The 144,179-nt window shown below is 35.6% G+C and overlaps 1 protein-coding gene across 3 annotated transcripts; it reads right to left on the bottom strand.

Annotated features, from left to right (window-relative positions):
- Window positions 1-27,813: 27,813 nt before the first annotated feature.
- On the bottom strand, window positions 27,814-115,392 carry LOC115714256 (glutaredoxin-C4). Of its 3 annotated transcripts, none has more exons than XM_061113444.1 (5): window positions 115,110-115,365; window positions 112,948-113,021; window positions 107,401-107,499; window positions 107,271-107,315; window positions 27,814-27,875 (listed from the first exon to the last, which is right to left on the bottom strand). In XM_061113444.1, exons 1-5 carry the CDS (start codon window positions 115,256-115,258, stop codon window positions 27,829-27,831), a joined length of 414 nt encoding a protein of 137 aa, XP_060969427.1. In that variant the 5' UTR covers window positions 115,259-115,365; the 3' UTR covers window positions 27,814-27,828. The 3 variants fall into 3 exon arrangements, with proteins under 3 accessions (XP_060969427.1, XP_030498747.1, XP_030498746.1); XM_030642887.2 differs by lacking the exon at window positions 27,814-27,875 and adding an exon at window positions 107,068-107,120 and having other exon boundaries at window positions 115,110-115,364; XM_030642886.2 differs by lacking the exon at window positions 27,814-27,875 and having other exon boundaries at window positions 107,068-107,315; window positions 115,110-115,392.
- Window positions 115,393-144,179: the final 28,787 nt, after the last annotated feature.

Below are 144,179 nucleotides of genomic sequence, written 5' to 3' on the forward strand. Positions count from 1 at the left end.
ATCACATCAGTGTAAATCTAAAACACTGATGAACAGGGACTAAATTTTTTGAATCATATAATCACAATCACATTCCACTGTATTGACAATACTGTAATTGTGAATAACTATATGTTTTGGATTTAACTTATTTTGTGCATACATCAAGTATATATATTAAACCATAAACATGTAACATACATGTAATCATAAAACACTTCAAAATTCTAAATTGATAACTAATCAGAGTGTAATGGGTTTTATTTAGGGCACAAAACCCAACACTCTCCCACTTGCACTAACATAAAACAAGTTGTGCATTACAATTAATCTTTTGCCTCGATCCTCTGATCAAGTGTAGTATATTTGAATCCACCATATTTCTGGAACCAGGTTCATAATACTTATGAAACCTTCTTAACTATATGCTTTACTCATCAAGGGATACTGAAATCCTTACTGCCCATTAAGTACATCTGAACAAACAGAATACATATCTCTCAAATTTTAAAATTTGGAATTGAGATAATGCAGTGTATAATTTTCTTCAGTAAAATAACTTTCTGGTAATTTCGAATTTACAAAGTTATATCTTCTCTGATGAAGCTTGAATTATTATAGATGGGTTTTTACACTCTTCAACAATGATTCCTCCACCCCCAAAGTAACTACCATCTCAAAATTCTTTTGGTGTGGATCATTAAAGCATAGTTCCTTAATATCTAACGTATAGGTCACTTTCATAAATCTTTCTTGATTGTCCCCTAATGTTACCTATTCGATTACATCTCAGATGGCTCCCACTCAATAGCAGATGTCTGGTTAGAACCTTTTAACCTTTTACTATTGTTTCTGGGAACATCTCATTCTGACTTATTATCTTAGTCTGAAACTGTAAGTTTCTCTAAGACTAGGTCAACAATATAGCAGTCTAGTATTTGAAGTGTAAAATACTTGCTAGAGATTAAGCAATCAAATCAAGATACCACAAAATGTTATGAGGATTAGAAATCTTGACTCAAGTCTTTCGAATAGACTATGCAAGAATTCTTCTATCTTATTCTCATAATTTTGATAAGTTATCTCTATCCACGTGAATGGTTAGATTTGTTTTATCAGAGGTGTTCTTAAGTTCCTATCACAAATATCAACCAAACGAAGATGGGTAAAGAATTTTAATATTCTCCCACTCAACTAAGGTAATGTGATACATTATCAAAGAACTTTAATGGTATCAATAACTATTACAACAATAAATCTAAACTGGAACATATAGTCAAGATCAAGGATTTATTCTGATAATAGCTAATTTATTATATTATTTCCATGTTTAAAATTATGTGTTACAAAGGGTACTGTGGAATAAATTCCACCCCTAAGTTTATAGAGATTATGATCCACCCCTAAAGGTTGTAAATCCCTAAGTGTGATAGAGAGTCTGTGGAGTTGAATATAATCCAGAGTTCATTAGATATAAAAGATCGTTGAACTGCATATTATTCTTAACTTTTCTCCACCCCTATCAGATCAAAAGATCTTTTTATTAAACAAATTCTCAATAATTGTTTAAGAAATAACAATTATTCATAAACATAGAAATAATTTCTAGTGTTTATGTAGCAATAACTTTGTAAGGAGTTTATATAAGAATATTTTTATTTAAGGAAATATATTTCTATTTAAAGAAATAAATTTCTATTTAAGGAAATAAATAAATAATTAATTTTCTGATAAATGAATATTTTATATTCATTGAATCTGGACAAAATCAATTATGTCATATTCTATATATGGTCAGATTTCTATATTCATTACCTGATTTGATTTCTTGAATTAATTGTCAAAATATTCTGACAATTAATGTGGCGCAGATACTGATGGAGTATCTCACCTATAAATATAGGGTCTCGGTCCCCGAGCTCCTCACTCATTCTGTTCATAACAGTAAATTCCATCTAAAGAGAGTTGAGAGAGCGAGGAAGCCCGATTACCCACATCAACGAGTTTCCTTTGCAGATCAAAGTTTTTGGGTTTGAAGCTTAAAGATTCAATGGCTGGAGGTATTTCGATCCTTTATTCATAGTATATATATGTTTGTTTAATTCCGCATTTTATATGCACATACATATATTTCAGTTTATACATATAAATGTCTAACAGTTGGTATCAGAGCGGATTATATATCTCTGCCTTGATTTTTTTTTTTTTGAGTTTCATATATATATATAGATATATATACATTTACGGGTTTCTTCATTTATAATATAAATTATATATATTTTATATATACTTTTATATTATATAATCCTGATTATATATATATATTCATACTCAATTTATTTTTTATATATACATATATATACATATATATATTCATCTTCATATTTACGTTCATATATATATATATATTATATACATTCATTTATACCGTATAATATATATATTTCTGGGTATACTTTCATATTATTATTCATTTATTCATTGATTTCTTTCCATATAATTAATTATCATATTCTATTATATATTTGTATGATATTTATATGGTTTAATATGTATATGTAAGTATATATGTATATATATGTATACAGTATTGATTTTTGTTTATATATATATTATATATATATATACATTTTCTTTTCATTTACGTATATATATTCATATTTATATATATACACTTTTATATTCTTATTTCATAATCTATATGTTCATATGTATACACACATTCATATTTATATTCATATACTGTGTATATACATATAATTTTTCATGTATATATGTTTATATATAATACTCAATGCTTTCATATTTTTATTGCATAAAATTGTATGTAATATTATCTTCCATACATTAATGATGATTTTATGTAGTATATACATTATATACGAGTATATATATACATGAAGGTTTTATTTTTCGGTCTGTAATTTTTTCGTTTTCATTTTTTGGTATTTATTTCGAATCCTCTACTTATTACTATATTCATATAATATTTTAGATCGATTTTATGAATGAAAAGGATTTGAAAACCATCTGAAAACTGAAAAATTCTCTTAAGAACACGATCGGACCTGAAAGAATATTTATGAAATTAAAGTCTACATTTTACGTATTTTTTGATGCTTGAAATCAATATGGATCTCTTAATTTATTCATTTAGATCATTTTTGAATTGATTTCATGAATTTTAGTCGTCGGTGTTGTTTTTCAGGGCAGTTTTTTTCAAAAAAAAAAAAAGGAAAATTAAGAAAAATTTAAGAAAATTCCAAATTTTTTATTATTTTGATTTATTTTTGGAATTTTATTTTATTTCCTTATTTTTGTTTATTTAGTCAATTAAATTACATTTATTTAAACTTTCCATTCTTATTTAACATATATCTTCATATATTATATGTTATTTAGTAATAAATTATTATGGAAAGTTTTTAATTTGGTAAATTAATTACATGCTTTATTTTTTACATGTAATTACAATAATTGTGATATTTTAAGAATGTGAATATTTAATTATTCTACTATTAAGTGCGCAATTATTATATTTATTTACCAATTAAGTAATTTATTGATTAAATTAATTGATAATCTGCTATTAAGTATATTCTTTAATTTTGCATTTAATTTATTTCATATAATTAATTGTACTAATTTGTATATTTACCTTATTTATACAAACTAATTATTAGTACAAATATTTAAGATATTATATGGTTATAAATGCATAATTAATTACATATCATGGAATTAAGCATTTAATTTATTATCATACAATAATTATTTTAATTTGTATTTATTTGGAAAATTTATTTTTAATACAATTAATTTTGATTTGTATGATTTAAATGCTATACAGAAATTCCTTTTATAGTGCTAGATATATTTAGAAATGTTCAAACATTAAGATAGGTTGAATATTTTATCTAGCACATTAAGTTTCATAAAACTTCATAAAATTATTCATAAAATATTCATAAAACTTCCTAAAATGAATAAAATATGAATAAAATGTAAGTAATTTTGTGGTTTGACATAAGAAAACATGAACTTGGGACAAATGCTCATATCTAGAACGGTTTTTAATGATCTTCGGACGACCACACTAGGAGCACTAATCTCAGTGATTGTCTACTATGTTAATAACGAAATTACTTTTAGGTAGAGCCCAATACCTAATGTCAGTGAAAATATAATTTTATATAATTAGGGAGTAGCCACAACATCCTTATTTGTATAAAATTATATATTAATTAAAATTCACCTTAATGGACATAACAAGTAATTAATTATATAGGTATAATAATTTTACCCCACAGGGATTTTATTATATTTGTATAATTAATTAGGATAATATGTTAAATTAAATTTTCTTAATTTACCCCACAGGGAGTTATGGTGATTTAATTTAATAGTGTTATCACAAATTTAATTAAAGATAGATAATAAACCTTCATTTTCCTAAACTAATTGTTTAATTAAATCTATCATAAGGTTCATCTAATTTTATTAAATTTAAAATTTAGCCCACAGGAAATTTTGAATTTAGTAAAATTTTAATCTTCAGTTTATACTTTGGTGTCTAGTGAACCACATAATTTTAAATAATTAGGGAGTAGCCACAGCATCCTTAATTATATAAAATTATATATATTAAGTGGATTAAGATCACATAATGGACATGAATTATGTGAACATAATAATCTTACCCTACAGGGATTTTATTATATTTACATAATTAATATGTTAAATTAAATTCTCTTAATTTATCCCACAGGAAATTATGTAGATTTAATTTAATAATTTTATCATAAAGTATAAAATTTTGAAACATTTATAAATAATTAAGTGTTTCATACCTTTCATTGAGATAGAAATATTAAACTTCATCTAGCATATACAGTCTAGTAGAAAATTTCTTCCATAACAGTAGAAATTTTCAAAATTTATTCTGATAACTTCATCTAGCATATACAGTCTTTACTGTATAATTAAGAAAAATAAATCACACTTTATTATCACCAATAAATTTTAATTTATTGTGTATGAATTCATTCTAATATAGTTAATGTGATTATTAACACATAGTGGATTATTTTAGATTGTTATTCCACATTCATAATTTCTTGCAAGGTTTACAAATAAACCTAAGAAAGTCACAGTCTGAGCAAATCTTATCCACAGACAAGATAAGTTCTCACATTTAGAAGTTTAAGGAACAAGCAATATAGTAGTGGCTTTGTTTTAAAATTGGCAAAGATCTTTATGTTCCAAGATTCTATTGAAACTTGATTTACACACATTTAGAGGTCTTTACTACAAATGATGTCACTCATAAAGATATGCAAGTTCAATCTGACAATAAGAAATGTGTTATTTATAAGAATTCTTCTACATTATAGCACCAAAGATTATGGAACATATCTCCATAAATAGAATAAATGTTAGTAAATGGTGGGGATATTCATTACACTTGATTTTACTAACTTTATTTAGAACTTGTGTGAATTTCATTAAGAATATGTATTCCAACAAGTCAAAATCGGTGCATACTAGAATTCTATCATATTAGAAATCATACAAGTCAATTAATTTTGAAGACATGGACTCAAATTTTGCATCTCCTTTTAACGATTACTCACATAAATAATTTTTCTACAAAAGTATAGATTTATATGTTTCAAAGACATTTAAATCTTAAGTAGAGAAATAGTGCATTTTGCATATTAAGATAGTGAGATCAAATATAAAATGGAGAATACTACATTAAAATTCGTGAGTATGGATAAACTCCCAGTCTATTCGTAAAGTTTCTTTAAAAGCATGGGTTCATTGCCCGATACATATGCTTGGTACACCCAAATTATAAGAAAATACGATTTAAGAAACTAAGCATTTTTTGGATATGGGGTGGAGCCTACATAGCAAACTCCAATCTTTCCTAAATCTTTGTCTATTGATACTCAACAATGGGGTGTACATATCGAATCGTGTTCTAACCAAAGTTGTTTCTCAAACATATTTTGAGTTGTGATAAGGTTGAAAACCGACTTGATGACATGTACACATTTTATAAATACCCATATATAGTTAGAGTACAATTGTCATAGAAAAGATTTTGGCCCTAAACAATAAATGAGCATATTTCATTTGAAAAGCTATAAGGTTTAAGGGTTACATATTTTATTATCCATCTCACAACACTAGAATTGTGGAATTAAGAATTGACTTGATCAGTGGGAGCGATCAATCTAGGAACCTAGTTTCCGAGAAAGATCATTCATATTTTCTCAAACTTCCACCTCAAGTGTTAGATTAATTATGATTCACAACAACCCTTAAGATTAATGGTTATTGAGAATTCATAACTAATCATTAATAATATACAAGTCATTGGTAAAATTCTAATAAGTTATGTTATTTAGTAATTGCTTACAAATTCTAAAATAACATGTTATTGAACCATTTGCTCTTTTAAGAGTTTGTTGGTCCATCCTTAAGATGACTTATTAGAACAGTAAGATCAATGTTTTCTAGTGATTACATTTTGTACAATAAGAGTTCAACTACAATATTAATTTGAGACACAAATTAAATTATAGAATGATAAAGAATTGAAGTTGTAGTACAATATGCCATGAATGAAGAAATGAATATCTTAAAGATCAATAAAGTTTATCTTTAGTAAAGTTGCCTAATGGGGTGGAGAACATTAATTAAGCATAGGTTTTTTCACCAATAATATTCATTAGGCAACATTGAGAAACATAAAGATATAAAAGAATATTCATTGCTAAGAAGTTCATTTTGAACTAAGAATCAATAACAAAAGAGATTTACATTCTCACTTGTTTTTATAAATGATTCTATTATAGACCTTGGCATTTGTTGTTTTTTTTTTAATTCATTAATCAATTCCAAACAGTGAACTAGAGGAGAAGGTATACAGACCGCCATAAAGATTTTCCTCTAATAAGTGGTGAACATATGCAAGCTTAAAGTGTCTACCTATAGATTAAAACAAACATCTCACAAATTGGTATTATATCATCTTTTCTTTTAGGTTTGAAAAGAGAATTATGAAAATAATCATATACCAGAAGGTTAGTGGGAGTAATATTTGTTTTATACGTAGACAATATGTTACTTGCAAATGATGATAAAAGTTTTCTATATAAGTTGAAATAATTCATATCTCAAATTATTATTTTGAGATAAGGAATATAAATAATATATATAATTTTAATTAATTAGAGAGTAGCCACAGCATCTCTGATTAAATAAAATTATGTATTATTCATCTGATATAACTTTTATCTTTAAGTGTGATAAATTCAACTCGAACCAAAGATTCTGAAAAATGATCTGGAGTGAGAATAAATTAAGAACATTCATTTGCTTCTATTTTAGAAGCCTAATGTATGCCTAAGAGTCTGAATAAGACTTTGCATTACATTTATTTCAGGATCGTTAAGTAGTATCAGAATAACTAAAGTTAAGACCACTTTATTCTTCAATACAAAGTGATGAGGTGTCTTAAAGATACTAAAAATTATATTCATACATATTTTAAGATGAATTGACCATCTGGAAATATAGTTAACCAATTAGATTTTAACGTACTTCACTGGTTGTATTGATTCACGTAAATCAATATTTTATTACATTCTTAAGATTACCAGTAAGTTATATTGTAGAGAATCTTGATTGTTATTTCCACTATAGAAGTCAGATTCATTGTTTTGAGGATACATCTCGTATGATGTATTATAGAGTTTCATAGTAGGCCTGGAGTTCAGAATTACAGTTTCATTAGGCCATTAAGAAAATTTTGCGATAAATTCAGCTACAAAATTTATGGCTAATAACTATAAGAGTACTGGTCGAAGCTAGCATATCGACATTAAGTATTTAGCCATAAAAAGGCGTGATAAGTGGTCATTAATCACGCAAACTGAATTGGGTGATCGCATATATCCTTGACTAAAGGCATGCCGCAACACAAATTCAAGGATCATAAAGTAAATGTGGGATTCAGTTAACCCATATGCAGTTTTTTATTTGTACAACCAAAAATTATTCAATGAAACTCTAATTTCGATATTTTCTCATATTTATGTGCACCTTAATTTCATCTGAGAAAATTATCGTAAGAGGACCTTAATAAACATAAGGGTTAGGGTTTATTCACTTAAGTACATTGCCACATAAAGTACATTGTTATATAATAAATATATCGTAATACATGGAAGATAATACTCGACTTATAATGAGGACATGTCGCTATGATTCGTATGTTTATTATATAATGAGGAACGTTTGGGTTTGAATGTTTTAGTCTAAATGCTGACCAAGTGGGAGAATATAAGAATATTTTTATTTAAGGAAATATATTTCTATTTAAAGAAATAAATTTCTATTTAAGGAAATAAATAAATAATTAATTTTCTGATAAATGAATATTTTATATTCATTGAATCTGGACAAAATCAATTATGTCATATTCTATATATGGTCAGATTTCTATATTCATTACCTGATTTGATTTCTTGAATTAATTGTCAAAATATTCTGACAATTAATGTGGCGCAGATACTGATGGAGTATCTCACCTATAAATATAGGGTCTCGGTCCCCGAGCTCCTCACTCATTCTGTTCATAACAGCAAATTCCATCTAAAGAGAGTTGAGAGAGCGAGGAAGCCCGATTACCCACATCAACGAGTTTCCTTTGCAGATCAAAGTTTTTGGGTTTGAAGCTTAAAGATTCAATGGCTGGAGGTATTTCGATCCTTTATTCATAGTATATATATGTTTGTTTAATTCCGCATTTTATATGCACATACATATATTTCAGTTTATACATATAAATGTCTAACAGTTTAAATAACTATAGAATTTGTATCAATAATAAAAACACATATACATACAAACATAATAAATATAACAATTGGTAATAGATTTATAAGATAAAGTACTGAAGCTCAACTCATAGATTGCAATTTATTTGAAAAAGAAACTTTATTATAAAACAAAAAAAAATTGTTTGCAATATTATGAGAACCAAACAGGGAATAAAATCCCAAAACTTGAAATCCAAATTGTTTGAAAAATTAAACAATTAATTCAAAAAAAAAAACTGAGCTTCTTCTTTATCCTAGACGACCTCCATCCACCAGCCAGCTTTCAGATCCAACTCGCTAAGACAGCATCCGAGTTTAAGAAGCTTGAGCTATTAGAATAATAATAAACAAGGTTAGTAGTCCAGAATTAATAATCCAAATGGATAATCATTCACTAAAACACATCAGTTTATAAAGAAATACCTTATTTCTTTGCAAGAAGCTTAGGAAATTGGGATTTCCAATGGCCTTTCTCATTGCAGTAGAAACATTTTCCTTGTGGTGTATCACCAGAAGCTCCAGCCTTTTTGGTCTTAGCTGCTTTCGCAGCTTGAGCTCGCTTCTTGGCATTTTTCCACTTCTTCTTATTATTGGATTTGGAAGTAGAAGCAACGTGTGCCTCAGGATTACTCGTCTTATTACCATTTCCAGAATTCTGAGGTTTATTCCCTCTTTTCTTGGGACCTCCAATCAAATTTTCATATGTCTGAAGGTTGTTGACTAAAGTATGAAAGTCTTGTTCCTTCTTATTCATTACATAATTTGATGTATAGGGCAGAAAATCTGGAGTCAGACTATTCAAGATGAGACTCACTTGAGTAGTCTGATCGATTTCAGCACCATGATTCTGGGCTTCCTGGAAATAACTAGCCATCTGGAGTACGTGATCACGCACATTCTGATGGGGTTCCATCCGTGCGTTGATAAATTTCTTAGTCGCGTCAAAGCGAGACTGGATAGATGCCATACCGAATAGCTCAGTTAACTGCGTCATGATTTCTGCAGCCTTGACAGTGTTTGCAAACCTTGTTTTCAAGGTGTCAACCATGCTGGAAAGCATGAACTATCGAGCTTTGTTGTTAGCATTCTGCCAACGCTCGAACTTCTCTTTCACAGTTTTAGTTGCATTGTCACCTGGCTGCTCAGGGGACGGCTCAGTCAACACAAATGAGGCACTTTCACCTATGAGAGCAATGTTAATGTTCTCTCTCCAGTTTGGGAAGTTAGATCCATTTAGCTTATTTTCAGTTAACAGTGACAACATGGGATTCGACATTGCAATTCAGGATACTACAAGATAATAAATAGATATCAATAATGGTTTAACACAAAATCTTATTCAGAAATTATTAGCACATAGCAAGTAGGAATGACTAGAGAAAATACTAAAAAAGCAATATCCATACTTTAACATACAGTTTTTAGAATCCATTAATAGAAGATGGATATTAAACACTTGTGAGAGTGTAACTGTATTGTATTCTGGAAATAGAAATATAAGAAATTTCTGTTTGGAATCTAAAATTAAAGTCAAAGACTTAAATTTATACCAAATATAATGAGTAATTCTTTCTTGGACAACCACTACTAATTTAACTCTAAGTTTGATTAACCCATACAAGTAGGAGGTTTCTAAGATTGAGGATTTATATCATTTTAGGATAGAATTTCAGGAATATAATCATATGCGTCATTTAATTTTTCTTAAGAGAAAATATAGAATGACATGAAATGATTTATAGACCATTCATCCAATGATATGTTATTGAGCTAATTCGAAATGAATAAGCTAAAAGGAATTAGGATAATTACGTTTTTAAATAAGAATCCAACGATGCTTCGATTAGCGAGACACAAAGTAATCTTATTTATACAATCTTCTTATTTCATATTGTAAATACTAGTCTAAGGTGTCATCAATTGGTGAACAGCTAGATGTTGCATTTACAATATTTATCATTCGAGATCTAATACTATTATGTTTGTCTAATGGTGACAATCTATTAGGGATTTATCCCATTAGAACAACTAACCAAGTTAGACCAACAATGAAGATACGAAATTAAACTACAATTTAATAACAGAAAATAACATGGTTCAATATAAATTCATACACAATTCACAATTTATTAAACACATAGCAAGTAGGAATGACAAGAGAAAATACTAAAAATATACAATCCTAAATAATTTCTAAGGTTTTCAACAAACTGATATCAGTGTCCCGTTTAGGTGAGAGTCAAAGCTACCACCCATTGAATAGAGTTGTCAGCTCATCTAAAATAATAAATATTCTATCAACCTTTTATTCGATCAAGATTGGAATCCAGCGTTGTCCCGTTTAGGCGAGAGTCAAGGCTATTCTATCTTATGAGCTTCCATCATTGTTTCATATTTTGTAAGTCAAATACAGTCGCCACCATTAGGGTGATCAATACTATATAAAACACTTACAAATATACTTATCTTTCGAGATTAAACGGTGCTAACTTGCTAATGAAAGTTCCTCCATTAGGGAGGATTACTCACTAAAACAAAAGCTATATAAAACCAACAATGGAGATCGAATGTCCTAATAATAAAGCTCATTATTTAAAGTGTATTTTCTTCTAATATTTACTTTAATCAATTTATTTTAAATATATATTTATTTAATTAAAATTTCCAATTTAGAATGAAAAATTCTAAATATATATTTTAATTTAATATTTATAAATTATACTTAGATGGATATGAAAATAACATGAATTATTTCCATCTTAGTAATAATTTCCAATAAATATTTAGAAAATTATTCAATTTAAGTTGTTTCAAAATTAATTTAAATTAATTTACAACTCAAATTTAATTTTTTATAAATACATATTGCATTTCGAAAAATTAAAGTATTTAAGAATATAATTTTCAAAATTTCTTGTTAAAATAAAATAAATCCTGGAAAAAATTATTCTAATTTTATGTTGGCCCAAAATTAATTAATAAAAATAATTTACAACAAAAAAAATATAATTTTCCAATTTAATTAAATATTAAAGAAAAATTTCAAATATTTAAGTATCATGATGAAAATCAACTTAAATATTAATTTTCTATTTAATTAAATACACTAGAAAAATAATTCAAGCAAAACAGATAATATATATCTAGACTAATTAATTCAATTTCTAATTATAATATATTTTAATTCATTTATTTTTAATTAATCATTAAATGAAAAAATCATTGATTTAAGTTGGTCCAAAATGAAAATAAATAATTTTCAACTTTAATCTATTTTTCAAATAAAATTCAAATTTTCTGCATTTAAGTAATGGAATTTCGAAATTGTGGGAAAAAGATTAATAAAATAAAATAAAATATATTTTGAAAATTATTCAAATTTAAGTTATTCTGAAATAAGATTTCAAACTTAAAATAATTTTCAATTTTAATTAAATAACATGAAAATAATAATATTTAAGTATCATGATGAAAATCAACTTAAATATTTAAATTTTCAATTTAATTAAATGTATTAAATTCAAGAAATAAATAATTAAGTATAGAGGAGACTTAATTATTAATTCTAGTTTAATACTAGGAAAAATATACTTAACTTAGATTGTACCAAAATTAATTATTAAACAATTAATTTCACAATCTATGATATTTTCCTAATTAAATATTAGAAAAAATAATTAGTTCTAGAAATAACTATCTAGAATATATTTCATTAACTAAGAGTTTTTCTAAAATTAACTTTAAAATATTATATGAAATATAAATTTCATATATTTCAAAAGTTAATTATGTTGCTAATTCAATTTTAATTAGGTTAGACTACTATAATTAACCTAATACAATTATTTAAATAAGGCAAATAGGCCTTCACAATTGGGGTAGTTCATGTGAGGGGGAGCTTGGTTCAGTATGTCGTACCCACTTCTATTGGCCCCCAACTCTCACACAAGGCCCAAAAGAGAGGAATTTAACCTTTAAATAAACAATTGTTATTCATTGAATAAGCCCAAATCTAATTGGGCCTAAATAAATTTACTTATGTCAAAATTTATTTTAGCAACCTAGTCCATTTACTTAGTAAAACTTAAATGGGCTTCCTATATGCATCTAAGCCCAATACCAAACATATAGGCTCACACAGGTGAAATGATTTGGATGGGCCCTATCATGTTACTAGGTTTTCACAGATGAAAAAATAGCAAAAATTACATGTTACAAATTATTTATAAGATCTGTTGATAATTGGACTATGATTAAAATCAGATCATTGGATTTGCCAACAAGTTAAACATAGCAATTTAGATCAAATAAATAATAGGTTTATAAAAAAAAAAATTGTATATTAATATATAAATAAACAATAATAACTGATCTGGAATATCTGGAAAGTAAGCTAAAATATTTCAATTTTAAAATTTAAAAAAAAATAAATTTTAAAATAAATATCTTAACTAGAATTCAAATTTAGGTTGTTAGAGAATATTTGAAAAAAATCAAAATTCAACAAACTTCTAAATTTCCTAAATTCTAACAAAAAATCAAAAATATCTAACCAATTTTTCAAATATCAAGTTTATTCAAAATTTAAATTTATTTAAAATTTCTAATAAGATAATATAATAAAATATCTTGAATTTTAAATTTAGATATTTCATTATTATATTCTAAGTCTTATAATTTAATAAATTTAAATATTACATAAATAAACTAATTGAAAAAATAAGATATTTTATATGGTTAGAATATTTAAAAAAAAAATAAAATAATAAGTTTGAAAAATTTAAGGTTTGAAACCCTAAAATATCTATTCAAACTAAACTAACCAATTTTTCAAATTTCATGTTATTTTTGCCAAAATATAATTTTAATAAAAAAATATGTCTAATAAGATAAAATGTTAAACCTAACGTATTCCTAATCTTATAATTTTAATTAATAAAATATATTTCAAAAAATAACAAATTTGAAAAAAATATGGTTAGCAAACTTTGAAATTTGAACAAGATTATTTTAAAAGATAATATTTTAATATCAAAGTAAGATCATTCAAATTTAATAAAAAAAAATATCTGATCTTATAATTAAAATAAATAAAATAATCTAAAATTTTAAAATTAACCATAAGGCTCCTTTGTGAGAAATCAAATTTTCAAAATTCAAAGCCTACTAATATCTGAAACTAAATTTAATTAATTGAAAAAAATAATAAAAAATAATTTTATTCTGACAATTAGATTTTTGATTTAAAATTCAGATTCTACACAAAGCTCTACCAAAAATTGGCTTTTGTTTCAATGAAAAACGATTTTTGAATCAAAAGTTATGAAGAAAACAAGTTTAGTGCACAGGGGTATGCATTGAATCAAAAGTTATGAGATCTCTACCATTTATCTCTGTTTAGCCAAGCTCGAAGGATATCATCGTTTCACTTCTAAATTCCTATAGAAGTTATAGACTCCTTATTTATGTTAGCGCTCCCACTCAATTATACTATCATGTTACCAAAATGTATGTGTCACCCTGACCCAAAAGTAGGCTAAACTAACAAATCAAAGAACATGTATAATACTCTTGAGATCGAACCTAAACATATTAGGATTAAGATCATTTGATCTAGGATTAACAAGTAATATTGAATTGAATAGATATAACGGTAAATTTTAATATATCTAATCAATGTTCAATATCGGTCCCTTTCGATGTATACTTCATACATCCGATACTGGTAAACTTTGCCAATGCCCTCGAAAGGACATAACACTTATCCAAGGTGTAAGAATACCTATCGCTGATTATCATGTCAGTCTAAATCTAGTGAACTGACAATCAGAGAATAAACTTTCGAACATATAATTAAGATTATATTCCACTGTGCTGACAACACTATAATCATTAACAAATTCATATGTTCTGGACTTAAATAGAAGTCATACATTATATATATAATCATGAAATAAATCATGTGAACCATGCAACATAAAAGTGTTATTTCTAATCTTTATTAATAAGTAAATCTGATTATATTGAAATAGGTTTTATTTAGGGCACAAAACCCAACAGAGAGGGCATCTCCCATTTCTGGGAGGCATAGAGAACGAAAAGGGTGGACAAATACTTAATGCCGTTGGGAGTAAATTGGGTCGGATAGAGGCGGAAGAAGTCTGCCTCATTCCTAAAGTACAAGTGCAAAGGCAACAATGCGCGTTGCTGGGCATGAGCACCCAACCAGGCGCACATTCCCCTTTCAGGGTTTGTGGCTCGATTATTGTGGGCGGGAATGTAATAGTCCAATTCGCCCAGGTAGCCATCCTGTTCGAGATCCCGCAGGCGCGCCTCAATATCCTTGGACGGAGGGCTCACCCACCTAGCACCCAAAGTACCTTGCCTTCTATGAGGAACCGCAGCAGTAAGTTCCTCACTGGTGTAGTCCACGACCTCAAACAGGACGTTGCCATCAGCATCAATCGGCTCCTCGGCCTCATTGTATTCCCCATAGTTTGAGGGTGCAACCACCTGCTCTTCCTCCGCCTCGGAGGGACTGCTAGGATGGACATCGTCCTGCTCCTCAATCTCTTGGACCTCAGCGTCCCCTTCATGATCCTTCTCCTCCTGGACGGTTGGATCTTGTTCGGCGCTAGGTAAGGTGGCGTGCCGGGCCACTTGAGGGTCGGATGCGTCGACCCTACGCATTGTCTTTTTGGTACGAGCCATCATCCTATGGCTGGACAAAAGACTTAAGGAAGAATGCCTGTCACTCGAAGAAGTTTAACTAGAATGAAGATGAGGATGATCCTCGTGCAAGAGTTGAAGCAGATCCTGGTCGATTTGCTGTTTGCTTCCCAAAAACTCACTTGGGTTCATCTACAAAAGACAACACACAAGATGAGTGTTTGGTCAGGATATCGAACGTTAAAATGGGAAAATATGCCGACCAAAAGTACTCAACAAATTAAAGAATAAGAATATTCAACGAAAGGTCAAAACTCATGACGTTTGAAATTTTTACGAGTTAGGGCAAAAAAATTTCATGAAGCTTAGAATAAGCAAGATGAAAGACAGGCATTATGCAGTTCAAAAAGCAAGCATTATGGACGATGAAATCGCATGAACCGTAACAAAGGAAAATCGCAGAGTTTCTAAACTTAGGGTTTCTTACATATCTTCTACAGCGAAATCGAAAGTGCATCAGAAAGCAAATGTGCAAAGTAAACATAAAGGAAATTGAGAACTTACTCAAGGAATCAAGCGTCTGGGTTCAGGTTACGTCGATCCAAACGAGCATTTTTTATGAACGCACTTCAGCAAACTTGAAGCCAAAAACCTCTCTTTTTCGCTCTGAACTTACTTAGCAAAGAAGGTTGGGGAAAATGAGTTTGTGGACAAATGCTCACTAGTATTCATAGGAAAACAACAAAAAGAGGTAATCACTTCAAAAGAACCTCAGACGCCTCGGTTCCCTCCTAAAAGTGAATATGGGAAATTAAAAGTAATCAAGTGTAGCCGTCAACCGTTGTAATGACCGCTCTAGTAATGTGGATTAGTAAAGGCAATTAGCACTAATTTTTATTATTTTATTATTATTTGTGAATTAATTTTAAATGTGGACCCCAATATTTAGAAATAAATATTAGAGTTATAATTTCTCAATTCCGGAGATTTTATTAAACTCTAGGGGTATTATTTAGCTTATATGTGAAATATGTTAATTTTGTAATTTTTGCTCGGCGACAACGGAAAATGCGATGGATGGCTAGATTGATCACATGGGTAAGTTTAGAACCCTATTTCATAGTGGGAAATATTTTAGAGAAAATAAATTATCGGGATTGAGCGGGGTTATGGATTTTGACCATTTTACCCCTAGCTTTTGAAATACCCTATTTTTAAGTGTAAAGGGCATTTTAGTCTTTTGTTAAGGGTGAGTGCGGTGGCTGCCTTAGGTTTTTGACACCTAATCAAGTTGATTTCAGCAAGGGATTAACTTAATTCTTTTTTCTCATTTGAAGAAAAATTAAGGAAAAAGGAAAAATAGAAAATTGCTTTGTTCTTGAACCTCTCTCTCTCTCTTGCTTTCGGCTGAGACAAAGCAAGGGAGTTTGTTGTTGATTGTTGGATTTCAGCAAGGATTTCTAAGGAGATAATCAATCTAAGGTAAGTTCCAATGAACCCTTCTTAGTTTTCAAGTTTTTAAGTTACGTTGAAATGGTGTTTTGGTGTAATAGGAGCTGTTAAGGTTTGAATTGCTTAGGGTTCGAATTCTGGGGTTAGGTTGAGTTGATTTGAGTCCCTAGCTACTGTTTTTGATGCTTGATATTGGTTCTAAGCAAGCTTGAGTTTTGAAACTCAAGCTTTGGGCTTTAATGGCATAATTGGATTTATTGGTTTGTTCTGTGAAATACTGCTTGGATTCTATTGTGTATGCATTGTATAGGTGTACTGGAGAGTTTGGTAAGGTTTGGGCTTGATTTGAGTTAAGAGGAATGATTTTTGGGTTCCCAGCAGCAGAACCGGAATTCCGGTTCTGGGAGACCAGTACCAACCGGTCGACCGGTTGGTGACCCGTAAGCCGGATTGCGGTTGGGAACCTGCACCGTTGGGGGAATTTCCAGAACCCTAGTTTTGGCCAATTTTGAGATATTTAGGGTATTGCCATGAGGTTTATCGATAGGGAAACTTTTAGTTTCAAGTTTAAGTCCTGGAAAGTGATTTAGCGAGTCACTCATCTGTGTTGCAATTATTGTGATTAGGGCATCCATCTAGCACGTGAATTCCGTTCAGGTCGGCCAGCACACTTGAATTCGGAAAACAGGTAAGAACTGTGTATAATGTATGATGTGATTATCTGAATGTGTGTATATGTGTTTATATATGCATGCTTGAATTATGTTAAGCACTACCAACACTTGTATGAATAAGTTATAGAGTGCATTGGTATAGTGATTATTGTGATTGTGAGTACGATACAGTGATACAAAACACAAGCATGGGAAAATGCTAAGGTGTGTGGTATATCACTCAGTGTTACTTAGTGATCAGGATAAACCCTACCAACACTCGTACAGTGAGGTACGATGTGTATGTTAGGTTTTATGCCCTAAATAAAACTCTTTACAATCTGATTAGTTATCAATATAAGAAATTTGAAGTGATTGGTGTTTGCGTGAATTTTACATGCTAATGGTTTAATATGTTTAATATGTTTATTACATTCATACACACAAAATCAGTTAAATCTAGATCATATGTTTATTCACAATTACAGTATCGTCAACACAGTGGAATGTGATTGTGATCATATGTATCAAAAGTTTTGGTCCCTGTTTCATCAGTGTTATTGGATTTACACTAATGTGATAATCAGCGATGATGTGTACTTACACTTGGAGTAAGTGTTATGTTCTTTCCAGGGCATTAGTAAAGTATACTAGTTTCGAATGTATGGAGTATACATTGGACTGGACCGATATTGCAACTAAGTTAACATATTACAAACTTACCGTTATACATATCTTTCCAAGTCAATATCAGTAGTTCATCTTAAGATTAAAAGAATCTAAATCCTGATATGCTTAGGCTCAACTCAGGAGTGCTATTCATGTTCTTAGATTTATTAGTTAAGCCTACTTTTGGGTCAGGGTGATATGTATATTTTGGGAACATGATAGTATGATTGAGTGGGAGTCCTGAACATAAATATGGAATCTATAGCTTCTATTGGTGTATAGAAATCAAGTGATGATTCCCTTCGAGCTTAGCAAATAGAAGTAAATGGATGAGCTCTTGCTTAACTGACTAATTATTAGATCACTAAACACCATTTACAGGTAGCTAAGTGTTTTAAGGGGCAAAATACATTGAGGGGTGAGAACGGTAAAGAAATCCCATCTCGATGTAGATCATCTATATAGAGGATCTTGAAATCACAATAAGATTATAACAATGGTTAAATGAGATAGTATATTGATATCGTGGAACATACAATATGCTCTATATAAGTCTGAGAGTGCAATTCTAAGTTCTAAGAGTGGATTCAACGAAGAATTAATAAGTAGGAATTTACTTGGTAAATTTGGTTCACTTATTGGAAGCTCAGCATATAGATCCATGGTCCCCATTCTAGTTGAGAACATTCTGCTTGTAAGACTCATTAATTGATTCGTGATTGATCAATTATAATTCTAAAGTTAGACTATGTCTAATTTTATGAATTTTCACTAAGCAGGGGTGAAATTGTAAAGAAAAGAGATTCTAGGTTTATTTATTTATTAATGGACTTTATATGTCTAATTAATAATTAAATTAAATGACAATATTATTTAATAATCTATTTTAGTTATTAAATAATTAGTTTTGGCATTTAAAAGGTTAGAATTGGAAAATTGGCGTTTTTGAGAAAATAGAGATAAAATTTGATAAAATTGCAAAATTAAGTGAGGCCCATTACTACAACATGGTCGGCCACTTAATGTGCTTTTTCAAATTAATATTTTCATTATTTTAATGCCAAATAAATCCTAACCTAAACCTAGTAGTTGCCTATAAATAGAAAGTGATGGCTCAGTCACATAACATGCTTTCATTAGTAATCTGACAGAAATTTCTCTCTTAAGAAAACTGAGCCTTCCCCACTTTCTATACCTTGGGCGAAATCCCTCTCTCTTTTCTCCTTCATCTTTTTTGTGACCCTAGTGAAAGAGTAAGTGCCCACACACAGCAAGCAGTAACTCAATCATAGATTGGAAGACTGTGAAGGATCAAACTTGAAGAAGAAGGACATTCGGGCTCAGATCTTGATTATACTCTGCTACAGAAAGGAATCAAGGGTTAGAGATCTGAGTGGAAGGAGACATTAATTCCGCTGCATCAATGTAAGGTTTTCTTAACTTTATATGTGTTTAATTTATCGTTTTAGAAAGTTTATATTTAGGGTACTTAAACAAGATACTTGTGAGTAGATCTAAGATCCTGGTAAAATAATTTCCAACAACTGGCCTCAGAGCCATGGTAATTGATTTACTAACATGAAATTTGGACATTAAAACGATTGTTTGTTTGTTTTTGTATGGTATCATGTTGTATTGAGTGTTATTTGATGATTGATTGATGTTTGTAAATTTTTGTGAAAAGTAATTGCGATTCTGTCTCTGGAATTATTTTTATTGGATAGTATGGAAAAAATTAAGCAAGTTAGCCTTTTACAGAACTCAATTTCGATTTTATTTGAATTAGTTATGAATTTTTGAAGATTTGAAAAAATCGGGGCTGTGTTGAAATTTTCCTGCGATCGCAAATCTGTCCGTACAGTTCACAATTTTTTCGTTTTTCTTCGATTTTTCATACTTTTTCATGGAATTAACTTCCGATTTTTTGTATAGTTTTGTATATATACTATTACTATTCCTAATTCAATTCTAATTATCATTTTGAATTAATTTAATATTTTTTAAATTTAATTCAAGATATTAGTGTAATTTGAATTTGAATAGAATTAGTATCAATCTTCTTGCTTAAGAAGCTATCTTATTTTTTAAATTTGATTATATCTTATCTTATTTTTAAATTTAAGGTCGGATTTTATAAATATTTTTTTTTAAATCAAATCTTTTTTAGATATTTTGACCTTATTTAAATTTAAAATAAGATATTTATAATCATGTAATTTTAAATAGATGTAAGATATTTTGCTAACTTTTAAATTTTGTTATTTTATTTATTTAAATTAAATTTAAAATTTGATAAGATATTTCATTTATCGTTTCTAATTTTTATTTAATTTTTATTTTTAAAATAACATTTAATTTTTTAAAAGTAGTTAGCAAATTTTGAAATGATATTTAGGTTGGTTGAAACCTAATTTTTCAAAAAGTAGGTTTAATTTTAAATATTTTTTTTTTAATTTTCGAAATTTAAATATTTTTTTTATTATTTCCTAAATTAAAAATATTTTTTTATTTTTTATTTTTTTCGAAAAATTAATTTTTTTATTTAATTATTTATTTTTCGAAATTATTTATTTAAAATTAAATAAATCCTACTTCCAACTATCCAGCTAACCTTGTTGCAGGAGTATGTTGTTTTAGCTTGTGTGTAAGTTTTTTAAAACCTATTATTACTTGATTGCAAATAGCCATGGTTACTTTTTGCCAGATCTAATGATCTGATGGCTCCCTTAGTCAAGTTAATAATTTGTAACAGGTAAATTTTACAATCTTCCTTCATCTGTGTATGACCTAGCAACATGATAGGATCCATCCAAAGTGTGCCTGTGTGAGCCTATATGCTTATTTTGTTTTAACATAGATACATATAGGTTGTTGCTAAATAAAATGTCACACCATGATAGATTTTATTTAGGTCAATTTAGTAATTGGACCTATTCAATTAATAACAGTTATTTATTTTAAGGTTAAATTCCTCTCTTTTGGGCCTTGTGTGAGAGTTGGGAGCCATAGAAGTGGGTACAACATACTGAACCCAGCACCCCCTCACATGAACTACCCCAATTGTGAAGGCCCATTTGCCTGATTTAAATAACTGTACTAGGTTATTTATATTAGTTTGACCTAATAAAATTGAATTAGCAACATAATTAACTTTTAAAATATATGAAAATTTATTTTTCATTTTAATATTTTAAAGTTAATTTTAAGAAAAACACTTTTAGTTTAGATATTATTTCTAGACAAACTATTTGTATTTTTCTTGTATTTAATTAAATATAGAATTTTAACTAACTAAGATTCTTTCTGGAGCTTATTTAATTAAATATTCCTATTTAAGTTATAAATTAGTTGTATCAACTGATTTTTCTTATCTAACTTAAATTTGAATATTTGATTTAAATTTTAAATCAAGTTGAGGAATCCTAGGCATTAGTTATTAAAGATTCTTAAGATATTTTTTAAGTTAATATCTTTTCAAATATTAACTTAAAATGGAATATTTTAGATATTTTTTAGGTTAATATCTTTTCGAATATTAACTTAAAAAGATATCTTCAAATTAAGTGGTTACAACTTAATTTTTGATATTTAATTAAATCTAAATTTGAAATTATTTAAGTTTTAGATTTTTTCTATCTAACTTAAATTAGATATTTTTCAAATTTTTGAAAAGATACTTAGTCAAATAAGATATTTTCTAGATAGTAATTTCTAGACTACTTATTATTTCTAATATTTAAATAGGAAAATTATACTTTGTGAAATTAATTATTTAAATAATTAATTTTGGTACAATTTTATTAAGTATATTTTTCCTAGTATTAAATAAAAATTAATAATTAAGCCTTCCCTACACTTAATTATTATTTCTTGAATTTAATACATTTAATTAACTTGAAAAATCTAAATATCTAAGTTGATTTTCATCATGATACTTAAATATTTATTGATCTTTCATGACACTTAATTAAATAGAAAATTATTTTTAGGTTGAAATTTAATTTTTCAACTTAAATTTAAATAATTTTCAAAATATATATATTTTTCTTTATTTTATTAATCAATTTCGAAAATTGCATTTTATTTATGCTATATTTTCGAATTTTTATCTTGAAAAATAGATTGAGTTGTAAATTAATTATTTATTTTAATTAATTCTTGGACCAACTCAAGTCAATGATTTTTTCATTTAATTGATTAATTTAAAATAAATGAATTTAAAATATATATATTATTAGAAATTGAATTAACTAGTCAAAAGAAAATCTAGATAGGTGATATTTTTGCTTGAAGTATTACTTTTCTATTTTTATTATTATCGAAAATTGTATATTTTTAATATATACTTAATTTTTCGAAACTCAATAAATATATTCTCAAAGGAAATTTTTAAGTTGCTAATTATTTATTTTAATTCAACTTAAATTAATTTCCTTAATATTTATATTTAAGATTATTACTAAGATGGAAATAATTAATTTTATTTCAATCACCATCTAAGTATAATTTTATAAATATTATATTAAATTCTTATTTTTGAATTTTAATTCTTAATTTTGAATTTAATGAGAATTTATTTATTAGAATAATAAAGAAAATACATTTTAAAGAATGAGCTTTATTATTATTAAGATATTCGATCTCCATTGTGGGTTTTACACCGCGTTTGTTTTAGAGAGTAATCCTCCCTAATGGAGGAACGTTCATTAGCAATTTCGCACCGTTTAATCTCGCATGATAAGTTGTTTGTAAGTGTTTTATATGGTATAGATCACCCTAATGGTGGCGACCATATTTGACTTACAAATTGCGAAACAATGGTAGAAGCTCATGAGATAGAATAGCCTTGACTCTCGCCTAAACGGGACAACGCTGGATTCCAATCTTGATCGAATAAAAGGTTGCTAGAATGTTTAACCTTTTAGATGAGCTGACAACTCTATTCAATAAATGGTAGCTTTGACTCTCGCCTAAACGGGACACTGATATCAGTTTGTTGAAAACCTTGGAAATTATTTAGGATTGAATTTTTAAGTATTTTTTCATATCATTCCTACTTGCTATGTGCTTATAATTTCTGAATTGATTTTGTGTTAAACCATTATTAATTTCTATTTGTTGATTTCTATTATTTTGTAGTATTCTGTTTTGTCAAAATGAATCCCATGTTATCACTGTTGACTGAAAACAAGCTGAATGGATCTAACTTTAATAAGTGGAATGAGAACATTAATATTGCTCTCATAGGAGAAAGTGCCTTGTTTGTTTTAACTGAGCCGTCACCTGAAGTGCCTTGGGACAATGCTTCCAAAGCTGTGAAAGAAAAGTATGAGCGTTGGCAGAAAGCAAATGACAAAGCTCTATACTTTATGCTTTCTAGCATGGTTGACACCCTCAAAACTCGGTTTTCTAAAACCGAGAAGGCTGCTGAAGTTATGACGAAGTTAAATGAACTATTCGGTAAGGCATCACTTCAGTCACGCTTTGACGCGACTAAGAAGTACATTAATGCACGGATGGAACCTCATCAAAACGTGTGTGATCATGTTCTCCTCATGTCTAGTTATTTCCAAGAAGCCCAGGATCATGGTGCTGAAATGGACAGTGCTACTCAAGTTAGTCTTATCTTGAATAGCCTGACTCCAGCATTTCTACCATATACATCAAATTATGTCATGAATAAGAAGGAAATTGACTTTCATGAATTAGTCAATGACCTTCAAATTTATGAAAATTTGATTGGAGGACCCAAGAAGAAAGGGAGTAAACCTCACAATCCTGGGAATGGTAATGGGACGATAAAACCTGAAGCAAATGTTGCCTTTACTTCGAAGCCCAAATCGAAGAAGAAGTGGAAGAACACCAAGAAGCAAACAAAAGCCAATAAAAAGGATGTTCCTTCTGGTGATGCTACACTTAAAGGAAAGTGTTTCTACTGCAATGAAAAAGGTCATTGGAAACCCCAATGTCCTAAACTTCTTGCAAAGAAACAAGGTATTTCCATTTATAAACTTTAAGAGTTTAGTGAATTGTTATCCAATTGGATTTATGATTCTGGACTAACTTTGTTTATTTGTTTTCTTCTTCTTATAGGCCAAGCTACTTGAACTCAATTGAGTTGGAATAGAAAGCTGGACCAAAGGGTGAAATCGTCCAGATGAAGTAAAGCTCTTCAATTTATTTTTTGAATTAATTGTTTTAGTTTAAAGACAATTTGGATTTCAAATTTTAATCAGGGATATTTATCCCTGTTTCTCTCATATTGTTGCAATACATTTTTTTTATTAATAAAGTTTCTAATTTTCGAAATTTACTTTTGCAATTTATGAGATTGAGCTTCATTTAATTTATCTTCATCAATTATTACCACATTATATTTGTATGTTTGTATGTGTAAGTGTTTTTATTATTGATGCAAATTCTATAATATTTACAACTCTTCATAGAGTTATATTAAATAAACACTAGAAATTATTTCTATGTTTATCAATAATTGTTAATTCTCAAACAATTATTAAGAATTTTTTTAATAAAAGGATCTTATGATCTGATAGGGGTGGAGAAAAGTTAAGAAAACTATGCAGTTCAACGATCTTTTATATCTAATGAACTCTGGGTAGTATTCAACTCCACATAAACTCTATCACACTAAGAGAATCATGATCTTTACAACCTTTAGGGGTGGATCATAATCTCTATATACTTAGGGGTGGAGGTTATCCACAAGTACCCTATATGTATATTCTTAGGGGTGGAGTCCATTTCACAATTCCCTATGAAACACATATCTTCTTTAAACATGGAAGTAATATAATGAGTCAGCTATTGTCAATATAAATTCTTGATCTTGATTGTATGTTCCATTTCGATTTTACTGTTGTAAGTAAAAGTTTGATACCTTTGAAAGTTCTTTGTTAAAGTTTCACACTACCTTAATTGAGTGGGAGAATTTTAAAGTTCTATACCCATCTTCATTAGGTTGATACTTGTGATAGGTACTTAAGAACATTACTGAAAAGCAAATCTAACCATTCACATGGATAGGAATAGCTTATCAGAATTATGAGAATAAGATAAAAAACTCTAGTTCAGTCCATTCAAATGACTTGAACCAAGAATTCTTAATCCTCATAAAATTTTATGGTATCTTAATTTTGATTGCTTTATCTCTGGCATGTATTTTTCACTTCAAATACTAGTCTGCTATGTTGATGACTTAGTCTTGACTTAAAGTTTCAGACTAATACAAAAGTCACAACTAGGTAACTCTCTAAACAATCAGAGGTTAAAAGTATTATTTAACCAGACATCTGCTATTGAGTGGGAGCTATCTGAGATGTAATCAAATAGGGAACATTAGAAGAAATTCAAGAAGGATTTATGAAAGTGATCTATATGTTAGATATTAAGGAACTGTGTATCAGTTGTCTTTGTATCTCACCATCTAATTTCGAAATTCTTGAGATGGTGCTTACTTTGGGGTGGAGGAATTATTGTATAATAATTCAAGCTCTACCAGAGAAGAACTATAACTTGGTCTATTCGAAAATACCAGAAAGTTATATCACTGAAGAAAAGTCTACACTGTATTATCTCAATTACATATTTTAAAATATGAGAGATATGTCTTCTGTTAATTCAGATGTACTTTTAAAGCAGTAAAGATTTCAGTATCCCTTGATGAGTAAAGCATATAGTAAAGGATGTTTCATAAGAGTTTTTATGAACTAGTTCCAGAAGTTTGGGTGGATTCAAATATACTACACTTGATCTGAAGATCAAGACATTAGATTGACCTATTTGCACAATTTGTTTTATATTAGTGCAAGTGGGAGTTTGTTGGGTTTTATGCCCTAAATAAAACTCTTTACAATCTGATTAGTTATCAATATAAGAAATTTGAAGTGATTGATGTTTGCGTGAATTTTACATGCTAATGGTTTAATATGTTTAATATGTTTATTACATTCATACACACAAAATCAGTTAAATCCAGATCATATGTTTATTCACAATTACAGTATCGTCAACACAGTGGAATGTGATTGTGATCATATGTATCAAAAGTTTTGGTCCCTGTTTCATCAGTGTTATTGGATTTACACTAATGTGATAATCAGCGATGATGTGTATTTACACTTGGAGTAAGTGTTATGTTCTTTCCAGGGCATTAGTAAAGTATACTAGTTTCGAATGTATGGAGTATACATTGGACTGGACCGATATTGCAACTAAGTTAAGAAATTACAAACTTACTGTTATACATATCTTTCCAAGTCAATATCAGTAGTTGATCTTAAGATTAAAAGAATCTAAATCCTGATATGCTTAGGCTCAACTCAGGAGTGCTATTCATGTTCTTAGATTTATTAGTTAAGCCTACTTTTGGGTCAGGGTGATACGTATATTTTGGGAACATGATAGTATGATTGAGTGGGAGTGCTGAACATAAATATGCAATCTATAGCTTCTACTGGTGTATAGAAGTCAAGTGATGATTCCCTTCGAGCTTAGCAAATAGAAGTAAATGGATGAGCTCTTGTTTAACTGACTAATTATTAGATCACTAAACACCATTTACAGGTAGCTAAGTGTTTTAAGGGGCAAAATACATTGAGGGGTGAGAACGGTAAAGAAATCCCATCTCGATGTAGATCATCTATATAGAGGATCTTTAAATCACAATAAGATTATAACAATGGTTAAATGAGATAGTATATTGATATCGTGGAACATACAATATGCTCTATATAAGTTTGAGAGTGCAATTCTAAGTTCTAAGAGTGGATTCAACGAAGAATTAATAAGTAGGAATTTACTTGGTAAATTTGGTTCACTTATTGGAAGCTCAGCATATAGATCCATGGTCCCCATTCTGGTTGAGAACATTCTGCTTGTAAGACTCATTAATTGATTCGTGATTGATCAATTATAATTCTAAAGTTAGATTATGTCTAATTTTATGAATTTTCACTAAGCAGGGGTGAAATTGTAAAGAAAAGAGATTCTAGGTTTATTTATTTATTAATGGACTTTATATGTCTAATTAATAATTAAATTAAATGACAATATTATTTAATAATCTATTTTTAGTTATTAAATAATTAGTTTTGGCATTTAAAAGGTTAGAATTGGAAAACTGGCGTTTTTGAGAAAATAGAGATAAAATTTGTAAAAATGCAAAATTAAGTGAGGCCCATTACTACACCATGGTCGGCCACTTAATGTGCTTTTTCAAATTAATATTTTCATTATTTTAATGCCAAATAAATCCTAACCTAAACCTAGTAGTTGCCTATAAATAGAAAGTGATGGCTCAGTCACATAACATGCTTTCATTAGTAATCTGACAGAAATTTCTCTCTTCAGAAAACTGAGCCTTCCCCACTTTCTATACCTTGGCCGAAATCCCTCTCTCTTTTCTCCTCATCTTTTTCGTGACCCTAGTGAAAGAGTAAGTGCCCACACAGAGCAAACAGTAACTCAATCATAGATTGGAAGACTGTGAAGGATCAAACTTGAAGAAGAAGGACATTCGGGCTCAGATCTTGATTATACTCTGCTACAGAAAGGAATCAAGGGTTAGAGATCTGAGTGGAAGGAGACATTAATTCCGCTGGATCAATGTAAGGTTTTCTTAACTTTATATGTGTTTAATTTATCGTTTTAGAAAGTTCATATTTAGGGTGTTTAAACAACATCCTTGTGAGTAGATCTAAGATCCTGGTAAAATAATTTTCCAACAGTGTATGTGGTATAGTGGTTGTACCCTGGTATTGAACGTTCATACTCATCTGTTAAGCTCTGTAAATAGGTGTATGGGCGCCTATTTACAGGTCGGAAATTATATGGTATGTTATATGCATTTCTTACTGAGTCTGTTGACTCACAGTTTTTGCTTCCATGTGTAGGTAAAGGAAAGGCGAAGGCTGAACAAGAATGAACCTGAGCTTGGGTGAGATTGTACATGTCAAGCGGCGCGACCTGGAGTGTTCGGTCTCGGGACATCTGGGAGTAGTATTTTGAAAGTCGCTGTGCGACCTGAAAATTATGTATTTTGAAATGTAAAGTTTAAACAGTAAATTTTACAAAGTTTGAAAGCGGGATCCCAGAATTTCTAAATATTATATTATATTACAAAGTTTAATATTTAAAGCAAAAGTTTTAATTTGACACGTTTTTCGAGAAATTTCTTTGATTAGCAAAGATTGCACAATAATTGAAAAAGTACTGTAGCGTGCCTTAGCATTAGGGCGTTACAATTTCGGTATCAGAGCCGCCAAGTTTGTCTACCGAAGCTTGCTAAGACATGTACAATCTTCATCAGAGAAAGCTCGGTTCACGGTTCAGTAAGCCCGTACTTGTTTAGTACTTTAAATAAATATGAATGTGAAAGCATGTTAGGAAGCATATTAGATTTAAATTTAAATATATTTCTTTAAAAAGAAAAGAAAGTGTGTTGCCTTTAAGTCTTTAAGAGCGGTGTTAAGTTTTGATCGCTGTCTAACCTGCCTGGCTTATGGATTCGCAGGCTAAGTCCTATTAAATGCGCCCCGCGAAATACAAGTAGTCAGGGTGGCATGGTTGAGACCGGAGGCGGTCAGGGGAATCCTCAAAATCCTCGTGGTCGCGGCCGTGGCTGTGGCAGAGCTCAGGGTGGTCGCCCTGTAAACCCACCTCAAGCTCCTCCTGATTGGGAGCAAAGATTTGCTGAGATGCAAGATAGAATCCGCCAGCAAGATGAAGAGATTCAAAGGTTGAGGCAGCAGGGTCCTCCTGCCGTGCCTCCTCAAGTGGTTCAGGCTGTTGCAGTTCCTGCGGTGCCAGCAGAACAACCTGTTGTTGGCAACCGTATGGAGCCGTTGTATGAAAGATTCCAGAAACAGGCACCTCCAGTGTTTCTGGGAGGCCCTGATGTGATGAAGGCCGAGCAGTGGCTTTCAGTGATTGAACGCATCCTTAATTTTATGGGAGTGGTTGGAAATGACCGGGTGACCTGCGCCACTTTCCAGTTTCAGGAGGATGCTCTCTTGTGGTGGGAGTTGATAACCCTCACTCGGGACGTCACGCTGATGACCTGGGAAGAATTTAAGGAGTTATTTAACTCCAAGTATTATAATGAAGCAGTCCGCAGTGCAAAGCGGAAAGAGTTCACTGATCTAGTTCAAACCGAGGGAATGTCGGTTACTGAATACACGACAAAGTTTGATCGGTTGGCTAAGTTGGCGGCGGGAATTGTGCCGTCTGATTTTAGTAAGAAAGAAAAATATTTGGCGGGTTTGAGTGCAAAGATTCGACATGACCTAGTGATTACTACCACTGAAGCAACCACATATGCGGAGATGGTTGAAAAGGCTTTGAGAGCCGAGGGAGCAGTGAAATTCCTTCAGGAGCCCCGGGTGACTCCGAGTGTTGGTGGAACCCCCACTGTTCCTACCCCTGTTTATGGTAGGGATGGTGGTGACTCCACCACTGAGCAGAAAAGAAAAATTGTTCCGGCTTCTGGTGGCTCGGGGCAAAGCAAGCGGTTCCATGGGAACCAAGGCAGAGGAGGACGCCAGGGTTACTCTTACCCTGAGTGTCCACGGTGCAAGAAACATCATCCGGGAGAGTGTAACTGGAAGACATGCTTTCTGTGTGGCATGGTGGGGCATTTCAAGAAAGATTGCCCCCAGGCAAAGAAAGAGGAGCCGAAAGCTGAGGTGAAACCGGTTCCTGCTCGTGTGTTTGCCATTACCCAAGCTGATGCTGCAGCCAGTCCTTCATAGACAGTCGGCTTCCCGTCAACAACTTGTTATTTACAGTATTATTTGACTCGGGAGCTACACGTTCATATGTGGCTACAAGAGTGATTGATCTTTTGGGTAGGCCTTGTGATATTTTAGAAAGAGGGTTTGGAACCCTAATGCCTAGCGGGGAATTGGTTATCTCTAATAGGCGCATTAGGTCTATCCTAATTAGGATCGAAGATAGGGAATTGAGTACTGATCTCATAGAATTGAAACTAACTGAGTTTGATATTATACTGGGAATGGATTTCCTATCTAAGTATTCGGCCAGTATAGATTGTAGGCGTAAAATGGTGACTTTTCAGCCGGAAGGTGAAGATCCATTTGTTTATGTTGGATCAGTTCAGGGGTCTCGAATCCCACTTATTTCTGTGCTGAGGGCTAGGGATTTACTATGCAATGGTTGTGTAGGATTTCTAGCGGTGGTATTTGACTCCAGCAGACCTGAAACATTTGGGCCTGAGGTAGTCCGGGTGGTGAAAGATTTTCTTGATGTGTTTCCCGAGGAGTTGCCGGGATTGCCGCCACAGCGAGAGATTGACTTTGTAATTGATTTGGCACCTGGAGTCGAACCTGTTTCTAAAGCTCCATATAGGATGGCTCCAGCAGAACTCAAGGAGCTTAAGTTACAACTTCAGGGGATGCTTGACATTGGGTTTATTCGACCCAGTGTATCGCCCTGGCGAGCTCCGATTCTTTTTGTAAAAAAGAAAGATGGTTCCCTCAGAATGTGTATTGATTATCGGGAACTAAACAAGCTGACGATTAAGAACAAGTACCCGTTGCCAAGGATCGATGATTTGTTCGATCAGCTTCAGGGAAAGACAGTGTTTTCAAAGATTGATTTACGATCTGGTTATCATCAACTCAGAATTCGGGAGGAGGACATACCGAAGACTGCTTTTAGAACCAGATATGGGCACTATGAGTTTCTGGTAATGTCATTCGGATTGACTAATGCTCCTGCGGCCTTTATGGATCTCATGAATAGGGTATTCAAGGATTTCCTCGATAACTGCGTTATAGTGTTTATCGATGACATTCTTGTATACTCTCAGTCAGAAGAGGAGCACGAGCATCATCTTCGAATGGTGTTACAGCGACTTAGGGATCACAAGCTGTATGCCAAGTTCAAAAAGTGCAAATTCTGGTTGTCCGAGGTGTCCTTTCTAGGTCATATTGTTGGGAAGAATGGAATTATGGTCGATCCAAACAAGGTAGAATCAGTGAAGAATTGGCCGAGGCCCAAGTCTGTGACGGAAGTTCGAAGTTTTCTCGGGTTAGCAGGGTATTATCGACGTTTTGTCGAAGGATTTTCTAAACTTTCTATGCCCCTAACCGAATTGACCAAGAAAAATCAGAGATTCATGTGGTCAGATAAGTGTGAGTCAAGCTTTCAGGAGTTGAAGCAACGTTTGATAACAGCTCCGGTGTTAGCTTTGCCATCAGATCAAGAGAAATTCGTTGTTTATTGTGATGCATCCAGACAGGGTCTGGGATGTGTTCTGATGCAACCTGACAGAGTCATAGCCTATGCCTCTCGTCAGCTGAAGGATTATGAGCAGCGTTACCCAACTCATGATTTAGAGCTCGCTGCTGTGGTTTTTGCTTTAAAGATATGGCGACATTATCTTTACGGTGAAAAGTGTGAGATTTATACTGATCATAAAAGTCTCAAATACTTTTTCACCCAGAAAGATCTGAATATGAGGCAGAGAAGGTGGTTGGAGTTAGTTAAAGACTACGATTGTGAAATACTGTACCACCTCGGGAAAGCCAATGTTGTGGCCGATGCTTTAAGCAGAAAGGGTCCCGGGCAAGTTTACACTACAATTATGATAGCCCCTCAACTAGCCTCGGAAATGGTTAGTGCAGGGATTGAGTTCGTGGTCGGGAAATTACATAATTTAACACTCCAATCTAATCTGTTGGAGAGAATCAGAAAGGCACAACTGGAAGATCCCGAGCTAGTTAAAGTTCGAGACAAAGTAGTGGCTGGTCGGTTGAGAGGCTTTTTCGTCTCGAGCAGTGGAATGTTGTTATATAAAGCTCGAGTTTGTGTTCCTAGTGTTGATGAGCTTAAGAAAGAAATACGGGATGAAGCTCACACCACGCCTTATTCGTTGCATCCGGGAACCACCAAGATGTATCATGATTTGAAACCCTACTTCTAGTGGTATGGGACGAAAAGAGATGTGGTGGACTACGTGTCCAAATGCTTAACCTGTCAGCAAATTAAAGCTGAACATCAAAGGCTGGCAGGGTTATTGTAACCTTTAGTCCTTCCAGAATGGAAGTGGGAGGACATCGCAATAGACTTTGTAACTGGTTTGCCTAGAACTACGGGGATGTATGATTCTGTATGGGTCATCGTGGACAGATTCACAAAGTCAGCTCACTTCCTACCAGTGAAAGTTACCTATTCAAAAAGGATCGCATGCTAAATTGTATGTGAAGGAGATAGTTCGTCTCCACGGAGCCCCTAAATCTATTGTGTCAGATAGGGATCCAAAGTTCACATCGAAATTTTGGGTGAGTCTTCAGAAGGCTATGGGTACCAAGTTAAAGTTTAGTACAGCCTTTCACCCTCAGACTGATGGTCAGTCAGAAAGAACTATCCAGATTTTAGAAGACTTACTGCGAGCCTGTGTCATGGAATTTGAGGGTTCATGGAGTAAGTACTTTCCTTTAATTGAATTCTCCTACAACAACAGCTACCAAAGTACAATAGGGATGGCTCCCTATGAGATGTTATATGGTAGAAAATGTCGTTCTCCTATTCATTGGGACGAGACAGGAGAAAGGAAGTACCTGGGTCCAGAGTTAGTGCAGAGGACCAATGAAGCTATTGATAAGATCAAGGCTCGGATGCTTGCTTCTCAAAGCAGGCAGAAAACTTATGCTGATCGAAAGCGCAGAGATGTTACATTTCAGGCAGGGGAACATTTTTCCTGCGGGTTTCACCAATGAAGGGTATTAGGCGCTTCGGGAAGAAGGGTAAGTTAAGCCCTAGGTTCATTAGGCCATTTCAGATACTCGAGAAGGTCGGGCAGGTAGCATATCGGCTAGCCTTGCCACCAGCATTATCAGCTGTTCATGACGTATTTCATATTTCTATGTTAAGGAAATACGTGTCAGACCCGACTCATGTCTTGAGTTATGAAGCCCTTGAACTACAACCAGACTTATCCTATGAAAAGCAACCTGTTCAGATTTTGGATAGAAAAGAAAAAGTTCTTCGGAACAAGACTATTGCACTGGTTAAAGTGCTCTGGAGGAACAGTAAGGTGGAAGAAGCCACCTGGGAATTGGAGTCAGATATGAGGACTCAACATCCAGAGCTATTCAGGTTAGATTTCGGGGACGAAATCCTTTTAAGGGGGGGATAATTGTAATGACCGCTCTAGTAATGTGGATTAGTAAAGGCAATTAGCACTAATTTTTATTATTTTATTATTATTTGTGAATTAATTTTAAATGTGGACCCCAATATTTAGAAATAAATATTAGAGTTATAATTTCTCAATTCCGGAGATTTTATTAAACTCTAGGGGTATTATTTAGCTTATATGTGAAATATGTTAATTTTGTAATTTTTGCTCGGGGACAACGGAAAATGCGATGGATGGCTAGATTGATCACATGGGTAAGTTTAGAACCCTATTTCATAGTGAGAAATATTTTAGAGAAAATAAATTATCGGGATTGAGCGGGGTTATGGATTTTGACCATTTTACCCCTAGCTTTTGAAATACCCTATTTTTAAGTGTAAAGGGCATTTTAGTCTTTTGTTAAGGGTGAGTGAGGTGGCTGCCTTAGGTTTTTGACACCTAATCAAGTTGATTTCAGCAAGGGATTAACTTAATTCTTTTGTCTCATTTGAAGAAAAATCAAGGAAAAAGGAAAAATAGAAAATTGCTTTGTTCTTGAACCTCTCTCTCTCTCTCTCTCTTGCTTTCGGCTGAGACAAACCAAGGGAGTTTGTTGTTGATTGTTGGATTTCAGCAAGGATTTCTAAGGAGATAATCAATCTAAGGTAAGTTCCAATGAACCCTTCTTAGTTTTCAAGTTTTTAAGTTAGGTTGAAATGGTGTTTTGGTGTAATAGGAGCTGTTAAGGTTTGAATTGCTTAGGGTTCGAATTCTGGGGTTAGGTTGAGTTGATTTGAGTCCCTAGCTACTGTTTTTGATGCTTGATATTGGTTCTTAGCAAGCTTGAGTTTTGAAACTCAAGCTTTGGGCTTTAATGGCATAATTGGATTTATTGGTTTGTTCGGTGAAATACTGCTTGGATTCTATTGTGTATGCATTGTATAGGTGTACTGGAGAGTTTGGTAAGGTTTCGGCTTGATTTGAGTTAAGAGGAATGATTTTTGGGTTCCCAACAGCAGAACCGGAATTCTGGTTCTGGGAGACCAGTACCAACCGGTCGACCGGTTGGTGACCCAGAACCGGATTGGCGGTTGGGAACCAGTCTGCCTGTTGGGGGAATTTCCAGAACCCTAGTTTTGGCCAATTTTGAGATATTTAGGGTATTTCCATGAGGTTTATCGATAGGGAAACTTTTAGTTTCAAGTTTAAGTCCCGGAAAGTGATTTAGCGAGTCACTCATCTGTGTTGCAATTATTGTGATTAGGGCATCCATCTAGCACGTGAATTCCGTTCAGGTCGGCCAGCACACTTGAATTCGGAAAACAGGTAAGAACTGTGTATAATGTATGATGTGATTATCTGAATGTGTGTATATGTGTTTATATATGCATGCTTGAATTATGTTAAGCACTACCAACACTTGTATGAATAAGTTATAGAGTGCATTGGTATAGTGATTATTGTGATTGTGAGTACAATACAGTGATACCATCACAAGCATGGGAAAATGCTAAGGTGTGTGGTACATCACTCAGTGTTACTTAGTGATCGGGATAAACCCTACCAACACTCGTACAGTGAGGTACGATGTGTATGTGGTATAGTGGTTGTACCCTGGTATTGAACGTTCATACTCATCTGTTAAGCTCTGTAAATAGGTGTATGGGCGCCTATTTAGAGGTCGGAAATTATATGGTATGTTATATGCATTTCTTACTGAGTCTGTTGACTCACAGTTTCTGCTTCCATGTGTAGGTAAAGGAAAGGCGAAGGCTGAACAAGAATCAACCTGAGCTCGGGTGAGATTGTACATGTCAAGCGGCGCGACCTGGAGTGTTCGGTCTCGGGACATCTGGGAGTAGTATTTTGAAAGTCGCTGTGCGACCTGAAAATTATGTATTTTGAAATGTAAAGTTTAAACAGTAAATTTTACAAAGTTTGAAATCGGGATCCCGGAATTTGTAAATATTATATTATATTACAAAGTTTAATATTTAAAGCAAAAGTTTTAATTTGACACGTTTTTTGAGAAATTTCTTTGATTAGCAAAGATTGCACAATAATTGAAAAAGCACTGTAGCGTGCCTTAGCATTAGGGCGTTACAACCGTGGTGAGAGAAAATCGAATTTTGAAATATTAATTTTCAGAGCATTTATTAGCCAAAAATCGAAGGGACGCCCAGTCAGCCTCACGTCGAGTCGCGAACAGGCAGACCTGACACGTGTCACCCATTCAAACGTAAAGACAGCTCGGATGAAGTCTACACGCAACTTCGAAAGTCCCGTACAGACTTGGGGGCAAATGTTATCCCAATTTTTACACTCTAATGTGGCATCACATGATAGTGACACATGGAATCGACTCCGAGTATCTGCTCGCAAGATATAGTCCGAACAGGATACCTCATATACATGCTCGAGGCAAAGCAATTAGCAATCCGCGCAGAACGACCAACACTTAGCAAATTCAGCTTTCACATCGTTTGTCATAAAGGAAATCACAATAACTTGGAGATCAGATTGCAGAGATATGGCAAGCTGTCCAAATCCCACAATCGATGTATTTTGTATTTATTATGCAATCTTTTTGCTTATATCCATTGTAACGAGAAGGGAAATATTTCCTCTCCAAGCTCATAGCCCTATAAACAGTGTTGCATATTCACTAGGCAAAGAGTCGAAGGAATTTTACTTGAGAGATATTGTCTAAGAATTCATATTCCGAGATATTTTTGTAAGAGCTATAAGAAATGGAACCTTTCTCCTTGTTCTTGAGTCAATACAAATAACGAGGATTAGGCTATTACCGAACTGCTCGGAGCTGAACCTCTATAAAATTTTTGTGTCTTTATATTGCTTTATTATATTTCAATCGTTATAAACTACTTGTCACTTACTAAATTAGACTCACTGTCGTTGGCTAAAAGCGAGGTCAACACAACCCATTGAGGAAGATCTCTAATTGACACTCTTTGGACAACCCATGATATGGAAACCTCGTTAGATATACCTTGTATCTCCACCATGCTTTATACAAGGGCGTCAAGTCGTGTTGAACAAAATTCATGAGAACATGCCGATGAGACATCTCAAGCTCCTTGCAAGAGAAACCAGAGAAGACAAACAAAGCGTAAAATAGAACAAAACTAAAAACTAAACAAATGAAAATAAAAAACCAAATTGATAGTTGTTGACTGAGGTTTTCGGCAACCATTTAAATAATATGTAAGAAGAGCTGTAGGAAGTTTAGTGCCTGGGATTTTTACGTAGTTGGGGCATTAATGAGCCTTAGTCCACGAGTCATTTTTATTATTGAGAGTATTTATTGCAGAGAATGTTCTTGGTGGACTTCTCTCCTATTTTCTCTCTTTGATTCCTTTAACTCCAGAATGTTCGACACTTTTTCAGTCTGTTTATGGGGTATTTATAGTATTTTTCTGGGGTGATCCCTAGGAATGAATCACTTGTCTTTCTGTGTTAGCTTCATAGGGGCACATATTCCCAGCAGATACAAGATAGGAAATACATGACCTATACCGTAGGTATCTTACGAGTTAGGTGGATATAATCTTTTATACCCTCTTGATTGATGTGATTCCTCATAAAGTAGTCGTCACTAGCCTTATTGATCATAGCGTAAAGGCTGAAGAAAGGGGCTTACGCCATCTATCATGTTGGTTATTGAGATTTTAATACGTCTTCCCCCCATGCAGCATTAAATGCGAGGTTACTATTCAAGAGATCGCTGCACCTCCCGGAACTACCTTATCATACCTCTGGCCTCCCGGAGAGTAGAAATACTTCTTGTGCTCTCCTCTGGGAGACACCTCCCTGAGATACTTCCCTTTCGCCTAGGACTTAGTTGATTTTTTATGTGTTGATCCTCACAGATCCACGTGTCAGCCTTATCCAGGTCCACGTATTTTGGGAGAAAATAAGGGCAATATTTACCTTCAAGCCTCGTTTAGTTGAAAGAATGAATGAGGCTTGTTTGGTGCCTCCGGTCGGCTTCTTGGTTTAATGGCACGTGCTTCAAGCGCGTGGGCTGCATTTATGATGGTCATCATTAATATTGATTTCCTTTTACAGGCAACGATTCACTTCCCGTCCATTGAGAAACCGACGCATTTAATCTGTCAGTATAGTATTCGAACGTTTTCAACCGCCTGGTGTCCATTTGTCTCTACCGTCAGATTTGTAGAATTTGAATCGATTACGATTCCCACCGTACGATAGCGTCTGATCACAGCTACCTTGCACCTTTTCTAGTCTATAAAAGCCAGCCTTTTTTCTTCACTAGGTTACTTTCACCACTTCGCCATTTCTCCCCAAGAATACCTTTGAGAAAAAACTCAAGCAACCATAGATTCCTCCGTCATTGCCAATCTACATTCTACCGTCGATCAACACCGGCCCCCAATTCACAACTTTTATGTAAGTTTTATGAGTATTTTATATGTTTGTTGTTCATTTGCATGCCAGGGTAGAATTTTTTTCTTTTTGGTTAAATGCTTGATTTATGGGAAATTACTTTGGCGAAGATTTCCATGTGGTGTATGAACCCCCTTTTGTTTGTGTTCTGCTCCTTTCTTTTTTCTTTCAATTTGCAATCAACCTTTCTGCTGAGAGATTGCTCAGAATATGAGAAAGTTTTCACGCCCACATTCTGTTTCTTTTGTTTTTCTTTTCCTCTTCCTTCGCTTTCGCTGCTTTTGAGATATTTGCACCCGATGTTTGCCTAGGAGAATCCTTAGAATTTCCATTTTGGGCAAGCATCCAGAGGGGGCCTCTTTCCAGCAGTTAGGGGACCCCCATTCCCTCTTTTCACATTAGGGTTTGGTTTGGGGTAGATTTTTCCCTTTTTATAGAATCTTAATACTCTTCGAGAAATGTCTGTCTCTACATCCGGAGCTAAATCCTCTAGCCAAGGAGCGGTTACCCTGGCCACCCTTGAAGAAGTGATGAAGGGACCCGTTGTCCAAGAGAAGTACACGTGTCGATCTAACTGTTGGGAGGCGGACGAGCTTCACTCAACTTTGACTTACGCCCATCAACTGGAGAAGATTGTGATTGTGGCTGTGATCAAGCCTTCTGCCTCTGGGGTCTTCCACCGCTTGCCCAGGGATGATGAGACGCCCAACCTTAACTATGGTGGTTTTGGAGCTTGGAGCCAGACCTACTTTATGTCCGGAGCCATGCTTCCACTTCAGGACTATTTTATAAATTTTTCTAGTTTTTATTGGCCTTGCACCTTATCAACTTATTCCCGAAGCATACCGCATGCTTACAGGCTTGTACATTTTCTACATAGCCAGAGGCTGGGCTTCACCAAGCCCGGCCGAGATTTTATACTTTTATGAATTTATAACTGTCCCCAAGAAGGGGGATAGGCGTAAAGACGGTTTTTTCACACTCCGGGCCCATCCTGCTAATGAGGGTCTGATTCCTTTTAATTTCCAAAAGAATGTAAAAGAGTTTTGTCATCGGTTTTTCTTCTCTTCTAGCTTCCAAGCTGTGGAACGCCCAGAATTACTCACGGAGTGGGTTAGGGTTCCTCTGATGCACCGCACCATCCCTATCCAACTCTTCCTCCAGCACGCCAAGGTCTTCTCCACATATGACAAGGACAGACTTAATGTGGGGGAACTAGTCACAACTGCAAACTGTAGGAGGACTAGCTTATCACAGAGAGCCAATCGATGGATGATTTCAACTTATCCAAGGTTCTTTGTCCTAATATTCGCACCCCAGATGCTAAAAAGGCACTCCGAGCGGACATTATTGCCTCGGCAGAGGATTGGTACCAGAAATACCTCTTTAGGAGGGAGCAAGAGTTGGCTTATATCAAGGCTCAGGCCGCTACCGGGAGGGCCCTTCGGGTAGAAGCTGGTAAAGAGGGAGTGTCTTCCCAGCCTAAGCTACCGTTCCCGGCTCCCAACACTAGAGCTTGTGGCGCCAACACCTCCGGATCCAGTAAGTCTCCCTTAGTTGTTCATCATGTCCCTTCTGCTCAAGATTATTCTTGATGTAGGCCTGTAGAATTTGATGAATGTCTTCTTAGATTTAGAATGCCCCTACCCGATGGAGCGATCATGCCAAGGGTTTTTACTTTTCCAACTGAGGTCATTTTTTGGGCCGGTCCCGGATGGGGTTCGGGCCTCCTGCACCTATCCCTCTGGACCATTCAGCCCACGTGTCTTCTAGCTGGTTTCTCCCCTCGGACAGCTTTCTTGGGGATGACAACGCCAGTATTTTAGTGCAGGACTTTGCTAGGGCTGAATTAGATTGTCTGGGTAGGATTAGTTTTACTGGTTTGTTCCTGCATGCACAGTTTCTCGTCACCGTTCTAACAATTATTTGTTTGTTTCTTGAAGCAGCTAGGCCAATGGACGAGCTTTTGGCTACCCTTGCCCAAACTTACAGTCCCGACTTGGCCCAGCCTCAAACACAAGACTTGGAGGTGACTTTTGGGAATCCTTCTTCTAGCTTCCCCTTAAGCCAAATTGTTCTGATTGACGAGGACAGGGAGGTTGAAGAGGAAGAGGAGGGCGAGATTCTAACCCTTCTGGACCGAAAATGCAAAGGCAAGATGGTGGAGGTCGAGGCTTCCAAGAAGCCCAGGAGAGTCGACACTCCGGGCCTCAGCTTTGATTTGGGGATCCCACCTGAGGCGGAGGAGTACACTATTCCTCCCAGTATTTTCCTGACCCCGTTCCTACTGACGAGGAAAGACAACAACTCTAGATTGCTAAGCATAACTATGCTATGGAAGAATACACTAAGGGGAACGTGGAGGTGGAGGCCTTGAAAAAGGTCCTAAGGGAGGACCGGGACAATTTTTCTCGCAGTGAGTACTCCGGGAAGGCTTGGGATTTAAACATGGATCCTTTAACAGACTGGTTCAATCGCTTCATCGGGCCTACCCTTACTCCTTTTGCCTCAGAATTAACAAGCCACTTCGTCTCCAACCTTACCCAGCTCCCGGCAAAGAGATACGCAGTCTGTGCTTCCAAAAACTCGATCTACCAGATCTAAGACATAAGTGCGGCCATGACCGCGGTAAGTTTCTATCTGTCAAGGTTTTCGAGCCTTGTCTTTTGGTGCCTGGCTTCGCATACTTATACATTTTTCTTGTTTTGCCAGATTGCTGCAGAGACTGGTCGTCTATCAAAGACTCAAATTGACCATGGGTACATCATGTCCGAGTTTGGGGGCATGGATGAGGCCATGAAGAGTCTTAGGGACTTGGCAGCATAGAAAAAAGCTATCCGGGAGGAGGCCCAGCATAGGGAGGCTCTTTCGGAGCGGAGTCATTAGGAGGCGCTAAAGGCAAAGGTTGAGGAGCTAAAGGCTAACGATGATGCGTTGAAGGCCAGGGACGCGGGTGTGGCCACGTCGAGGCGAGAGCTCCGGGATGCAAAAGAGTCCATGCAGGAATTAACTGCCAAGCTAAAGTCTCTAGAGGAGCTGCACCAAGTTGATTTTCAAACGACAGCAAACCTAACTGTTGAAGTGAAGGAGCTTCGTGATTTCAAAGAGCAAACTCAGAAGGAGGCGGCTAAGGCGAAAAGAGATGCCCTCCTGGCCCCAATTACCTGCAAACACTACAATAAGCGTTTCGACAATGGAGTCTTCATGGCTTGGCAGACCAATGGCCAAAATCTTAAGCTCGACTTCTATCCCAAGCTTGAAGAGGTCCTTACTCGCTTCTAGGAAAAGAAGAAAAGAGTTGACGCCTTGTTAGAGGAGCGTAGGGGCCCTCGTCTTCCACCTCGCGTCGACTAAGATGGTTGTTAACCACCACCATTACTATCATTATTTTCTCTTCTCTTTTTTTTTTATTATTACATATTTATTCCTTCTCCCTTCTCTAAGACAATTTACTTTCTTTTTCTTAAGGGTAGACACTTATGGCCTGTCCACAGGCCCTTTTTTATCTTTTTGAAGCTTCTCTTTGGGATCCGAACAACTTACATTTATGTTTGAATATCTATTTATCTTCTGACTTTATTAAATTTGGTATTTTTACATTTGTCCGTGTGATATGTCTTACTACCCCCTGAGTGAGATGAAAATCAATTTTTAGGCCACTCAGTCTTACAAAATTAAGAGGTTGCATATATTTGTCCGGTATAAATTTACTTTACAGAATGGAAACTTTATTTTGCAACTATTGGTAATACTTTCAGAGGTGATCAGCGTTCCAGGCCCTAGGCACCATGATTCCATCCATTATTTTTAGCTTATAGGTCCCAGAGCCGATTTCATCCTCAATTTCGTACGGTCCTTCCCAATTTGGCCCAAGTACCCCCACTCCGGGCTCTTGGGTAGCTAGGAAGACCCTTATTAGGGCTAGATCACCAATAGTGAATTTCTTGTTTTTCACTTTTGAGTTGAAGTGTTTAGCCACCTTCTTTTGATAAGCTGCCATTCGTATTTGAGACTCATCCCGGAGTTCGTCGATTTGATCCAGTGCTTCTTGTAATAAAGCCTTGTTTGTTGTTGGATCGTAAGTCGTCCTCCTATGGGATGGGAACAATGTTTCCACCGGGACCATGACCTCACAACCGTATGCCATTAAAAATGGCGAGTGTCCAGTTGTGGTTCTTGGAGTGGTCCGGTAGGCCCATAATACTCTTGGTAATTCTTCAGGCCAATTGTTTTTGCAGGCCAGCAGCTTCTTCTTTAGGGTGACCTTTAGGATTTTATTGACGGCTTCTGCTTGTCCATTTGTTTGTGGTATTCCCACCGCGAAGAAGCTTTTGATAACTCCGTGTTGGTTGCAGAAGTCGGTGAATTCCTCGCAGTCAAATTGCTTCCCATTGTCTGAGACTATCATATGAGGCAAGCCATATCGACACACTATGTTTTTGATAACAAAGTCTAGTGCTTTTTTAGCGGTTATAGTCTTCATTGGCTCGTCCTCTGTCCACTTTGTGAAGTAGTCTACTGCTACTATAGCATACTTTACTCCTGCCTTTCACGTTGGTAGCGACCCAATAAGATTTATCCCCCACACTGTGAAGGGCCAGGGACTCGTCATTAGGGTGATCTCGTTGGGTGGGGCTCTTGGTATGTTCGCGAATCTTTGGCACGAATCACAATTCAGGACATAGTCTATACAATCTTTTTTCATTGTTGGCCAGAAGAATCCTTGTCTCAATATTTTCTTTGAGAGACTCGGACCTCCAATATGATCTCCGCAGAACCCCTCATGGACCTCTAGCATAATCTGTCTAGCTTCAGGGTCTGATACACACCTTAAGTATGGCATGTTGAGTCCTCTTCGGTAGAGAATATTATCCATCATCACATATCGATGCGCTTGATACTGTATCTTTCTAGACAGCGCCCTTTCTTAAGGCAACTCGCCTTTGGTTATGTATTTGACGATGGGGTCCATCCAGTTTGGCTCCGGCTCGATCGTAGCCACCGTATCTTTAACTCTAATGCTTGGTTCTGTGAGGTGCTCAATGGGCACCATCCCCAGTTTCTCAAACTCGCTGTCTGATGCCAACTACATACAAAGCCATTTTTTCTCCACAAGTTTGATATTGTCCCGAGACTTGGTTTACCACCGATTGCAAATCGCTGAATACTTCTACTCTCGTGGCTCCCACGGCTTTTGCCAATTTCAATTTTACAATTAGGGCTTCATATTTAGCTTCATTATTAGAAGCCGGAAATTCAAAACGCAGGGCCGCCTGGAGTCGAAGCCCGTTCGGAGATATCATAGTTATCCCGGCTCCAAATCCGTTTTCGTTTGACGCTCTGTTGACGAATACTTTCCACGTCGGGGCTTGTGGTATGGTCATGCTTGCACTAGCCTCTGCTTCATTGCACTCTGTTATGAAGTCAGCTAGGGCTTGTCCTTTTAAGGAAATGCGTGGTACGTAGTGTATGTCAAATTGGCTTAATTCCATGGCCCATTTGAGGAGTCTCCCTGACGCTTCTGGCTTCAGTAGGACTTGCCGAAGCAGATGGTTTGTTAGCACCTTAATGGGGTGAGCTTGGAAGTAGGGTCTTAACTTTCTTGAAGCCATCATGCGACAGAAAACTAATTTTTCGATCAATGGATACCGTATCTCGGCCTTTATCATACCCTTGCTGACGTAGTACACGGGGTGTTGGACTTTTTCTTCTTCTCGGACTAGTGTTGCGCTGACAGCATTCTCGAAGACGGCCAGGTACAATAACAAGTCTTCTCCGTGAACCTGCTTTGATAGAATCGGTGGTTTGGCCATGTGCTCTTTCAGTTTTCTAAATTCCTCCTCGCATTCCTCAGTCCATTCAAATTTTTGGCATTTCTTTAGGATGTTAAAGAAAGGGATGTACTTGTAGGTTGATCGAGAAATGAATCGGCTCAAGGCGGCAACCTTTCCCGTCAAGCTTTGCACGTCTTTGCGCTTCTTAGGATTTTCGTCTATTCCCCTTTGCTGACGATGAATCCCAAAAATTTCCCTGATTTGACCCCGAAAGTGCACTTCTTCGGGTTAACTTTCATTCCATATCTCCGGACTACTTCGAAGCATTCTGTAAGATCATCTGCATGGCTAATGCACACTTTAGACTTGACTAGCATGTTGTCCACGTAAACTTTCATATTCTGCCCTAGAAGGCCCTTCAACATCCAGTTTATTATTCTTTGATATGTTGCACCAACATTCTTTAGTCTAAAAGGCATGACCAAGAGGCAGTATACCCCCTTATTGGTCTTGAAGCTAGTGCATTCTTGTTCTGCAACGTGCATCTTAATCTGGTTATAGCCGGAGTAGGCATCCATGAAGGATAATAACTTGAACCCGGAGGTGGCGTCTACCATCTCGTCAATTTGGGTAGGGGGAAGCAGTATTTTAGGCAGGCCTTGTTCAGATCGGTGAGGTCTATACATACCCTCCATGTCCCATTTTGCTTTAGCACCAGTTCTGGATTGGCCAGCCATTCCCGGTAATACACCTCTCGGATTAAGTTGTTGGCTAGCAGCTTATCCACTTCTTTTTCTATGGCATCCGCCTTTATTGGGTCAAGGGGACGCCGCTTCTACTGTACTGGTGGCATATCTTGATTGACGTTCAGAATGTAGGTAATCACATGCGAACTTCTGCTGGTCATGCCTCCTTGGCACCACGCAAAAACATCTATGGCCGCCCTTAATGCTTCAATGATTTTCTCTCCCTCCTCCGGCTCTAGGCTCTTTCCCAAGCAGAGGATCTTGGTAGGGTCGAGGTTTCATACTTGCACTTCCTCGACATCCTCCATAGGTTCTACTATTTTTTCGGATCCCACACAGGGATCCAACTCATCTTCTTCTGCCAACTTTGGCTCAATATTCTCACGGACCATCAGCACCGGCAAGTGGGTTGCGACATTATAACAATGTCTGACCTCTCCCTGGTTGCCCCTTACTGTGCCCACTCCGGCCTCCTCAGTAAGGAATTTCAGGCATAAGTGTCGAATTGATGTGATTGTTCCAAAATCCAACTAGGTCGGTCGGCCAAGGATTGCGTTATAAGATATGGGCAGTCTACCACCACAAAGGTGCAGTACTTAAAATTACTTTGAGGTGTATCTGGGCACAGGGTGACTGGCAACCTTACTTTTCCTATTGGGATAAGCGTGGTTTCATTGAATCCAGTGAGTTGGGAACCGCTGGGCGATAGATCCCAGTCTGTGAGGCTTATGGCTGTGAAGTCATCTTTGAATAATAAGTTCACAGAACTCCCATTATCGATCAATATTCTAGCCACAATTTAATTGCCAATGGGAGTCTCTATGACCAAGGGTTCATGAAGAGGGAAACGCACCAGTTTCGCGTCTTCCTCCGTGAAGGTAATAGGTTGAACCATGAGTCAGGGCCTTTGTGCTGGAAGCTGGTTGACTTCCAAGACTTCGTCGTGTCCCGCCAATGTGGGGCCCACCGGAGATCATAGCCACTCTCCCGTTGGGTCTTGGTGGCAGTACAAGGGTCTGCTGAGGGATCGTTCCCCCGGGGGGTACCACGGGTGCCACCGCTCCGGGTGCACCCCCTGCTACCCCTTGAGGCAACGGGCCTACTGCCGGAACCGGGTTGAGATGGGGCAGCCAGTTCTTAATCCACTCATACAAATGACCCAATCGAATCAAGTTTTCGATCTTGTCTTTCAGATTTTTGCATTCATTGGTATTATGACCAATATCGTTGTGGTATTCGCATCTCTTGTTGCGATCCCTTAACGAACTGTCCCTGTACAGAGGAGGAGCCTTTCGATAATGTGTATTTTGCCTCGTGGAGAAATACACTCGCTCTTGTGTGTCCGTCAACTCCATGTATTGGTCGTCTGTCCAGTTGCTGCCTTTTGAGGACCTCTTGCTCCGAGAGCTCTGAGGAGGTCCGGTTAGGCCTGTGGGAGGAGCAGAGTGAGATGGGGCTTGTCCGTTCATCCTTGAGGGGTTACTTAGGGGATTCCCGTAATGCGATGATGCGGGAGCCAACGCTCATTTGTGGAGAATTGTATGCCGCTCATTTGTGGAGTAACCTGAGGAAGGGTCCCCGAGAGCTGTGCTCCGGGTATATATCTTGATACTCCAGTTGGATAGTGTTGGAAGTTATTTTACCAGGATCTTAGATCTACTCACAAGTATGTTGATTTAACAACCTAAATATGAACTTCTAAAACGATGGAAAATTAAACACATAAAAGTAAGAGAAATCTTACATTGGGTGCAGCAGAATATATGTCTCCTCCCACTCACATCTCTAACCCTTCATTCCATTCTGTCGCAGAGTATAATCAAGATCTGAGCCCGATAGTCCTTCTTTGTTGTCTCTGAATTCTACACAGCCTTCCTCACTATGATTGGGGTATTACTTGATGTGTGTGGGCACTACTCTATCACTCATAGATTTCGAAATAGAGAAGGTAGAGAGAGAGAGGGTGGCGGCTTTGAGAGAGTTTTTGTGTGAGAAAATTCTATCAGAATGTTGTTGTTGTACAAAAACTGAAGCCTTTACCTTCCATTTATAGAAGACCACCTAGGGCTATGGTTGAATTAATTGGCATTTAAAAATTGAAAAATCAATGTGAAAAGGTAAGTAAGGTGGCCGGCCTAGGCATTGTGGAAACAAGGCTTGCCACATTTCCAACTTTTCTTTCCCTACATTGTTAGTTTCCTGTTTTGTCAAAAACTGCCAATTCCTTTGTTCAACCACATAAATGTCAAATCTAATTATTTAATAATTAAAATTAATTATCAAATAATATATTGTCATTTATTTATTAATAATAAAACTAATTAAAGTTTCCTAATTAATAAATATGCCCTTCAAAATCTCTATTTACTGTTTTGCCCTTAATAAGTGATAAATTCTCAATTAGACACAGTCTAACTTGAGAATTATAATTGATTAATTAAAATCAATTAAATGAGTCTTACAAGTAATATTGTCTCAACTAGTGGGGGGACCATGGGTCTATATATCCGAGCTTCCAATAAGCAGATCAAGAATTTACTACTTAAATTCACTGACTTATTAATTCTTCGTTGAATCCACACATAGAACTTAGAATTGCACTCTCAGTATATAGAATGCTCTATATGTTCCACCATATAGACACATCATTAGTTATCCATTGTTATAATCCTAATATGATCAATGATCCTCTCTATGGATGATTTACATTGTAAAGGGACTTAATTACCGTAACACCCTACAATGTATTTTATCCGTAAAACACTTAACCCTGTATAAATGATATTTCAGCTAAGTGAAATGAGTACTCCACCATTTATCTCGTTTGGTTAAGCTTGAAGGAAATCATCCTTTGCTTACGATTGGCCAGATAGAAGCTATAGATTCCATATTTATGTTAGCGCTCCCACTCAATTGCACTACCGTGTTCCCAAAATATACGTATCACCCTAACCCAAAAGTAGGCTTAACTATCAAATCAAAGAACACGAATAATACTCTTGAGATTGAGCCTAATCATATCAGGATTTCGATCATGTGATCTAGGATCAACTTAGTGATATTGAATTGAATAGATATTACGGTAAGTTTTAGAAATCTATTTCAAAGTTCAATATCGGTCCATTCCAATGCATACTCCATGCATCCAACCTGAGCTTTACTTTAACCAATGTTCTGGAAAGAACATAGCATTTCTCCAAATGCAAGTAAACTCTGTTGTAGATTGTCATATCAGTAAAACCCAGTGTTCTGATAAATCTAGGAATCCTTTATTCACATAGTCATGTTTACTTTCCACTGTGTTGATAACACAATAAACATGATCAAGTATGTGAAAGGGGTTTGGATGAATTTATAAATCAAATAGACAAACAATTGATAAAGTGAACCAAAACATACACAAATGAATGAAAAATACTTCTGTTACTTTATTGATATTGAATAATCTAGATTACATTGAAATGGAATTTTATTTAGAACATAAAACCCAACAAACTCCCACTTGCACTAATATAAAATAAATCAGTACATTTCAATTAACCCTAAATTCTGACGGTGCTTTTCGAATGCAGTCACTGCCAAGACTTTGGTGAATGGATCAGCTAAGTTGTCCTGTGTGTCCACTTTCTCCACCAGTACATCCCCTCTTGCCACATATTCTCTGATAATATGATATTTTCTTTCTATATGCTTACTTCTCTTGTGGCTCCAAGGTTCCTTACTGTTGGCTATAGCTCCATTGTTATCACAAAGAAGGACTAGAGGCTTTTCCATTCCAGGTACTACACCAAGACTGGTCAAGAACTTTCTATGTCAGACAACCTCTTTAGCTGCTTTAGCCGCAGCTATGTATTCTGCCTTCATGGTAGAATCCAAAATCGCGGTTTGTTTCGCACTTCTCCAAACCACTGCTCCACCCCCAAGACTAAACACCATCCCAGATGTAGATTTCCTGTCTTCAAGATATGCCTGGAAATCTGAGTCTGTATAGCCTATGGGATTTAAAGCACCACCCTTGTAGACTAATACATAATTCCTTGTACTCTTTAAGTATTTCAAAATATACTTAACAGCATTCCAATGTTCCTGTCCTGGATTTGACTGATACCTGCTCACGATTCCAACTGCATAGCAGATGTCAGGTCTAGTGCATAACATTGGATACATTAGACTTCCAACTGCAGAAGCATAAGGAACTTTTGCCATGTCTTCTATCTCTTGAGGATCTAGAAGGCATATTTGCCCCATTGGTATTAGTCATGGAGAATCTCTCTAGAACTTTGTCAATGTAAGTTGTTTGAGAGAGAGCAAGGGATCTGTTCTTCCAGTTTCTGATAATCTGAATACCGAGAACATAGGCTGCCTCACCCAAGTCTTTCATGTCGAATTGAGTGTCAAGCCATTCCTTGATGTGAGTCATTTTCTTGACATTGTTGCCAATGATCAAAATGTCATCAACATAAAGGACCAGGAATACTACTACTTGGTCTTCCTTGAGTTGGTAAACACAAGGTTCATCTTCATTCTGGTGAAAGCCGTAGGTTTTAATGATCTCATCAAACCTTTTATTCCATGAGCGAGAAGCTTGCTTAAGTCCATAAATGGACCTATTTAATTTGCACTTTATTTTCCTGCCCAGGAAGAACATAACCTTCTGGTTGCTCCATATAGATGGTTTCTTCAAGAAGCCCATTAAGAAAGGCTGTCTTGACATCCATTTGCCAAATTTCATAATCAAAAGCGACAGCAATGGAGAGAAGAATTCGGATGGATTTGAGCATGGCAACCGGACTAAAAGTTTCCTCATAGTCCACACCTTCTCTTTGGGTATAACCCTTGGCGACCAGTCTAGCTTTGAAAGTTTCGACTTCGCCTCCAGCGCCTCTTTTCTTCTTGTAGACCCATTTGCATCCAATTGGATGATAATCATCGGGTGGATCTACATATTCCCAGACTTTGTTCTTTTTCATGGAATCCATTTCTGAATCCATGCCGGCTGACCATCGCTTCCGTTGCGGACTTGCTATTGCCTGTTTATAGGTTAATGGGTCGTCATCAATACCATCAACGACCATATTGATTTCACCATCCAGGCCATAACGAGATGGTTTTGTAGAAACCCTCCCACTACGACAAGGAGCGGTGACCTTCTGAACAGGAGCTTTTGTAGTAGTTTTCTCAATTGCTACAACTAAGGGAGTGGGATGGTCCTCTTCTTGAGTAGAAGAGGATGGAACATTTGAAGGAATTGTATCTGTAAGCATTTCCTCTAATACAACTTCACTTTTCAGTTTGTTGTCTTTCATATAATTATCTTCAAGGAAAGTAGCATTTGTAGAAACAAATACTTTGTTATCCTTGTGACTATAAAATAGTCCACCCCTAGTCTCTTTAGAATTTTCGACAAACATGCAAACTTCAGTTCGCGATTCTAGTTTGCCTTCTTTCAATCTCAAGACGTGAGCAGGGCACCCCCAAATCCTATAATGGCGTAAACTAGGTGTACGACCATTCCATAGTTCCACGGGTGTCTTAGGGACTGCTTTAGATGGTACAGCATTTAAAATGTCATTTGCCATTTGAATAGCATATCCCCAGAAGGACGTAGACAGAGTTGAATAACTCAGCATAGACCTAACCATTTCCAAGAGAGTGCGATTTCTTCTTTCTGCAACTCCATTTTGCTGTGGAGTGCTTGGGGCAGTATATTGGGATTCAATTCCAAGTTCAGTTAAATGATCTTTGAACTGCATATCCATATATTCTCCACCCCTATCAGTTCGCAAGATCTTTAATGTTTTACCTAATTAGTTTTGAGCCAAAGCATTAAATTCCTGAAACTTTTCAAACGTTTCAGATTTCTTTTGCATTAGGTAAAGAAAACTGTATCTAGAGAAGTCGTCAATGAAAGTGATGAAATACTCATAACCACCTCGGGCTTTTACATTCAGAGGTCCGCAAACATCTGAATGCACTAACCCTAGGGGTTTTTTGGCACGCTCTCCCTTTGCAGAGAAAGAACGTTTGGTCATTTTTCCTTCTAGGCAAGACTCGCATACTGGCAGTTCTCCTAAGACGACATTTTTCAATGGACCGTCTTTGGTTAGCCTATTGAGTCTATCAAAACCTATATGACCTAAACGTAAATGCCATAGATAAGTTTGATCATCATTATCAATCTCTTTTCTCTTAAGGCTTCTAGGTTTAGCTACATTGAAAAGTTCAGTATTTAGTGAGATTTGAGTATCAGGTCTTAAAACATAAAGCCCTTGTTCCATGTTAGCAACACATATATGAAATCCATTACGAGAAATTGAACAATTTGAACTCGAAAAATTCAATATATAGAATTGTGTTTGTAAACATGAAACACTAATCAAGTTTCTACTAAAGTTGGGAATATATAAAACATTCTCCAAAAGTAAAAACTTCTATGTATGAAACTTGATTCGGGCTGTTCCTCTAGCTTTAAGTGATACTAGCTCGCCATTTCCAACTTTTAGCTTTAACTCATCTGGGTGAAGATTCTCCCAAGTTTCAAGCAGCTGCAATGAAGAACATACATGGTTAGTAGATCCAGAATCAACAATCCAGGTGGATTTGTCATTCTCTAAAACACATGATTCAAAGACAAAAGCATCACCTTCGTTTGAATTGTCTAGAAGCCTGGGACATTGTTCTTCTTTATGTCCCTTTCCATTACAATTCGCACATAGAACATGATGTCTAATAATTGTATTTGAAGAACCAGCTTTGTTAGAGCCCTCATGCTTAATCTTCTTCCTCTGATTAAAGTTTGCGATACCAGGAGGTCCCATTGCAATCAAAATGCCGCTCATGGGCCCTCAACTCAGTCTTGAGTTTGTCCATGTCGGAGGAGTGAGGATTGTTCAATAAGTAATATAGAACAAAACTATCATACTCCTAAGGAAGACTATTAAGGATGAGTCGTACCCATTGTTCCTTTGATAAATCAATTCCAAGTAGATTTTCCTTTTGGAACTTCAGATTAATCAACAATAGGTGCGAGTTAATGCAACTACCAGGATGAATTTTCACACTATTGAGTTCTTTTGCGAAGATACTAACTAGGAGTGGATCGGGGTGAGGGTTATTCATATTGGCACTACAACATATCAATAAACAGAAGTAAGGTTTTGGTTCAATAAATTCATACACAAGTTCAGAAAATAACAAATAATCACATATGTTATAAAAATACTAAATCTAACATAGTTTATTTTCCAAGGTGTCCAATGAACTGATATAGTGTCCCGTTTAAGCGAGGGTCAAAGCATCATCCATTGAATAGAGTTGTCAATTCATCTAAAATGACAATCATTCTAGCAACCTTTTATTCGATCAAGATTGGAATTCAGCGTTGTCCCGTTTAGGCGAGAGTCAAGGAATTTCTATCTTATGAGCTTCTACCATTGTTTCATACTCTTGTAAGTCTTATACAGTCGCCACCATTAGGGTGGTCGTAAACAATATAAAAAACTTATAAGAATACTTATCTTTCGAGATTAAACGGTGCTAACTTGCTAATGAACGTTCCTCCGTTAGGAAAGATTACTCACTAAAACAATAGCTATGTAAAACCAACAATGGAGATCGAATTTCTCTTGATTAAAGCTCATTATTTAAAATATGTATTTTGTTTAATCATTTATATTCCATATCTCAATAGTGAAACATTACAAATTAAAGTAAAACTTTAATTAAATTTCAAAAATGGAATAAACTTGACAAATATCTTATTTAAGTTGTTTAGAAAAATCTAAATATCCAACTTAAATATTCTTCAATCAATGACCTAATTAAATATTAACAATTAAGTAGTAACCACTTAATTTAGAAGATATTTCATTTTAAGTTCCCATATTTATAAAATATCAACTTAAAAAAATATCCAAAGAATCTTAATAACCAATTCCTAAAATTTCTCAACTTAATTTATAATAGGAAATTCAAAAGATATTCAAATCTAAGTTGATTTGTTAGATATAACTAAATCTCAACTTAAATAGGAATATTTAATGAAATTATAAAATTAAGATTCAGAAAGAATTTACATGGTTATAATTCTATATTTAATTAAACACAAGAAAATACATATAGTTTTCTAGAATATTATTCTTCAAACTATGTTTTTCTTAAATTAATTTCAAGAAAGACTGAAATTAATTATGTTGCTAATTAATTTTATTAGGTCAAACTAATATAATTAACCTAGCACAGTTATCCAAATCAGGCAAATGGGCCTTCACAATTGGGGTTGTTCATGTGAGGGGGGGCTGGGTCCAGTATGTCGTACCCACTTCTATGGCTCCCAACTCTCACACAAGGCCCAAAAGAGAGGAATTTAACCTTAAAATGAACCATTGTTATTAATTGAATAGGCTCACTACTAAATGAGCCTAAATAAAATCTATCAAGTTATGACATTTTATTTAGCAACAACAACCTATATGTATCTATAACAGAAATTAAACATATAGGCTCACACAAGCACACAAATTCGGATGGATCCTATCATGTTACTAGGTCATACACAGATGAAAGAAGATTGTAAAAATTACCTGTTACAAATTATTTACTTGATCTATCATCAATTGAACCATTGGTTAAAATCAAGTCATTGGATCTGTCAAAAAGTTAACCACGGCAATTTAGATCAAGCAATAATAGGTTTTAGAAAACTTACAAACAATCTAAAACACATACTCCTGCAACAAGTTCGATTTGGATAGTTGGATGTAGGATTTATTTAATTTTTAAACATATATATTTTGAAAATAAAAAAAAAAATCGATTTTTTAAAAAATATATTTAAAAAAATAAACCTACAATTTTAAAAAATTACGTTTTAAGTAACTTAAATATCATTTCAAAATAAATTGCTAACTTTCCTTTTTAAATTTCATGTTATTTAATAAATTAAATAATAAAATAGAAAATGGTAAATACATACCCTTTTCTTATTTTACAATTTAATTTAAGTAAGAATAACAAAATTTAAAAGTTAACAAAAATATCTTATTTCCTCTTTTAAAATATCATGATTATTTTGATCTTATTCTAAATAAGGTATAGTTACCAAAAAAAATTAATATCTGACCTCAAAAAAAATAAAATAATCAAATTTTAAAGGAAATAAGAAAAGAGGTAAGCAAAACTTAATTTTGACCTATTTTCAAATTCAAATTACACTAATATCTAAAATTAATTTTTGAAAAATCAAATTAATTTATTTCTGATAATAAGAATTGAAATTTGAAAAAAAAAAAATCAATATACAAAACTACACAAAAAATCGGAAGTTCATTCCATGAAATAGCATGAAAAATCGAAAAAAAAAATTGAAAAATTTGATGAACAGTAAGCATACCCATCCGCGCGCGCCCAAGGGATGCATGCTGAGATCTCACGGCGCAGGGAGGCTGCTTGCAGCCATTCCGCGCGCGTGGGAAGGTGTTCATCATCCCGATTTTTCCAATTTTCAAAAAATTCATAACTAATTCAAATTAAATCGAAATTGAGTTCTGTAAAAAAGTAAATTGCTTAGAATTTTCCAAACTATCCAACAAAAATAATTACAGAGACATTAAAGTACCTATTTTTCCCAAAATTCACAAACAACAATCAAACATCAATATGACACACAAAGCAACATGATACCATCCAAAACACAAACAAATTGTTTTAAGTCCAAATTTCTTGCAAGCAAATCAATTGCCATGGCTCTCGTGCCAGTTCTTGGAAGTTATTTTACCAGGATCTTAGATCTACTCACAAGTATGTTGATTTAACAACCTAAATATGAACTTCTAAAACGATGGAAAATTAAACACATAAAAGTAAGAGAAATCTTACATTGGGTGCAGCGGAATATATGTCTCCTCCCACTCAGATCTCTAAACCTTGATTCCTTTCTGTCGCAGAGTATAATCAAGATATGAGCCCGATAGTCCTTCTTTGTTGTCTCTGAATTTTACACAGCCTTCCTCACTATGATTGAGGTATTACTTGATGTGTGTGGGCACTACTCTATCACTCATAGATTTTGAAACAGAGAAGGTAGAGAGAGAGAGGGTGGCAGCTTTGAGAGAGTTTTTGTGTGAGAAAATTCTGTCAGAATGTTGTTGTTGTACAAAAACTGAAGCCTTTACCTTCTATTTATAGAAGACCACCTAGGGCTATGGTTGAATTAATTGGCATTTAAAAATTGAAAAATCAATGTGAAAAGGTAAGTAAGGTGGCCGGCCTAGGCATTGTGCAAACAAGGCTTGCCACTTTTCCAACTTTCCTTTTCCTACGTTGTTAGTTTCCTGTTTTGTCAAAAACTGCCAATTCCTTTGTTCAACCACATAAATGTCAAATCTAATTATTTAATAATTAAAATTAATTATCAAATAATATATTGTCATTTATTTATTAATAATAAAACTAATTAAAATTTCCTAATTAATAAATATGCCCTTCAAAATCTCTATTTACTGTTTTGCCCTTAATAATTGATAAATTCTCAATTAGACACAGTCTAACTTGAGAATTATAATTGATTAATTAAAATCAATTAAATGAGTCTTACAAGTAATATTGTCTCAACTAGTGGGGGGACCATGGGTCTATATATCCGAGCTTCCAATAAGCAGATCAAGAATTTACTACTTAAATTCACTGACTTATTAATTCTTCGTTGAATCCACACATAGAACTTAGAATTGCACTCTCAGTATATAGAATGCTCTATATGTTCCACCATATAGACACATCATTAGTTATCCATTGTTATAATCCTAATATGATCAATGATCCTCTATATGGATGATTTACATTGTAAAGGGACTTAATTACCGTAACACCCTACAATGTATTTTATCCTTAAAACACTTAACCATGTATAAATGATATTTCAGCTAAGTGAAATGAGTACTCCACCATTTATCTCGTTTGGTTAAGCTCGAAGGAAATCATACTTTGCTTACTATTCGCCAGATAGAAGCTATAGATTCCATATTTATGTTAGCGCTCCCACTCAATTGCACTACCGTGTTCCCAAAATGTACGTATCACCCTGACCCAAAAGTAGGCTTAACTAACAAATCAAAGAACACGAATAACACTCTTGAGATTGAGCCTAATCATATCAAGATTTCGATCATGTGATCTAGGATTAACTTAGTGATATTGAATTGAATAGATATTATGGTAAGTTTTATAAATCTATTTCAAAGTTCAATATCGGTCCATTCTAATGCATACTCCATGCATCCAACCTGAGCTTTACTTTAACCAATGTTCTGGAAAGAACATAGCATTTCTCCAAATGCAAGTAAACTCTGTTGTAGATTGTCATATCAGTAAAACCCAGTGTTCTGATAAGTCTAGGAATCCTTTATTCACATAGTCATGTTTACTTTCCACTGTGTTGACAACACAATAAACATGATCAAGTATGTGAAGGGGGTTTGGATGAATTTATAAATCAAATAGACAAACAATTGATAAAGTGAACCAAAACATACACAAATGAATGAAAAATACTTTTGTTACTTTATTGATATTGAATAATCTGGATTACATTGAAATGGATTTTTTTTTAGGGCATAAAACCCAACAGATAGTACCCTCCACAGGCCACTATTTGGGCTTCTTCCAAGTTGATGTGTTTTTGAACCCTCTTCTGGAAGTCTTGGAGATTAGCAGCTCCTTCCTGTTGTAATTCATTCTAGAATGAGGTCCCTGTACGGATCCCGGCTTGAAGAAGTGCAAGTTGTTGTCCGTCATCAACTTTCTTGTTTTCGAGGCTTCTTCTTTGAACCTCTTTATGAAATTCTTCAAGGTTTCTGTGGGTAGTTGCTTGATGTTAGTCAAGGCGCTAACTTTGAGATTAATCTTTCTCGCCACGACAAACTGTCTTCGGAAACTAACATGCAACTTGTTCCAGCAATCCACCGATCCTGGTTCTAATTTCTTGAACCATTCCTCCGCGGAGCCGCTCAATGTTAGTGGAAAGCATAAACATTTGGCATCAATACTGACCCTCATAACCGTCATTACTCGGTTAAAACGAGACAAATGGTTGCTGGGGTCTGAGTCTCTAGTGTATGATGCCATCTTGGCATCTTAAAGTTTTTAGGAAGCTCTACCTCCAATACGTGCCGGGCACATGGCTCTCGGTCCTCGCAGTCGGAGTCTGAGTCATCCCCTTTTTGCCTTCGGGAGACTCGAGCGATGTCTTTGAACAATGTTGCCAACTCTGCTAAAATTCCTTCATTCAGTGTCCCCGCGGAGACCGCTGATATTTGCTTCGTTTTGTCCAGGTGGTCCCACAGATCACCGTGCTTTTCGTTGATTTGCCGTCTTAAATCAACGGGAGGTCATCTCCGGTTTCCCCTCCCTCTCTCCCCGGGCTCTTGGTGCACGGACACGGTCTTTCGTCCTCTCGATCCTGAGGGCCAAGACTCCCTTTTTGGAGTTTTTCCCTCTGCGGACCTTTCCCTTTCAGGAAATCTGAGTGGACCTTTCGCGAATCCTGCACCTTTTTCTTTCTCCCTGGGATAGAAGTAGGGTCTTTTCTTTGGTTTTCTTTGGAAGGGTTCTGTATAGGACTTGGTTCCCTACTCTTGTGTTTCTGGGTTCTCGGAGAGGATTCTTCCAGCGTATCTTCGAGTCCTATCGGGATGGCCTTAGGGTGTATACGAATCCCCGCTGTCTCCATGGCTTTTTGCATGGCGACCAGCACCTCTTGCATCTTTCTATTCTGCTCTTTTTGGGCCGCGATTTCAGCTTCATGATTAGCGGCTTTTTACCTTAATAGCAACAACTCTGTATAACTGCCCTCATCGTAGGCGTCGTACTCATCAAAGTTTCCCTCGTACTCGTCACCGTTGGCCTCATCTCGTTCCTCAGAGTCCACGTTCACTCTTGAGGCCACTTCCTCGTTCTCTGGATTTTGAGCATCTAGAGGAGGACGGGGTTGACGTGTGTTGTTGCGACTTTCCACCATTGTTGTCTCAACTTCTAAGGTTACTGTCTGTTTGAAGACGCTTCCTTCAGCTCTCAATGAAAGCACCTAAATGTTGACTGACGTTTTCGGCAACCAGTTAAATAATATGTAAGATGAGCTGTAGGAAGTTTAATGCCTGGGATTTTTACGTGGTTGGGGCATTAATGAACCTTAGTCTACAAGTCTTTTTTATTATTGAGAGTATTTATTACAGAGAATGTTCTTGGTGAACTTCTCTCCTATTTTCTCCCTTTGATTCCTTTAACCCCAGAATGTTCAACCCTTTTTCAGTCTGTTTGTGGGGTATTTATAGTATTTTTCTTGGGTGATCCCTAGGAATTGATCACTTGTCTTTCTGTGTGAGCTTCATAGGGGCACATATTCCCAGCAGATACAAGATAGGAAATACATGACCTATACCGTAGGTATCTTAAGAGTTAGGTGGATATAATCTTTTATCCCCTCTTGATTGATGTGATTCCTCATAAAGTAGTTGTCACTAGCCTTATTGATCATAGCGTAATAGCCGAAGAAGGGGGGTTACGCCATCTGTCATGTCGTTTATGGAGATTTTAATACGTCTTCCCCCATGCGCCATTAAATGCGAGGTGACTGTTCAAGAGATATCTACACCTCCCGGAACTGCCTTATCATACCTCCGGCCTCCCGGAGAGTAGAAATACTTCTTGTGCTCTCCTCTAGGAGACACCTCCCTGAGATACTTCCCTTTCGCCTAGGACTTAGTCGATTTTTTATGTGTTGATCCTCACATATCCACGTGTCAGCCTTATCCAGGTCCACGTATTTAGTGACAAAATAAGGGCAACAATAGTAATTAAGTTCCACGAATAAAATTTCACTAAATCATTCTCAGGCAATGGCGCCAAAAACTTGTTGTGAAAAATTATATACGCAAGTGCACGTAATCGTAACAAGTAATAAATTGATAAATCGAGTATCGTCTCCATAGGGATTGAAAATTGGAAAATCAATTTATAGAACTAATTACACACAAATTGGTTTAAACAAAAATAAAATAAAGTAATGAGAATGTGTAGAGAAATTAATAAACACAAACTATGAGAAAAAAAAAATAAGCTAGAACTATTAAATTGACCTAAAAATGCAAAGTTGATATAATTGTGCAAATGAGTATTTTTGTAAATTAATCATGTAAACTAGGAATTTAAAATGCCATAATCTTTTATTCAAAGTATTTATGGTTTGATTATCTAATTAATTAACATATTCCTATGTCCAATTAATTTTAAGATTACCAATTTACGCACAATTCCTTCAAGTCATACATGGTAAATAACATATTCTTATGCCATTTACAAACCACATTTTTCCAAAGTGATATTCATGCATCATTCAAGCAATTCTACTAACCCTATTTTTTCTAAAATTAAGATTAGCAAGTACTTACTAATGGTGATCAAGCAAAAGTAAGCAATTACACAATAAACATACTTAAATGAACAAAACCAATTCACTAAAACATAGCAACAAAATATCGAATCACAATTTGAGTCAACAAAATAATTCTAGCAAAATAAAAATTAACTCATTATAGATTGTGCAAAAATTACAAAATTTAAAAGAAAAGAAAGATAGAAATAAAAACTCATTTAGAGCTTGTCACAAGACTCTAAGTTTCTTCTCCAAATTGCTCTTCTTCTTCCTCTTAATTTTTCCCAATCTCAAAGTTAAAAATGCTAAATTAAAACCCTAAATAAAATTCAAATAAAACTCTCTCTCTTTTCTTTTTTCTTTCTCTTCTTTTTCTTCATTTTTTGCTGTTCGGTGTCAGGAGCTCCAAGAATTAACCCCAGCTGCCTGCTCCTTTCTAGTCAATTCCTTTATTTCACGCCTACTGCTCACGCTCACCTATTTATGTTATATATATTGGGAAATTTACATGGTATACTAACTTTTGCCAATTTTTTACAAAAATACTGCAAGCGATATTTTTTACTTTTTTACTGTGTTTTTTTATAACTTTCATACTGCAGTATACTGTGTTAAGTTTTCACTGGTGTTCTACTGGTGTTTTTTAGTTGTTCTACTTTTGTTTTGAGTTGTTCTGCTTTGTGTTTTACTAGTGTTTTATAAAAATACAGTATTTTTGAAAAAAAAATCGTGTGACAGTATTTTTGTAAAAGTTAACCCATATTCCAGTATTTTTGTACGTTTTCCTATATATTTAGATCATATAGGTAATACCTTGCAATGTCATGTGGCCCATTTTTCCCATTCATTCTTTTTTTTTTAATTTTTTGTTTATTTCTTAAACAAGAGCCCAATAACAAATATCAATCCATTTTGTGAGTCCATTTTAGTGATAATTGCTCCATATTTTGACCTATGTAATAAATCTAAAATGTGCATTTAAACTTTCTACAAAAAATACACAACATTGAGAATAATATTTTTAACATTGGAGACTAAATAAAATTAATAAAATATTACAAAATTAATTAAAAATTAATCTAAAACTACTAAAATTAATATTTATGCAAAATTAAATAAAACCAAATAAAAATCACTAAAATAAACTAAAAATACTTGAGAACAAAACTAATTTAATGCCCAAAAAGATATAAATAACTCTATTTTCATAGAGTTATCACAACTGATGAGGACAATACCATTAATGTTCGTAGGAGCGCTAATCATAGATATGGAATCTATAGCTTCTATAAGTATTTACAAGTGAAACGATAATTTCCTTTGAGCTTGGCTTAATAGAGATAAATGATTGAGACCTCATTTCAGTAATTATATTAGTTTACTAAAATATTATTTATAGGAAGCTAAGTGTTATAAGGATAAAATATATTGCAGGGTAGAACGGTAAATTTATCCTTATTCGATGTAGATCATCTATAAAGGATCTTTGACAATTTATATTAGAACGATGGATAATTCATAGGGTGTCTATATATTGGTACATATAGAGCGTTCTTTATAATTAAGAGTGCAATTCTGAATCTATAGTAGCGCAAGGAGAAATTAATGAATTAGAGAATTTACTTAGTATATTCTAGATCTAATTATTGGAAGCTTGCTTATATAGGCTCATGATCCCCACACTAATTGAGATAATATTACTTGCAGACTCTATTAATTAATTTTAATTAACCAATGATAATTCCAAAATTAAACTATGTCCTATTTATGAATTTTCACTAAACAATAACTTAATTGTGAAGAAAAGAGGTTTTTGAGTTTATTTGTTAATTAAGAGACTTTGTATGATCTAATTAATAAATAAGATAAATGACAATTTTATAATTAATTATAAATATTAAATAAATAATTTTAACATTTATAAGATTAAAATTCGAAAATATGGCATTATTGAAAGAAAAGATAAATAGTTGAAATAAAGTGGCAAAATTATAACTAGTGAGGCCCACATGTGTGGCCGACGACTTAGTTGTTTTTTACCCATTATTTTATCTTTTAATCTATATAATTAAATCCTAAACCCTAGTTGGAATACTATAAAAGGAACACGATGCTCTATTTCTCATCCAACCTACTGCAACCATTCTAAACTTAGTTTTCTAACTCTATCAGACATCTAGTAGATGAGAGACTCCTTCATAGTGATTTTGAATCCTTCTTGATAATTTTCATCAATATTCAAACCTTTAGTGATAGAGTATCATGCCCACACATAGCAAGTCAAGTACTCAATCATAGTGCGAAAGACGGTGGTTAACCAAACTGAAGGAGAAGGAGATCCAAGCTCAGATCTTGTTATTACTCTGCAATAAAAAGCAATAAGGTTAGAGATCTGGGCAGAAGGAGACATATTATTCTGCCGCCATCAATGTAAGGTAATCTAAACTTTATATGCGTTTTATTCTATTGTTTTAGAGAATTCATATTTAGGGTATTCATCAACATACATGTTAATGAATCTAAATCATGGTATAATAAGTTCTAACAGGAGCAAGTTTTCAAACTTAGATTTAAGAACATGAGCAGGACAACTCCAAATACAAAAATATTTCAAATTAGGTTTTTTTACATTCCATAATTCTATTGGAGTATTGCTTATACTCTTTGAGGGTACTACATTCAAAATATAGGTAGCAGCTAGAAGTGCATATCCCTAGAAATTCAGTGGCAGTGATGAGTAACGTATCATCAATCTGACATGTCTAAAAAGGTTTGGTTTCTTCTCTCTGCAACACTATTCTGTTGAGGTGTTCTAGGTGTTATAAGTTGGGACAAGATCCCTTCTTCCAACAAATAGTCTTTGAATTCAGAATTTAAATACTCACCACAACGATATGATCGAAGTGTCTTTATTGATTTACCTAATTGTTTTTCAGCCATAGCCTTAAAGTCTTTGAACTTTCAAAAAGTTTCAGACTTCTTGCTCATTAGGTAAATATGACCATATCTAGAATAATCGTTGTAGATGGTAAAATCTACAATCCATTGAAGATGATCGTACGCGGGCACCGACAACCTGTAGAACAAAGAAGAAAGTAATCGAGAAAACTTGGGACACCAGGATGGTGCTAGCCGAAGGGACTCCGACGGTCAAGTCAGCAAGATTGTTAACAATGTAATAAAAAAGATGATAGTAAATAACTGAACTATGTTACCACCTATCTTGACTGCGGAAATAAGTATGTAATTTTTGAGATAACGAGAGAGTGAACAATAAGTGTAATATCCCGATAAGTTAAATGGTAAATAATTAGGGTTTATATTGATATTATGAATTAATCAGGTAATAAGTGGGATTATGATCCTACTAATTTATTTCAGCATAAAATTTAAATTTTGCTATAAGTGAGTAAATAATCGTAATTTGTTAATTACGGAGATTTATATAGCATGTGTGAATGTAATATGAGCTATATGTGGAATAAAAATATTTCAGGTTCGACGACCCCGGAGACTCAATAAGTGGATATATAAGCGTAATTTGTTAATTACGGGGATTTATTTGAAATACGTGGATATAATATGAGTTATTTGTGAAATAAAAATATTTTCAAGTTTGGCGACCACGGAGACCGATTGGAGGCCAAAAATGTCACAACAGTTTTAGTTAGAAATATTGATGAGATTATTGGGATAAGTTGATTTTAGAAATATTGGGGTATTTTAGGGTACTCGAAGTTGACCAAATACCCTAAAAATAGAGATTTCTTAGTGGCTAAGAAATAATAAGATAATTATTAATAATAAAGTTTTTATTAATATTATTATATTATTATTATTAATATATTATATTATTATTATTATTATTATATTATTATAATATTATTTATATATAAGTTAACGTAAGTTAACTTTTATATATATATATATTAAGTTATCAGTGAAATGTACGAACGAACGACGAACGACACCCTCGTTCTCCCTCCTTCGATAAAACCTTCTCCCCTTATATCTATTTTCTTCAATTTTCAATCCAAAACTTAGCGATCTAAGCTTCCGGTAGTAAAGGCAGATAGCAAATCTTTGAAGAGGGAAGCTTAAGGTATGGTTTAATTTCGTTTTAAGTTTAAAAAACAATTGGTTTCGTATAGGGGTTTTGTGAATTAGAATAGTTATGAAGGTTCTGACCTTATAGAATTGTTCTCGGGTAGTCATGGGACTAGTTTCGATATTTTCTTGTTGAATTAGAAGTGATTTTTGAGTTAGAAATCGAGTTTGGAACTTTTTAAAGCTTAGTCCGAACGTTAATGGCGTTTTTCATTTAAGGGGTCGATTTTTATTTCTGTTACGTAAGGATGGTAGTATTTATGGCATACATGCACCCTGTGAAGTTTGGAGTGATTTGGATAAGTTTTGGTAGTGTTTCGGTGAGTGCGAAAATTGAAATTTTCGTATTTCACAGTTTATAGAAATTCCTAAGAGATCAGAAATCGTATTTTTGTCATAACTTTTGACTCGGGTGTCCGTTTTAGATATTCTATATACCGTCTCGAAGCTTGAGACGAGCTCTACAATATGGTGTATGTTTTAGAGCTGAAATATAAGTTTTATTTTAGTGTATTTATACCGCGGGGTTTGGTAGAAAACCCTAGATTGTCTTATGTGAATATAAGCAGTGTTTTAGGATAAACACTTATTAGTTTATCGTTGTTGTGACATAGGGCCGGGATCATCGAGGATAGTTCTCCACTTGGATTGATTGAAATGTATGAACCTGGATTAAAGGTAAGAAAAGTATATTGTACTGCATAGTACGTTGTATGTAATACCGTTAGTATTGTTATGAATTGATCAATATTGAGATATAGTTAATATTGTTATATATAGAAAAGTATATTGTACTGCATAGTACGTTGTATGTAATACCGTTAGTATTGTTATGAATTGATCAATATTGAGATATAGTTAATATTGTTATATATTGAAAAGTATATTGTACTGCATAGTACATTGTATGTAATACAATTAGTATTGTTATGAATTGATTAATATTGAGATATAGTTAATATTGTTATATATTGAAAAGTATATTGTACTGCATAGTACATTGTATGTAATACAATTAGTATTGTTATGAATTGATTAATATTGAGATATAGTTAATATTGTTATATATTGAAAAGATTGATTGGTTGAGTATTGATAATGTGATAATATTATGCATGTGATATGTTGGCTCACTCCGATTAGGTGATGCAATTTTCCCGGTAACGTACCGGGCGTAAGTACGGGGCGTTAGTGATATATGATGAGTACCGAGTGTAGGTACGGGCTCACCTGATTAGGTGATGCGATTTTCCTGGCAACGATCGGGCGTACAGCGTCGGACATGATAAGTACCGGGCGTAGGTACGAGCTCGTCTAGTTAGACAATGCGATATATTGGTGCCAGATCAGGCACGGCTCACTCGATTAGGTGATGCAATTGTATGATATATGGGTGCAGTTTTTGGGCATAGGCTCACCTCGATTAGGTGATGCAGTTATGCGACATATGGGTGCCAGGCTATGGCATGGGCTTGCCTGATTAGGCGATACAATACAAGATCATCAGATTAAAGCATCGACTTGCCTAATTAGGCAACATGATGTCATGAAGAGGGTTGCTTTATGAGGTAACATATATATTATTTATATGATTAAATGAATATGAATTCCATTATTGGTATAATGGTTTTGTATTACCAAATATCTGTATCCTAATGTTTATTCGTGGCGTATGCCGTAGTGATTTGGATTTCATCTTATGAACAAAGTGTGATGGTTTGATTTTTATTGTGTATAAATGACAATATTCGAATAATAAGCTATATGATTGTTATTATTACTTTTCTTGCTGAGTCCTTGTGACTCACGGGTGCTATGTGGTGCGTGTGTAAAGGCAAAGAAAAGCTAGATCAACCATGAGGTGGCGTCTTCTCCAAAGAATGTACATATTGACCTCGCTAGGCCGCGTGCCGAGTTGCCGTGAGTTGTTTTGGGTCGGTTGTATCTGCCGTGTATTTTGATTTTATGTTTAAATGGTTGTCTTATATATTTCTTTAGCAAAACTTTTTACAACAGATTCCCTGGAACACACTTTTTATGCCGTTATAATGTCCATTTTTAGTGTTTTATTTTAGTCAAGTTTTTAATATTATCACGGTTTTTAATAATTAATTATTCTATTAGTATTAAACTAGTTTATAAAATCACACACGTGGCGTCCTTATAGATTAGGGCGTTACAACTTGGTATCGGGAAGCGACCATGGTTTTAAAGGTCCCGAAGACGGTCGAATATGTACATTTGCCGCGAGGACAGTCGACTCATGGTATATAGTAAGTATTTATATTATTTGCTATTGGATTATTCTGCCTAGGCAATTATAAAGTATGTTGGGAAAAGTAACATACTGATAATTTTGATAAGAATATGTGTATGGTATATGCATATTGATATTAATATCCGTCTGAGTTTTAAATAGTTAGAAGACGTGGACTAAATATGTGATAAGTTATACAGTAAGGGCAATCAAATAGTCTGATTAGCGAGCTATTCGGGCTCGTGGCAAACAATATGGAAGAGAATTATTTATGACCATAATGCGGGAACATGTAAATTCTCGTTATACGGGACATGGTTAGACGACAAGGAGAAAAAAATAAATCTAAGATTTGAAAAGATAGCAGCTCATCTGTGTGTCTCGTTCTTATACTACCGAGACTTCCTGTTGTACCACTAGATGTGGTGGAATATATGAAGCCACCTTACTAATAGATCAAGAAGCAAAAACTAAATGAACCACAAATTATGGGATAAAACGAAAGGTTCTAGGGTGACCATGATAGCGGTCAAAGTGAGTATAAGAGATGGTGACCTTATCCTGAGTGTTCAAGATGCAAAAAGGCGCCATTTGAGCCAATTTAGAGCCATATCTTGTTTTTTTATGGGGTAGCGGGTCATCTGAAAAGAACCTACACGTAGTTAAGAAAGACTTATGTTAAAGGAGAAAAGTGTACGGGTCTTGCCCAAGTGCTGGTTATGACTCAAGGGGACAGGGATATCGGCCCTTCGCCAACTCAAGTTAGAATTTATGGGCAATATTATAATTACTATTGATATTAAACATTGTACATTTAGTTAGAGACATCAAGAAATCGAATGGACTGTGCATGTATGTTATTTAAAGGTAATCCATTTAACAGGATAGACAGATTAGAAAGATGACAATATGAGTTAAATTGTTGATATTCCCTAGTGGAATATAGAAAATGAGTAGTTAATGGAGGCATCGATCTAATTGATTCAAATAACAAAATCTTTTGTTTAGAAGTGATCTAGCGTTACCAAAGGTGGGACAATTTATGAGTATTGTCTGGAATCCTGGATGAATTGAAGGTGATGATTGTGTAGTAATTTTGAGATTATGTAGTCGTGGGACTACCTATGTTAGCAAGAAGCATCTTGTTTTGGTAGCTCGGCATGAAGGAACTCCATGGTTGAGTGTCCTTGACTTGGGGTGGTTTCATTTAGAAATTTTCCCATGAAGCGTGCGAGTCGAGCAAAGCACGTTAGAAACACTTGGATTGGTTCGTGGGACCAGTCGTCAGTCCAAGAAACAACTAGAGTGATGAAGTCATGTATAAGAGCCATCATTCTATGGGCGTAAGGGCCCAATGGAGGCATAAAGTGTGTAACGTATAAAAGAACGTCAGGAAGAGTAGTGGTATCACTGAAGTAAAGAAGATTACCTAAATTACTTAAGGTGATACGGTAATGATGGAGAGTACTTTATAATTGACTGGATAGTCAATATGGTATATAAGGAGACCATTGACATTTTGGAAAAAGATTACTTTATTGTGCAATTATGGAAAGGCATACTCACCCAGAATGGAGAAAAGCTTATGAATTGAGATGCAATTTAATAGACACGTAATTGAGTGATTGGTGGATGTTGGATCACAAAGTAGGTTGTTTATTAAACAACGAGTTATATAATTGAGTGTAGAATAAGTTTTAAAGTGGTTAACGAAGTATGAAGATAGTGATGATTGCGAGAGAAGCAATGGTATCATATGAATCGTGGAGTGAAACCTTAGTGGTGATGATGAAAAGAAACTTCGGTGATCAAGGAATGATCTTTAATTAATTGTTAGTAGTTGAGAATTCGGAAATGGGTATTTCCAGTTTAGTTGTGGGTACCTAGTATGAGCAAGCAGTTGCCTCTACTGTATAGGTTTAATCAAATTACTTTATAATGGTGGTTAATCGTAAATGATTGGAAAAAAAAAATTAATTAAAAGTTCTGTCAATTCAAGGGAAATTGATACAAGTCAAAATAAGTGGAGATGAACAAGATTTAAGTTGACAATAAGATGGGAATTCCTCGAGTTTAAGTGAACAAAAACCGATGAGGAATTGCAAGAGGTTTATGAAGGGAGTGATAGCAATTGAATTTTATTAATGAAAGAATGAAAGCAAGAAATACAATTAAGAACGACAAAGAAGCATCTACTTTCTGATAACCCACCATGAGTATACTTTGGAGTTAAGCATATTTAAGTTGGGGTAATCTCAAGATGGGAAATCCGTCAGGAGTCACCTGGAAGTGTATGAGTGAGGACAAAGTACGCTAGAAAGATTCATATTAGGATGCAAAATCGGTAGTCGTTCCAGAAATTATTAAGAGGAAGTGATGTGTTAATAAGCAGAAATTTATAAGGTATTGAGACAAGTAAGTGAGTGGAAATAAGAAGTGCTCTAATTGAATATCTATCAGAAATGAATACTTAACTTGTTACTAAGTTAAGTCGTTAGAGATCACTTAGAGATCTCATAGAAGGAATAGAAAGACATAATTATGAATTATGTACTATGGGATCTTATGATTTTGACCGAGTAGTAACGATTGGACATACAGAGTTAATATGTTGTCTATCAGTGTAGACAATTTATACTATAAATGAGAATACAAAATTCATACAAAGGAATAGTCTAATCTTGTAAAATTCCAAGGTCGATATTTTTGGCTATGATGTTAAGAATTAAAGAAGGTTATTGAGAACCATGGAAGTTAAACCGAAAATAGTATAATGCTTTATTCTTGAAAGGTGGGTAACCTGCGAAGATCAATAGAATATTAGAAATATACTGTGAGCATATTTGATAAAGGTTAGAATATCTTAGAATAATATCTTCCCTTATGAGGTGTTTATTTAAAAAGTGATAATTAAATGTACCACTGGTTAGGTACCTTAATAAGTGTGGTACAAGAGAACTATTATATACATGTTCACTGGATTAAATAGGCTAGGTAGCCTATTAGCTAGCCTTAACTCTGCGTTGTCCGAGTATATAATGTGTTTCATGTCTCCATGTTGAGAAAATATGAATCAGACTCGACCCATGTTCTGAGTTGTGACGATGTTAAACTTCAGACAAATTTATTATATGAGAAAAATATCTTGTCCAGGTTTTGGACTAGAAAGATGAAATGAGACAATTCTACTAGTTAAGAAAGTGCTATAAAAAAAACAAGTTAAGATAAAAGCAAGCAATTTGAGAATTAGAATCATAAATATCAGTAATATCCCGAATTGTTTAAATAAATTTCGAGGACGAAATTTTTATAAGGAGGGGATGGTTGTAATATCCCGATAAGTTAAATGGTAAATAATTAGGGTTTATATTGATATTATGAATTAATCATGTAATAAGTGGGATTATGATCCTACTAATTTATTTCAAAGATAAAATTTAAATTTTGCTATAAGTGAGTAAATAATCGTAATTTGTTAATTACGGAGATTTATATAGCAGGTGTGAATGTAATATGAGCTATATGTGGAATAAAAATATTTTGTGTTCGACGACCCCGAGACTCAATAAGTGGATATATAAGCGTAATTTGTTAATTACGGGGATTTATTTGAAATACGTGGATATAATATGAGTTATTTGTGAAATAAAAATATTTTCAAGTTTGGCGACCACCGGAGACCCGATTGGAGGCCAAAAATGTCACAACGGTTTTAGTTAGAAATATTGATGAGATTATTGGGATAAGTTGATTTTAGAAATATTGGGGTATTTTAGGGTACTCGAAGTTGACCAAATACCCTAAAAATAGAGATTTCTTAGTGGCTAAGAAATAATAAGATAATTATTAATAATAAAGTTTTTATTAATATTATTATATTATTATTATTAATATATTATATTATTATTATTATTATTATTATATTATTATAATATTATTTATATATAAGTTAACGTAAGTTAACTTTTATATATATATATATTAAGTTATCAGTGAAACGAATTTAACGAACGACGAACGAAACCCTCGTTCTCCCTCCTTCGATAAAACCTTCTCCCCTTATATCTATTTTCTTCAATTTTCAATCCAAAACTTAGCGATCTAAGCTCTGGTAGTAGCAGGATAGCAAATCTTTGAAGAGGGAAGCTTAAGGTATGGTTTAATTTCGTTTTAAGTTTAAAAACAATTGGTTTCGTATAGGGGTTTTGTGAATTAGAATAGTTATGAAGGTTCTGACCTTATAGAATTGTTCTCGGGTAGTCATGGGACTAGTTTCGATATTTTCTTGTTGAATTAGAAGTGATTTTTGAGTTAGAAATCGAGTTTGGAACTTTTTAAAGCTTAGTCCGAACGTTAATGGCGTTTTTCATTTAAGGGGTCGATTTTTATTTCTGTTACGTAAGGATGGTAGTATTTATGGCATACATGCACCCCGTGAAGTTTGGAGTGATTTGGATAAGTTTTGGTAGTGTTTTCGGTGAGTGCGAAAATTGAAATTTTCGTATTTCACGCTTATAGAAATTCCTAAGAGATCGAAATCGTATTTTTGTCATAACTTTTGACTCGGGTGTCCGTTTTAGATATTCTATATACCGTTTCGAAGCTTGAGACGAGCTCTACAATATGGTGTATGTTTTAGAGCTGAAATATAAGTTTTATTTTAGTGTATTTATACCGCGGGGTTTGGTAGAAAACCCTAGATTGTCTTATGTGAATATAAGCGTTGTTTTAGGATAAACACTTATTAGTTTATCGTTGTTGTGACATAGGGCCGGATCATCGAGGATAGTTCTCCACTTGGATTGATTGAAATGTATGAACCTGGATTAAAGGTAAGAAAAGTATATTGTACTGCATAGTACGTTGTATGTAATACCGTTAGTATTGTTATGAATTGATCAATATTGAGATATAGTTAATATTGTTATATATAGAAAAGTATATTGTATCCGCATAGTACGTTGTATGTAATACCGTTAGTATTGTTATGAATTGATCACTATTGAGATATAGTTAATATTGTTATATATTGAAAAGTAGATTGTACTGCAAAGTACATTGTATGTAATACAATTAGTATTGTTATGAATTGATTAATATTGAGATATAGTTAATATTGTTATATATTGAAAAGTATATTGTACTGCATAGTACATTGTATGTAATACAATTAGTATTGTTATGAATTGATTAATATTGAGATATAGTTAATATTGTTATATATTGAAAAGATTGATTGGTTGAGTATTGATAATGTGATAATATTATGCATGTGATATGTTGGCTCACCTGATTAGGTGATGCAATTTTCCTGGTAACGTACTGGGCGTAAGTACGGCGTTAGTGATATATGATGAGTACCGAGTGTAGGTACGGCTCACCTCGATTAGGTGATGCGATTTTCCTCGGCAACGTACCGGGCGTAAGTACAGGCGTCAGTGACATGATAAGTACCGGCGTAGGTACGAGCTCGTCTAGTTAGACAATGCGATATATTGGTGCCAGATTGTGGCACGGCTCACTCGATTGTGTGATGCAATTGTATGATATATGGGTGCATGTTTTTGGGCATAGGCTCACCTGATTAGGTGATGCAGTTATGCGACATATGGGTGCCAGGCTATGGCATGGGCTTGCCTGATTAGGCGATACAATACAAGATCATCAGATTAAAGCATCGACTTGCCTAATTAGGCAACATGATGTCATGAAGAGGGTTGCTTTATGAGGTAACATATATATTATTTATATGATTAAATGAATATGAATTCCATTATTGGTATAATGGTTTTGTATTACCAAATATCTGTATACTAATGTTTATTCGTGGCAGATGCCAGTAGTGATTTGGATTTCATCTTATGAACAAAGTGTGATGGTTTGATTTTTATTGTGTATAAATGACAATATTCGAATAATAAGCTATATGATTGTTATTATTACTTTTCTTGCTGAGTCCTTGTGACTCACGGGTGCTATGTGGTGCAGGTAAAGGCAAAGAAAAGCTAGATCAACCATGAGGTGGCAGTCTTCTCCAGCAATGTACATATTGACCTCGCCGGCCTGCGTGCCGAGTTGCCAGGAGTTGTTTTAGACTGGTTGTATCTGCTGTGTATTTTGATTTTATGTTTAAATGGTTGTCGTATATATTTCTTTAGCAAAACTTTTTACAACAGGGATTCCCGGAACACACTTTTTATGCCGTTATAATGTCCATTTTTAGTGTTTTATTTTAGTCAAGTTTTTAATATTATCACGGTTTTTAATAATTAATTATTCTATTAGTATTAAACTAGTTTATAAAATCACACACGTGGCGTCCTTATAGATTAGGGCGTTACAATAAGTAAAAAGTATTGAGATGACTGAAAATCGATTCTTTCTCAGTGGCCTAGAGTGACTCTTATAGGCGTCCATGGAAGGACGTTACTCATGACTGCTCACCCTCCTTTAGAAGCGCTCCTCCCCCACTTTATGTGGGAGATCGTTATTAACATGGTCAGTTAATTGACCACTTCAAAGATTGTTAGATGAGTGATAAGACTCGGTCTCGTATTCGGGTCGAATCATTGTGAGCTCAATGACGGGTCATGGGTAATGTTAATGTCTGACTTGACTGTTTTGTTTTGCGCCTGTTGGGCTTGGTGTTGTAACCGTACCATCATAATTAGTCAAATAGTCCAACCCAATTTTATTTGAGCATTCTTTGGAAACATCGCATGTGATATTGAGCCTGAACCCAATTTTGACCTCTACCGTTTGTCCCTACTCTTTAAGTTGAGTTTCGCTCGAGTTAAAGAGTATAAATTTTGGTAGAATCTTTTAAATTTTGATTTGCGAAATCCCCAAATTATAAGTTCCATTGTCGAAATAGATTGTTCGACAGGTTGTGTTCAATGTTAAATCGAATCGAAGAACGTCCGGCTAGCATAGTCGAATGCTTTTGTCACTCTAAAATGTGAATATTGTATTATATGGTGCATGTCCCATTTTGCGGGCACGTTAGCATGTGTGTTAAAATGTGGATGAATTTCTTCCATTCAAGCTTGTGTAGACTGATTTTGACTACGACCAATCAGGATTTATGGAGTAGTTGAAACGAGAAACTTGACTCAAGGGAAAGGTGTCCCTTGCTTTTATAGTAGCAGTCACATTGATATTTAAAAGTTAGAATTGGTCTTAAAAATTATTGTAATGGTTGACACCCAATTTATAAGAAAGTATTAATAAAAATCTATGAAAGAAATAAGATTCAAGTTATAAAATATCATTAGTGGAGTATTAATCGATTTACCAAAAATAATGAAATAAATAACAGTCAATTCATAAAATTGTGTACAACACTCAATAAAAAAATAGCACTCAATTTACTAGGAAACTTAAAAATAAATAGCACTCAATGTGTATAAAAAGCCAAATGTAGAAAGAGATAGCACTCAAATTATAGTTATGTTATATAGAAAGTAGCAATCATTTAAGAAAATAGGTCTTTATTTGTGTTATCCCAAATTTTGCAATCTGACGTGGCATCACGAGAATGGTGACACGTGGAGTCCACTTGGAGCATCTGCTCGGGAAGATAGACCGAGCAGGATGCCTTGCTGGCACATCCAGAATGAGATACTCAGCGATCCGTGAAGAGCACTCAACACTTAGCGAATTTAGCTTTCGCATCATGAGTCATCAGCTCAATCCCTATAACTCAGGGATCAACTTATGTGGATATGGCATACACACGATCCCACTATCAGTGTACTCAGCCTCAATCACACGATCCTTGCATTCAGCAATGATCACACGATCTTTCTGTTTATGCACATTGTAACGAGAGAGGAAACTCTTCCTCCTCAAGTCTCCCAACCCTATAAATAGTGAGGAATGTTCACTGGGTAAGGGAGGGAGAGATTGAAAGTCGATACGCCGCTAAGCTAAGACTATATTATTATCTAAGAATTATATATTCAGAGATACCATTGTAAGAGCTATAAGAAAAGGAATCCTCGTCCTTGTTCTTGAGTCAATACAAATAACGAGGATTAGGCTATTACCGAACTGCTCGGGGCTGAACCTCTATAAAATTCCTGTGCCTTATTATTGCTTTATTATATGTAACACCCTAACTAGCATAGACGTATTACGTGATTTTTAAACATACTGTGCAGCTCGTTGCTAATCAACGAGGTTTATGGAAAACGTGATTAATTAAAATTTTTGATTTTTAATTAAACTTGTAAAATATTTATACAAAATATTCGGGATCCCGATTACAAAACCATTTACAAAAGTTTACTGTCTATACAAAATACTTGTCGCCTAGCGACTAATTACAAAAATAGCCTTGCTGTCCCGATGATCGTACGCTCCAGGCCTAACCGCCCCGACATGTACAATCTTCACCGGCTCGCTCACGGTCCATCAGCTCTAGCCTGAGTAATGGCGAATACCCTAGCTGGAGTGGGTATCGCCGGAGCCCTCGTTGCCTCTGATCGGAGCTGGGGACAATCCCTCTTGAAGTGTCTGGGCATGCCACAGTGAAAGCATCCCTGACCTTTGCATTCACCCCGATGGTGCCTTTTGCAGCTGGGGCACTCGGGATATGAGAACCGGGTCTCAGCACCACTAGGACGACTACCTCTACTCTGGTTCCCCTGGAACCTCTTGTTCTGACTCGAGCCACCGGATGCAGTGGATGCTCTCCTCTTCTGGTCCATGGCTGAACCACTACTCCCCCTGCTAAAGCTTGATGCAGGAGGGGTAGGAGCCCCGCCACTCGCCGGAGTACTGCCTGACTTTGACATACATCCAACTGCGCCCTCAGCTCGCAGTGCCTTCTCCACCATCTCAGCATAGGTGGTCTTGTCGTCGGTGGTGATCATCAAGTCGTGTTTAATCTTTGCATTTAACCCGTCCAGGTACTTCTCTTTCTTGCTGAAGTCGGTTGGCACTATTCCCGAAGCTAACCTCGCCAACCGATCGAACTGAGTAGTATATTCTGTCACGCTCATATTCTCCCGCTGGGTCAGGTGGGTGAACTCTTTCCTCTTGGCGCTTCTGACCGCCTCGTTATAATACTTGGCGTTGAAGAGTTCCTGGAACCTTTCCCAGGTCATGGTAGTGATGTCGTGAATCTGAGACACCATGTCCCACCAGACAAGAGCGTCTTCCTGGAACTGGAAGGTGGCACACACCACTCTGTCATTCCCGGTGACACCCATAAAATTCAGAATTTTGGTGATCACCGTTAGCCACTGTTCGGCCTTCATCACATCTAGACCTCCCAGAAAGACCATAGGTGCTTGTTTCCGAAACCTTTCATACAAAGGTTCCATTCTGTTAACCGCCACAACTATTTCAGCCTAGGCAGCAGGGGCGGGTGCCACTGGAACTACTGGCACAGGCACTGCACGAGCCCCCTGCTGCCTCAACCTCTGAATCTCTAAGTCTTGTTCTTCAATTCTGGCTTGCATTTCAGCAAACCTAACCTCCCAATTCTGGGCTCCCTGATCGGCTTGGGGAGCCTGGGCAGACTGTGGCGGGTTCTCATCACCCCGACCACGAGCCCTGCCCCTGGGACCTCTACCTCGGCCCCTAGCTGGCGGGGGAAACTGAGCTCCCTGACCTTGATTCGACCCTACCGAATTGCCCTGGCTCCTGGTAGTCCGCCTGACGTCCATCTAGTCGGAACCGCCTGCGAAACCAAGAGTTGGCATATCAGGTCGTGTTCAAGGAGAGCTTACTAATGCCGCTTAATTTGGAAATTAAAAATGAAACATGCGCCTATTCTACTATCAGGCTACTAACATGCTTCCTATTTGGCTTTTCTTATTTCATAAAAATTAAATAATCAACTAAAGCAATAAAAGCTTACTGAACCGTAGAACGAGCTAACTGCTGATGATGATTGTACATGTCGTGACGATCTTCGGAAGACAACCTAGCGGCTCTGATACCAAATTGTAACACCCTAACTAGCATAGGCGCATTACGTGATTTTTAAACATACTGTGCAGCTCGTTGCTAATCAACGAGGTTTATGGAAAACGTGATTAATTAAAATTTTTGCTTTTTAATTAAACTTGTAAAATATTTATACAAAATATTCGGGATCCCGATTACAAAACCATTTACAAAAGTTTACTGTCTATACAAAATACTTGTCGCCTAGCGACTAAATACAAAAATAGCCTTGCTGTCCCGATGATCGTACGTTCCAGGTCTAACCGCCCCGACATGTACAATCTTTACCGGCTCGCTCACGGTCCATCAGCTCTAGCCTTGCCCTTACCTACACATAAACATAGCACTGTGAGTCGACAGAGTCAGCAAGAAAAGCATAATAATACTCATACATAAATCCCGGTCATGATCAGACGCCCATACCCCTGACCATAACCCTAACTGCCATGTCCAACACGATACTGAGTCCTGAACGTTCATAGGGACGGTACTATTGACAAGTAACAGCCTATACTCGGTCGAACTGGTCATACTCCAGCTGCTGGTCATACTCCAACTGTTGGTCATACTACAGCCTGTACCGATGTGTTACAGTATCAGCCTATACTCGATCGAACTGGTCATACTCCAGCTGCTAGTCATACTCTAGCCTGTACCGATGTGATACGTCAAATAGTACGGAACCACCAACCTAAGTATCAGCCTATACTCGGCACACTTGTCATACTCCAGCTGCTAGTCATACTCTAGCCTGTGCCGATGTGATACAGTGTCAGCCTATTCTCGGTCATACTGGTCATACTCCAGCTGCTGGTCATACTCCAGCCTATACCGATGTGACACAGTCGGATGGTTCGAAGCCAACATACATATCTAATGTAATCTAACAGACTTCCTAACATGCACGCTAAACATGTAATCTACATATGCATAATGTTATACTAATCTCACCTCAATTCCGAATTCAGGTGTGCCGGTCAACCTGACTGGAACTATCTGCGCGGCGGATTACTGGCTCCTAAACCATAAAAATCACAACACTATAAGTGATACGCTAAATCACTTCTCGGGGACTTAAACTAGGAACTAAAAGTTTCCCTATCGATAAAAAGCATGGCAATACCCCAAATAACATAAAAACGAGGAAAACTAGGGTTTCTGAAAATCACCCTACCGGCAGACCGGTTGTCCAACCGGAATTCCAGTTCTGGGAATTTTCAAAACCCATCCGGAATTCTGGATGCACAACCGGAATTCCAGTTCCTCGCAGGAATTTTACAAAAATTCACACAATGCTCAAATCCAATCCAAACAATGCCAAAACATCCAGACCTGTTCTAAATGACCCAAATAACATTTCTAAAGCAACTACACAGCCCAGAACACCCATAAATCAAAAATGCCATTAAAGCCCAAGCTTTGAGTTCCAAAACTCAAACTTGGTTAAATTCAACTAACATGCATCCAAATCAGATCAAACCTACTTAAACATGCATACAAAAGCTTCTGAAAACACAAGAAATCGACCTCAACAAACACAGCAACAAAACTCACAATTTCACTTTTGAAAACTCATAGCTTTCGAACAAGAAAATTATCCAACTAGAGCAAGAACAACTAGCATGCATTTCAACCTAACTAAACATACTTAAATCAACATTTTAAACATAGAAATAACAACAACAACTAGCAGCAGCAACAACATTAAAATCATCCATGCATAACTCATGTTTTTCATCATTTTTCAAGAAAACAAAGGAAGAGAAGCTAGACAAGAAATACCTCTTCAAGGATCACACTAAACTTGCTGAAAATCACTAGAATCACAAGAGAAAATCCCCTTTTTTTTGCTGCTCAAAGGGCCGAATAGAGAGAGGAAAAGAGAGAGAGCTTTTCCTTGAAAATTTTGTAATTTTTTGTAAGTTTTGAAAAATGAAAGAAATGCCACTTAATCCCTTTACTTCAGCCAACAAAAGCATTAATTAACCATATATTTTCCAATTTATTAAGCCACAAAAAGACAAACTAACAATGGGGCAAAATGACTATTTTGCCCCTTCACACTAAAATCACAAAAATAACACTAAATGGGTATTTTTGGGAAATTCTAAATTTCCGGCCATTCCCGACATTTCCAATGTCTAATAAACCGTCCCAAACTACTAACATACTAAGTTGTGATTTTACTGAGCCAAACACCGAGTTCCATGTTACCGGGCACCGGAAATGCAAAATTATGAAAACTACTAAATGACATAAAATGCATCTCAGAATTCAATAATAACAGTATAAATAATTATTTAAATACCTATAAATAATTTCATAATTGAACATGATTAACCGCTAATTTCCAAATTAAACTAAGCGGTCTTTACATTATATATTCGTTACGACATATCGTTTATCGCTTATCAAAAATACTCATTGTCGTTGGCTAAAAGCGAAGTCAATATTTTGGTACTTTCATTGAGAGAAAGATCACAGATCGCTCTTTTCGACACTCAACACGATGGTGCAAACTCGTAGAGGCCTTTCTGACCCAACAAATTCACAGACGTTGGATCCCACATTGCAGGACCCAGGGAGTTCAAGGATTCCACCTGCTGTCAATCCTGGACAGACGGGAAGCGTGATGAATGGTGAAACAGCTCCTGTTACTGAAACTGCGCCTGGTGTGCAAGAGACTCTGCACACAGCCAGGGCATTCATAACACGACTGTTCCGCCTGGAACCAACGCCCAGACGACCATCAGAGACGCGACCGAATTGCAAAATCTCCGTGCCGCGCTCGGACTCATGCAGAGTTATAGCAACACTCTGCATCATGATCAGGATGAACTGCGTGCCGCAGTAAATCTCACGTTTGACGAACAGAGGCGTATGTTCGCTGAATGGAGAGACAAAGAGATGGAGGCATTAAGGGCTCACCATGCGGAGATCGAAGATCGTAGTCGGCAAGCTACCGTGCTGATACGAAGAGCCTACCAGACTGAAGGTCTGTAAACGTCGAACATCATTCCCCTGGGAGAAACGGAGGATGACCTGGCGATGAATACCTCCTAGACAACCAATGGTCAGCCGTCCAATCACTGGTTACGAGTTCCACTCGTGGGCCAAGAGGTAGGCGGGCAGACCTTGTCTGGGAATTCATCAAGAGGAGACATACCTGACGGATCCAACTAGAACAATGGTGTTATTCCACCTGTCAACCAAGCGAATCAATCGCTAAGGCAACCAGGCTCTTCTGTGTTCGATAGGCTTGGAACAACCCATGACCTAAGGAACGATCTAAAAAGAAGAAGGGGAACAGACGAGCAGAATATTCCAATGATCGTGCAGCCCGGAGCCCATACTCAAATCCCCACTCAAAAAGACACTGACGTAATCCAAGTTGAGCAAAATGCCGAGCAAGTCAGCCCAGCCGTACAGGCCCAGCTTGACGAGTTGAAGAATATGTTTCATGGCATGGCTGGACAGCTTAACAATGATCTTGAGTTAGACCGTGCTCGCGGAACTCCCTTCTCACCAGAGATCAATCTCCTGCCACTGCCTCAAAAGTTCAAAATGCCAACATGGAAGATGTATACTGGGAGAGAAGATCCTCTTTCCCATCTCAAATACTTTGAGATGCAAATGGATTTACAAGCAGTACGAGGGGACCTATGCTGCAGAATCTTCCCCGCCACTCTGTCGGAAGCCGCACAGCAATGGTATTTCAAGTTGGCTCCTGGAAAGTTTAGTTCATGGAAAACCTTTTCTTCGAAATTCCATGCGCAATTCTCTTCCTCACGTCAGCTCCCATTGCATCTGGGAGATTTGGTCGAAGTAAAGCAACGACCAGGCGAGCCACTCCAGGCATACATCAGCAAATTCATGACGGAAGCGACCAAAGTCTCGCGGGTAACCGAGGATGGAAAGTTATCCGCGATACTGGGAGGCATTGAAGTCCTTGGTGAACTATGGAAGGATATAAGGAAGAATGGGGTGGTTGACTCAATGAGTGATTTCCTTGACCGAGCCGAAGGCTTCATCAAGCTCAAAGAAGTCATTCAACGAGCAAAAGGTGAGCAAAAGCCAGGCAAAACGAAGGCTCCTTCGGCTGGAACATCCGCCCAACTGTCCAACTATTCCAATAATTCAAGTGGCAAGCGCTCAAGCAACAACCACAAGCAAGGAAACGGGAAGAAAGGAAAGTTCACTGACAAATCCGGACAAACTCCCCGTGATCATGCCAAACACACTGCATTCACTATTCTAACTGAAGATATAGAGAGTGTGTATATGGAAACTCAGTCGTTAATTTCGTACAGAAAGCCTGGGCCCATGAAGAAAGATACCAATAAAAGGGACATGACAAAATTTTGTCGGTTCCATGGAGACTACGGCCACAATACCAACGAATGTTACAATCTGAAGCAGGAAATAGAATTTCTGATCAAGAAAAACAACTCGTACCTGCAGAAGTATGTCAAGACCAACCAAGGTCAAAACAACCAGGATCTGTTACCTCCACCGATAGATAGACACTTGCAAGTCATTATTGGAGGCCCGCACATCGCTGGAGATACGAGCAAAGCTCGAGAGAGATATGCCCGAACAGCTCAATACGAGCAAGAAGAAGTCATCCTGGTCGTGGAAGAAAGGAAGCCCAAAGTTCCACGAGCAGGAGAGCCAACCATAACTTTCAATGATGAAGATGCTGTCAAATTAGATTTCCGCACAACGACCCGTTGGTCGTGGAAGTCCAAATAGCAAACAAAATGGTGGCTAGAACCATGATCGATAATGGAGCTTCTTCAAACATTTTGTTCAAGACTGCTTACGAGTAGATGGGGCTCCAACTCTTGGATCTAACTCCATGCCTCCAGCCTGTCTATGGTTTCTCCAGTCTAGGAGTTGCACCTCTAGGACAAATCCGGCTACCCCTAACTGTTGGACAAGCTCCGACGAGCATAACTATCATGGCACAGTTCCTAATATTGGATGTTCCTTCAGCCTTTAACGTAATGCTTGGCCGACAAGCCCTGATGACTTAAAAGCTATCACATCATTATTTCACTCGTGCCTGAAGTTCCCAACCAAGAATGGGGTAGGGTGTCTTAGACGGAACCAACAATCTGCTCGGGAATGTTACAACCTTGCAGTGGCCAAGGCTAAGAAGGAAATATCCTCCAGCCAGAGCCCGGACAAGGGAAAACACATTCCCAAGTAGGAAACTTCCCAAGGCGAGGATGAAGATGTGGATCCTCGACTTGGGGACCCAAGCAGCAATGTTGGACCTGTGGAAGAATTAGAAGAGATCGAGATCGATCCAGCTATCCCGGCCAGAAAGCTAAAAATTGGAAAGGGTTTGTTACTCGAAGTAAAATCAGAGTTGATAAAATTTCTAAGAGCAAACCTAGATGTTTTTGCCTGTTCACATGCGGATATGGTCGAAATCGACCCTTCTATTATTTCACACGTCCTAAATATCGATCCTAACATCCGGCCAGTTCAGCAAAAATGAAGATTGCTGGATAAAGAACGAGCAGTAGCCCTGAAAGATGAAGATGAAAAGCTGCGCAACAACAACTTCATAATTGAAGCTTTTTACCCGGCTTAGGTCGCGAATCCCGTACTCGTGCCCAAGCCGAACAAGAAATGGCGAGTCTGTATTGATTTCATAGACCTCAACAAAGCATGCCCTAAAGACTGTTTTCCACTTCCAAGGATCGATCAGTTCATCGATGCAACAGCCGGGCACGAAATTTTAAGCTTCATGGACGCTTATTCAAGCTACAATCAGATCAAAATGCATCCGTCAGACCAAGAACATACAAGTTTCCGAACAGACATGGGTCTCTACTTCTACAAAGTCATGCCGTTTGGTCTAAAAAATGCCGGAGCTACATAGCAAAGATTCGTAAACAAGATGTTTAAAGACCAGATCGGCAAAAATATGGAAGTGTACGTGGATGACATGCTCGTCAAATCCAGAAAGGTTGGGGGCACATAGAAGACCTGGACAAATGTTTCAAAGTCCTTAGGAAATACAACATGAAACTAAATCCCTTAAAATGCTCCTTTGGAGTCAGCTCGGGAAAGTTTCTAGGCTTTATCGTCAATCCCAAGGAATTGAAGTCAATCCAGAAAAAATCCAAGCCCTCCTAGATATGAACTCGCCAACAAAAACCAAAGAGGTGCAAACCCTAACCGGTCGAATCGCCGCACTTAGCAAATTCGTGTCAAAATCAACGGACAAATGTGTTCCATTCTTCAACATCCTGCGAGGAAACAAAAAGTTCGAGTGGCAGAAGAATGTGAAAGAGATTTTCACGATTTAAAGGCACAGCTCGCAAAACATCTCGTCCTTTCTAAACCTCTGGACGGTGAGGAGCTAGGGATATACCTAGCTGTTACGGAGCATGCCGTAAGTGTTGGGTTTTATGCCCTAAATAAAACTCATTTCAATATAATCAAATTTACTTATTAATATAGATCAGAAATAACATTTAATGTTGCATGGTTCACATGATTTATTTCATGATTATATGTACATAATGTATAAATTCATCTAAAACCCTTTTCACATACTTGATCCTGTTTATTGTGCCGTCAACACATTGGAAAGTAAACATGACTATGTGAATAAAGTTTCCTAGATTTATCAGACACAGGGTTTTACTGATATGATAATCTACAACAGAGTTTACTTGCATTTGGAGAAGTGCTATGTTCTTTCCAGAGCATTGGTTAAAGTAAAGCTCAGGTTGGATGCATGGAGTATGCATCGGAAGGGACCGATATTGAACTTTGACTTAGATTTAATTAAACTTACCGTAAAATCTATTCAAGACAATATCGCCTAGTTGATCCTAGATCAAATGATCTTAATCCTGTTATGATTAGGCTCAATCTTGAAAGGCTATTCGTGTTCCTTGAATTGTTAGTTAAGCCTACCTTTTGGTCAGGGTGATACGTACTTTTTGGGAACACTGTAGTGCAATTGAGTGGGAGCGCTATCATAAACATGGAATCTATAGCTTCTATCTGGCGAATAGTAAGCAAAGGATGATCTCCTTCGAGCTTGACCAAACGAACATAAATGGTGGAGTACTCATTTCACATAAGCTGAAATATCATTTATACGGGGTCAAGTGTTTTAAGGAATAAATACATTGTAGGGTGTAACGGTAATTTAATCCCTTTACAGTGTAGATCATTCATATAGAGGATCATTGATCAAATTAGGATTATAACAATGGATAACTAATGATGTGTCTATATTGTGGAACATATAGAGCATTCTATATAACTGAGAGTGCAATTCTAAGTTCTATGCGTGGATTCAACGAAGAATTAATAAGTTAGTGAATTTTAGTGCTAAATTCTTGATCTACTTATTGGAAGCTCGGTTATATAGACCCATGGTCCCCCCACTAGTTGAGATAATATTGCTTGTAAGACTCGTGTAATTGGTTTTGATTAATCAATTATAATTCTCAAATTAGACTATGTCTACTTGTGAATTTTTCACTAAGTAACGGCGAAATTGTAAAGAAAGAGTTTTAGGGGCATATTTGTTAATTATGATACTTTGTATGGTTCAATTAATAAATATGATAAATGACAATATTATTTAATAATTATTTATAGTTATTAAATAGTTAGAATTGGCATTTAAATGATTGAATTAGGAAATTGGCATTTTTGAGAAAATCAGATACAAAAGGGTGTTAAAATTGCAAAATTACAAAGCCCAAGGCCCAATCCACTAAGTGTATGGCCGGCCACCTATGTAGCTATTTTAAATTGATTTTTTCATTATTTTAATGCCATATAATTCAAATCTAACCCTAGTGGAATGCTATAAATAGATAGTGAAGGCTGCAGGAAAAAAAGACTTTTTCTTCAGACTTTTTCTATTCAGAAAACTGAGTCTTCTCTCTCCCTATCTTTAGCTGACCACTCTCTCTCTTCTTCTTCAATATTTCGAAATCCTTAGTGTATGAGTAGTGCCCACACACATCAAGTGATACCTCAATCATAGTGAGGAAGATCGTGAAGAAAGATCATCAGCAAAGGAGATTCAGCATCAAGGATTCAGAGAAAGAGATCCAGGTTCAGATATTGATAATGCTCTACTACAGAAAGGAATCAAGGGCTAGATATCTGAACGGAAGGAGTCATATTATTCCGCTGCACCCAATGTAAGGTTTCTTAAACTTTATATGTGTTTATTTCATCGTTTTAGAAAGTTCATATTTAGGATGTTAATAAACATACTTGTGAGTAGATCTAAGATCCTGGTAAAATAAATTCCAACAACTGGCCTCAGAGCCATGGTAATTGATTTACTTACATGAAATTTAGACTTTAAAACGATTGTTTGTATGTTCTTTGGATGGTATCATGTTGTATTGAGTGTTATTTGATGAATGATTGATGTTTGTGAAATTTTCGTGAAAAATAATTGTGATTTCGATTCTGGAATTATTTTTATTGGATAGTATGGAAAAAATTAAGCAAGTTAGCCTTTTACAGAACTCAATTTGGATTTTATTTGAATAAGTTATGATTTTTTGAAGATTTGACAAAATCGGGGCTGTGCTGATTTTTTCTGCGATCGCAGAACTGTCCGTACAGTTTCGGATTTTTTCCTTTTTCTTCAATTTTTCATACTTTTTCATGGAATTAACTTCCAATTTTTTGTATAGTTTTGTATTTATACTATTACTATTCCTAATTCAATTCTAATTATCATTTTGAATTAATTTAATATTTTTAAATTTAATTCAAGATATTAGTGTAATTTGAATTTGAATAGAATTAGTATCTATCTTCTTGCTTAAAAATCTATCTTATTTTTAAATTTGATTATATCTTTTTTTTAAATTTAAGGTCAGATTTTATAAGATATTTATAAAATCTTTTAAGATATTTTTAAGATATCTTATCTTTTAAGATATTTTTAATTATATCTTATCTTTTAAGATTTTTTTTAAATTAAATCTTTTTAGATATTTTGACCTTATTTAAATTTAAAATAAGATATTTATAATCATGTAATTTTAAATAGACATAAGATATTTTGCTAACTTTTAAATTTTGTTATTTTATTTATTTAAATTAAATTTAAAATCTGAAAAGATATTTCATTTATCTTTTCTTATTTTTTTTTATTTAATTTTTATTTATAAAATAACATTTAAAATTTAAAAGTAGTTAGCAAATTTTTGAAATGATATTTAGGTTGGTTGAAACCTAATTTTTCAAAAATTGTAGGTTTAATTTTAAATTTAAATTTTTTTTAAATTTTCGAAATTTTTTTTATTTTTCGAAAATAAATATTTTATTTATTTAATTAATTATTTCGAAATTAATAATTTAATTTAAAATTAAATAAATCCTACATCCAACTATCCAGCTAACCTTGTTGCAGGAGTATGTGTTTTAGCTTATGTGTAAGTTTTCAAAACCTATTATTACTTGATTGCAAATAGCCATGGTTACTTTTTGCCAGATCTAATGATCTGATGGCTCCCTTGGTCAAGTTAATAATTTGTAACAGGTATATTTACAATCTTCTTTCATCTGTGTATGACCTAGCAACATGATAGGACCCATCCAAAGTGTGCCTGTGTGAGCCTATGTGTTTAATTTGATTATAGATACATATAGGTTGTTGTTGCTAAAATAAATTATCATAGTTCTTGATAGAATTTATTTAGGCCCATTTAGTTTTTGGGCCTATTCAATTAATAACAGTTGTTCTTATTAAGGTTAAATTCCTCTCTTTTGGGCCTTGTGTGAGAGTTGGGAGCCATAGAAGTGGGTACGACATACTGAACCCAGCACCCCCTCACATGAACCACCCCAATTGTGAATGCCCATTTGCCTGATTTGAACAACTGTACTAGGTTAATTACACTAGTTTAACCTAATAAAATTGATTAGCAACATAATTAATTTCATTTATTTTGAAATTCATTTAAGAAAATTATAGTTTAAAGAATTTTTTATTCTACGCTAAACTATATGTATTTTCTTGTATTTAATTAAATATAGAATTATAACCATCTAGATTCTTTCTGGAGCTTAATTTAAATTTTTCATTAAATATTCCTATTTAAGTTGATATTTAGTTATCTACAACTAACCAACTTAAATCTGAATATCTTTTGAATTTCAAATTTCAAAATTAAGTTGAGGAATTTTAGGCATTGGTTATAAAGATTCTTTAGATATTTTTTAAGTTAATATCTTTTCAAATATTAACTTAAAATTGAATATTTTTGAATTAAGTGGTTACAACTTAATTTTTGATATTTAATTAAATTTAAATTTGAAAATATTTAAGTTCTAGATTTTTTTTTTCTAGTACAACTTAAATTAGATATTTTTTCAAATTTTGTGGAAAAGATACTTAGTCAAATAAGATATTTTCTAGATAGTTATTTCTAGACTACTTATTATTTCTAATATTAAATAGGAAAATATTATAAATTGTGAAATTAATTATTTATTAATTAATTTTGGTACAATTTATTTTAATAATTAAGCCTTCTCTACACTTAATTATTTATTTCTTGAATTTAATACATTTAATTAATTTTGAAAATTAAATATCTAAGTTGATTTTTATCATTATACTTAAATATTTCTTTTTCATGACACTTAATTAAATAGAAAATTATTTTTAGTTGAAATTTATTTTTTCAACTAAATTTAAATAATTTTCAAAATATATTTTTTCTTTATTTTATTAATCAATTTTCGAAATTGCATTTCTTAAATGCTAGAATTTCGAATTTTATCTTGAAAAATAGATTAAGTTGTAAATTAATTATTTATTTTAATTAATTCTTGGATCAACTTAAATCAATGATTTTTTTCATTTATTGATTAATTTAAAATAAATTGAATTAAAGTATATTATTAGAAATTGAATTAATTAGTCAAAGGAAAATCTAGATAGGTGATATTTTTGCTTGAAGTATTTTTCTAGTGTATTTAATTAAATAGAAAATTAATATTTAAGTTGATTTTTATCATCATACTTAAATATTTGAAATTTTTCTTATATATTTAATTAAATAGGAAAATTATATTTTTTGTTGTAAATTAATTTTATTAATTAATTTTGGGTCAACATTAAATTAGAATAATTTTTCCAGGATTTATTTTTTATTTTAATATGCATTTTTCGAAAATTGTATTCTTATATACTTTAATTTTTTCGAAATGCAATATATATTTATAGAAAATTAAATTTGAGTTGTAAATTAATTTTGTAACAACTTAAATTGAATATTTTTCTAAATATTTATTGGAAATTATTACTAAGATGGAAATAATTCACATTATTTCATATCCATCTAAGTAAAATTTATATTTGGAATTTTTTATTCTAAATTGGAAATTTTAATTAAATAAATATATATTTAAAATAAATAGAATAAATAAAGAGAATAAATGAAAATACAACTCCTTTTAAATAATGAGCTTTATTATCTAGAGACATTCGATCTCCATTGTGGATTTTACACCGTGTTTGTTTTAGTGAGTAATCCTCCCTAATGGAGGAACGTTCATTAGCAATTTCGCACCGTTTAACCTCGCATGATAAGTAGTTTGTAAGTGTTTTGTATGGTATGGATCACCCTAATGGTGGCGACCATACTTGACTTGCAAATTATGAAACAATGGTGGAAGCTCATAAGATAGAATTGCCTTGACTCTCGCCTAAACGGGACAACGCTGAATTCCAATCTTGATCGAATAAAAGGTTGCTAGAATGTTTATCATTTTAGATGAGCTGACAACTCTATTCTTTTTTTTTTGAAACAAGCGTAGTTTTATATTAAAAGATAAAATCTAGACCTCATGGTCATTACATAAAATGTTTACCGGAACAGAATTGATCGGGATCGATCCATAAACCTGGTGGGTAAAAGCCCACTTAGCGACATTGTGAGCCGCAAAATTACAGTTTCTACTAATATTAGAAAAAGTACAACACATGAAAGAAGGAGAAGACTTAGAACAAAAGGAGACATAGTTCTCAAGAGCCCAGTGGGACGCCTTCCCATTGAGAGCGTTGATAACTAGCTTCGAGTCACTCTCCACAATAACATAATTAAGTTTTAAATCCAGAGCTACTGATACCGCCAGACAACAGGCCGCCGCTTCTCCTACCAGAGCTTCCGAGAAGTCCAATCGGGATGTGTGAATAGCAATCACCCTCCCCAGGTGATTCCTCGCAACAACAGCTGTGCACATACTCTCCAAGCCCACACGAACATCACAATTTAACTTTATCCAATCCAGAGGTGGAGGCGTCCAGATGTCCTTCCCGGGAGGCGAAGGACTAGGCAAGAGAGAAGAATGTGCCTCTGCATAAGAAGAGCAAATAAGGTCAATACAATTATGAATATTAGGGGAGCAGTTGTTATGTACCACGTCATTGCGCATTCTCCATATATTGTCCACAACTATCGAGGCATAAAGGAACACGTCCTCTACGCGGAGCCCCCTATTATTAAGGCTCCAAATAAACTTCACCCAATCCCAGACTCTAATACCAGTGTCACCCACAGGGAAAATCCCCCAGGGGGAGGACCGCCATAAATGCATCGCTACATCACAGGTAAGAAACAGATGTTCCATAGTTTCATCGCCCAAACCACACAACGGACATCTTGTGTCTTCAATCTGAAATCTTCTTTTAATCTCTGCACAAACCGGGAGAGCTTGGGAAAGAATACACCACCAAAGAACCTTATGTCGCTCCATTATGTTACTATTCCAAAGCTTATTCCAAAGAGCAGGGGCGACATTACTCTGAGGAGCTCTCTCCATGGCCTGGGCCACGTAGGCTGATTTGGTGGTGAAATTCCCATTACTTTCCAAAGTCCACATCCAACCGTCAATTCCCGAACCCCGAGGTGGGCCCATTTTCAGGATAGCTGACACAGTTTCCTGATCGAACAAACTAGATAGCTTTAGAGTGTCCCACCCACCCATGGGGGAAATGAGGTCAGCCACACACATATTATCCATTGCAACACTTCTGTTTGGTCTCGGGACGAAACCTTTTAAGTGAGGGATCCAAGGGTCCCTCCAGATGCTAGTGCCTCTTCCATCAGCTACCCTCTTACAGGCCCCTTTCCGGAGGATTACATTAGCTTTAACAACGTTCTTCCAGAACCAAGAGTCCGACTCTTTATACTTACAATGTAGAAATTCTTTTCCCCTTAGGTATTTAGCCTCCAGGATTTTACAACAAAGCGACTGACTACCATTCAGTAAGCTCCAACCCCACTTAGACAAAAAAGCGAGATTCATTTCTTTGGTTTTCCGAAAACCCAGGCCCCCTAAGGACTTAGGGAGACACAACTTATCCCAGGCCTTGAGATAGAGGCCATGGTTCCCTTTCTCAAAACCCCACCAGAAGTCGCGGATCAAGGCGTCAATCCTAGTAACAAGCCGGCTAGACAACTTGGTGGTTTGCATAGCATAGATGGGCATGGAAAGCCCAACAGATTTAATCAAAGTAGCCCTTACCGCTTTTGATAAGGTTTTGGCCTTCCATCCCTGGAGCTTAGAAGTGAGATTATCAAGGATGAAGTTAAAATCAGCATCTTTTTGTCTAGATCTGAACATCGGCAAACCCAAATACTTGATTACTCCCTCTGGAGTACCAATACCCAAGGCTTCCTTAATTCCTGTTCTCATACCAGAAGGGGTATTTTTGCTGAAAAAAATAGATGTTTTAAGCTTGTTTACCGCCTGACCCGACCAAGAGCAGAACTGGTCGAGACAATCCCACAAGGCTGACAACTCTATTCAATTGATGATGCTTTGACTCTCGCCTAAACGGGACACTGTATCAGTTTGTTGAAAAACCTTGGAAATTATTTAGGATTGTATGTTTTAGTATTTTCACTTGTCATTCCTACTTGCTATATGCTTATAATTTCTGAATTGTGTATGAATTTATATTGAACCATGTTATTTTCTGTTATTAAGTTGTAGTTTAATTTCGAATCTTCATTGTTGGTCCAACATGTTTGTTTATCTAATGAGATAAATCCCTAGTGGATTTTCACCATTAGACATACATAATAGTGTTAGATCTCGAAAGATAAATATTGTATATGCGACATCTAGCTGTTCATCAATTGATGACACCTTAGACTAGTATTTTTACAATATGAAACAAGAAGATTACATAAATAAGATTACTTTGACTTTCGCTAATCGAAGCATCGTTGGATTCTTATTTATAATCGAAATTATCCTAATTCCTCTTCGCTTATTCATTTCGAATTAGCTCCATAATATATCATTGGATGAATGGTCTATAAATCATTTCATGTCATTATATTTTCTCTTAAGAAATTAAATGACTCTTATGATTATAATCCCGAAATTCTATTCCCAATTGATATAAATCCTCAATCTTAGAAATCTCCTACTTGTATGGGCAAATCAGACTTAGAGTTATATTAGTAGTGCTGGTCCAAGAAAGAATTACTCATTATATTTGGTTGAATTTAAGTCTTTGACTTTAATTTTAGAATCCAAACAGAAATTTTCTTATATTTCTAATTCCAGAATACAATACAGTTACACTTTCTCAAGTGTTTAATATCCATCTTTTATTAATGGATTAAAACTGTATGGAATATGAGTTAGGTATTCTGTGACCAGGATCCACTTGCAGTATTCTAAGAACTCTTTGATGTAACTATACCTAAGTCATCAAAACGACACAACCACATTTTTCTTAATCTATGGCATTTGTATCTTGTTCATAGTGGATTTGACAAGATCAATCTCTGCAAAGAGTTAATATGCCTATATCCACTGAAAGTAGTTCATCTCATTCGCAGATGGATGTACATTCAGGGGTGGATATGAGTTTTTCGTTGTATTCTTAAAACGATAACTCTAGATTATACCTTTTAGCAAAGAAATTTGAAATGTTTGAAAAATTTCATTAATTTCTAGCAATGGTTAAAACCATTAAGGTAAGTGGTTAAAGATCTTGCGAACTGATAGGGGTGGAGAAACAGTTAGTAGATATGCAGTTCAAAGATCATTAAATTGATTTTTGAATTATATCCAAACTTACCTCCCCAGAAATTTCGAGTTGCATGTTGATGATTAGTTACTAGTCGTTGCCTAAATCCTTCAATGGTAATACAATTTCAGAATGATGTAATGGTTGTATACTTAATGTAAATCATTACTAGATTCATGGATGACCTAATCAAAATCTTAAGAAAGGCTAGAACTGTTAACCATTGTTTGTTAGCTATTCTAAGTGATTAGGGGTGGATCATCCCATAGTCAATAGATAAGAAAGTGTTTGTTCAAACAAATACTACTTTTCTAAGATAATGACTAAGTCTGAAAACAAGTAGCAAATAAAGGAGATATTTTTTTTCTTGATTCCAAAAGTGTTCTATCATCTTATTTAACATATGATGATCCCACTACCTCTGTTGTCTTGTCACAACCAAAAAGGTTAATACCATTTAGTTTTCTTCGACATAATTCACGGTACCTCGTCGTAGTGGGAGAGTTTCTATGAACTCACCTTCTTATGACTTGGGAGACACTAGTGATTAAAATCCATTGTAAGTTTAAACAAGTAATGGATTGTCAAGATAAGAAACTAAGAAGAAAGCCAATAGAACTATGGTTTAATCCATTCACATGGAATAACCTAAAGTTTTCTATTACAAAGACATAAAAGGAAATTTTCGTTTATAAGTCTATTCAATGGACTTAACAAACTTCCTGTTCCTAGTATTATAGGTTTGAGTTTATCTAAACCTATGGCTTGTGGTATACCTGGTAATTACTTACTCTAATGCAAGCAACTTACTTTAGTAAGATGCTGAAGCATTTTCTTTCTAATGGCAATCTATAGAAGCTTCACAACTTCTTAGACATAGATTTTATTTATCTAAGGAAAAGTCTCAACTATTCCAGAAAAGATAAAGCCATGAAAGAATTTCTTATATCAACAGTGAGAGGTCTTAGATATGCTTTTGTATGCCTTAGACCAGACACCTGCTGTTGAGTGGGAGTAATGAGTAGGTATCAGATTAATCCAGGAGAAGAACATTGGAAGACAATCAAGTAAATTTTAAGATTAAGAAGAGGAACTATATGTTAGTCTATAAGGGTGTGTTTAAAACTCTTAGACTACACCATATCAGATTTCGAAATTTGCCTTTGTGCTAGTAAATCTTTCTGATAAGATGGTGATTACTCTTGGGGTGGAATAGTGATTTTGGAGAAGTGTAAAAACCTATCTGAAGTCTCTAGGTCTACCAGAGAGGGACTGAATGTTAAAGCTGCAGGAAAGGTACTTATTTAGTCTAAGGAAAGTTCTATACATCTTTGGCACCATTCCAAATTGCCTTAAACTACTAGTGTTAATTTCCTGATTAACCAAAAGTAGTTGCCAAAGGTATAGAATCCAGTATCCCAAGAGAGTAGACATATAGAGAGGAATTTCACATTATCAATGATTTTGTGATTAAAGGAAGAGTAATGGTGGAGAAAAGGTTGTGGTTAATTCAACCTTTCAGATCCTATTACGAGGAGTTTACTACTACTACACTTGATTTGTATATCAAGGTGTTGAGATTATTTGAAACGCACTTTTTGTTTTATATTAGTGCAAATGGGAGTTTGTTGGGTTTTATGCCCTAAATAAAACTCATTTCAATATAATCAGATTTACTTATTAATATAGATCAGAAATAACATTTAATGTTGCATGGTTCACATGATTTATTTCATGATTATATGTACATAATGTATAAATTCATCTAAAACCCTTTTCACATACTTGATCCTGTTTATTGTGTCGTCAACACATTGGAAAGTAAACATGACTATGTGAATAAAGTTTCCTAGATTTATCAGACACAGGGTTTTACTGATATGATAATCTACAACAAAGTTTACTTGCATTTGGAGAAGTGCTATGTTCTTTCCAGAGCATTGGTTAAAGTAAAGCTCAGCTTGGATGCATGGAGTATGCATCGGAAGGGACCGATATTTAACTTTGACTTAGATTTAATTAAACTTACCGTAAAATCTATTCAAGACAATATCGCCTAGTTGATCCTAGATCAAATGATCTTAATCCTGTTATGATTAGGCTCAATCTTGAAAGGCTATTCGTGTTCCTTGAATTGTTAGTTAAGCCTACCTTTTGGTCAGGGTGATACGTACTTTTTGGGAACACTGTAGTGCAATTGAGTGGAAGCGCTATCATAAACATGGAATCTATAGCTTCTATCTGGCGAATAGTAAGCAAAGGATGATGTAACACCCTAAATATCTTAGGCGTATTACGTGATTTTTTAAACGTACTGTGCAGCTCGTTGCTAATCAACGAGGTTTATGGAAAAACGTGATTAATTAAAATTTTGCTTTTTCATTAAACTTATAAACCATTTTACAAAAGTCTCGGGATCCCGATTTATAAAAATATTTACAAAAGGTTTAACTGTTTATCTATTACATCAAAATAAAAGTCGTCTAACGACAGTTACAAAAATCTCAGCCGTGCTGTCCCGAGGATCGTACGCTCCAGGCCTAACCGCCCCGACATGTACAATCTCATAAGCTCGCTCACGGTCCATCAGCTACAGCCTTGCCTTTACCTACACATGAACATAAACTGTGAGTCGACAGACTCAGTAAGAAAAGCATAATAATATCATACATAAAACTGACTGCCGTGTCCAACACGATACTGAGTCCCGCTACGGCCATGTCCAACATGGTACTGAGCTACTACTGCCATGTCCAACATGGTACTGAGTTTTGAACGTTCAGGGGACGGTACTATTGACAAGTATCCTCCTGATCGGTCGAACCGGTCATACTCCGGCTGCTGGTCATACTCCAGCCTGTACCGACGGGATAGGTCAATAGATCGAACCACCAACCAAGTGTCGGCTGATCGGTCGAACCGGTCATACTCCATTTCTTGGTCATACTCCAGCCTGTACCGACGTGACAGGGTTGGATGGTTCGAAGCCTAAATACATGACTAATGTAATCTAGCAGGCTTCCTACATGCACGCTAAACATGTAATCTACATATGCATACTGTTATACTAATCTTACCTGGATTCCGATTTCGTGTGTGTGCCGGCCAACCCGACCGGAACCGAAGCCGAGCGCGGACATCGGCTCCTAAACCATAAAAATCACAACGCTATAAGTGACACGCTAAATCACTTCCCGGGGACTAAAACTCGAAACTAAAAGTTTCCCTATCGATAAAAAGCATGGCAATACCCCTAAAAACATAAAAACGAGGAAAACTAGGGTTCGGAAAAATTCCCCAACCGGCAGACCGGTTGCCCAACCGGAATTCCGGTTCTGGGAATTACTGAACCCCCATCCGGAATTCCGGATGCACAACCGGAATTCCGGTTCCTCGCAGGCAGCAACTTCAAAAATCCATAACTCGACCAATTCAACCCCAATTGGTACCAAACCTTCCAGACCTACTCCATATGTCCCAAATAACATTTCTAAAGCATCAAACCTACCCAGAATGCACAGAAATGAAAAACACCATTGGAGCTCAAGCTTTGAGTTCCAAACTCAAGCTTGAGCAAATCCACCTAACATGCATCCAAACCTATTTAAACCTACTCAAATAAGCATAATATCACCTCTGAAAACATACAAGAACACCCAGCAATTCACAGAAACAAAATGAACCATTTCTTTCCAAAATTCCTAACTTTTCACATAAAAACTAAAAGCTTGAACAACCTAACTAATCATGCTTCAAACAACCCAATTTAACTTCAATTAGCATGCTTTAATCCACATAAATCAACAACAAAATCACAGCAGCAACATAATCAAAATCATGCATGCATTTCATCCAATTTCATAAAAATCTCAAGAAAACTAAATAGAAAAAGCAAGACAAGAATTACCTTGATTAGAGACACACAACAAGCTGAAATCTACTAGAAATTGAAGAGGAAAAATCACCCTAGGAGCTGCCTCAAATGGCCGAAAAGAGAGAGAGAGAGAGTTGAGAGAGTTTCTTTGAGAAAAATGTGATTTTTTCTAAGTTTGGGAAAAATGAATAAAAGCTATAGCATTTCATTATATTCAGCCAACAATTAAACACTTAAGCATTTAAATTTTCAAATAAAAAGCTCACATAAGACAAAACACTAATGGGGCAAAAAGACCATTTTGCCCCTCCACCATAAAATCACAAAAATCATACTAAAGGGGGTATTTTTGGGAAATTCTAAATTCCCGGCCATTCCCGACATTCCCAATGTCTAAAACCCGTCCCCAAAATACTAACATACTAAGTTGTGATTTCTACTGAGCCAAAGCAGCCGAGTTCCAAAATACCGGACACCGGAAATGCGAAATATAAAAGCTACTGATGACATAATCATGCATTTCTGAATTCCATAAATAACAGTAATAAATTATTTAAATAGCTATAAATAATTTCATGATTAAACATAAATAACTGCTAATTTCCAAATTAACTAAGTGGGCTTTACAACTATTCCCCCCTTAAAAGGATTTCGTCCCCGAAATCTAATCTGAATAACTCTGGATATTGAGCTCGCATATCTGACTCTAGCTCCCAGGTGGCCTCTTCCACCTTACTGTTTCTCCAGAGAACCTTGACCAATGCTATGGTCTTATTCCGAAGGACTTTATCCTTTCTATCCAGGATCTGCACTGGTTGTTCCTCATATGACATGTCTGGCTGAAGCTGAAGACTCTCATAACTGAGTATATGAGAGGGGTCTGAAACGTATTTTCTCAACATTGAGACATGGAGGCAATGCTAACCGATATGCCACTTGACCTATCTTCTCGAGAATCTCGAAAGGTCCTGTAAACCTGGGGCATAACTTGCCTCTTTTCCCGAAACGTTTAATCCCCTTCATTGGAGATACCCATAAAAACACATGTTCCCCTACTTGGAACTCAACATCCCTGCGTTTCGGATCTGCGTAACTCTTCTGTCTGCTCTGTGAGGCAAGCATTCTAGCTTTTATCTTTTCTATTGCCTCATTGGTCCGCTGAACTGACTCTGGACCTAGGTATTTCCTCTCCCCTGTCTCATCCCAGTGGATAGGGGATCTACACTTCCTACCGTACAACAGTTCATAGGGTGCCATCCCTATCGTACTCTGATAACTGTTGTTGTATGAAAACTCTATTAACGGTAGGTATTTACTCCATGAACCCTCAAAGTCCATAACACAGGCTCTCAACATATCCTCCAATATCTGAATTGTCCTTTCGGACTGACCATCTGTCTGAGGATGGAATGCTGTACTGAATTTTAGCTTCGTACCCATTGCCCGTTGCAAACTTTGCCAAAATTTGGAGGTGAATTTCGGATCCCTGTCCGAAACTATAGACTTCGGTACCCCGTGAAGTCTCACTATCTCCCTGACATATAACTCTGCCAACTGATCCACTGTAAACGTTGTTCTAACCGGCAGAAAATGAGCAGATTTCGTAAATCGGTCCACCACTACCCAGATGGAATCATACATACCCGTGGTCCTAGGTAACCCGACCACAAAATCCATCGTAATATCCTCCCATTTCCATTCTGGTAGGGTTAGAGGCTGCAACAACCCTGCTGGTCTCTGATGTTCAGCCTTGATCTGTTGACAAGTGAGGCATCTCGCTACGAATTCTACCAAATTCTTCTTCATACCGTTCCACCAGAAGTACGGTTTCAAATCTTGGTACATCTTGGTGGTGCCGGGATGCAGAGAATACGGGGTAGAATGAGCCTCCTCAAAGATCTCGTTTCTCAATTCCACACTGTTCGGAACACAAACCCTGGCTTTATACAAAAGCATCCCACTATCTGACACTGAAAAGTCTTTGGCTTGACCAGCCAATACCTCATCTCGGATCTTCATTAACTCCGGATCTGTCATCTGAGCGACTTTTATTCTTTCTAATAGATCAGATTGCAGCGTCAAGTTGTGAAGCTGACCTACCACAAACTCAATGCTGGATCTAACCATATCCTCGGCTAGGCAGGGTGAGATCCGAACCATGCTAGCTACCCGCCCGGACCCTTCTCGCTCGGGGCATCGGCCACTACATTGGCTTTTCCGGGATGATAGAGGATCTCGCAATCGTAGTCCTTCACTAATTCCAACCAACGCCTTTGTCTCATGTTCAAATCTTTCTGAGTAAAGAAGTACTTGAGACTCTTATGGTCGGTATAGATCTCACACTTCTCTCCATACAGGTAATGCCGCCAAATCTTCAGTGCAAAAACCACTGCGGCTAATTTTAAATCATGAGTCGGGTATCGCTGTTCATAATCCTTTAACTGACGGGAGGCATAAGCGATAACCCGATCGGCTTGCATCAATACGCACCCCAAACCCTGCTTGGATGCGTCACGATTACGAACTTCTCCTTGTCCGAAGGCAAAGCTAGTACCGCGCGAGAATCAATCTCTCGTTTCGGCTCACGAAAACTAGCTTCGCATTTATCCGACCGGATAAAACGCCGATTCTTCTTTGTAAGCTCGGTTAGGGGCATTGAAATTTTGGAGAACCCTCCACGAACCTACGGTAGTACCCGGCTAATCCCAAGAAGCTTCGATCTCTCGTCATCCTTGTCTTCGGTCTCGGCCAATCCCGACGGATTCGATCTTCCGGGATCCACCTTGATCCCGTCTTTACTCACAATGTGCCCTAGGAAGGACACTGAGACAACCGTAACTCACATTTCTTGAACTTGGCGTAGAGCTTATGTTCTCGAAGTCGTTGCGGTACCATCCGAAGATGTAACTCATGCTCCTCTTCGGCGAGAGTACACGAGGATGTCGTCGATAAACACAATCACACGGATATCGAGGAAATCCTTGAATACTCTATTCATCGGGTCCATGAATGCGCAGGAGCATTGGTTAGTCCGAATGACATAACCGTAAACTCGTAGTGTCCATACCTAGTGCGGAAAGCCGTCTTCGGAATGTCCTCCTCTCGGATTCTCAATCGATGATAACCCGAACGGAGATCAATCTTAGAAAAGACCGTCTTCCCCGAAGCCGATCGAACAAGTCATCGATCCTAGGTAATGGATATTTATTCTTCACCGTCAACTTGTTCAACTCTCGTAGTCGATGCACATCCTCATAGATCCATCCTTCTTCTTGACGAACAAACCGGGGCTCCCCAAGGTGACACCTGGGCCGAATGAACCCTATGTCAAGCAACCCTTGGAGCCGAATCTTCGAGTTCCTTAAGTTCGTGGAGCCATCCTATACGGGGCTTTGGAAACCGGATCCACCCACGGTGCCAAGTCAATCACGAAATCGATCTCCCGCCGAGGTGGTAACCCCGAAGTTCCTCGGGAAAGACGTCCGTAAATTCCCGAACCAACTCGATGTTCTCTCGGCCGAATGGTGTACGGCCGAGTGGTGTCCACCACCACGGCCGAAACCCTAGCACCCACCGTGCAATAATTCTCTCGGCGACATGGCCGAGATCACCGGGATCCGAGATCCCCGAACCGAACCCACAAATACAAACGGTTCTTCACTTTCCGGTTGGAAGACCACCATCTTCCTCTTACAGTCAATGCTCGCCGAATATTTAGATAGGAAATCCATTCCTAAAATAATATCAAATTCGACTAAGCTCATCTCTATCAGATCAGCGCTTAACTCTCTACCATCTATCCTGATCGGCATAGACCTAATCCACCTATTGGAGATAACCAATTCTCCGCTGTAACAGTGGTTCCAAACCCACGATTCATATCTATCAAAGGGTCTACCCAACTTACTAAAGACCACGGCCGCCACATAAGAATGTGTAGCCCCGGGAATCAAACAAAGACCTTTGAATAAAGCGAGTTGTTAATGAAAAGCCGACTGTGACTGCGATGGTGGCATCCGCATCGGCTCGCGTGATAGCGAATACCCTGGCTGGAGTGGGTATCGCTGGAGCTCTCGGTGCCTCTGGTCGGAGCTGGGGACATTCCCTCTTGAAGTGTCCGGGCATGCCACAATGAAAGCATCCCTGACCTTTGCACTCACCCCGATGATGCCTCTTGCAGATAGGGCACTCGGGATAGGAGAATCGGGTCTCATTACCACCAGGACGACCCCCTCTGTTCTGGTTCCCCCGGAACCTCTTGTTCTGACTCGAGCCGCCGGAAGCAGTGGGTGCCCTCTTCCTCTGATCAATGGCCGAACCACTACTCCCCCTGCTATAGCCTGATGCAGGAGGGGTAGGAGCTCCGCCACTAATCGGAGTACTAGCTGACTCTGACATGCACCCCACTGCGCCCTCAGCTCGCAGTGCCTTCTCCACCATCTGAGCATAGGTGGTGCTGTCGTCGGTGGTAATCATCAGGTCATGCCTGATCTTGGGATTCAACCCGTCCAAGTACTTCTCCTTCTTACTGAAGTCGGTCGGCACAATTCCCGAGGCTAACCTCGCCAACCGGTCGGCGAGTAGTATACTCAGTGACGCTCATGTTCTCCCGCTGGGTCAGGTGAACGAACTCTTTCCTCTTGGCGCTTCTGACCGCCTCATTGTAATATTTCGCGTTGAAGAGTTCCTGAAACCTTTCCCAGGTCATGGTGGTGACATCGTGAATCTGAGACACCATGTCCCACCATACCAGGGCATCCTCCTGGAACTGAAACGTGGCGCACACCAGCTGCATCGTTACCGGTGACACCCATGAAATTCGAATCCCGGTGATCACCGTCGGCCCATCGCTCGGCTTTCATTACATCCGGACCTCCCAGGAAAACCGGAGGTGCTTGCTTCCGGAACCGCTCATATAAAGGTTCCAATCTGTGGGCCGCCACCACTATCTCGGCCTGGGCAGCATGGGCAGGTGCCACTGGTACTATAGGCACTGGAACTGCAGGATCACCCTGCTGTCTCAACCTCTGGATCTCGAGGTCTTGTTCTTCGATCCGGGCTTGCATCTCCGCAAACCGCAACTCCCAATTCGGGGCTCCACGATCGAGGCAGGGGAGCACAGGCGGCCTGTGGCGGGTTCTCATCACCCCGGCCACGAGCCCTGCCTCGGGGACCTCTGCCTCGGCCCCTAGCAGGTGGGGGAAACTGAGCTCCCTGTCCCTGATTCGACCCTACGGAGTTGCCCTGACTCCTGGTAGTCCGCCTGGCGTCCATCTAGTTAGAACCGCCTGCGAAACCAAGAGTTGGCATATCAGGTCGTATTCAAGGCGAGCTTACTAATGCCGCTTAATTTGGAAATTAGAAATGAAACATGCGCCTATTCTACTATCAGGCTACTAACATGCTTCCTAACAGGCTTTTCTTTTCCATAACTGAATAAAATAACTACTAAAGCAATAAAGGCTTACTGAACCGTGAACCGAGCTAGCTGGCCGATTGATGATTGTACATGTCGTGACGATCTTCGAAGACAACACCGCGGCTACGATACCAAATTGTAACACCCTAACTATCTTAGGCGTATTACGTGATTTTTTAAACGTACTGTGCAGCTCGTTGCTAATCAACGAGGTTTATGGAAAAACGTGATTAATTAAAATTTTTCTTTTTCATTAAACTTATAAACCATTTTACAAAAGTCTCGGGATCCCGATTTATAAAAATATTTACAAAAGGTTTAACTGTTTATCTATTACATCAAAATAAAAGTCGTCTAACGACAATTACAAAAATCTCAGCCGTGCTGTCCCGAGGATCGTACGCTCCAGGCCTAACCGCCCCGACATGTACAATCTCATAAGCTCGCTCACGGTCCATCGCCCTGACCTTGCCTTTACCTACACATGAACATAAACTGTGAGTCGACAGACTCAGTAAGAAAAGCATAATAATATCATACATAAAACTGACTGCCGTGTCCAACACGATACTGAGTCCTGCTACGGCCATGTCCAACATGGTACTGAGCTACTACTGCCATGTCCAACATGGTACTGAGTTTTGAACGTTCAGGGGACGGTACTATTGACAAGTATCCTCCTGATCGGTCGAACCGGTCATACTCCGGCTGCTGGTCATACTCCACTGCCAGACGGGATAGGTCAATAGCACTGAACCACCAACCAAGTGTCAGCCTGATCGGTCGAACCGGTCATACTCCGGCTGCTGGTCATACTCCAGCCTGTACCGACGTAACAGGGTTGGATGGTTCGAAGCCTAAATACATGACTAAAGTAATCTAGCAGGCTTCCTACATGCACGCTAAACATGTAATCTACATATGCATACTGTTATACTAATCTTACCTGGATTCCGATTTCAGGTGTGTCGGTCAACCTGACTGGAACTGAAGCTGAGCGGCGAATTACTGGCTCCTAAACCATAAAAATCACAACGCTATAAGTGACACGCTAAATCACTTCCCGGGGACTAAAACTCGAAACTAAAAGTTTCCCTATCGATAAAAAGCATGGCAATACCCCTAAAAACATAAAAACGAGGAAAACTAGGGTTCGGAAAAATTCCCCAACCGGCAGACCGGTTGCCCAACCGGAATTCGGTTAAGAATTGCGAACCCCCGTCCGAAATTGGGATGCACAACCGAGTCGGTTCCTCGCGAGCAACTTCAAAAATCCATAACTCGACCAATTCAACCCCAATTGGTACCAAACCTTCCAGACCTACTCCATATGTCCCAAATAACATTTCTAAAGCATCAAACCTACCCAGAATGCACAGAAATGAAAAACACCATTGGAGCTCAAGCTTTGAGTTCCAAACTCAAGCTTGAGCAAATCCACCTAACATGCATCCAAACCTATTTAAACCTACTCAAATAAGCATAATATCACCTCTGAAAACATACAAGAACACCCAGCAATTCACAGAAACAAAATGAACCATTTCTTTCCAAAATTCCTAACTTTTCACATAAAAACTAAAAGCTTGAACAACCTAACTAATCATGCTTCAAACAACCCAATTTAACTTCAATTAGCATGCTTTAATCCACATAAATCAACAACAAAATCACAGCAGCAACATAATCAAAATCATGCATGCATTTCATCCAATTTCATAAAAATCTCAAGAAAACTAAATAGAAAAAGCAAGACAAGAATTACCTTGATTAGAGACACACAACAAGCTGAAATCTACTAGAAATTGAAGAGGAAAAATCACCCTAGGAGCTGCCTCAAATGGCCGAAAAGAGAGAGAGAGAGAGTTGAGAGAGTTTCTTTGAGAAAAATGTGATTTTTTCTAAGTTTGGGAAAAATGAATAAAAGCTATAGCATTTCATTATATTCAGCCAACAATTAAACACTTAAGCATTTAAATTTTTAAATAAAAAGCTCACATAAGACAAAACACTAATGGGGCAAAAAGACCATTTTGCCCCTCCACCATAAAATCACAAAAATCATACTAAAGGGGGTATTTTTGGGAAATTCTAAATTCCCGGCCATTCCCGACATTCCCAATGTCTAAAACCCGTCCCCAAAATACTAACATACTAAGTTGTGATTTCTACTGAGCCAAACGCCGAGTTCCAAAATACCGGACACCGGAAATGCGAAATATAAAAGCTACTGATGACATAATCATGCATTTCTGAATTCCATAAATAACAGTAATAAATTATTTAAATAGCTATAAATAATTTCATGATTAAACATAAATAACTGCTAATTTCCAAATTAACTAAGCGGGCTTTACAGATGATCTCCTTCGAGCTTGACCAAACGAACATAAATGGTGGAGTACTCATTTCACATAAGCTAAAATATCATTTATACGGGGTCAAGTGTTTTAAGGAATAAATACATTGTAGGGTGTAACGGTAATTTAATCCCTTTACAGTGTAGATCATTCATATAGAGGATCATTGATCAAATTAGGATTATAACAATGGATAACTAATGATGTGTCTATATGGTGGAACATATAGAGCATTCTATATAACTGAGAGTGCAATTCTAAGTTCTATGCGTGGATTCAACGAAGAATTAATAAGTTAGTGAATTTTAGTGCTAAATTCTTGATCTACTTATTGGAAGCTCGGTTATATAGACCCATGGTCCCCCCACTAGTTGAGATAATATTGCTTGTAAGACTCATGTAATTGGTTTTGATTAATCAATTATAATTCTCAAATTAGACTATGTCTATTTGTGAATTTTTCACTAAGTAACGGCGAAATTGTAAAGAAAGAATTTTAGGGGCATATTTGTTAATTATGATACTTTGTATGGTTCAATTAATAAATATGATAAATGACAATATTATTTAATAATTATTTATAGTTATTAAATAGTTAGAATTGGCATTTAAATGATTGAATTAGGAAATTGGCATTTTTGAGAAAATCAGATACAAAAGGGTGTTAAAATTGCAAAATTGCAAAGCCCAAGGCCCAATCCACTAAGTGTATGGTCGGCCACCTATGTAGCTATTTTAAATTGATTTTTTCATTATTTTAATGCCATATAATTCAAATTTAACCCTAGTGGAATGCTATAAATAGATAGTGGAGGCTTCAGGAAAAAAAGACTTTTTCTTCAGACTTTTTCTATTCGGAAAAACTGAGCCTTCTCTCTCCCTATCTTTAGCTGACCACTCTCTCTCTTCTTCTTCAATATTTCGAAATCCTTAGTGTATGAGTAGTGCCCACACACATCAAGTGATACCTCAATCATAGTGAGGAAGATCGTGAAGAAAGATCATCAGCAAAGGAGATTCAGCATCAAGGAGTCAGAGAAAGAGATCCAGGTTCAGATATTGATAATGCTCTGCTACAGAAAGGAATCAAGGGCTAGATATCTGAACGGAAGGAGTCATATTATTCCGCTGCACCCAATGTAAGGTTTCTTAAACTTTATATGTGTTTATTTCATCGTTTTAGAAAGTTCATATTTAGGATGTTAATAAACATACTTGTGAGTAGATCTAAGATCCTGGTAAAATAAATTCCAACAGTAAGTGCCGTGCTGATCAGAGAAGAGAACAGCGTGCAACACCCAGTCTATTACATCAGTAAAAGACTCATCGAGGCCGAAGGCCGATATCCGTTGATAGAAAAGCTCGCCTACTGCCTCATTCTAGCAACAAGGAAGTTGAGGCCTTACTTTCAAGCTCATCCTGTTCGGGTGTATATCGACCAACCACTTCGACAAATATTGCAAAAGCCAGATGCCTCTGGACGGTTACTCAAGTGGGCGGTAGAATTGGATCAGTACAAAATCATCCATGTTAGACTTTTTTACTAAAGTTAGAAAAAATTCCTTAAATCCAACAATCTCAATAGTTCAGGAGGCATTTCAATAACCTTAAAAGTTCAGGGGGTATGATTTGGTACATGTCAAAGTTCAGGGGGCAAAAATCTTAATTAGCCTAAATAAAAGTTTATTACTTTTACATGAAAGCTCTTTACTAGTTTTATTTTTTTTTTTCTTTTGTATACTATAACTACCGTAGGAAACTTAATTTGCTATTATTTTTCTTTCTATTGTAAAGATAATATAATTTGCTATTATTTTGGTGATATATTTATATAGCATAATATCAATTCTTTTCATGGAAAAAATGTCTTTTTAGAAACATATTTTTCAGTTAATAAGAAAAGATTTTAAAAAACAATTATATAGGTGTTACAAATAATTAATACTATACATAAGTTTATTTTTGTATTCTATTTTATTATACTATTTTCAAAAAAAAAAAAAAAAAAAACTATTCATTCTGTAATATAGAAAAGATTTTACATCAACAAAATATATGAGAAAGTGTTATTTTCTTTTAATTAACATACAATAATTTTAAAAGAATTACACGACACAAAATATTATTATTATTATTATTATTATTATTATTATTATTATCATTATTATTATTGGAAACCGATAAATTCATTAAAATGTACAAAATTAAAATTTGTCATTAAAATCTTACATATCAATTTATTAAAAAAATATTTATTTCATGAAAAAATTACTTCATCTTTAAAAATAGCATATTAAGTTTGATGTAATGTATTTTTATTTAGCGGACGTAATATTTGCTATTACAAAATAAATAGATTATTTTAAAAAAAAAATAGCATAATAAAATAGAATGCAAAAATAAACTTATATATAGTATTAATTATTTTTAACACTTATATAATTATTTTTTAAAATCTTGTTTAATTAAATAAAAAATAAGTTTCTCAAAAGACATTTCTTCCATGAAAAAAATTGATTATGCTATACAAATATATTACCAAAATAATGGCAGATTATATTATCTTTCCAATAGAAAAAAAAAAATAAAAAATAATAGCAAATTTAAGTTTCCTACCGTAGTTGTAGTATACAAAAGAAAAAAAAAAATTAAAACTAGTAAAGAGCTTTCATGTAAAAATAATCAAATTTTATTTAATACAATGAGAACGATTTTACTCACTAAAAAAACAAGTATTATATTATACATAAAAAAACAATGTGAGTATTTAATTACATAAGGTAATTATGGGGAAATAGAGTTAACTCACAAAAGAAAATAGAAGTAGTGGAAAGATAAGTGAATTAAATAAAGGGTATTTTATATAAATGTATACATTTTCTTAAATAATTACAAAAAATGTGCAAAAAAATACAATTTTAAAAATATACACATTTGAAAATATATTTACAAAAATTCATACAAATTCTTAATTAAATTATAATAGATATATTAATGAATCAACTTACTATATTTAGATTTGTATAACTAATTTTATGACTAATTTATATAGTATTAATGAGTAAGTCTACTAATTACATAAAATTGTAAATTAATAGTTACAAAACATAATAAGATACTAATAATAAACAATAAAATTTGTATTTATCATACAAATCACGTCAACAACATAAATGATATATTTTTAAAATTCAAAACATATATAATCATAATTTTTTTGATTAACTATGTCCAATATCATTATTAGTTGATTTTTAAAAATCTTAATTTCCACTTATCTACAATTTATATTTTATTTTTTCTAATTAAATAATATTTGAAATTTATAAAGTTATGTTTGTTTATTTATTTTTTAATGTAAGAATTATTTTTCAATAGATAATTCGTTCACTAACTCATTAGAAAATAATCAACATATAGAAACAATAGAAAAAAATATATATTTATTTTAGTATAGTATAAATATTAGATATGTCTATTTTTATGTTTACAATTATAATGAACATATCAATAATATAAAATATTTCGTATGTATATGTGTGTTTATTTTATTTTCTATTAGTTAAACATACTAATTTAATAAACAAAATAATAATATTCATATACGTTTATTATATTACTCTATGTGTGTCATGTTTATTTTTTAGTAATTTTTTATAAAATAAATAATATATATATATAAAAAAAAATGTTTATCTTTTTCTTTTGTTTTTGTTTATTGTGTCCTATTTTTTTTTAATTAAATAATATTTAGAGTTTATAAAGTTATATTTGTTTATTTATTTTTTGATGTAAGAATTGTATTTAATTCGTTTACTTACTCATTAGAAAATAATGAATATATAGAAACAATAAAAAGAAAATATATTTATTTTAGTATAGTATAAATTGACTATGTCTATTTTTATATTTACAATTATAATAAACATACTAATAATATAAAATACTTTGTGTATATATGTTTATTTTGTTTTCTATTTATTAAACCTACTAATTTAATAAACAAAATAATAATATTCCCATATGTTTATTATATCACTACGTGTGTCATGTTTATTTAAGCATTGATTTATATTTATATACATTAATATTTATAATTCTGATATTGTATTTTATTGAAAAAAACTTATTAAATTATAATAATTCATACTAAAATAGATAATAAACATTTTTTCTTTAATAAAAAAAATATTTAATTTATTTATTTTTATAAAAACTGTTTATTATTTATTTAATTAATTTTACAGAATCCTTTGTTTTGAATTTTAATAAACATGTTTTATTATTAATAATTTTTAAAACATTAGTATAATAAATATAAGGATAAAATATTACAAAATAATATTAGAAACATTAATTAGAGTTTTCTATTTATGGTAATTAGTTTAATTATTAATGATTTATATTATTTAATGATTAAAATGTATGGTTTTATGTAATAAATTTTCAAAATGTATAAGTTTTTCAAATAATTTTTTTTTTGCATATTTTTTGTAATTATTTTGTTTTTGTTGTACATTTATGAAAAAAAACCCTTAAATAAATGAGAAAGTAAATAGATATATGGCAGTTGTTTGTTGGAAGAACAGGATTGGGATGAGAAAATTAGGACAGGTGATTTTTTTCCATAATAATTAAGGGAATATTTTTGTAATAAAAATTTTATTTAAGTATATTAAATGAAATTTTCCTTTCCAAAGTCTTTACATGTGTTTTTAGGACATCAATACTACCAGATCGAATATTAAAAAAAGTTATTAAGCTCAATTTTATAATAAATAAACATTAGCCAGTGGAATATATATTTATGGATGATAATTAGAATTTAGAAAGGTTCATTAAAATTTGATATTATGTCAAATCAAGTAAATTTAGAGAGAGAAAACTGAAGATTAAAGGAAAATGCACACAATTTAACGTGGATCAAGCTATGAACTAGCCTTAGTCCTTGCATTGTACGTGAAGAACATTTGAAAAGCTCGAGTTTTCTTGGAATTTCGGCAAATTAAAAGTTTTATTATTATAATTTTCTTTCCTTAAATTAGTAGGTAATCTATTTCTGTAGCAACTTGTTTATTTTCTTCCTTTTTCTTTCCTACTAGATCCACAAAATTTACTTGAGTTTAGTTACCTGCTGCAGGAATGGATCCAAACTGCGGACAGGGTTGGAGTTTTTGCCAAACCTACTCTAAATTTTATCATCAATTTTGAAGTTAAAATATTCCTGCCATTGATACAGTGCTATTATTAATCACATAAATTATCAAAAATTCAAACTTCATCACTGCATTTTTAGCTAAGGAGACAATTCCATAAAAACAGCAAATGAAAAATTTATTCGACTAAAGATCATCTTTATGTGTAGCTGCGATACCTAGAAGTTTAGCAAGTTGGCCATTTTCATATGCTTCGACAGTATCTGAAAGTTCACCACAATAACAAGTCATAAGTACTAGAGCTTATAATATGCTTTTTAAAACAGTAAACCAATATTCATATAGTACCATCTGATCCCCCAATGTGTTTTCCATTTATAAATACTTGGGGCACAGTTCGCCTCCCAACAATCTCACCCAGGGCATCTTGAATATTTCCACCATCATCTATCAGCATTCACACAAAAACTAATAGTTTAATTTAAAAAGATGACATGCAAATATCATACAGGATGATGCAGGTCGCCAATTTTTCAATAAACAATTTTTATCACTAGTCAATTTCACCATGCCGTTGAAATATATACGTCTAATTTGAAGGTTCACCACAATAATCAATGTCACGTATTATGAGATGATGATCAAACTCCTAAGAACTTGGCATAAATACTTGGACAACAAGCTTTTACTGATACGATTTTCACAAGAAATAGAACCAGGCCAATTTATTAATTATAATGCATTGGTTATTACTAAGTTGTTTGATCTGTTACTTATCAGAAGTACAGCTATATACGCTGCTCTTTATTCAATTAATAAAATTACATAGTATTATTTCTACAATTTCTAATACAATTCAATAAGCGAAAAAGGCACAGAAGATTTGAGATGAGTATAAGATGGGAGATGATTCTTGTTCCCTTGCGTTCTTACAATGGTGTGAGATGTTGGATTACCAACTTGACAAAAGTTGTCATTGACCATGTAAAATATTAGGTTGTGTGTGTGTGTCTAGCCTTCTGACTTCATGCAGATACCAAAGCTCCTCACAGCCATGAGATGAGCCCTGAAGATGAATGGTATCAGAATATAGATACAGAGCCAGTCATGACCGATAGCATGATGCACCAGGACAGAGTTGGTGTAGGCCAAAACAGTAATAAGTAGCAGGTCCAGGATGAATGCTTTGCTCATCCAGTGGATGCTGCTTCGGACCACAACAGCGAGATAGAAATTATTTATAAAGGTTTACGGAAGCTCTGTCCTTGGAGCTGGAAGCTGATACCAAGATGAACAAGGAAGTGGGGAAGACTGCAGTTTTGGCTAAGATTTTTGGTAAATGTGGGGTCGCCAGAAAATTGGTCGTCCAGATTCTATCACAGACATGAACACTCAAAGGTAAATGGAGACTTAAGAAATAAAATAGGGACTATCGGGAATCTTCTTTGACTATAAAGAAGGTTGTATGTTTTAAGCAAAAGACCACGGATCATCAGTGGACAGTTGCTGAACATTGTCTAATGGCCAGACAATGGAGAGTGGCAGCAGGTTGATAAAGAGAGCGCTATGTATAGGATCCAAGTGCAAGACCTCACGTTGGAAAACCTACCTGCTATAGCTACGAAAGTATGTTACCATGGTTTTGAGGTTGCTAGTAGAAAAGAAACATCGAGGAGCGGCTTTCTAAATTTTAAAGCAGAAATATTCAGTACTCATCAAACACCAGCAGGCTTTTCCTGAGTATTGACAGGGGAAGGAGTGAATACAGTTTAAATATTGTAAACCTCCTCTTATTTGTTATAAATGTGGATGCTTCGCTCATTCCACTCCCCTGTAGGAAATGCAGTTCAAATGTATGACCATCGTACAATAAAATTTTTAAACAAAGTAAAAACACACTACTGCATCAAATACTTCTTTATGCTCTACATTTATACAATATATTAACATGTTATTAATTGTTTTGGTTTTAACATTTTTTTATATGTGGATATGTATTTATTAATATTTATATATTTGAAATGAATAAAACATATTAAAGAAAATAAATAAGTTTTTGTGATGTATTTTGATAGAACTCAACTAAGAAACTCACACACAAACAGAAAATCCCTCTCTTTATTTCATAAACCCTAGCCTCAATTAGAGACTAAGACTCAATTAGAGACTAAGACAAAATCATAAAAAGAATAGAACAGCTAATTCGAGATAGCTAATCTCCAAAGTCTAAACTTAAATCCACTAATTTATACTCCTCAACTAACTATTGCTCTTGACAAAATAAAACTCCTAGCAGAACAATCACTAACGGAATAACAACCTACTAACACAGCTCAGCTAAGTAAAAGAACTTAGATTAGTTATTCCTCTTGTTGCATCTTACATAAGTGGACCTTATCGGAGGTCTACCTACTCCCCTCCTAAATTTGACTCTTGTCCTCAAGGTTGACATCTAGAAACTGAAGCTTTTTATGGCCTCCAAAGACTCCCAAGTAGCTTCAAAATCTTCTAACCCTAGCCATTTGAATAAAACTTCAATTTCCCTTGCTGAGGTGTTCGTTTGCTGGCTGATCTTACACCAAGAAGCTTCTCGGGCTGAACTACTAGCTCCAATCCTGTAGACAGTTGTCGAGGTAACGGTGACACCGATACATCAGCTTTATTGGCTTTCTTCAGCTGAGAAATATTAAAAACAGGATGTATGAGAGCTATTTCCAGTAGTTCCAGCTTATAGCTCCCCCACCTTACTTGACACTTCGTAAGGTCCATAGAACCTGGGGCCAAGTTCTCATTACTTCGTCAAGCCAAAGTCTTCATTCTGTAAGGTATTCAATTTTTAATTTCAGAAAACCTTTTCCTATTACCTTGAAACTAACTTCCCGACAGTGTACATAAGCCTCTTTCTTCAGTCTAGCTTGCGCATTGTTTAGATGCATGTTAAGCTCATCCATGAGCTCATCTCGCCCCACTAACTGTGCATCTATAAGATGAATCTAGAATCTTATTCCTATGGGGAAAAGCTAGACGTCACTCTTTGGCGGGAAGAAACCTGAACTACAAGTACAAAGGCTCAAGTACTCGACTGTTGACTTCAGCATCAACTCATTCTGTTTAAGGGAGGTCAAACAACATTGCTCTACTCACCTTTCGATCACGTTCGGCTTGCAGTGTGATGCCTTTTCACTCGCAGTTAGCACGACCAGCCAAGATGCTCACTCAACTTGCCTTCTTTGTCAGGGAATGGGCCAAGCATGGCGCTATAGTCCTTCACCTTGCATACAAGGTAAAATTCAGCCAACCGGTAATGTTAGACCCCAAGATGAGTAGAACATGGTAGAAGAGAGCAAATAAAATGATAAATGAGTAATTATATTGGAGGGTAGCTATTGAGTGGGAATGGGATAATATATATAGGAGTAGGGGAAGAAAGAGGGGTTGTGTGTGAATTCAGGAGTGAAATATCATGGAGAGTTCCAAATCTCTCGAATGCTTGTGGAAATGTGATTGTGTTGCCATTTTCAATAGAAACTCTCAAACTATTTCTTCTTCTCTTTTCTACTACTGCCATAGTTTTTGCATAAATTGGTTGTTTACTACCAAGGTACATCAGACTAGTGGCTGGCTGGTGATGAAGACAGATTTCTAACTACAAAAGCTACAATATGTGTCAAGCAAAAGCATGTGATGGACTTGATTTTCGAAAATTTGAAGATATTAAAAGGGCACTTGTTTCAAAACTTGCAAGGATTACGACAAGAAAGGATGAGACACCATGGATTAAAGCTTTCGATGCACGATACTGTAATAGTAAACTATAAACCATTTAGAGAAGTGAAAAGCAAGTCAAGAGACTCTTATACCTAAGACTAAAATCAAGAAGTATATAAGAATTGGTTGTTTTGCCAGTCTAAGCAATGGGAGGGAGGAAGACATATGAAATCAACCCTGGAAATAGTGAAAGTTAAAGCTACCAAGAATTCAAAGATGCTTCGCCTCGTTTGAAAAAGGTGGCAGCCCAGATGAATGAAGATAACAAGTCCTAGAATAAAAATTTGGTCCTTACTTTGTTTAGAAATGAGATAGGTTAACAATCTTATGAATCTTCAGAGAATACCAGCAAATAGGAAAGGTAACCTTTTGAAGAGATTCATAAGATGGAAAGTTTAAGTAAAAGGGGCTTACTGGACTGGTTATAAACATCGCTTTAATGATAAAGAGGCTCCCTAGAAACGGATATGACATCACAATCTCTATCCATGTCAATATTTTGGTAAGCTGTGTCAAAGATCCTGCCAACGGAGGATGATTAGCTTTCTTTAAGACAAATATTTCTCATTTTGTCATGATGCAATAGAATCAAATTTGCACCTGTTTATTGATTGTCCTCTGGCTAGGGTAATATGGTTCTAAGAACCACCTTCCTCGAGAAGTAATGAGTTTTATGTAGTATCTCTATAAGTGTTGGTAGAGTTTGAATTGTCCTGGGATGCCAAGGTCTGTTTCACAATTGATAGCGTCCAAGCTAATCGGAAGCAAACGCAGATTAAAGCTTTGGAAAACAGTGATCTTAGCAACAATCTGGGTCGTATGGCTAGAAAGAAATGCCAGAATCTTTGAAGGGACTACTAAATCAGAAAAAATGTGTGGGAGCAAGTTAAATTTTGGACAGCTACTTGGGTCTTTAGAACCAAACACTTTGAGGATTTATCATTCTTAGATTTATGTATGGAATGGAAGACAATTGTATAGGGGCAACAGGTGGTTTTGTTTAGCTTTTTCTCTTTTGAGGCAAAGCCGGGGAGTACCCTTGCCTTAGAATTTATGTTTTGTTATTAATTGTAACCATGGTTTTCCTCCACCACAAGCGAGGATTTTAATATATAACGAGGAGGATCCTGTCTAAGACAAGAGGATCTCTTCTCCTTTTCAAGAAAAAAACCATTGAGGACAAACATGTGAAGCAATAGATACTAAACTACACAGTCTATCTTGTGGATTGATTATGGAAACATCGAAATTCAATGGTATGAATGGGCACTGATGTTCAAGTGAACATATTAATAAAGCAAGTAATTTCAAAGTTCCATGAATTTAGCAAGGTTAATGAAGAGTCAAGGTTTTCTCTTCAAGTTTCAAAAAAAAAAAAAAAAAACCACACCAAATATTCTTTTCTCAAACGCTTCTTGGAAGGATACAGTGGTTGGATTGGCAATGGCCCTCATCAATAAAGATTAATACACTTAGGAGACTTTTATAGAGAAAGCAATGGCAACCTCACCAATGGAAGGGTTAAAAGAAATTCAGCTAGCTTTAGATATTGCTTTCCAAAAGGGTTGTGTTACAAGCCTTGAACAATGATAGATATCCTCCAATTTGCAACCTAAGGGTTTTTATCTTCAACATTATTAGAGTGTAAGACTAAGCTTAGTTCCTGTTGTTTTAAGTTTACTAATTGTAGTTTTAATAGTGTTGTCCATGGTATAGCTAAAAGAGCCAGGTTCTCTAGCAATAATGTTGGTATCCCTAAGAGGGAGGGGGCCCCTCATGTGGTTCCATATAATATGGTTTTGTTGTTACAATGAACATTATGCTCTAGCAAAACAATAAATTGTGAAAAATCTACTTCAAAGTACTTCTACAAAATGTTCTATTACAAGGAAACCATGTTAGTAACCAACTCACAAACCACGACATTATTCTACAAACCTGTAATGTAAGAAGGTCGAATATTAAACTGATTGAAATGATGGAATGAAAGTCTGCTTATGACAAAACTTTCATACACAATTAGGATTAGAACACCTCCATCCAACACACAACTCACATCTTGAGCTAGCCTCAGATGGCAATTGCTGATAAGTTTATTCAAAACAAAAATAACACAAAACCACATACCTCTTTCATCGAGCTCAATAACATATGGCACTTGCTTCAACTCTTTGAAAACAGCTTTTGCCCTTCTACAATATCTGCAAAATACCTAAAATTTTGTCAAAGAAAACCAACGATGCACAGCCATGATCACTCCATAACAAACAATCGTGAATACATGCAGCTAATTAGCCATTATAATCAATAAAATTTTTAACTATGAATTATATGATTTTTTATTTTTATCCAATTCCATTATTAGTAGTATTGTAATAGGCAGCAGTAGGATCTCAAGTAGAAATAAGAAAATCATAGAGACATGACAATTGAAATATTGCTAAAATGCTTAAATATATAAGAAAAGAAGAAAGAAATACAGCCTAACTGCGCTAACTCTCCCAAAGGAAAAATGCTTCACTCAAATACAAATACTCCATAATCCCCATAAGAGTCGTATTGTATTAAATAACAATGAACATTATGTTTAGATAAAATTTTGTATTGCATTAATTAGTACAACTATAAAATTTAATACATAATCAATAATCCGTATTAGCTTATTATGATATTTAAAAAGGGTTCGGGATTCAATATTGGGTGTTTGGGGTCGAGGTTGGGTTTGGGGTCGAGGTTGGGTTTGGGGTCGAGGTTTGGGGCTAGGTTCGAGGATCAACTCCGAGGTTCGGGTCCAGGATCGAGTCCAAATTCCCAGGCCAAAGTCCGGGTCCAACACCAAGTCCGTGTCCAAGGTCGGGGTCCGAATTCGAGGTCGGGATCTAGGGATGAGGTCTAAGTCCAGGCCAGGATTTGTGGCCCGAGGACAAAGCCAAAGTCGAGTTTATGGTATAGATAGTATAATATTACACAACCTATTAATCCAAGTAAATACCAAACATAGTATTGTATTAAATAATGCCAATACAATACACAATCCAATCCAATACTAAACAACACGGTGTACCAAAATTCTCTAACTAACTCCACGATCCAAGACCACTGCTCACTTTTAACAATCTATCCAACACTAAAGTGTCGTTTGGTAACACTTTTTTAATCAGTTTTCTGTTTTTAAAATTGAAAAAGTGAAAACATTTTTCAAAAACATGTTCTATAAAATTGTTTTTACTTTTCAATTTTTTAATTGAGAATCAAAATTTTAAAAACAAAAAAAAAATTACTTTCAATATTTTTTTAAACAGTTTTTTTTTCTTAATCAATATCTTGAACTTCGATCAGACCCGGACCCAAATCCCCCCACGGCCCTGTCGCTGAACCCGACCTCTGACTTGAACTCAAATCCTACCCCAGACCTACACCCGACGTAAATAAAATCAAAAAATGAAACTGAAAATTAATTTTACAGAACACACTTTTGTTTTCTGATTTTAAAATTAAAATACAAAAGTAGTTACCGAACGCATTTTTATTTTTCAAAAGTAAATTTTTAAAAATAAAAATTTTACTTTTATTTTGTGATTAAAAAATTAGAAAACAAAAGTGTTACCAAACGGCACCTAAATTAATCAAAATAAAAAACAATCTACCCAAATTAACCCTAGTGTTGGTGGAAAATCCAGAGTCTTTTACATTGAAAAGCCATTTTGTGTGAGCAAGCATTTCGTATAATGACTTGCTCACACAGAATCCACCATGAAAATTATGTTTATCACAATTCCCTTTTACCATTACGGTCCATATTATGAAAATTATAAGAATTTTCATATCTCCAACTGGATGTCCACACCACACGCATTACAAAAATGAAAAACAGTAAGTACACACACAAATATTAAAGCTTTTACATTCATCACCGCCCAAAAGAGAGATATGGTTTCAATATGGAAAATATGTGAAGCAGGTAAAATATATATAAATGTATATATAAATATCAAATTACAGCTAAAAAAAGGTCTGTAGACTGTATCATCATTCTTTGATTTTGTGTTTTTGGTTTTTCATTGTTTTAATTCCGACAAGCTGAGTGACCCATAAAACTTGAGGAATTTAAAATTAAAAAAAAAAAAAAGTGTCTTTTGTTTTTTTTAATAAGATCATTGAGTTTTTGTGTAACGCATAAAACAAAATCAGCTGAAGTTCTCAAAAAGAAAAAATCGATAATAACGAACATTAAGGAGACAAGAAGGATGAACAAGTAAAAGATCGAGACAGAGAGAGAGAGAGAGTACGGGCAATAGGACTTAGAGAAGATGACAATGTTGTGGGAAGAAACAGTCTTCCTGATGAATGCTTTCTCTGATGCAGCAGAGCAGAGAGAGGCAGCCATTAAAGTGAATGCAACTGCCGAAAGGGAAAAGATGCTTCTTCTCGTCGCCATCCCTGCTATGTTCTTAGTTCCCTAATCGAAATCGCCGTTTCAGATCTAGCCGCTCCCCAGTATAACTTCCTTTGTTGTTTATTTTTTATGTTTTAATAAAGGGGGCTTATGTAGCTCCTCACTTGCATTTGAGGTGTGGCACACCTCACATAAGACAAAGAATATTTTACTGAAGCAAACAGTAAATTTTGTTGCTTTAACTTAGAAACACCGGTTTTGTGACCGGATAAGTACATTTATACATTTTATAAAGTGTATGATTTTTATATTTTGGTGCCGTTTGGTAATACTTTTTTAATCAGTTTTCTGTTTTTAAAATTAGAAAAGTAAAAATATTTTTCAAAAACATGTTCAATAAAACTGTTTTTACTTTTCAATTTTTTAATTGAAAATCAAAATTTTAAAAACAAAAAGTCACTTTTATTATTTTTTTTAAACAATTTTTTTAATCAATGTTTTAAACTCCGACTCAGACCCAAACTCGGCCCTAGCCTTTTTGTTTTTCAAAAATAAAATTTTAAAAACAAAAATTCTACTTCATTTTTGTGATTAAAAAATTAGAAAACATAATTGTTACCAAACGGCACCAAAATATAAAAATCATACACTTTATAAAGTGTACTTATCCGGTCACAAAACCGGTGTTTCTAAGTTAAAGCAACAAAATTTACTGTTTGCTTCAGTAAAATATTCTATTTACATCCCAAAAATTTCTAAAGACACCTCATTTTAATAATTTCTAAAGACACCCTATTTTAATCATTTTTATTTTATTTAATATATTTAATTATACTAAGTTTTTATAACTTTTTTCTTTCAATTCATATTCTTAGAAAATATACCTATCAAATAAAATTAAATTATATTTTAAATATTATGGCAAAAAAATTAAAATAAAAAATTATATGAACTTTTCTTAGAAAAAAATAAAAAAATATATACATGAGTTAGAAAAAAATATGAAAATGAAATCAAAATAAGTATTGAAATTAGCGTAAAATAATGTGAAGAAAAAGTTTTAAAAAAAATATTAAGAGTACTTTTTAAAAATTATTTAAGTTTATATTTTTTTTAATCATGGGGTGTATTTATAAGTTTATGAGGTGCAAATAGAACTCCCCTTATTGGATGTATCTATGAGTAACAAAAATGTATTTTATTTGAAGCATGTTCTTTTTTTTAATGAAAATCTTGTACTTTGAAACTTTTATGAGTTAAAGCATATTACCTATTATCCCATTCTAAATGTTTTGTGAGATTATCAACACTCATTATATATAATTATTTTTAGTACAAATATTAATTTTTTTCAAATATAATTTTAGATTTAATTAAAAAGAATAGCAAAAATAATATAGAGTAAATGAGAATTTCAGCTACTTAATACCAGTACCACACTAAATTAATAATAGTTGTTACCGGGTCTCTTCTCTTTCTCTCCCTTCTGCTTGTCTCTCCCTCATATTTTGTTGTTCCGTTCCTCACGCTTGTCTCTTCTCTTTCTCTCCCTTCTGCTTCTTCTTCCAGAGCTTTCTACCTTTCAATTATTGTCTTCCATTGGTTTAAGTATCATTACACCTAAGACAGATCCAGGACGGAGAAGACCAGATCTACCAACACCCACCCATCTCAACCGGACTCTTCGATGAGATGCACGAGGAAGGTTTTCGCTCGTCGCGAATGGGGTCGGCATCGCCGTTACTGAAGTTGGCAAAGCATTTGTCGAGGATGTTGCCGATTTCGTTGTTGCTCTGTTTATTTGATGTTCTAATCTCAGAGGAATAGTGTTTGGTTTGATTTTAATCTGATTATATTATTTCTGCCGTTTTACTGATTTTCATTTTCCTTATTACTTTGTTTTATGTTGTTGATTTATGCATTTTGATATTTTAATCTGTTCATAATATGAAGACCAAGAAAATTAGTATTGGAAAATACCATAAATAAAGAATGTGGTGACATTTCAGTAGTGGGCCAGGAAGAATAATATCTTAGATCCTCTTTTGGATTGGACTGAAAACTCGATTTTGAGGTTTGTTTAATATTGATTTTGTTCTATTTTTGCGCCATTATTTATGGCTTTGGCGTCTTACAAGGCTTTAGCACCTATTATATGGTTGGGCCCCTAATTATTTAGGGTAGTTTATTAAATTTTCACATTTTCCGGTATTGAATGTATAAGAAAATTTTTACACAATAATATTTTAAAGTTAATAAGTTATGCACTATACAGATTTTATTAGTCAGAATGAAAGGATTATTTTGGTTAAAGTATGATTTAAAGAATATTTTAAACTAAAATTAGGTTTCAGAGGGTTTACTTTAAACGCTAATTCCTATTAGCTATGTTTTGGTTTATATTTCTTTAAGAATATTCAGCATAAAAGGAAAGTGTTTAGAATTTTAGTATTCAGATTCTAATATTATAACTAATTAAGTAAATTGAAGAATAAGAATCTTGAGGATCTTGTAATAAAGGGAGGTGGGAACACTAATGGTCTAACAAGAATATATTGATTCAGATATATTTGGGAAGTTAAATTATTATGGAATTTTGGTTTGTTCTTAATATTATGGGAATGTACCAGAATTATTATATTAGTTGTATTTTTAAAGAATTTATGGATGAGTGGTAATAGCTTTTTTGATGGAAGAAATGGAAGTACAAATTTGATGGATGAGCTGCGCCATTGTTTATGGCTTTGGTGCTTTTTAAGGTTTTTGCGCCTGATTTATTCATGGCCCCTAATTATTTAGGGTAATTTGGTTATAATTACAAGATATCATGAATCGTGAAAATATTATAAAATTTAATAGCTAAGAATTATGGTATATAATTATGAGATTATTGCCTTATTAGTTTATTATAGATAACATAATATTAATTTTGGGTATATAAATTATAAATATGAGTTTATTATAGATAACATAATAATAGATATGATTTTGTCCCGTTATTGTACTTTCACGGATTGTAATCTGTGATGTACGACAACCGTCAGATGAGGGAGTTATTTGATCTGACGGCTAAGATTGATCTAGGGGTAATTAGGGTTAAAAAGTAGAAACATACCCTGACACTCATTTAATGTACCATGAAACCCATCTAATGTACCACGGAATACATTCTGTGAAAGTACATCACCGGACAAAATCATATCCCATAAATTATAAATGTAGGATTTTATAATTAATTGGAGGTAGGGACATTAATTGTGAATTGAGAATATTTTGTTTTATTTTATTTTTTTTATTTTTGGGAAGATATTGAAATAATGGAAGTAAATGTTAATAAAGTATTGAGATTATTGCCTTATTAGTTGTATAGGAAGATACTAATATGAATGGTTTTTATAATAATTTGAATGGTATAATAATTAGGAGGACATCTATTTAAATAATAAATAAGGAAGCATTATGTCATAATACCGAATTGGATTAATTAATATTAACTTAATATTATTAATTAAATGTATGATTAAGTGGTATTAGGAAAAAAGTACTTTTGAATGTGAAGAGTGCAATCTTAAGTTTTAAGGATATTAATACGATTTTGGTTAAATTTAGGTTAAATAAAGATTATACATACCATGTAAACGCTATAAATAAAATAATAAACTATTTGACTTATTAAAGATTTTTACATGTTTTAGTCTAAAAATAAGTAATATTTTAAGAGATAAATAGTATATAATATTTTGAATATTTAAGGAATAATGGGTATTAAAAGGAAAATTTTATATATGTCTTATTTTAAAAGGGTAAAGGTAAGGAATTGGGATCCTATGAAGGTTATGAAGTAGAATGCTATAATTTAGTTGTTACTAGCCAAAGAAAATAGCCAAAGGGTACCCTTTGGCTGGTTCTAGTTTTTTTATAGGGAGATCTAGTTGCTTAGTCTTGGTGGTTGGTTGATTCTCTTCAATTTGATTAGTTTTCTAATTAAAGTTTTATTTTGTTTTTCAATATTTTTTTTAGGAGGAACTTCAGTATTTTAATGAGTTTGGAGCATCGTTTGAAGATATTGTAGCTTTATTGTCTAAATTTCCGAGGGCAGTTTTGTCCTATGGGGCTCGCTCTAAGACTTTAGCGGCCCATGATTGGCAAAGCATGCTCTGCGGTTAGACGATGAACTATCCTGGTTGGAGGAGGTTCCAGCGCCGGTGGCGGACGTGGGCGTCGTAAATTCATGAGTGATTTTAATCACTTTGTTAAAAAAAAAAAATAGAGTAAATGAAGTTGTTAGCTTCAATATAATAATGAACTTTTTGAACAATAGTTTATTAAGTTATTTAGGTTTTAACAGTTATATTAGTCTATTTTATTAAGACCAAAATAATATTGTTATGAATATTTTAATTTTTCACTCTTTGTTTTTAACATATTTTAAGTAATTTGTAATATTTTTTTTAGTATATTGTAGCAAATTCTAATAATAAATGATTGTATATAATTCATGAAATTAGTTTTTTTTAAGAAAAAAAGTATTATCATTTATGTTATACTATTTTTTTTTAACAAATAATATAATTCATTAAAATGTGACAAATATATATTATTATGAGAATAATATATATTATAGTATTTTGTGAATAAATTATATAATTTAGGGCTTAAAATAGGTCAAGTTTTTAGGTTTTGGGTTCCCACCCAATCCCAATGGATTTAACATTTTCTGCTGAAATTCACTCCAAAGGTGCACGCCAGATCAACGAATTTTTCAGATTTTTTGGGTCTAAATTTTTAGCAATAATATAATCTATAGTCTATTATAAACCGAAAATTATAACATAATTAGAAATTAAAACAGCAACTGTTTTGTAACTTATATAGATCACAAATATAAATATGTAATTTAAGTAAGTAAATTTCATATATGTTATGAAAATTTAATGTTATAAATTATAGTTGTTGGATGAGGATAAATACTCATAAATAATTATGACACATGAACGTATTAAAAATTAATGTAGTTTGCAGAGAAGTTACAAAACTCAAATTTGAGTTTTCTCAAAACGGTTGCCTTGCGGTTCATGACATGTTTATGTTTTGAAATAGCGTCCATGAACGTGCATGGATTTATTGAGCATGTTTCTAACTCTTTTATCCAACGTTTTTATTCTATTAAACACCAATTAAAGTGCTGGTCAAAGTCATGAGGTGAATGAAATTTTATTTTCTAATATTGTGATCCTCAAACACTATAAATAGAGGTATAAAGTGCTTATTTTGTGATACTTAGTTTTCTATCAACCAAGAACTTGACAGAAAACTCAAGACTTGATAATTTCTAAAGTTATTTCCATGAAAATTCCTTTAGTGCTTGGAGATAAGGAAAATAAGCTTTTTGAAAATAGTGATAAATCTTGGAAAATAGGGAAATAAGTTTTGGTAATCCCTACTAATTTACACTACATGATGTCTATGAGAGTTTTGTTAGGGTTTTATGCCCTAATTAAAACAAATTCAATTTGTAAATTTTTATTATTATTACCATCAATAAATAAAATAGAAATTTTTTTGACTTGGTCAAATCGCATTGCTCACATTGCTCACGTGTCGTATTCATGACTTATTTTTTTCCCGAACTTCTTTAAATATTTTACTTTAGCACTTTTGTTTAGTTACTAAATTTACTACAACTCGAACATGTTTTTATAGTAGTTCGATCGGGATACTATTTAATTATAAATGTGAATACCATTTTTTCTATTTGATTATGTTTTTTTCAAATTTGATTTAATATTTAAAATTATTTATAATACTATTATAAAATATTAAAATACAATAAATTATCAATTTAAAAAAAAATTAAAAAAGGCTTTTATCAGCGCGAAATTGCGCCGACAAAACGTACCCACCCATTAAAAAATATGTCGGGTAAGCCTTTTTTTGGCGCATAAATGCTCCGGTATAACTAATTCTTGCAATTGCACTGGTAAAACCTTTACATGCTAATTGAAAAAATACGCGTGAACTTTTTATTTTTCCTGTCAATGGGAGGATTTAGGAACTTTTCTATACTAGCATTTGGTTTTTTCCTGTCGCATAAGCTTGCCGGCAAAAGCGTGTCAATTGCACCGGCAAAAACTCTTTTACTGGCCGAGAATAGCAGACACTTTCTACTGGCACACTTATACGCCGATAAAAGTATATCGACACGTTGTGACTACTTTTGTCAGCACAAATATGCGCCGATAAAAGTAGAATTTCTTGTAGTAACTAAGAACAGGTTAAACGAAGTAATCCACCGAGGTGAACATAAACTGCTCACCTAGCTACAATTTATGACAAAGTTGTATATGGCATGTTTAAGAAAGGGGAATGGGAATCAATTGTATGGGATTCCCATTCATTTGTTTACAAAATTTTGGAATGAGAGAAACTAGTGGGGCCCACACAAATTAAGGAAAAAATAAAGCGAAAAGGTTTTCCCTCATTTTCATAAGGAAAACCTTTCCCTTTTCTTAACTTAATTTATATTAATTGTATTTTTATAAATTAAAATAAAAAAAAAAGATAAATATGCCCTTCAAAAATATATAAATAAAAAATAATTACATGTTCTAACAATAGTAATTTAGTCAAATTAAGTCACTCCGATTACCTTTTTTGATTATGTAAACAAAATAAAATGATTCTGATTTCTCTTCCGGTCAGTTTAGTAAACAACAAATAAAATATTGTTTCCGATTATTGTATATTTAACCTGATTCACTTATTTTATTGATTATTTTGATTCCAATTACAGTTTTATAAACGTGCCATAAATTCTTATTTTATAAGTAATTAATTATCTGTTTTTGCATCTTTAATTTTATTAATTAAAATGAAATAAAAATCTTTTTAGTGGCCAAACGACTTCCTAATTTTTAAATAAAGTCCATTGGACTTAATTTAAATATCGTATATTTTTATCTCAAATTTCAAATTAATTAAGATTGTCACAAATTATTAATTAATTAAAATAAAACGATAAAATCTTTTATATAGTCATACCGTTATGATATGTTTGGGCTTAAAAAGTTTTTTAATTTTTCCAATAGACAAGTTAAAATATTTTTTTTTTTGATTTTATTCTTTTTAATTAAGAAAAATTTGACTAATTGTGCATTTATTGGGCCAAAATTATTTTTTGAAACCTAAGCTATTCAATATTGGTAGAATAGGTCATTTTTTCCTAAAACCTCATTCTACTCCTCTCATTTGAACAACCCTCTCTCTCTCTCTCTCTCTCTCTCTCTCTCTCTCTCTCTCTCTCTCTCTCTCTCTCTCTCTCTCTCTCTCTCTCTCTCTCTCTCTCTCTCTCTCTCTCTCTCTCTCTCTCTCTCTCTCTCTCTCGCTCTTTGTAAACACGCACATGGAGGAGCACACAATCGGACTACCCACACGACCCACGACTCACGAACCACCTCGACCTCGCAACCACACGACCCACACGACCCACGAACCACCGCGACCACACCACCCAACGCCGACAATATCTTTGTCAAATGTAATCCATAATTTTTTCATGAATTTTTAACAGTAAATGTAAATCATTTTATTTTTTCATGATTAGGGTTAAAGTAATTAGGTTTAGGGTTAGGTCTGTGTTTTTAGTGGAGAATATGTGATTTTTGAAGTTTTTAGGCTCGGATATGTGTTTTGAGGGGAATCTGTAATTTTGGTCTGGTCAATTGTAGGCCCGACATAGGGCCAAATGGTAGTTTAATGTTGAAGGGGTTGAAGGTTGAAGAAGATAGCCCAATACGTCCGATATAGGGCCAGATGGTCCTCATAATTTTAAGTTTTATTGTGACACGATGGGTCCGATATAGGGCCCAATAGGTCCAATATTGTCTTGTTGATATCGGACCTATCAGGCCCTATATCGGACCCATCGTGTCACAATAAAACTTAAAATTATGAGGACCATCGAGCCCTATATCAGACCTATTAGGCCCTATATCGAGTTATCTTCTTCAACCTTTAACCCCTTCAACATTAACCTACCATCGGGCACTATATTGGGCCTACATCGGACCTGCATCAGGCCAGGAAAAAATCACAGATTACCCCCCCTCTCTCCCAAACACAGATCTGAGCCTAAAAACCTCCAAAATCACATATTCTTTACTAAAAACCACTAAAAACACAGACCTAACCCTAAGTCTAATTGCTTTAACCCTAAATCATGAAAGAAAAAAATAAAACAATTACAGTTAAAAATTCATGAAAAAATTAAGGATTACCTTTGACGAAGACAATGTCGGAGTTGGGTGGTGTGGTCACAGTGATTCGTGGGTCGTGTGGGTCGTGTGGGTCGTGTGGTCGCTAGGTCGAGGTAGTCCGTGAGTCGTGTGGGTGGTCTGATTGTGTGCTCCTCCGTGTGTGTGTTTACATAGATCAAGAGAGAGAAGGGGGAAAGAGCGAGAGAGGATTGTTCAAATGGAAGGAGTAGAATGGGGTTTAGGAAAAAATGACCTATTCAACCAATATTGAATAGCTTAGGTTTAGGAAAACAATTTTGGCCCAATAAATACATAATTAATCAAATTTCCCTTCATTAATCATTTTTTTTATTTATTTAAATCATTTCTTCAAATTAAATTAAATTATAACTATAATTATAATTTAAATAATTAATTTTACACTAGTTTATGTTGGTTAATTATTTCTCTTAATTTAAAAAGAAAAATAAATGACTAAAGTATTATAAAATGGTACCATTGAAAAGATAAAGATCATAACATACTTCACAATTGATTTAGTATTAAAATATTATAAAATAGTACAATTTAATAGAGCCTTATGTTGACCTCACTTTTAACCAACAACAACGAGTCTATTTTTATAAGTGATAAGTGATTTATAGCAAGAAATATATGATAAAGCAATGTAAAAACACAAGAATTTTATAGAGGTTCAACCCCGAGCAGTTCGGTAATAGCCTAATCCTCGTTATTTGTATTGACTTAAGATCAAGGAGAAAGATTCCTTTTCTTATAGCTCTTATAACTGTATCTCTGAATATATAATTCTTAGATAATATATTTAGGGTATAGTCTTAGCTCAACTTCTTTTTCGATCCCTTGCCCAGTGAACATACATCACTATTTGTAGGGCTAGTAGGCTTGGAGAGGAAGAGTTTCTCCTCTCGTTACAATGCGCATAAACCGAAAGATCGTGGGATCAATGCTGAATACAAGGATCGTGGGATTGAGGCAGAATACACTGATAGTGGGATCATGTGTATGCCATATCCACGTAAATTGATCCCTGAGTTATATGGATTGTGCTGATGACTCACGATGCGAAAGCTCAATTCGCTAAGTGTTGGTCGCTCTGCGTGGGTTGCTGAATACTTTGCTCTAGGCATGCCAGCGAGATATCCTGCTCGAACTATGCTTCCCGAGCAGATGTTCCAAGTGGATTCCACGTGTCACCATTCATGTGATGCCACGTCAGAGTGCAAAAATTGGGATAACACCTTATTTAAGAAAATAATAATAACAGCCGGTTGCCTATTTCTATTAAAATTTTACCCTTCAATTCATTTTAGCAATAGGATATAAATGTTTGACATTAGAACTCAATCCAATGCCTAATAATGTGTTGAAGGATGCCACACCTCATAAAGAAGTGAGGAATTACATAATTTGTCTTTAATAAAATTCAATTTCCTTCCAAATAGTGTGTGTATACCGTGTCATAAAATTTACACAGATAATAATACAACATCGATGATGGTTATACATTTTAATAATTCTCATTTAATAAATATATATTTAAAAATTGTGATTTTGAAATAAAAATTTGAATTTTACAATTGAAACACTACAAGAAAAACTACTTTTACTGGTGCTCAAACTCATCGGCAAAAGTAGGAGTAACGGGTCGACAAAGCTTTGCCGGCATTTTTACTCGCCGACAATGGCTTGTCGGCGTATCACCTTTTGCCGGCGAGATTACTAAATGCGCCAGTAAAAGTCTTTACACCGGCACATTTATTTGCCAGCATAACGACCTCACCGGTAATAGGTCCACCGTCTGATGTGCCCCTGACGAAGTTTTGCTGGTGTTTATTGTCGCCGGCAAAACTTTTGGCAGGTATTTTGGCGCCAAATGGCAATATGGCGCCAAATCCCTAAAAAGGGAATGTGCGCCTGGTCGGGTGCCCATGGTCAACAAGGGGCATTGATGCCTTTACATCAATACTTCAAGAATGTGGCGGACTCTTTTGGCCTCTGTTCGGCCCACTTCACTCCTAAGGGCATCAAGTATTTGTCTGCCCTCTTCGTCCTCTATGCCTCCAAGAAATGGGGTATGCCCTCTCCTCACGAAGTTGCCTGGTTCTTTGACTTGAAGTCCACCCCCAAGCAAGGCAGGTCGGGTTACTTCTACTTCTCCCAACCAGGCTTCAAGTTGCTGACGGGCATAGACGATATGACCATCAGCAAGATTGGGCGTTTTGTTGATGAGTACTTCACGGTGGATGGCACAGGCATCACTCGCACTTGGTTCCAGCAGATTCCGACATATCACCGCCCTCCCCTCACTCTTGCTCTTAGGGATAGAGCTCAAAAACTTGCCTGGCTTCCGGGGGAAGACTGGAATATTATCCAGTTGACCTCCGAGGATAATTTTTTGAGGTACGGGCTCTATCCCAAGGACTTTACTCCTAAGTCTGTGACGGGGAAGAAGAGGAAATCTAGTGTTGGCCGGACCGAATGAGCTCATCAAGAGAATGAACTCATTCAACTCAAGGGCAAAGCTAAGTTGAAGGGAGGTGCAAGGGCCAAGTAGTATGCTCAAGAGCCCTTGAATCCTGAAGATGAGGCTGAGGAAGAGCTGGTGACTCCACTGAAGAGGAAGAAGAAACTTCAGGCCCCGCCCAGGCCTGTTGAACATGCCATTCGCATAAGGGAGCCCATTTCACCTGCTCGGCCATCCCCTTCTGTGTTCGGTAAAGGGAAAGCTGTTATGTCTGAAATATGATCGATGTCAGGTGATGATGATCTTTCGAGTCTTGTTTAGGACGTCATCTTGCATACTATTTTGTCTTGTTTTTGAGCTTCTTGACTTTCATGCCTTATGTTTCTAATGTCTATTTTTTTCTAACCATGTTGTTTTTCGTTCTGTACAGACATGTCTCGGAAGATGCTTGAGGCTCTGAAGAAGAGAATGGGCGGAAGCTCTAGCGCCTCTCCTCCGGCCAAGAAGTCTAAGGGCGGTGAGGGGTCCTCTTCTAAGGAAAAAAGGCCTGCTGGGGAGGTCATTGATCTTTCTGAGGAGCTAACTGCTGCAAACCCCTCTACCCCCAAAGCTGCTAAGTCCAAGGAGTCTCAGGGAGGAAGCTTGGACAGGTCTGGACCACCGAAGGTTGGGTCTGAACTGGTCAGGAGTGATTCTAAACGGGTGCGGGCATCTACTCCACCTTTGCCGGTGCTTTCAGAGGCCAAGAAGGGCAAGGAGATGCTGGCCTATTACATGAACCGGCTGGTTCCTGAGGTTAGTGAGCAACTAGATGGTGCTAACAATGACTCTTCTTTGGAATTGCTGGTGGGCGGAGTCTTGAAGGAGTTCACCAGGGTAAGTCTTTCTTGATACGTCCCTTTAATCTTCTATACTTAGCTCAAATGCTAAAGTTTTTCCTTTGTGTAGGCCGGTCTGAAGTTGGCCTACACTTACTCCCGGGCTAAGTTTGCTGCTTCCAAGAACACGGCTCTGTCCGACACCATGAGGGTGGAGGTGGACTTGGCCAGGAAGGATGCTGAAGACGCCAGGGCGAAAGTCAGAGCTGTTCGGTTGGAGTTGGGTGAAGCCAAAAAGAAGCTGTTTTCCACCCAGAAGAAGATGACTGAGCTGAGTAAGGATCTCGAAGTAGCTGACCGTTTTGAGGAGACAATTGAGACCTTATCTGACGAAGTTAATAGTCTTCAGGATGAGAGGACTTCTCTTCGAGCAGTTCTTCATCTGATGAAGGAGGAGAAGGAAGCCAAGGAGGAGGAGCTTTCAGCCGAGGTGGCAAGGTTGAAAGAGAAGGTCAATGCCTTAGAGACAGCCGGTCTTGAGCTCTTCTTTGACTTTTGGAAGGCTAATCCTCAAGCAAACTTTGACTACTTGGGTGATGCTAAGGACATGTACATTGAGTTTTGCGCGTCCCAAGTGGCCTATGGCGAAACTAAGGTGGCTGCTTCAACCTCCGGTCAAGCTGCTGATGTACCTCCTGTTCAAACAACAGATCCTCCAGCTTCAGTTGGCCCAGAAGAACCGAACCAAGAGCCTAGGACTCCAGCTGTTTAAACACTTCCCCTTTTATTTCTTTATTTTTATATATCTTATTCGACCTCAAGGCCTTTTGTAAGACATCATGACCGGCCAAGCGGTCTTTAAACTTGGAATTATTTTTCATTTTTCGGACAACAAGCTGACCGGGCAGCTTTTAATCCCGGTATTATGTGCTTTTGTTATCCTTAATGAATTGCATTCTCTGTTTATAATTGTCGTGCAATTGTGATTATTTTATTTTTACCAAGTGCTTTGTACAGGTATAGGTGCCCCCCAAGTGACCGAGCAGACGTATGACTCTTGGTCACTTGTCCTTTACAAGTATATTATTATATGTTCGGTATTTTGGGTTTGACCAAACCTTTTATACGCACTGTTTGGTAAATTAGAAACATGCTAATAATTTCAACTCAATCTGAATTTTGAAATAACTATCTTTATTCATTTATTGATCAAAAAGTGCATTTGTTACCGTAGTAACTTATATCAGAGCTATTTGATCCAATCTGATCTTTTAGCTTAACATGAGATAAAACAAATTGTAGACATAAGAAACTGTACTTTAAAGTTGTCACCGACCTGAGTACTTTGTTTCTTTTATCGAAACCTTTGAGCGTAGTCCGCCCAGCAGGCCATTCACTTAAAATCAAATGTTCATTTAGTATTTAAAGTGGTCATCCGACCTGGTACTTTATTGGTAGTATTTTCTTAAATGTTCTCCATTCCAATACCGTGGTACTAGAATGAGTTGCATTTTTTTGTCATACTTACCTAATTTGTATGCTCCGGAGTCGAGAACTTCAACCACTTGATATGGTCCTTCCCAGTTAGGTCCAAGTACACCTGTCGTACTGTCTTTGGTGTTTAGGAATACCCTTCTCACGATCATATCTCCCACGAAGAATTTCCGAACTTTCACTTATTTGTTGAAACACCGAGCTACTTTTTGTTGATGGGCCATCAACTTTAAGTTTGCAGTGGCTCGTCTTTCTTCGATTTCATCAAGTGATTCTGCTAGGAGTATGTGATTGGTACCTTGATCGTACGTCAATCTTCTGTGGGAAGGTGGCTCGAGTTCGACGGGCAGCATAGCTTCATAACCGTATGCCATTGCGAATGGTGTCTGTTCGGTTGCCGTTTTTTCAGTTGTACGGTATGACCATAGAACTTCAGGAAGCTCTTCTGGCCAGCTTCCTTTGGCATCTTCAAGTTTTTTCTTCAGCGTATCCTTCAAGGTTTCGTTGACTGCTTCAACTTGACCATTTGCTTGAGGATGCGCCACTGCGGAGAAACTTTTGATGATACCATGGTTCGCACAGAAATCAGTAAAGGATTGGCTGTCGAACTGCTTGCCATTATCGGAGACTATTTTGTACGGTAGTCCGAACCGTCATATTATGTTCTTCACAATAAAGTCTTGAACTTTCTTTGATGTAATGGTTGCGAGTGGTTCGGCTTCAGTCCACTTAGTAAAGTAATCAACCGCTACCACTGCATACTGCACTCCGACTTTACCTTTGGGTAATTTTCCGATCAGGTCAATCCCCCAAATGGCAAAGGGCCAAGGGCTTTCCATCTATGTTAACTCGTTGGGTGGAGCTCTTGGTATCTTTGAAAATCTCTAGCATTTGTCACACTTCTTAACATATGATTTTGAATCTTCAATCATCGTTGGCCAGAAGTAACCTTGCCTTAGAATTTTCTTGGATAAGCTCTGTCCGGCGGCATGATTTCCATAGAATCTGTCGTGAACTTTGGATAGGAGCCGTGCAGATTCTTCTTGAGTAACACATCTGAGCAATGGCATCAAGAATCCTCTTCTATACATTACTCCCTCTACTATGAAATACCGTGCAGCTTTCCTTCTCATTTTTCGAGCTTCATTTCGGTTATCTGGGAGTTTCCCAGACTCGAGGTAGGCCGCTATTGGTGTCATCTAGTTTGGGGATGTATCAATCATTTCGATTTCTTCCGTGCCAGTGATGCTAGGCTCTTCGAGGAACTGGATAGGAACCAAGTTTACATTGTCACTTACATTGCTGCTTTCCAATCGAGCTAACGCGTCTGCAGTTGTATTTTCTTCTCTTGGAATTTGTCTGAGACCGTAGGTTTTGAATTGTGCGAGCAGATCATGTATTTTGCTCAGATATGCTATCATCTTTTCTCCCCGAGCTTCGTATTCTCCGGATAAATGATTTACCACCAGCTGTGAATCACTGCAGATTTCGATGTGTTCGGCCTTCATCTCCTGGGCTAGTCTTAGCCCAGCGATTAGAGCTTCATACTCGGCTTCGTTGTTAGATGCTTTAAATCCGAACTTGACTGCAACGTCCAGGTGTTGCCCCCCAGGCGTGACAAGGGAAATTCCTGCACAAGATAGTTGATCTATAGCCGACCCATCTACATGTAGTTTACAGGTCTGTTTGTCCTTATTGTGACTTGGCTGAGGTGTTTGTACCGGCTCAGGGTTGCTTTCTGGTATGCTTTCTTTTTTGCCTGTGCATTCTACCATAAAGTCTGCTAAGGATTGGCCTTTGATTGCTGTTCGGGATTGGAAAGTGATTTCGTAATGGCCCAACTCTACCGCCCACTTGAGTAGTCGTCCAGAAGCATTTGGTTTTTGCAGTATTTGGCATAGTGGTTGGTCGGTATATACCCGAACAGGATGAGCTTGAAAATAAGGCCTCAACTTCCTTGTTGCTAGAATGAGGCAGTAAGCGAGTTTTTCTATTAACGAGTATCGGCCCTCGGCCTCAATGAGTCTTTTACTGATATAATAGACTGGGTGTTGTACATTATTCTCTTCTCGGATTAGTACGACACTGACGGCATGTTCTGTGACAGCTAAGTATATTCCTAGTTCCTCACCGTCCAGAGGTTTTGAGAGTACGGGAGGTTTTGCAAGTTGTGCCTTTAGCTCTTGGAAAGCTTTTTCACACTCCTCTGTCCACTCGAACTGGTTGTTTCCTCGCAGGATGTTGAAGAATGGGGCACACTTGTCTGTTGATTTTGAAACGAATCTACTGAGTGCAGCGATCCGACTAGTTAAGCTTTGCACTTCTTTGGTTTTTGTTGGCGAGTTCATATCCCGGAGGGCTTGAATCTTCTCTGGATTGGCTTCGATTCCTCGGGCATTGACGATGAAGCATAAAAACTTTCCCAAGCTGACTCCAAAGGAACACTTTAAGGGATTTAGTTTCATATTGTATTTTCTAAGGACTTTGAAGCATTCGTCCAGGTCGTCTATGTGCCCCCAGCCTTTCTGGATTTGACGAGCATATCGTCTACGTACATTTCCATATTTCGCCCGATCTAGTCTTTAAACATTTTGTTTACCAATCTTTGGTATGTAGCTCCAACGTTTTTAGACCAAACGGCATAACTTTGTAGCAATATAGACCCATATCTGTTCGGAAACTTGTATGTTCTTGGTCTGGTGGATGCATTTTGATTTGATTGTAGCCTGAGTAAGCGTCCATGAAGCTTAATATTTCGTGCCCTGCTGTTGCATCTACGAGCTGATCGATTCTTGGAAGTGGGAAACAGTCTTTAGGGCATGCCTTGTTGAGGTCTGTGAAATCAATACAGACTCGCCATTTCTTGTTCGGCTTGGGCACTAATACGGGATTCGCGACTCAAGCCGGGTAGAAGGCGTCAATTATGAGGTTGTTGTTGCGCAGCTTTTCAACTTCTTCCTTTAGGGCTACTGCTCGTTCTTTGTCCAAAAGCCTTCGTTTTTGTTGAACTGGCCGGAAGTTGGGATCGATATTCAGAACATGTGAAATAATAGAAGGATCGATTCCAACCATATCTGCATGTGACCAGGAAAAAACGTCTAGGTTTGCTCTCAGAAATTTTATCAATTCTGATTTTACTTTGAGCAACAAACCTTTTCCGATTTTTAGTTTTCTGGTCGGGATATCTGGATCGATCTCGATCTCTTCTAATTCTTCTACAGGTCCAACATTGCTGCTAGGGTCCCCAAGTCGAGGATCTACATCTTCATCCCGCCTTGGGAAGTTCCCTACTTGGGAATGTTTTTTCCCTTGTCTGTGCTCTGGCTGGAGGATACTTCCTTCTTAGCCTTGGCCAGTGCAAGGTTATAACATTCCCGAGCAGACTGCTGGTTTCCTCTTAGACACCCTACCCCATTCTTTGTTTGGAACTTCAGGCACGAGTGAATTATTGACGTGACAGCCTTTAAGTCATGCAAGGCCGGCCGACCAAGCATTACGTTAAAAGTTGAAGGAACATCTAATATTAGGAACTGTGCCATTATAGTCATGCTCGTCGGAGCTTGTCCAACAGTGAGGGGTAGACGAATTTGTCCTAGATGTGCGACTCTTTGACCGGAGAAACCATTGACAGGCTGGAGGTATGAGGTTAGATCCTTGAGTTGGAGTCCCATCTTTTCATAAGCAGTTTTGAACAAGATGTTGGAAGAGGCTCCATTATCGATCATTGTTCTGGCCATCATTTTATTGGCTATCTAGACTTCCACGACGAGCGGGTCGTTGTGCGGAAATTTAATTTTGACAGCGTCCTCATTGTAGAAGGTTATGGTCGGCTCTCCTGCTCGTGGAACTTTGGGCTTCCTTTCTTCTACGGCCAGGATAACTTCTTCTTGCTCGTGCTCCACTGTTCGGGCATACCTCTCCCGAGCTTTGTCCGAATCTCCAGCAATGTGTGGGCCTCCAACAATGACTTCCAGATGTCCATCTACTGGTGGAGGTAGCAAATCTTGGTTGTTGTCGTTCGTCTGGCCTTGGTCGGTCTTAACATACTTTTGCAGGTGTGGATTGTTTTTCCTTATTAGGAATTCAATTTCCCGCGTCAAGTTGTAACATTCATTAGTGTCGTGGCCGTAGTCTACGTGGAACCGACAAAACTTTGTCATGTCCCTTTTATTGGCATCTTTCTTCATGGGCACGGGCTTCTTATACGGGGCCAGCGACTGAGTTGCCATGTACATACTTTCTATATCTTTAGTCAAAATAATGAATGCAGTGTATTTGGCATGGTTCTCCCAGGGAGCTTGTTCGGATTTGCCAGTGAACTTTCCTTTCTTCCCATTCCCTTTTTTGTGGTTGTTACTGGAACGCTTACCACTTGAGCTTGAATTACTTGGGTAGTGAGGAAGTTGGGTGGATGTTCTAGTAGGAGGAGCCTTTGACTTGCCAGGCTTTTGCTCACCTTCCGCTCATTGAATGGCTTCTTCGAGCTTGATGAAGCCTTTGGCACGGTCAAGAAAATCACTCACTGAGTCTACCGGCCCGTTCTTCCTTATATCCTTCCAGAGTTCACTGAGGACTTCGATGCCCCCTAGTATCGCGGAGAACTTTCCATCCTCAGTTACCCGTGAAACTTTGGTCGCCTCCGTCATGAATCTACTGATGTATGCCCGGAGAGGCTCACCTGGTCGTTGCTTAACTTCAACCAAGTCTCCCAAATGCAATGGGAGTTGGCGTGAGGAGGAGAATTGTGCATGGAATTCCGAAGAGAAGGTTTTCCATGAACTAAACTTTCAAAGAGCCAACTTGAAATACCACTGCGGAGCGACTTCCGACAGAGTGGGAAGGAAGATTCTGCAGCATACATCTCCTCATACCCCTTGCAAATCCATTTGCATTTCGAAGTACTTGAGATGGGAAAGGGATCTTCTCTCCTGGTGTACATCTTCTACGTCGGCATTTTGAATTTGTGGGGCAGTGAGAGGACATTGATCTCAGGTGAGAAAGGAGTTTTGCGTGCTCGGTCCAGCTCAAGATCATTGTTTCTTTGTCCAGCCATGCTGTGAAACATATTTTTCAGTTTGTCTAGCTGAGCCTGTACGGCTGGGCTAACCTGCTCGGCATTCTGGTCAATTTGAATTACATCAGCATATTTCTGAGCGAGAATTTGAGTACGCGTTTCAGGCTGCGAGATTGTCGTAACATTCTGATCGTCTACTCCCCTTCTTCTGTTTAGATCATTCCTTAGGTCATGGGTCGCTCCCAACCTTTCGATTACAGAAGTGCTTGGCTGCCTCAGCGATTGATTCACTTGGTTGACGGGTGGAATGGCACCATTTATCTGGTTGGAACCATCAAGTACGACTTCTCCTAATGAATTACTAGACAAGGTCTGCCTGCCTACCGCTTGGCCCACGAGTGGAACTCGTGACCGGGGATTGGGCGGCTAACCATTTGCAGTCTGAGAAGCATTCATCGCTGGATCTTCGTCTGTCTCACCCAGGGGAATGACGTTCGGCGGTTGCTGACCTACAGTTTGGTAGGTTTTTTTATCAGCACCGTAGCCTGCCGACTACGATTTTCAATCTCTGCATGGTGAGCCCTTAATGCCTCCATCTCTCTATCTCTCCATTCGGCGAACATACGCCTTTGTTCGTTGAATACGAGATTTACTGCAGCACGTAGTTCGTCCTGATCATGATGTAGGGTATTGTTATGACCCTGCATGGGTCCGAGAGCGTCACAGAGATTTTGTAATTCAGTGGCATCTCCGATGGTCATCTGGGCGTTGGTTCCTGGCGAAACAGTTGTGTTATGAATGCCCTGGTTAGGTGCGGAACTGTTATTCCCAGTCTCTTGCACACCAGGCGCGATTTCATCTATAGGAACTGTCACACCATTCCCCACGTTCGCCGACTGTCCAGGATTAACAGCTGGCGGAACCCTTGTGTTTCCTGGGTTCTGCAGTGTAGGATCCACCGTCTGTGAATTTGCTGGATCAGTCAGGCCTCTACGAGTTTGCACCATCGTATTTGTGATTGGATGTTGAATAAAAAGCGATTCATGATCCTTCTCTCAATGAAAGCACCAAAATGTTAACCTCACTTTTAGCCAACAACAACGAGTCTATTTTTATAAGTGATAAGTGATTTATAACAGAAATATATGATAAGGCAATGTAAAGACACAGGAATTTTATAGAGGATCAGCCCCGAGCAGTTCAGTAATAGCCTAATCCTCGTTATTTGTATTGACTTAAGATCAAGGAGAAAGATTCCTTTTCTTATAGCTCTTACAACTGTATCTCTGAATGTATAATTCTTAGATAATGTATTTAGGGTATAGTCTTATTTCAACTGCTTTTTTGACCCCTTGCCCAGTGAACATACATCACTATTTATAGGGCTAGTAAGCTTGGGGAGGAGGAGTTTCTCCTCTCGTTACAATGCGTATAAACAGAAAGATCGTGGGATCAATGCTGAATACAAGGATCGTGGGATTGAGGCTGAATACACTGATAGTGGGATCGTGTGTATGCCATATCCACGTAAATTGATCCCTGAGTTATAGGGATTGTGCTGATGACTCACGATTCGAAAGCTGAATTCGCTAAGTGTTGGTCGCTCTGCGCGGATTGCTGAATACTTTGCTCTGGGCATGCCAGCGAGATATCCTGCTCGGACTATGCTTCCCGAGCAGATGTTCCAAGTGGATTCCACGTGTCACCATTCATGTGATGCCACGTCAAAGTGCAAAAATTGGGATAACACCTTATTTAAAAAAAAAATAATAATAACAACCGGTTGCCTATTTCTATTAAAATTTTACCCTTCAATTCATTTTAGCCATAGGATATAAATGTTTGACATTAGAAATCAATCCAATGCCTAATAATGTGTTAAAGGATGCCACACCTCATAAAGAAGTGAGGAATTACATAATTTGCCTTTAATAAAAATTTAATTTCCTTCCAAGTAGTGTGCGTATACGATGTCATAAAATTTACACAGATAATAATACAACATCGAGGATGGTTATACATTTTAATAATTCTCATTTAATAAATATATATTTGAAAATTGTGATTTTGAAATAAAAATTTGAATTTTACAATTGAAACACTACAAGAAAAGCTACTTTTGTCGGCACTCAAACTCACCGATAAAAGTAGGAGTAACGCGTCGACAAAGCTTTGCCGGCATTTTTACTTGCCGGCAATGGCTTGTCGGCGTATCACCTTTTATCAGCGAGATTACTAAATGCGCCGGTAAAAGTCTTTACACCGACACATTTATTTGCTAGCATAATAACCTCACCGGTAATAGTCTTTACACCGACACATTTATTTGCTAGCATAATGACCTCACCGGTAATAGGTCCGCTGTCTGATGTGCCCCTTACGAAATTTTGCCGGTGTTTATTGTCGCTGGCAAAACTTTTGGCGGGTATTTTGGCGCCAAATGCCAATATGACGCCTATCTTTTGCTAGCGAGTTTAGGCACCGGCAAAAATAAATTAAGAAAATAAAAAAAAATTTACAAAAAAATGTTTTTCCGGCGAGCAATGCGCTGGCAAATTTTTTTATTAAAGAAATATAAAATTAAAAATTATTCTTATGCCGCCGACATATGCGCTGGCAAAAGAACTTAAAAATATTAAAAATTTAAAATATAATACTTTTAACGGCGCATGTTACGCGCCGGCAAAAGTTTCTTTTTTTAAAAAAAATTAAATATATAAATTAATTTTAAAATTAAATTTAAATTTAAAATCGAAATAGTATTAAATATAATATCAAATATATTATAAAACTGAAATTTATACTGTTATTACAAAACTATATTAAACTTCATAAACTAAGTAAAAATATTCTGAGTTCATAAACAGTAATATTATCTACAGTGTAAACTAAAAAAAACTACAAATCAACAGCATCATCATCGTCATCACCGGGAGGGGAAGTCTGTGAGGAGGAACCAGTTGCATGGCTAGAAGACTGAAATGGTGGAATCGGAAGCAAATCCGGCATGTTAAATCCTGGAAGAGCGCTGGCCAATTGGATTATCCTATTTTTAAACAAAATTAGAATTAGAAAAATATTATTAAAAATTTCCAATTTAATAAAATTTTAGTCATGTTGAAAATATCATACCCCGTTCACAGTGGTAGAAACTATGGTCCTAGATTCCCATCCACCTTGAACCTTCATGTTACCTCGGTTTTTTGCATTTTGCTCAGTTCTTGCCTGTAATTTAACGTATAGTTATTGTAATATCCCGAAAAATAATATAGTATTTTATTGGACATATTTTATTAAATATGTAATTAATTCGGTAATGGAGAGTAAGATTATGATCTTACTTGGTGTAATTAGGGTGAATTTATTTATTGATTAAATAAGCGTAATTTATTAATTACGGAGATTATTTTAGAATATGTGGGTGTTATGGATACAATTTTTGAAATAAAAAATATTTTCAGTCCCGACGACTGTGGAAGCTCGGCAGAGTGGCTAGAAATGTCACGACAATAAAGGATGGATTATTTTAGAAATGTTTTGGACTAGTTTAGAATTTTAGGTTGTCGATTCGGTGGATTAGTTTGAATTACCAAATTACCCCTAGATGTGATTTAGGTTTAAGGTTACTTAAGGGGGTAAAAGAGTCATTTTTGGAGGATTAGTGTTTGACTTTCTATTTGTTTTTTTGTCTTGGCTGACTATTTAGGTATTAATAAAAAAACAAATTTAAATAATAAAAGATGGGTTTTATGTTTAAGAAGGAATTAGAAGAAAACCTTAAAAACAAAATCAATCTCTCTTCTCCCCTCTCCTTCGTGACCTAGAGCCTGCCAAAACCTGGAGGAATTCTCCTCAATTACTCTCAGATTTGGAGCAGATTGAACACCCAAGATAAATCTAGGAGCTTTGGAGGTAAGCTCTTTTCTTTTAGGAGTACAATTTTCAATATTTAAGTTGGTTTTGGAATAGAGTTTTGGGATTTCATGGCTGTAGGATTAAATTAGGTTGAGGTTATATTTTTAGGTCTGTTTTAGAATGTGTTAGAGTTTGAATTAAGTTATTTTAATGGCTGTTTGGATTGAATGTATTTAGTTATGTGATTTGAGCTTAATTTTAAATTGAGAAAGTGATTTTGAGTAAATTGATGAATTGTGGGGAATTGGTTGCTTAGATATGTTATATTTATCATATTGGATTGGTTTGGTTTGGTTTGGAAAGTTTGAGCAGGTTTGGTGGAGGTTTAATCGATTTTTGGGGTGAAAAACAAAAAATCCCCATGGCTGCCCAAAAAACCGGTCGACCGGTTTGGCCAGCAGGGGAGGAATTTCGGGTTTTTCTTCCCAAGTCTGATCTGGTTCAGGGTATCTTCTGTAGTGAATTCAGAGTATTTTTAGGGATATTTAAGTTAGTTTGACCCAAGGGGAAATAGGGTTGTCCGATTGTGAGAATTAGGGTTTGTTTCTAGAATTTTTGCTTTAAGGTATTTATTGGTTTGTTGTTGTCGTGACATAGGACCCGGGATCATCAAGCTTGTTTTTCCACTTAGGCCAGCATGAACGCTTAATTTCTGAACCGAGGTAAGAAAAGTATTATACACTATTTCTGATTAATGATTATAATTGTAATAGTGTCGATTATGCTCGAGATCCCTATATGTGTTTGTTATTACTCGATTCTGATCGAGGTAATAGTATGAAATGATTATTATCGTTGTGACTCAATTATGATCGAGGGGAAAATGATATGGAATGATTATTATCATTGTGACTCGATTATGATCGAGGGGAAAATGATATGGAACGATTATTATCGTTGTGACTCGATTATGATCGAGTAAAAGATACGATCATTACCGTTATGAGTAATTACACTTGAAACCGTGGATAGGTTTTTTACTTATCGTTTGTTGTATCGGGCAATGATAGTGACATACGTAGCTCGTGGTTAACGAGTGGTAAGGGTACTTTATGAAGTACCGGGATTGTATGACTAAGATGTTGTGAAATTGATTAAGCATGTTATTATGCAACGAGTTGTAATTGAATATATTTTGTTATAGTGTAATTAAATGGATTTTGTACTCCTTAAGGAGTTAGTAACTTCTCTACTGAGTCTCTGTGACTCATGGAATGTAAGAGTATGGGATTATGTATTGGATGAATATCCATTTGGTATAACAATGAAGTAATTGACTATAAGATATTATGATTTGGTTATATGGCGTAATATATGTGTTTCTATAAATGTTAAACTATGTATGTATGCATGATGAATATGTATGAGTCTCAAGGATGTGCTTTATGTTGAGATGAGAATATCTGTATTTACAGTATTTTTGATCTAATAACTTTTCTTGCTGAGTGATTGTGACTCACGGGTGCTTTATGATGCAGGTAAGAAAGATAGAAGTTATGTTCGGCCATGAATCAGAGGTCTCCCAACATTGTACATATCGACCGTGGTGTCTTGGCTTCCGGGAAGCAGGATCGACTTCTTTTCTTTTGTGTGTGAAAGTGTAACTTTATTTTTGTATAACGGTTTTGCAATTTGATATAAAGAAATTTTATAAACAGGGGATCCCTTTACTTTAGTGGTATTTTATAAAGAAGTTTTATTCTATTTAATCAAAAGTTTTTAATTAAACCACACTTTTCATAAACTAATAGATTTGTAATAATAAGTTTGTAAAAGCACACATGTGGCGTCCTTGAGAGTCAGGGCGTTACAGTTATTGTTATCAAATTGAAAAAAAAAAAGATTAAGAAAATAGGATAAAATATTACAACTTTCAATTAATACCTGTTTTTTTGGGTCTTTCCAGTATGCGATAACCTCTGCCCATACCTCAGGTGTCACCATATCTGGACGGGATCTCCTGTTCGCTTCTTCCTCCCCATATTTTTCAATATTCTCCTTCCATGCCTTCTTCGTATCTGATCTCCAGTCACGTAATACTTTTGACATAGATTTGGTGATGTAATCCACGAACATAGTATTATTGGTTGGCAACTCAAGCTTGGTCTGAAAAAAAATACTAAAGTCATATAATATTGTCTTTTTTATATAATGATTTTGTTTGATGTATTATTAAAAAATTAGAATGTTACCGCTATTCTATCCCATATAGTCTGAATGAGTGTATCATCAACGTCCCCGAACTCAAACTTGTTCATAGGAATAGTATTGCGAACAAGAAACTTTATGTAATTGTTAAACTTGTTGCCAAAGTCATCTACAGGGGGCCCAGTCGCCATATGAAATCTAAATTTTAATTTTTAACCTAGAGGCAGCTTGGCCAGTTCTTGTTCAATATTTTTTCCCTTATACTTTCCCCTAACTCCCTTTTTCTGACCTCCACTTGAACCTGCATCAGCCATTCTACAAATACAATCTACGAATAATTAATTAATTATACTATTGATGAAAGATGCATGTATTTTATTTAATCAACAGTGGCTTCTATATTACAATACTTGAAAGTCTACAAGTCATCATAGTCATCATCATTATTAACATCTACATTATTTTCATTATCACTATCACTAGTGTCTTCATCATCACTATAAACAATGAAGTCATGTAAATCTTCACGATTAGACTGCTCATGACGACCCATGTTTGCCACTTGAATTGGGTCAACATCATCACGAACATATTCAACATCATCAAACTATGGAAGTTGAACGACTAAAGGAATTCCTGAAGAGTTTCTTTCTTGTATAGTCGTGGTCTCATCATCATCCTCATCTGAAAAGTCCCAGACATTGCGAGGGGTGTAAAAATTGACAAGGTTCTAATCAACTCCATTCTTCAAGTCAGGAATGTAATATATTAATTTTGCTTGGGATGCAAGTATGAATGGTTCATTTTGGTACCATTCACGGGCAACGCAAACACTAGTGAAAAAACCATCATTTTCTGTCTTGTTACCGTTTGTGTCCCACCACTTGCACCTAAAAATAATAACACTACAATCCTTCAAGTAAGTGAACTTGTACACTTGTTTGAGTACGCCATAAAAATTGTTACTATCCTCTCTAGGCACCAAAATACCACTATTTTGGGTGTTACGATTTTCATCCTGATCCTCGACTAAGAATTTAACACCATTAACAATACATCCAAGATATCAATAACATGTTGGGTTAGAGGGATTTGCGATGGCGTACAACTCATCTGATACTTCTATAGGATTATCTGCTCGGAGTTGATTGATCTATCATTGAGAAAAAAATTTAATCATTGATACTATATTAATACACCGTATTTTAATAACAAAATTAGTAGAAAGTAATACTTACTCGAGACTTGAACCAACTAGGAAACTCATTCTCTTGAATTGTGTCAAGATTTTGATGACCCCTAAGTTGTAGCTTGTTTCTATGCTCACTACACGAAAAATGGGGAAAATGTTAGATAATGTCGTCACTAAAGAGAATTAAATCGAATATGGAAAAAAGTATCTTACGTGATATACGTCTCCACTTCATTACAATTGCTGATAATGTACCACTTTGCCTTCAATTTATCTTGCATTGGTAAAGCAACAATGGTCCTCTGACCAATTGGTCGCCCAACATGCTTAAATACAAAGAATTCCCTTTCAGGCTTATTTTGGAGGACATCACTATTTCGATCTTGACGATTAAATCGAGTTTCAACTTCCCGGAAGTATATTGAACAAAAGGTTAAGATTTCGTTAACTGCATAAGCTTCACAAATAGATCCTTTCGGTCGAGAACGATTTTTGACATATTGTTTGTACACAGACATGGCTCGTTCAATTAGATACATCTAACTGAAGTGCACTGGTCCCCCAAGTATTGCTTCTTTAGGTAAATGCATCACCAAGTGAACCATTATGTCAAAAAATGCTAGTGGGAAAATGGTTTCCAATTTGCAAAGAATGTCCAGAATACTTTTTTTGCTTGATCTGCAAGTCTGTAACATTCAATGTTTTACAACACAATTTCTGGAAAAATACACACAGCTCAATTATTGTATCCCTAACTTCTTTCTTGAAAAACTTTCTCATGCCCCCCGGCATCAAGCATTGTAGTAACACATGACAATCGTGAGACTTCAGACCAGAATTCTTGTCTTTAGTTTCATTGACATTCTTCTCTAAATTTGAAGCGAATCTGTCTGGGAACTGCACAGACTTAATAAATCCGCAAAATTCACGTCGTTCAGGAAGAGTAAGTGTGTAACTAGCATGCGGTTTCCTCAAATTCCCGTTACGGTCTTCACATAACCAGAACTCAAGATGTATTTTAAGGTCCTCCAAATCCAATCATGTCTTGTCTGTGTCCTTAGACTTTCCCTCGATACTTAACAGAGTTCCAAGTACACTATCACACACATTTTTCTCGATATGCATTAGGTCAAGATTATGTCGGAGAGACAAGTCCTTCTAATACTCTAGTTCAAAAAATATACTCTTCTTTGACCAATTTAACTCAGCTACAGAACGTTTACGTTTGACTCCACCAAATTGCTTGTGTTTTCCAGGCAAACGAAATTGTAACTCCTCAAGCTGAGCTAAAATATCGTCCCCGACAATTGTGGAGGAGGTGATCTTTTCTCAATTTTCCATCGTATTGTTTACTTCTACGCCTTGGATCATCCATTTCAAGAAACCGTTTGTGCCCAACATAACAAATCTTGCTACGTAATCCAATGGAAGGAGTGTGTTCGTTACAGGTGGGGCACGCCTTGTACCATTTGGTGCTCCAAACAGACATCATTGCATAAGTCAAGAAGTCATTAATGGTCCACAAAATAGCAGCTCGCATTGTGAACACAGTCCCGTTGTAAGCATCTCGAGCTTGGACACCTGAGTCCCACAACTCTCTCAATTTTATCAATCAATGGTCTCATGAAAACATCCATGTCTTTTCTAGGGGCAGTGCGCCCTGACACCAAAAGAGAAAACATCAATGACTCAGGTTTCATGCACTTCCAAGGGGGTAAGTTGTACGGGACTAAAATAACAAGCCACACACTGTAAGAGTTACTCATGTTACCAAACGAATTGAGCTCGTCAGTGGCCGATCCCAATCTCACAGTTCTAGGTTCAAGTGCAAAGGATGGATGATGTCTGTCAAACTGCTTCCACTCTTCTGCATTTGCAGGGTGCCTAAGCACGCCATCCTCTTTAGGTCTCTTAGAGTAGTTCCACTGCATGTCCTCTGCCGAGTGTCTTGAACTGTATAACCTCTTCAGTCTCAGAATTAAAGGAAAGTACCGCAAAACTTTTCTAGCAACTTTTTTTTTCCTTCCCCCTTTCTCTTTTTCCAACGACTCTCGCCACAAATAAGTCATACTTTTTTTCATTCTCTTTCCAAAATAAGGCACAATTATACTTGCATACATCAATGGTTTCATAACCCAAACCAAGATTATGCAATTTCATCTTCGACTCGCAATGGGACTTGGATAATTTTGTACCCTCTACAAATAACTCAATCAATATGGCGAGTAACATATCAAAAGAATGGTTACTCCACTTATTGAGAACTTTGTGGTGCATCAGCTTCACCAAAGCATTGAGCGCTGATTTTTTGCAACCCAGGTACAATTCAGTTTTCATATCCTTGAACAAATCGTCGTACTTACCACCACCATTCACAGGGGGCTCATTAAGGGAAGTAGTGGTAGAACTTGGATCGTCAAAACTAGGAGCTTCTCTTAAAATATCAGCCATGACATCTGCTATTTCTTCTTCTTCGTTCTCTAATATTTTTACAGCCGGTTGCGTGAATGACTCCCCATGAAAATACCAGGTCGTGTACGATCATTGGATGCCATGCATAAACAGATGTACCCTAATATTATCGGGAGTCTCAAAGTTCACATTTAGACATCTCATGCAAGGGCATCGTGTAACTCTGACAGAATTTATTTACATTCGAGCAACTCCAACAAACTCATCCACACCCATACAAAACTTTACAGATCGTCTGTTTGAAGTCATCCAGCTTCTATCGCTCACCATATTGCTACACAATATAAAAATAGACAATTTAAATTAAAGTTGAAAAAGTGTCCTACTCCACCTTGTCACTCCATTTCTAAAAGGATAAAGAACCTATTCCATTTAGGTTTGTAATATACATATAGTGCAATCTATTCTCTTAAGGTTGCTTCTTTTTTTTTCAAAATTTCAGCAGCACCTCCCTACAGTTCTCATAAGTAAGCAAACTATTACTAAGTATGCCAACTTACAAGAACATGCAAGGAGATGATGTACCGAAATCTTTAACAAAGAAACAATTAAATGAGTAATAGATCACACTATAAGTATAAAACAAGCCCAAACTATCTATGTGGACATAAAAAGTCCTGGATAATTTGGAGAAGCGTATATAAGAGTCCTTACTGACTCAACCTCTCCAAACGGGTCTAAGGAAAAATGTGCGTGTGAAATAAATTATCACTATGTGATAATACAAACAAAATTATTCTATCCTATGTTTGGTTTATAACCAAAGAAATCAATTCTGGATAAGAATTTCATTTTATGCTATATTAAAATGTCTTATGGTAGTATCTTATAATGTCTTATGCTATTTTATGTACCACCTATATACTTTTATTGTTAATTTAATTTTTTGCAAATAGTTTTCAAGAATAATTTCATCACATTTAAATTTTTATTTTTATTTTATTAAAATTAACACATTTTTTAAAAAAAAATTTCAAAGTTTCCACTCTATTATAAGTTGAATGTTATTTTTAATTCATAATTTTTTCAATTAAATTATGAACTTTTTAATTTATCAAAAGTTAACTTAATCAATTTAACCTACTAGTGATAAACATAGTTGTTTTGGTAACATCTTTAATTATCTTTTTAATTTTCTAATTTCTTTAAATTAACAATTTGTTTAACATT

Source organism: Cannabis sativa, chromosome 4, assembly GCF_029168945.1.
Source record: "Cannabis sativa cultivar Pink pepper isolate KNU-18-1 chromosome 4, ASM2916894v1, whole genome shotgun sequence".
Taxonomy (NCBI): domain Eukaryota; kingdom Viridiplantae; phylum Streptophyta; class Magnoliopsida; order Rosales; family Cannabaceae; genus Cannabis; species Cannabis sativa.

Coding starts and splice junctions, on each gene's coding strand:
- LOC115714256 (XM_061113444.1), bottom strand. CDS start 115,258: ATGGCGACGAGAAGAAGCATCTTTTCCCTTTCGGCAGTTGCATTCACT. Junction 107,500..112,947: donor TATTGAGCTCGATGAAAGAG/GTATGTGGTTTT, acceptor GAATGCTGATAG/ATGATGGTGGAAATATTCAA. Junction 107,316..107,400: donor ACACATTGGGGGATCAGATG/GTACTATATGAA, acceptor GTGAACTTTCAG/ATACTGTCGAAGCATATGAA.